We start from the raw sequence: 141,853 nt of genomic DNA on the forward strand, positions 1-141,853 counted from the left end.
AGAGGCTGTCGTGGTAGTGGGGCTCAGCCTAAGGAGGGAAAGAAAAGGCTAGGCTTGGGGCCCCGCTGCACCCCCCCCCCAGGAAGCCAGCGGAGGAATCCACAGAGAAAATTAACATCTAACTCCCTATGCTGTGCTGAGCCCTTACCGGTGACTCAGCCTCTCTGAACCCCTTGTCTGCACAAACGTGGCATTGTCCCACTGTTTATGAAATGGACACAGTGACGTGCACGGGCCTGGCGTGTGCATTGGGGCGCAGGTAACAGGTAGCTATGCAGAACACGCTGGCCACCCCTCCCCCACCAGCAGGGCCTGTTCAGTGCAGGGCAGACCTTGTCGGCCTCCGAGAGACCCCGCAGCTGGCCCTGCGTCCCCCTCTCCTGCCACATCGGCTGAGCGGCCCCAGGCAGGCCTTGCATCTACACACATTAACTGCTGGGATCAGGGAGAAATACTGGGAGGTTAATTCTTTTTAAAAAGATAAAATCTGTCTGTGTTACAGCCCCCAGCTTCCTGAAAGCTAAAAGTATTTTAATGTCATATTTCCATGCAAATTTTAGTTTAGAATTTAATACCCTTTTTAACATACATTAAATTTTTAGCATTCTTCAAGCTCTTGACTGTGTTAAGAACCTAACTGATGTGTGTTGGGGCGGAGGGTGGGAAACAGCTGGAGTAAGCTGTAAATTAAAGTTCTAGAAGCAAGGTTACCACAAACCTTCATGACCACCTCTTTTGGGGTGTTATTCTTCTGCCTGGATCCTAGCATCTGGGGAGGAGTTGGAAGACTGCAGTCCTCATGGTGACATCAACTGTGACTGGTAGCTTCCCTGGGAGTGGAGGGTCCCCACAGGAGGCCAACAACTTGGCTTTGCAGCTACACTGCAGGTCTCAGAGTTGCTGTGCCATTTGCTACACAAAGCTCTTGTCATACCTAACTGTCACCTCACCTAAGCAAGGTTCATACACGGGGGTGAGCACAAAGGAAAGGAGAGGTTTGGGGGTGCTGCCTAGAGTTGGGTCGCTGCCTTGTTCTGGGCCCAGGAGACGATAGCATAGGATTAAGGGCAAAGGCGCCATTCACTTTTATTTAAGGAGCAGAGGAGACCTTGGGCCACGGGAGCCCCAGCCGGGTCCATATTCCATGGACTCTGCAGCCTGCCTCCTGAAAGCCTTGACAGTGGCCTGGCAGGCACATCCCCTGAGGACAGGAAGCTGCTAAGTGCCCAGTCAGATCCCCGAGAGCTCCAACATCTGAACAGGCTAGGAGCAGCCCGGCCAGGCTCAAGGACCATGCCAGATCCACTACAGGGCAGAGCTGCAGAAGCCTCAGCCAGCCCCAGCCAAGGTCTTTATTATGACTTCCCCGGCTTCCAGGAGCTCCAGAGCCTAACAGACCTTGACTGTCAGCCAACCAGGACCCAGAGGTGATTGGCCCACGAGTTCTGACTCTTGGTCAGTAGTCTCCAGGAAAGGCCTTCACCAGCAAGGAGAAGATGAGGTGGGCCTCTTGACTCCTGGACTCGTAAGACCCAAGTATGGGGCCTTGCTGAGGAGAGAACTATGGCTGGGCCTGCCCTAGGTCACCATACCAGGGCCCCTGACTGAACCCGCTCTAAGGAGTGTAGGACAGGTCAGAAGTCATCAGCCCTCTCTCCTGGGCTGGAGGTCAGAATGCAGTGCCCAGGCAGGCTGCAGCGTCTTGGCTGTCAGTCATAAACTAACGCTTTATCACAAAGGCTCACCTGGCCAAGCTCTGGTTCAAGCTCTCACCAACCAAAACAAGGAAGGTTGAATATGAGACTGGGATGACCCTGCCTACCATGCATGAACTCCAGTGCCACATGGTACGCACGTCAAAGATCGGTGAGCAGAGGCCAAGGCCTTCAGGTACTACAAAAAGGGGTTCCTAGGGAGCTGGGGATTTAGCTCAGTGGTAGAACACTTGCCTAGCAAGTGCAAGGCCCTGGGTTCGGTCCCCAGCTCCGAAAAAAAGAAGAAAAAAAAGGGGGGGTTCCTTCTGTTAGCCCAAACTTGATAGCTTCTCTCCTATCTAAAGGTGGGGGTCTGTGCCCTTCCTGGGAACCCTCAGTGACAGAGGGGAGAGCCACACCAATTAGTCACCCCAGCCAGGCTCTGGCTCAGCCATAAGTCTCCCTCAGTGCCGCTGCCTGTGCCTGTGCCTCATTTGTGCCCCCATATCAGGGTGTCCTCCACAGGGGACAAGGCCACTGAATGTTCCAGGCAGTCCAGAGCCCTCCCAGGCTAGCACGAGTCCCGTGTTCATCCCAAACAGTCCCTGGTGTGAGGATGTGTAACTGTGAATGGCAGCCCTTCTAGGACAAGAGTTGGGCATTGGAGGACAGGGAGTGGCTTGGCCCCCCTGCCAGGACTGCTTCCTTTTCTACCTAAAACCAGCAGCTGGCACATAGGTGGCATGCAGTGACAAGATCTGAAGAGGAAGGAGTTTTCCCAGCAAGGGAGAGATATTTGGAAACCTGCCCGGGTTCTCACCTCAGTCAGACAACCTGGGGAAGTAGAAAAATCTTACACAGCAGCAGCAGCAGCAGCAGCCTGGGCGAGGGCAGAAGGGACAAGCATGTGCTTGTGTGCGTGTGCCTTGTGTGACTTGTATCCATGAGGGAAGGTTGGGCCACATGCGTCTGTGTAGGAACTTATGTGTGCCTGAGCTTTGTTTTTTGTTTTTGTTTTTGTTTTTGTTTGGTTTTTTTTTTTTTTTTTTTTGTTCTTTTTTTCAGAGCTGGGGACCAAACCCAGGGCCTTGCGCTTCCTAGGCAAGCGCTCTACCACTGAGCTAAATCCCCAACCCTAAACGTGTCTTTTTTTTTTTTTTCTTTTCTTTTTTTTTTTTTCTTTTTCTTTTCTTTTTTATTTATTTATTTATTTTTTTTCCGGAGCTGGGGACCGAACCCAGGGCCTTGAACTTGCTAGGCAAGCGCTCTACCACTGAGCCAAATCCCCAACCCCCCCCCCCCCCCCCCCCGTGCCTGAGCTTTGAATCAGTGTGTATGTATTTATGTGTGCCTGGGATAGGAGTTTGTGTGTGTGAGTGCATTTGTGTCTGCATCCCTACATGAACACGTGTGTTCATATATGTCTCTACAAGCATTTGTGTGTGTGTGTGTGTGTGTGTGTGTGTGTGTGTGTGTGTGTGTGTGTGTTGTAGACATTTGTTTGTCCTAAAGCCCTGGTCAGGCCAGCCAGCCAGGCACCACCTGCGCACCTGCACGGGGCCCGGGCCTTGCTGCCTGCTCTCAAAGGACATGTCCTGGTCTCTGAGCAGCGCCCCTCCCAGCCAAGCAGCTGGCCACCATCTTGGCACACATTGGCCTGTCACATCTAATTTGCGAAGTCACGTTTGCCAGGCCCACAGGAGCGTCCAGCTGGGCTCTTTAAGGTCAGGTTTTCATCTCTGGCTTTTAGGCGTGACGCAGAGTGAGCCACCACCTCTTTGGTCAGCTGACCACACTCAGCCCTCAGCCTTAGCCCTTCATAGCGATGGGGAACTTGGGGCTGGAGAATCCGTCTGTCTTCCCAGGGTACACAGGGACTGAGAGTGGACCCAGCCTGTCTGAGCTGACCCAGCCTCCCAGCACCTGTCCAGAGCCATGCAGAGTGTCTGCAAGGTGACTGTGACCCCCGAAGTCCCCAGGAGAGGTCTTGGAGCTGATGCTGGCACTGGGGTACCGAATCTGATGTGCTGTCAGGTGCCACAGGAGTCCAGCTGAGCTAGTGCGTAAGGGACAGTGACACTGTTCCTCTGAGGTGTGTGACTGTCACTTCTTTACCAATGACATCGTGGCTACCAGACCAGAGGCCTCCCAGACTCCCAAGCCCACCTCACTCCTCCATAACTCCTCTGTCTGGGAGCGCTGCCTCCCACAGGAAGTCCCCAGGGCACAGGCTGCCCCACATCTACAGCCCTGGCTGGGGTTGAGTACAGGAAGATGTCTGCCTTCCACAAGAGGTCTGTGCAATGCAAGTGGGCGGCCATTCGGGATAACTGGCTTTCCTGTGGGAGTCTCCTATGGCCTATGGGCTGGTCTGTCTGTCTCCTCCCTGAGTTCAGGGACAAGCACAGCCTTAAGGATAAATAGCATGACATTAAAGGCTCTCAGGGAGACTCTACAGCTACAGAGGTTTGCCAAACACTCTGGTGTATGTGACTGCGTCTGTTGCCTCCACCCCTTGCCAGAGCCTGCCATGAGCCATCGAGCCAGGTGCTTCAAGACAGGTGACAGAGAAACCTAATGAATGGTTGCCTAAAAGTTAAGCTCACAGCTGAGCCTGAGGTGGTTAGGCCTGCAGTACAGTGGTCATATAGCAGGTGCCAGGTATTTATAAAATCAATTACGGTTTTCTGCTGTCCCAACCTGGAGCACAAGGGACCAAAGAGGAAAGCTAGACCCAGAGCCATGGGAATAAGCCCGACCACAGCCTAGACCCATTCTCTAGTTCCAAGGGTTCTTTGTGGGGACAGGAACCTTAATACATGTCAGTCAGGGTGACAGTAACATCAGTCAGGGTGGCTTCACACCAGAGGAGCCAAGATGGCTGCCCTTCAGCTACCGTGTCAGCCCCCAAAGAGGGGGCTGGAACTGGGAGGTGAGAACCACACCCAAAAGAAAAATTAATCATTAAGTTGAACCCTGACTCCGAATGGAGTAATCCAAATCTGAGGTAAACCCCAAATCTCCGAAGAATAAGATGGAGCTTGTCCGCTGTCCCTGCACCGTGGGGATGCTAGGTAACGCTCCCCCTTTGTCTTTTTGTTTGCTCTTAGCTCAACCACCAAGAGCAGCTACAAAATCGGTTAAAGCTTCCAAAGTGTGTCTTTCTCCAGAAACGTCTTATAAGAGACAAAAGATTTACAAGATCTGAAGAGTAAAGCAGGATAATTGTTTTTGGAATGACCCCAATATTTTCACCCCGGCGACCCCGGCTGGGCATCTCGCCCCCATATTTATGATTCCTGGTCCTCTGCGTACTACTGGGCGACCTTTCTGAGCCCCCCTGAGAAGCCCCAATCCCTTATCGGGCCTGTAACTCACCCTGACGTTATCTCTCGGGAGGGTTTTATGCACTTTAATTTAACTCCCCCGTCATTATTTCCTGGACTTCAAGGTTTTCTCTTTGGAACTGCCCTTCCTGGGACAAGTATAATGTGTTTGCCATCAAACCCAATAAATATGTTTGAACGGAGATGGGAGCCGTTTGGGGAGAGGAGCTCAGCCTGGAAAGCAGGCTAGGCTCTCACCCCGATGTGCTCCAGGGTGGGCGAGCTCTTGTCCTTGGTCCTCTGTAGTGGTGGAGGTGGGGCATTCGGGGCAGGGGGAGGAGGCACCATTGAGACATGAGATACCCACATGAGCAGACCCCTTCTTTCTGCTGTTCCTTGCTGTTGTCTGCCTTGGTTTTGTGATGTGTTGGTCACTGTTGAGACACTGGAACAAGTCACTTCATAGCTCACTATCATGGAGCCCAAGCAGGCCTCGAACTCACCACCTCCTGCCCCCACTCCACGAGTACTCGATTACAGACCTGAAACAAAGCTAAGGGGGCAGGCATGCTTACCCAAGATGCACAGAGGGCACGGGTATGGCCTGGTCACACAGCACAGGGACCCAAGTCGCAGGCCAGCCTGGGCTACAGAACCAGAACTCGCTCCAGGACCTTCCATGTTTGCCTTTATGGCACACAGTAGGGTTCCAGCTGGAAGTCCAGAGGGCCAATTTGGGTTCCTCAGGAACAGCTGTGGAAGGAGAGTGGCCTGGGCCTGTGTCCCCTAATGAGCCTGTCAATCACAATGGGTACCTCCAGCAGGAGCCAAACTTTCCGCCCAGTGCCTCCCCCCAGCACTCTGGGCCTCAGTCTCCTCACCTGCAAGATACAGCAAGGAAAATGAGCTCTGGTAAATAACCAGAGGCAGGGGCTGGAGAGACGGCCAGAGACCATGAGTAGGTTTTGCTGTTGCATAGGACCTGAGTCAGTTCCCAGAAGTTCATAAATCCCTGAGAGACCTGATGCCTCTGGTCCCGATGGGCACTTGCCCATGTGCACATACCCACACATGAACATGATGCATAATTAAAGTACCAGACATACACGTATACATATACATAATTAAAAATAATTCCTTAAAAGAAATCAACCAAGATGTGGGGGCCTCCAGACATCCCTACCTCCCACGCTGTGCCCATGCTGCATGTGGTTCAGGGTAGCTGCTAGGATTAGAGATGGTAATCCTGCCCAGTCTGTGGGACCGGTCCACATGCATCATCTACTTCCCAACCCCTCAGCCCCTCCTGGGACAACCAGAGCTGTTTCCACCTCAACTCTGACCAAATGGCCCAGAGCAGCACCCCGATGATTGAGGCCTACAGTAAAAGCCAAACCGTGACAGTGCCCAGTGACAGAGTCCTGGGAGACAGAGACTTTGAGAAAGGGTACTCTGGCCTAGACAGGAAATGATGAGAGATCCCCAGAGACCAGGAGGCTTGGTACACTGCAAACCAGGCCCAGGGTGGCTTCCAGGTGCCATGGGACTGGGAATGACCCTGTGTCAAAGATCCTACTGAAGCCACTGACCCACACTGGGACCCTGAGGAGCCTCAGAGCTGGGGGTGAAGGTCTATATCTGCAGTCGGTGTGGAGGGATTCCCAGAGCAGAGGCCTGCTGACGCTGTGTGCCCTGGTGGGAATAGTTGGGGCATTAGTTCACTGCTGTGAGAAATGTCCACATGGGTCCTTTGCCCTGTTATTACAGAGAACTTTCTACCACTAGGTTCTTGAATCCTTTAAAAAGATTTTGGGCACTCTGTCCATTTCTAGGTCATGGGCTAGGGGTGTATGTGTGTGTGCGTGTGTGTCTCTGTGTGTGTGTACATGTGTGTCTCTGTGTGTGTGTGTGTGCATGTGTGTGTGTGTCTGTGTGTGTGTGTCTGTGTGTGTGTGCATGTGTGTGTGTGTGTCTGTGTGTGTGTCTGTGTGTGTGTCTGTGTGTGTGTCTGTGTGTGTGTGTGTGTGTGTGTGTGTGTGTGTGTGTGTGTGAAGGTCTGAGGTCAGCAACATTGGGTCATTTTTATTTAATCTGATTTACTTCTGACTACCACAGATCAAGTTTCCGCCCTCTTAGCACTGCCCGTGAGGACTCAATTTCAACCTGGCAGAGCTCTGAGCATACTGCCCCTGTGTTTCCCCACCAGAACCTGAGTTCCCTAATGCAGACACTGATCAGTCACATACCACACTGGACCTGGAGCAATGGCTTACTGGGACCCAGCTACTCTCTGCTCCTGACCAAAGACTCCAAGAAGCTCCACCCACATGGATCCGTGGTCTAGCATGGTCTAGCATGGTCTAACATGGTCTAGCATGGTCTAGCATGTGCAAGATCCTAGATTCTGATTTGATTCTGGGGATCAGGATGTGTCTCCTGGCCCTGGGTTCAGAACTCGGTATACATATCCCAGCTTTATCAAGGGACACCTATAATCCAGGCTTTCAGAGGTAGAGGCAGCTAACTGGCCTAGGTTGGACTATAAAAGATGATGAATCTGTTTATAAGCTCAAAGGTGTGTGTGGACAACTTATTAAAACATAATGAGGTTAGCTGACACGTGGTATGAGGGCACACGGGGACAGGAGAGACTCCAGAGCCCTCGCTGACTTCCTGCACCCAGTTCAGGACCCAGGTTTCTGCAGTCACGTGCTGCCTGAACATGAAGGGGTATTTCTGCTTCTTAGAACACCCTGTCAGTTGCCAGACAGTGATGGCGTACACCTTTGATCCCAGCACTAGGGAGGATCTCGGAGTTCAAGGCCAGCCTCGTCTTCAGAGTGAGTTCCAGGACAGCCAGGACTACACAGAGAGAAACCCTGTCTGGAAAAGAAAAAGAAAGAAGAAAAAAAGAAAAGAAAAGCTCTCAGTCAGCCTCTAATGCCTCTAAACATGCTGGATTAATTAATACCTCCTCCACCGAAAAGGGACCATGTTGGAGAAGATGGTCCAAGATCAGGGCGCGTTAATCCTGGGCATGATAAGACAAAGTGGTGGTGACCCTGACAAGAAGCCAGCCTGCCTGTCTGTCTGTCTGCCTTTCTGTCTGTCTGCCTTTCTGTCTGTCTGCCTTTCTGTCTGTCTGCCTTTCTGTCTGTCTGCCTTTCTGTCTGTCTGCCTGCCTGCCTGCCTGCCTATCTGTCTGCCTGTCTGCCTGTCTGCCTGCCTATCTGTCTGCCTGTTTGCCTGCCTGCCTGTCTGTCTGCCTGCCTATCTGTCTGTCTGCCTGCCTATCTGTCTGTCTGCCTACCTGTCTGCTTGTCTGTCTGTCTGCCTGTTTATGTCTACCTGTCTGCCTATCTGTCCGCTTGCCTGCCTGCCTGCCTGTCTGCTTGTCTATCTGCCTGTCTGTCTGCATGGTCACATCTTGCCCTCAGAGTCTGGCACAAAAAAAGACATAAAAATAACTTGTCAATCCACACATAGACGCGGAACTGAAGGCGTACATGAATGAGTACATATTGCTTCAGTCGGCGTCCCTGGATTGGGTCCCAAGAATGAAGCAAAAGCCACTATTCCTCCCCAAAGAGGCCTGGGATCTCTGATGCAGCCAGAGGTGGCCACTGCTGATCCCTTCCCCAGTACCCAGGCACTTACAATCTGCTTCTGAGGATCTGGCCATGCCCCTGCCGTAGAGCCTAGTGAGGCATTAGCCTCGGCCCTGGGAAGACTCTGAGCTTCCAGGAGAGGTCTCCAAATACAGTAAAAGATTATCACTAGATAATATGAGACTAGGGCCACTATGCCCGGTTGGATTGAAAGCCAGGGAGTCAAGTGTCCCCTCCCCCAGAGATTTATTCCCCGTGGAGTGGTGGCTTCCCAGCCGGCCCAGCTGGAAAAATTAGACCTGGTCTCTCTCCCTCCATTTGGGGGAGGGGAATCCCATTTTTATTTAATCTTCAATGAGCTGGAACAGCAAAGATGGCGTGCACGCACATTAATTCTGAAACAAATTATTAAGGCTTGATCTAGGATTCCGGGAAAACCACCCCCCCACACCCAACCCCCGTAAGCCACCTCCCCTCATTGAGACCATCCATTCCCTCTGGAAAGCCCAGCATCAGGCCAAAGCATTTCCACTGGACTGAGGTAAAGGCCTAGGCTGGATCTAGCTCAGGCTGATGCAGCCGCAAGCCTGGTGACCACTGCTGTCCTGGGCCTTGACCCCTACCAATGACCTCCATGCTCTGTTTCCCCTCTGCCGGTGCATATAGCTGCTTCTCCCCAACCTCAGCCTCCACCTGGCTTCTCAGGAACCTTGGCCTTCCCTGGACATCAAGCGCCTACCTCCCTGGGCTGGCTCAGACATGGCTGCACCTCCAGGGCCATAGGGCTTCCACCTCCCACAGACTTAGGGCAAAACCCAGAGTCCCCTGGGCTGGGGCTCTGTTCCCTTGTCCCTAGAAGGCTGCACCTGCTGGTCCCACCTTTTCTTCTATTCACCTCTCTTGGAGCTGTGGCCCCACAACCTTCCTGCCCCTTCCTTCCCCACCCTCCCACTTGAGAGTGTGAACTGACATCCCTGAGTGTGTGGGGCCTCTGCTCCCCATACGCCCAATCTTGCCATCTCTTGTCCTTGAAATCAAATAGCACACACTTAGGAGCTGTCAAGGGGGCTCAGTGGGTAAGAGCGCTTGCTGTGCAATAAAGCAGACCTGAGTTCAAATCCTCCACACCCATGTAAGAGATATGCATGGTTACACATACGTCTGTAACCTCAGAGCCGTGAGGGACAGAGACAGGAAGATCACGGGGGATCGCTGACTGCTGGTCTAACTCAGGGTTCAGTGAGAGACCCCCGTCTCAGTAAAGTGAAGAGTGGTAGAGTGGAGCAGTGATGTCCTCCTCTGACTTCCACATGCACACACATGTGCACATACACCACCTACATACAATACATGCACAACAACAGCAGCCACAATAAAAGATCCATACAGACTTAGTGTTCCGGGGCTAGCAGACAAAGCCCTGCAGGAAGAGAAGGAACAGAGTTTGCACTGCTCAGTGTGGGCTGGTGCAAACAGTGGGTGCTCAATAAAGGGGGGAGATTACTAATAAAGGAAGGGAAATGTGGGTTCCCCAACCCCTCCCATCTCTCAAACCCTCTCAAGTCTCCCAGCTTTGGGCCCAGCCAGGCTGGTGGCTAGAGTTGTTTCCAAGAAGCTTGACTTTAAAGAGAATGGAGCTAGCCTGCACGGGTCGTCGTCTTCCACCTGCCCCCAAACCTCCTAGGAATGGTCCAGTTCAGGGCTGTCAGCAACAGGACCAAAACCAGGCTCCCAGCAAATGGGAGTTCCCATTCCGCCCACTCTCTGGACAGCAAAGGCCAGTTGGAATGACCTTGGCTACAAGGACTGCCTTCCTTGCCAGTGTCCTGCCCCTCCCAGCCCAGGCCAGATCTCACCTTCCTTGGATTTACTCTTTCACTGTCACCTACAGCAGTGACCAGGTCAGCTGCAATCATGCCCATAACCCCCCATGATTGCACTTTCAGAGCCTTGGGTCAGGGCCTTGGGGCCTCCATCTTCCCCCCCATCTGGGTCAGAATTCCCAGTTGCAGATACAGCAGTCCCAGGCTGTGATGACAGCCACTCCACAGAGAGTCCAGTCCTCCCAGGACTTGGTGCCATCTGTGGGGTGGTGATGGGGTTCCTGGAGACAGATCTAAAGACTGAATGGGCCCTGAAAATGGGGAGGACCTTGAAATGTCAGCTCACACAGTCTGGCCCTTTCTAAGTACTAAGCCCAGCAATGGGTGGGGCCCCCATTGTCTCTGCCCTGAGACTCAGAGTATGTGATGTTCAGGGGCCTCCTAGAAAGTCAAGAAATTGGGGCTGGAGAGATGGCTCAGTGGTTAAGAGCACTGACTGCTCTTCCAGAGGTCCTGAGATCAATTCTCAGCAACCACATGGTGGCTCACAACCATCTGTAATGAGAGCAGAAACTCTCTTCTGAAGAAAGAAAAAGAAAAGTCAAGAAACCTGGTACAGAATCGGGTCTGTGTCCCTACCCACTCTGCCCCAGGTAGGGTCAGGGCTCCCGGGATAACCTTGCTCAACCAGCGTAGGGTAAGCAGCTGAGGAGCTGGAGTCCTGGGTGGGTTCTGAGCACGGGGTCTGGACTTAAAAGCTGCCTAGACATGGATAAGAGGGAAAGAGACTAGAGGCACAGTGGGCAAACTGGGAAAACACATGTGGGAGAGTGGTGGAGCAGAAGAAAGGAGGGGACAAGCACCTCATGGTCGCCCCGGTGGCTCCAGCTTTGGTGGCCTGAGGACCTGACATCACGAGCCTCCAGCTCCTGCAGCCCAGCCCCTGCCTGCTCGTCATCTTCCCTCAGTACCTAAGTGGGTGACACTTGAGGACTGCACCCTCTGTCTGTCTGGCTTGGCTAAATTTCCCTAGTGAGTCCCCACTTGGGGGCTCTCACTTGTCCCCTTAGCAGATGAGGTCCGTGGACTTTAGAATTGAGATAACCTCATAGGCCCTCCTGGGCTTGTGACAGTCACTTCTAAGCTCGACTCGCCCCACCCCCACCCCCCAAACACACACACACTGGTCCCAGAGTCTGGGCTCCCTAGGCCTGGAGGCTGGAATGCTACTTTGGTGCAGGTTCTGTGTCCTGAGGAAGGGATACACGGCCTTCTCCACTGTACTGCAGGGGTCAAAGGAGTGAGCCAACGAGGCAGGGCCCACGGACACATTCCTCGCGGGGACTGAGACCTTAGCCCTTACAGATGACGGCAGGGCGGGGCACAGAGGGAGGCAGTGAAGCCACCGCCTGCAGCTCGGCGCGGGAACAAAGAAAGCACGAGGCGGTAGCCCTGCGTCCCACGCACGTCCCGGGCACCCACGCTCACCCGTGCCGCGCATATGCGCCCAGGATACCGGGGCTAACCACGCGGATGGGGACCCTGACTCCGACACACCGCACCTGCGCTGGTGTGGCCCGCCTTTAACACCACGGCCCTGGAGAAGCAGCTGCGGGAACCAAAGAGGCAGCTCCAGGGTTCTCCCCTATGTCCAGTGCCCGCGTGTGGCTGACTCTGGCAGACCTGGTCGCAACCCTGGTGCCCCAAACTGACTCGAGGTGTTGGCGGACTCAGACGATAGGGATAGCCACGCGGGCGAGGAACAGCCAGGACCGAACCGCGAGGGAGGCACAACTGCAGCCCTGTGGCGCCACCTACGGCCCAGACTAACTCGCAAGCTTTCTGCCAAGCTGGCACGACTCCCCGCAAGGCTGTTTGTCTGTCTCTTCCTTCTCCAGGGATGCCCTTCAGATCACGACCTTGGGGCAAGGCCAACGCAGACAGCCCACCGGGTACTGCCTCCGCCCTCGAATCAGCTGCGGGCAAAGAGGAGAGTGCCCAAGCTGCCTTCCCCTCCACCACAAGGAGGCCCTGCTGGGGAAACGGAGGCCTAGGTGTAGGTAGGGGCAGCAGATACAACGACTGACATGTGGATTCCAGGTGCCACCACCCAGGTTCTGCCTTCCTCTATCCAAAAAAATCATATCAGGAAAAGGCACCCTTGTAGCTCCAGAAACACCAGCCCCAGGCTTCGTGTTCTCCCATTAGCCCCTGCTGCACCCAGAAGCAACATGGAGCCCAAGGGTGAACACTCTTCTTGGGTCAGGAGGCATGAGAGGGCAGAACCGGAGAGCCCTTATTTGAGCAGCACCTGAGCTGGGTCAGGGCCTCACAGTCCTCAAAGGCCATGACCCACGCTGAGCACCTGAAGGCCAGACTACACTGGGCCCTGAGGGGACCACGTGACATGACATCAGTGCACACCCCGGAAATGAGGGACAATCCCACGGTCTAGAGTCTCCAAGCCCAGAGCAGTGTCCTACACTCCAGAGTCTAGGCCCAAAAGATCCTCACCGTGGGAGATGAGCTCATGGGGTGCTGCATATGGCAAGGGGCACAGAAAGGGGCAAGCCCAGAGGTCGCTGCTAATACCTAGGTTCAACCAGGGCTTTGGGGAGTTCAGAGGAGAGACTGCCACTGAAAGGATCCTCTGGAATTCACAGATAGATGATAGCAGTAGGCTTTGAAGTTGGAAATTTGCCAGAGGGAACTTCTCACCAGAAGAGGGAGGTCAGCCAGTGTCATGTGTAACTTGAGAGTGAAGAGTGTAGACTTGAGCACTAGGCAGGCCAGGGTTCAAGTCCAGGCCCTGCTGTGTCACTCCAACAGACCTAAGCAGGTTAAATGAGGGTGACTCTGCCCCATTACCATGCTGTGGAGCCCACAGGAAACCTCCAGGGAAGACCACTCTTCAGGAAAAATGGGGGAGCAAAAGTAACATGGTGGGGTGGTCACAAGAGGTCACCCTAAACTTCACCCTGAGGACTATCGGGCGCTGCGGCAGGAACTGGACCAGCAGATGTGATCTGGGTCTCAGAGGTGCAGGGCCTGACCCTCATCCTTAAGGAAGGTTCTCCTGCTCCAAGAGGTCTCTCACTGGGGTCAAGAGACTCTGGCCAAGCTCTGCCAGGCTTATGAACCCCACCCTGGATCCGAGGCTGGACCGGGCTGAAGGGCCCTGTTTCTACACCACCTTGACATGGAACAGCCTCCACCCTTCCCCCATGCTGTGCAGTCCTCCCCACACACTGTGCAGCCCCCGCCAGAGAGAAAGGACGGTGGCACCACCGTAATTTCTATTTCCTTCGAAATAGAAGCTCCCAGATCTGCTCCCACAGAACCAATTAAAGCACCTGCCGGGACCCAGCTTTGTCAGCAAATTACTTCCAGGCTCCGTGGCTCAGGAATAAATCTCAGGCAGATGAAGGGGCTGGGATGAGGCAAGGAACTGGAGGCCCCGGAGCAGGGGGGAGGCGCAGTCTCTCTAGCCCAGACACCCCAAAAGCAGATGTCCACCCTGGGTCATTCATTCCCCCCCCACTTCTGACAGAACAATCATTCCATAGGCATGGGACGCCATGTCCAGTAGACCAGGATGAAAACGACTACCCTGGGGCATGGCCTGGTCGTCTCCATCTCCTTGTCCCAAAGGCCAGGTTCATCTGTGCCCTTGGCCTCTACTCCGCCAAGCAGTGGGGAGCAGCTGCAGCAGAGTCCGGGACAAGTCCTCTCCTGCTCTGGCCTTGGTGTTCCAATCTATGTCTCACTTCCAGCTGGGTTTGCTGTCCTTACATCAACCTCACAGGAGCTCATCATATACCCTGTGGCCTTTCTCCTGGGTTGGAGCTAAGGCCTGGAGTGGGCAGGATCTTAGCCCAGTGCAGCTCCAAAGTTCACAACAGGCAAGGGAAGGAAAGATGGGGTTGGGTGGACAGGCAATGCCTCTAACCCTAGGGGTACGGGGAATCATGGGAGCCTGGGTAAGTTCACCAGAGATCAGCTGTCCTCCCAAAGACTCTGGATCCTGGGTCATCGCTGTGGGAATTATATTCACATTTTTTTAAAAACTGAATGTGATGCTTTCTTTTTTTTTTATTTTTTTTTAGATTTATTCATTTATTATATATAAGTACACTGTAGCTGTTTTCAGATACACCAGAAGAGGGCATCAGATCTCTTTACAGATGGTTGTGAGCCACCATGTGGTTGCTGGGAATTGAACTCAGGACCTCTGGAAGAGCAGTCGGGTGCTCTTAACCACTGAGCCATCTCTCCAGCCCCGCTGTGGGAATTATAAAAATACACCTTTAGCATTCATTTGGGAGAAAATTGTTCTAACTTTAGAAAATGTGCAGTGCACAATCACAGGTAGCTGTGCGTTGCCCTCTAGGAGAGGGACTGAGCCAGAGGTGCTCCCCACCCCCAGACACTGTAGTGAGGGAACTTCCAAAAGGAAGGAGAGTTCTCCCTCAGTTTGGACCATGCCTGTCAGAGGGGTTGGTGGCATGGCGGCTACTTCATCCTGTGAGTCCTTGCCCATTGCTACGACAGGGTGCGCTGGGAGAAACTGAGGCAACCAGCGATGTGATGGAGAGACTGGATTTCTGTGCCCTGTGACAGTCATGGTCCTAATTCCTACTGGGTGGGACTGTGGTGGCTGCTTGCCTGTCCCTTGTACAGGGCTCGGGGAGGGACGGTAACACACAGAATCCCTACTATGCCACTCAGCATGAAAGGCCAAGTCCAGAGGAAGCCAGGCACCCTGTATTTGGCACCTCGGTGCCCTCAGGCCCAGTGACCATTAGCAGGGCAGTGGTGACTCACCCTCTAGTGGCCGCCCTGAGGGCATTCACTCTTAATAGGTTTCCTTTGCCTCTCCTGCTCCGTTGCCTGGGACTTTTGACTGAACCCACTCGGCTGGTGTCTCCTCCTTGACATTGTATCCCTGCCACTACTGAGCCTCAGGCTCAGAGGTTAAGTAACCTGCACAGATTCATACAGCTCTGTACCATTAGGGCAAGGTTTGAGCCTTAGTTCCTCTGGTGCCAAAATACAGCCTCGGGACAATTCCCCAAGCTATATGAGACTGTACGCTGGATATGCAAAGCAGGTTGGATGGGCAGTGAGTGGGCTCAGAGAGCAAGAAGCAGCACACCAGTCAGGAACCAAGCAGTCTGACCAAAAGACAGAGGCAGTGGAGCAAAGTGTTAACAGCGCCACCTGCAGGCAGGGAGGACTACCTCCCCTTAGGTACCTGTAAGTGAAACCGGATTCATCTCCCCAGGGATAGGGACCCTGACATCCTGCTGAGAACTCTGGCTCCCGACACACTTCCTTTGTAGCAGCTAACACTTCCAGTGCTGAGAGAGCTTTGCCCTCATTTCTTAGGCCTCTGGCAGAACCCAAGCTACAACTGTCCCATTTCATAGGAAGAAAACTGAGGCTGGTGATCAGAAGTCACATTCCCCTCCTGTCACTGAGGCAGGGGGGACATGCTCACGGCAACAGGGCTACTGGCTTTCCTTAGTTATATACTTGAAGTCAACTGCATTCTTGAAACCCAGCAGCCAATGTGGGGACCACACCTGTGATACCAGCACTAAGGAGGTAGAGGTAGGGTCAGTAGTTCAAGGTCATCCTTGTCATCATGGCAAGTTCAAGGCCTGCCTAGGTTAAGAGACTCAGAGATGGAGGTGGGGGTGGGGGCAGTTTTAAACAAAAGTTTCCCTCCAAGCAAGAAAAGCCATGGGTAAGCGATCAAGAATTGGGACCTTGAAGGAATGAAAATCTCAAAGCCCACTGCTGACACTGTGGGAGCGGGAACTAGGGATGGGGACACTCAAGTACAGGCACCACACAGCATGGAAAGAGAGGAGGGAGGGAGGGAGGGAGGGAGGGAGGGAGGGAGGGAGGGAGGGAGGGAGGGAGGGAAGGAAAGTAGGACTGGAGAGATGGCTCAGCTGTTAAGACCACTTGCTGTTCTTGCAAAGAACCTGGGTTTGGCTCTTGGGGGGCAGGGAGAAAGCGGTGGAGGAAGGAAGGAAAGAGACAGGGAGGTCTAGTGATAAAAAAAACGTAGGAGTTGGGAATTTAGCTCAGTGGTAGAGCGCTTGCCCAGCAAGTGCAAGGCCCTGGGTTCGGTCCCCAGCTCCGAAAGAAAGAAAAGAAGAAGAAAAAAAAAAGAAAAAGAAAAAAAGAAATGCACACACACTGGGAAATGGCCAGATCAAACTAGTTCACCTCACAGTTCTGAGTGGGTGGAGGGAACGCAGGGTGGCCTTTGTGTTGCCTGAGAGGTCTTAGAAGAGCAGGCAGAACAGGGTGAGACCTTAGAGCGTGTTAGCAGAAACCCATTTTCCCCTCAGGTGGGCACCCAGAAGAAGTTGGAATCTGGGAGGATCATCTAGGTGGGACCCCAAGCTGCCAGATACACCCAGTGTCAGAGCCCGCCAACCCCCAAATTCCCACCAGGTTTGTTCCCCATCTTTCCTGTCTGTCCCCTAGGGCCTCTGGGTGGCCATTTAAGGGCTCTAGACATTCAACCTCAGAGCAAGCTGGAGAGAACAGCAAGGATCTGAGGGCCTTGGTGTCACCCAGGGACCGCTCAGCTTGTGGTGCGTGCCCGTCAGGAGATGGCCCTGGTTCCTAGTCTCTCCCTTTATGCTACTGAAATGATACAGAATAAGAACTGTTGTGAGATGACAGAAGTCTACTCAAGCCAGGTTTACCATGAAAAGCAAGACTTAATAAAACTGTGGAGTGTTAAAGGAGGTCCCAGGCTGCATCCCGGGTAGGAAAAGATGCCGGTCCCTGGGTCCTCTGCACCACGTCCTCTTTCCAAGCACCTGATCAGGTGGACCTGATCAGTCCAGACCAAGGGGTGGGATCACGTCGGCGCCTGGTTCCCATGGGCGAGGTGCATAACCCAGGGATGCGGGAGCTGGACAGAACTTCAGGAAACCTGGAAAGTGTGAGGAATCTGTTAGGTTTGAGTTATAAGGAAACATTGGCTGCCTACCTGCAGCTGTCCCCCATTTTCCAGATCATTCTATGGATACAATTTTCTGTCTGGTTTTCATATGAGTCTTCTGTTTTCTCATCTCACACAAAACCAAATTTAAGTTATTCCTGTGGTGTGGTGTGGTGTGTGGTGTGTATGTGGTGTGTGGTGTGTGGTGTGTGTATGTGTGTGTGTGTGTGTGTGTGTGTGGTATGTGGTGTGTGTGTGGTATGTGTATGTGTGTGTGTATGTGTGGTATGTGGTGTGTGTGTGTGTGTGGTATGTGGTGTGTGTGTGGTGTGTGTGTGTGGTATGTGGTGTGTGTATGTGTGTGTGTGTGTGGTATGTGGTGTGTGTGTGGTGTGTGTATGTGTGTGTGTATGTGTGGTATGTGGTGTGTGTATGTGTGTGTGGTATGTGGTGTGTGTATGTGTGTGTGTATGTGTGGTATGTGGTGTGTGTATGTGTGTGTGTATGTGTGGTATGTGGTGTGTGTATGTGTGTGTGTGTATGTGTGGTATGTGGTGTGTGTATGTGTGTGTGTGGTATGTGGTGTGTGTATGTGTGTGTGTATGTGTGGTATGTGGTGTGTGTATGTGTGTGTGTATGTGTGATATGTGGTGTGTGTATGTGTGTGTGTGTGGTGTATGTGGTGTGCGGGGGTGTGGGGGGGTGTGATGTGTGTGTGTGGTGTATGTGGTGTGTGTGTGTGGTGTGTGTGTGTGTGTGGTGTGTGTGTGTGGTGTGGTGTGTGTGTGGTGTGTGTGTGTGGTGTGTGTGAGTGTGGTGTGTGGTGTGTGATGTATGTGGTGTGTGGTGTGTGGTGTGTGTGGTGTGTGTGGTGTGTGTGTGTGGTGTATGTGGTGTGTGGTGTGTGGTGTGTGTGTGGTGTGTGTGGTGTGTGTGGTGTGTGTGATGTGTGTGTGTGGTGTATGTGGTGTGTGTGTGTGTGTGTGTGTGTGTGTGTGTGTGTGTGTGACCAGAGGGCAAGGTTGTTCGGAGCACTGTCTTTTTTCTTTTTCTATTTTTTTTTTTTTTGTTCCAATTAGCTAGGCTGGTTAGTCATGGAGCTCCAATCCCCCGCTGCCACTGTGTCTCCAGGTCTGGGATTGCAGGTGTGGCTATGCCCAGCTCTCTTTGACTGGTTGATTGGCTTTGATTCTGGTTTTTTGGTTTTTGTTTTGCTTTTTAGATGTATTTATTTATTTTATGCTGTCTTCAGACACACCAGAAGAGGGCATTGGATCCCGTTGTGAGCCATCTGTGGGAACTCAACCAAGAACCTCTGGAAGAGCAGTCAACGTTCAACCGCTGAGCCATCTCTCCAGCCCCCGGTTCTGTTTTATGTATGTGTATCTGTGGGAGTCTGGTACCCTTGGAAGCCAGAAGAGGATATCAGATGCCCCCAGACTCACAGTCAGTTGTGAGCTACGTGATATGGATGCCGGGGACCAAACCCAGAAGCTCCAGAGGAGCGGCCGGTGCTTTTTTTTTTTTTTTTTTTTTTTTCTTTTTTCTTTTTTTCGGAGCTGGGGACCGAACCCAGGGCCTTGCGTTTGCTAGGCAAGCGCTCTACCACTGAGCTAACCCCGCGGCCGGTGCTTTTAACCACGGAGCCATCTCTCCACCCTCAGCACTGTTCCAAGTGCTGAACGCAGGTCCTCACACCTGCAGGGCAAGCAGTTTGCCCACTGAGCCATCTTCTCAGGCCCTGCTCTTATTTCTAACAAACCTCAGGGGCAGCAAACAGCTGTGCGGGCCGAGCTCCCTGAAGATGGTCCCATAGCTGAACGCAGCCACCTCGCCGTCTGAGACATCAATGACTGTTCTCTAGGAGAGCTTGAATGTCGGGTTTTAGGAGCAAACAGCAGGCAGGTACAGCTCAGTTTCTCTTTTTTATTTTTTTTATTTTCTTATTTTTAAATTTATTTATTTCATGTATATGAGTACACTGTCGCTGTCTTCAGGAACCAGAAGAGGGCATCAGGTCCCATTACAGATGGTTGTGAGCCACCATGTGGTTGTTGGGAATTGAACTCAGGACCTCTGGAAGAGCAGTCAGTGCTCTTAACCACTGAGCATCTCTTAGTGACAGTTCAAGGGTGTGGTCCATCAGGGTGAGGAAGGCAGGACCCACAGCACAGTCAGGAACGGAGAGTGACAACCGCATGCCACTCCTCAGCTGCTTTCTCCACTCAGTCCAGGATGCCAGCTGGAATAGGCTCCGCCCTCTGTGGGCGGGTCTTTCTACCTCAGGTAACCAAGAAACCCGCCCACAGCCATGCACTAACCGTCTCACCTCTCACCATTGCCTGACTTCAGATAGGACCAAAAGGGGACTTTATTTTGCCTTTTAATGCATGTATTTATTTCTTTTTTTTAAAGATTTATTTCTTTATATATGAGTACACTGTCGCTGTCTTCAGACACAGCAGAAGAGGGCATCAGATCTCATTACAGATGGTTGTGAGCCACCTTGTGGTTGCTGGGAATTGAACTCAGGACCTCTGGAAGAGCAGTCGGGGCTCTTAACCACTGAGCCATCTCTCCAGCCCCCATGTATTTATTTCTGATTGATTAATTATCGGATTCGTTTTTATTCCAGGCTCCAACGCGTCATACTATGAAATCACACAATGGCTGGCGGGCTTAACTAAAGGACCTAAGGCTTTTTGTCACACACATAGGAGATAAAACAGCAAGCATGGTGGACATACTTGGGACACTGAGGCAGGAGGACATGGATGGAGCCCAAGGCCAGCTCTACCATGGGCCCCAGCCCAAGCCCGGAGGTTTGTTTTTCTCCCTAACTTTTACTGTATGATTTTTCAAAAACACCCCCAAACTTGAAAGAACTGTAGTGAACTCTGCCATCCCCTCTGCTCGAGACAAGCACTGCCCACTGTGTGCAAAGCCTCCAGTCCCCAGCGCGGGAGTCAGGTGTGGTAGAATGAGCGATGGGCGGGGAGAGAGGCTCAGTGGGCAAAATGCCTGCCAGGCAAGCCCAGGGACCCCAGTTAAACAGCCAGGAGTGGCGGTGTGTCCTTACAAGCCCACCGCTGCGGAGGCAGAAATGAGTAAAGCCCCGATGCTCGATGCTCGCTGGCCCGCAAACTCTGGACCAGGGAGAGACCCTGTCTCAGAACCAAACGTGGGGCTGGAGAGCTGGTTCCGCAGTTATGAACACTCGTTTGAGGCCGGCCAGAGCTACACAGAAAAATAAAACAAAACCAACCAAACAAAAAACTCTGGTCTTCCCCGCAAAGCCATGCAGAGGACACGGTCAGAACACGGAGGGTCCAGAAAGGCTTTCAGCTGCAGCCACAGAGCAGACCCTGAAGACCCAACGGCCGAGTGCAGGGGCTGAACGTAGGCTCCTGCATCACCCAGTCCCGACTCCAGGGAGAGTACGAGTGCCAGCCACAGCCACTCAGCCATGACGTGGTAGGCAGAACCCGGCTCCTGGCTGGGGTCCCTCCTCTTACCAGGGCAAGTTGGTTTAGTTTTTTTTTTTTTTTTTTAATGTTTTCAAAACAGATTTCATGTGGTCCCAAAATGAGACCATGATTGTAAATTAAAGTGTAATTAGCCTTTCTGCTCTTATATTCATTAACTCTTCTCTGTTAATGATGCAAGGCTGGAGCAGAACCCCCGCATTATAAAACCACATCCAGGAAATAAAATAGTGATTTAGATAATAGCCACGATGTATTGCTACTTACACATAATTAAACAAATGCGCCATTTAAACTTGGAAACATGGCTGAATGTTGATTAACCTCGCCCGGCGATTCCGCTCGGCCCGGGGAAGGGGAGAAGCCTGGAGCCGAGCTGGAACAAAGTGTCTGCGCCAGCCACGTCTACTGGACTCAGGAGGATGCAGCCACGTGTGTCCTGGGGGCAGTGGCCGCAGAGAAGCCCTCGGGTCATGTGAGAAAGAGACACATTAGGTAAGCCAGACACACAAGGATAAAACTGTCACTTTTGGTCCACATGTGTGAGATTCTAGTGTGAAATTGTGGACAGGAGAAGGGTGGCCACCAGGGACTGGCAGACAAGTGACTGGGGATGAATATTTATATTTTCATTGTATACATGTGTGTATGTGTATATGCATATATGTGTATATGCATATATGTGTATATGCGTATATGTATATTATGTATGTATGTGTGTATGTATATATGTGTATATGCACATATGTGTTTATGTGTATATATGTGTGTATGTATATATGTATGTATGTATGTATGTAAGTATGTATGCATGTGTGTATGTTAGAGACTGGGTGCACACATAGCCACACCTTGTGTGGAGGTCAGAGGACAAGTAAGTCAGCTCTCTCCTTCTACCATGTGTCCCAGGGATCGAACTCAGGTCGTCAGGCTTGGTGCCAAGTACCTTCGCCCACTGAGCCATCTCAAAGGCCCCAGGACCAATATTTACTGGGGAAGGAATTTCAACTGAGGTGACAGAGACATGGTGACTGTCCTAAACACTGACAGCCCCTGAACTGTGCACTCAAAATGGTGACATTTCATACCACAGTCATTACACGATTATTTAAAACAATAAATATACTGTTGTTGGGGCTGCTGGAGAGATGGCTCAGTAGTTAAGAACATTGGCTGCTCTTCCAGAGAATGTGGGTTCAATTCTCAGCAACCTCATAGCAGCTCACAACCGTCTGTACAGTTCTAAGGAATCTAACACTCTCATCTAACTTCCACGGGCACCTGACATGTGCATGATGTGTATACACACATACTGGCAAAATACCCATGGTAAAAAAAATAAAATAAAATTCTACAACAATTAAAAAGCAATAATTGGGGGGTTGGGGATTTAGCTCAGTGGTAGAGCGCTTGCCTAGCAAGTGCAAGGCCCTGGGTTCGGTCCCCAGCTCCAAAAAAAAAAGAAAAAAAAAAGCAATAATTGGGCTGGAGAGATGGCTCGATGGTTAAGAGCACTGATGTTCTTCCAGAGGTCCTGAGTTCAAATCCCAGCCACCACATGGTGGCTCACAACCATCTGTAATGGGGTCTGATGGCTTCTTCTGGTGTGTCTGAAGAGAGCAAACAGTGTACTCACATATATGAAATAAATCTTTAAAAACATCTTTTTTAAAAAAGAAGAAGAAGCAATAATTACCATTGCTGGGATGGCAAGAGGGCTTCTCAGTAAAGGTGATTGCAGGAAAACCAGAAGATCTGAGTTTGACTCCAGGCCCCACCTGGTGGAAGGAAAGAAACAAAACCTGAAAGTTGTGCTCTGACCTCCACACAGCACAGACAAAAACACACAGACACACACACACACACACACACACACACACACACACACACACAGAGTTACCAGCCTCCAGACCAACTGCTTGATGGGTAGAAGCCAGAGGTTCACCTTCTCCCTGGGATCTGCTCCCTGGGCCCAGTCTTGGGCCTTCTGAGGCTTTATGGAAATGTATTTTATGGTTTTAAGTGTTATCATGAAAGAGGACATGTAAACGGTGATGCTCCAGGAACCTCCTCCAAAAGGAGCCCCCAGTACTTTTCTCTTTACAGTATTTATTCTAAATTTTCTTTTCTAAGGAGCATGCTGTCTCGGCTGGGTCCCCTGGAAGCAGAGGCAGATGCTGACGGAGGAGGTGGTCCCAGGAAGAGCAGCATGGTGTGGCGACCACACAGGGACGGGTGAGATAGCAGAAAGCACATGACTGGGAGACATACAGTAGGATGCAGTGACAGGAGGACCCCTGGAGCTCACCGGTCAGCCAGCTTAGAAATGGAGAGCCCCAGACGGCAGTAATAGACCCTGTCTCAAAACACCAATACGGGCCAGCAAGATGGCTCAGCGGATACTCACACTTGCAACCGAGCTTGGTGACTTGAGTTCAAACCCTGGGAACCCATATGACAGAACTAACTTGGCTGGATGGTGGAACTGGAGAGATGGGTCAGTGGTTAAGAGCCCTGGCTACTCTTGCAGAGGACCTGGGTTCAGTTCCCAGCCACCACTTGGTGGCTCACAGCCACCTGCAACTCCAGTTCCAAGAAATCAAAGGCCCTCGTCTGGCCTCTGCAGGTTCCAGGCACGCACACGGTGCACAGGTATAAATGCAGACGCTCGTACACATAGCAAAGTAAATACACATTTTTAAGAAGTGTTCTATGGCACCTGAGTGCATCAGACATCAAGGATGTGCTCTGGCCTCCCAAGTTCACATGTATGTATGTGCACATGCACCTACCACACGTGTACACGTGTACATACACACATGGCACACCCATGATTGCTGCATATTTAACCGCTCTCTAACAAACAGCTCCCAAATTAATAATCTTGAAACAAAAATTCCTTGTCGGCTGCCTTAGTTAGGGTTTTTATTGCTGTGACCGTAAAGCAAGTTGGGGAAGAAAGTGTATTGGACTTACACTTCCGTGTCATTGCTCATCATGGAAGGAAGCCAGGACAGGAACTTAAACAGGGTAGGATCCTGGAGGCAGGAGCGGATGCAGAGGCCAGGAGGGTGCTGCTTACTGGTTTGCTCACCATGGCTTACTCAGCCTGCTTTCTAATAGAACCCAGGAGCACAGTGACATCACCCACAATAGACGGGACCCTTGCTTTCAATCACTGAATAAGAAAGTGCCTTAGAGACAAATCATTTTCTCAGTCGAGGTTCCCTCCTTTCAGGTGACTCTAGTTGGCATCAAGCTGACAGAAGACTAATCGGCTCGCTGCTCTCCTGGCTTGTGTGACTGACCAATCATAGCATCTGGAGTCCAAGGTGGGAAGTCAGAGGTGGGTACTGGGCATCTAAAGACTGGCCATGCACATGTAAGCAAGCAGTTGGTGCAGACTGTCCCTTAGCCTGCACGATGCTATCAGCTGAAATCCCTATGTGTGGTAACCTGGGATCCTCAAGATTGTGGTAACCTGGGCTCCTGAGTCCCAAAGACAAGCATGGAGAGAGTCAGGGAGGGGGTGAAAAAGGGAGAAGAGACTGAGACAAAGAGCCAAGTCCCTCAGAAGTCACAGCTGTGAGGATTCACCAGGTTCGAGAGGAGAGGAAAGTCAACAGCCTGTCATGACAAGAGAATGGACAACTGGGGACAGCTGGGGACATCTGGGGACAGCTGGGGCTTGAGACTTCAGGCTGGCACACCTGTGGAGGTTACACTGCTAGTTTGGCTGAGAGCCTCACTGGGTGATCAGGCCTCCATCTTCCTGAACATTTGATCTGCAGGGCACACGGTGAGAGGAGGCCATGCTGCCAAAGAGAGCTATCTAGCACAGTGATGTCAGCTGGGATTGGGTGTCACCATGTAAGGCCAGAGGGGCCCCAGTGGTGCATTGACAGCTTCAGGTCACTGAATAGTACCCTCACCCTCATACTAGTCACATACTGGGAAGGAAGGGACGACACCCCCTGAGATGCTGGGGCCAGCCATAACTGCAGCCGTAGCACTGGGCAAAGGACAGGCAAAACATCAGCCAAGGCACAGTGAGATACACGCACACGTCTGCTGAAGAAACATCTACCTCAGCCCGGATCCCTGCCTGAATCACCTCATGGAAGAGAGCCCATGCGTGTTACTTTTGCATGGATGTGACCAAAATACCTACCTGATAGAAATTTGATGGCTGCTATGAAAATACCATGGCTAGGAAACTTAGATAAGAAAGGGTTTATTTCTGGCTTATGGTAGCAGAGAGTTGAGTCCATCATGGCCGGGCAGCAGGGCAGCAGGCTTGGTGTCAGGAACTGGAAGCTAAGAGTTCAATTCTTTTGTTTGTTTATTTGTTCTAAAACAGGGTTTCTCTATGTAGTTCTGGCTGTCCTAAACTCTCTAAGTAGGCTAGACTGGCCTCAGACTCACAGAGATCCACCTGCCTCAGCCTCCCAAGTGCTGAGATTAAAGGTGTGTGCCACCATGCCTAGCTGAGAACTGGTAGTGGCGTTGACTCTTTAAACTCTTAAAGCCTGCTTTCAGTGACATTCTTCCTGCAGCAGGGCCACCCTTTTAGAACCTCCTCAAACATCACCAACAACCAGGGACTGAATAATCAAATCTCCAACACTATGGGGGACATCTCGTTCAAGAGCCCAGGTAGTTGAGAGAAGACAAGCAGAAGCCAGGTATAAAATACAGCCTCCACCTACTTCCTTCAGTAAGTAAGAGAGGCCCTCTTCCCAAAGCTCAGAGCCTCTCGAAACAATGCCACTGGTTGGAGACCCAACATTCAACTCATTAGCTGATGGGAACACTGACTATTCAAACCATAGTGAGGAGCCCTTCACTCTCTCATCTATATGTAGGAATGTTATTGTAGAAACTAACGTCTTAAAGGATTCTTATATTTATGTTTGATTATGTGTATGTGTGTGAGAGTGAATGCCACATGCGTACAGGCATCTGAAGAGGCCGGAAGAGGATGTTGGCGTCCTTGGTGCTTAAGGAAGTCACGAGGCATCAACCTAGGTGCTGGAAAGCAAATTCAAGTCCTCTGGAAAAGGGGCAAATGCTCTTAGATGCTGAGGCTTTTTTTTTTTTCAACTACAAGGATTTTTATTTTATTATTAATGTGTGTGGTTTTTGGTTTGCTTTGTTTTGGTGTGTGTGTGTGTGTGTGTGTGTGTGTGTGTGTGTGTGTGTGTGTGTGTGTGTTTGTGTGTGTGTGTGTGTGTGTGTGTGTCCACAGAGGCATCAGATACCTGGAGTTACAAATGATTGTACCAAGCATACCATTCATCCCTGAGCCTTCTCTCTAGCCCTTTCATGACTCGCTTCTGTTATGCTTACAGGTTGGGTCTACTTGTTACCACAGTTCAACCCACTGTGATACAATGTAACGTTTTGGACTCAGCATCTGAAACCACCAAATTGCCACTTTGTAAATCTAAAATGTTTAAATGGGGCTGGCGGAGTAGTTCTGTGAGTCCTGGGGCTCTCTGTGTAAAGCCTGACAACCTGAGTTTGTCCCTGGGGCCCACAGAGCAAGAAGAGAACTGACTATTGAAAGGTGTCTCTGGGGGCTGGAGAGATGGCTCAGTGGTTAAGAGCACCAACTGTTCTTCCAAAGGTCCCAAGTTCAAATCTCAGTCACCACATGGTGGCTTACGACCATCTGTAATGGGATCTGATGCCCTTTTCTGGTGTGTCTAAAAACAGCTATAGTGTACTCATATAACTAAAATAAATAAATCTTAAAAAGGAAAGAAAGTTGTCTCTGATGTCTACATGTGCACTGTGGTGTTCATGTGCACACACGGGTAAATCAATGTTTTACATTTTTTTTTTTTGGTTCTTTTTTTCGGAGCTGGGGACCGAACCCAGGGCCTTGCGCTTCCTAGGTAAGCGCTCTACCACTGAGCTAAATCCCCAGCCCCGTGTTTTACATTTTTTAATGGTCAAACATTGATTTCAGATGACTTAATCTACACGCAGGATTCATTCCTGCCTGGACTGTGCCACTATGTGCCCAAATCTAATTTCTTTAACCAAATTTTACCATCTGCGTGGCTTCTTTGTTTGTTTGAGACAGGGTCTCACCATGTAGACCAGGCTAGACTAGACATTACAGAGCTCCACCTGCTTCTACATTTCAAGTGTGCCAGACCAAAGCTGTGTGCTACCATGGCTGGAACGCCCAGCTTTTTGTGGTTTGAAAAAAAAAAAAACCAACTAGATTTTATTTGATGTGAAAAGTGTTTTGTCCACACCTCTATATGTGCACCAAGTTCATGGGGTGTCTGCAGAGGATGGAGGAGGAGGACATCTGTAGCTCCTAGAAGTGGAATTATGAGCAGGTAACAGTCAGCACGAGGGTGCAGGGAAGCAGACCTGGGTCCTCTGGAAGAGCAGCCAGTGTCCTTAACCACTGAGTCATCTCTCCCGCTCTTGGCTGTTTTATAAGTGACACAGCAATCCACTTGGAAAATGGCAATAATTGTGTCATTCTGAGTGTGCCCCTCAGGTCCATCCCCCTGCTGGACCAAGGCTACAGGTGTGGCAGGGAGGGGGTGACGTGACCCTGAATTTTGTCCATTAAAAATTATTATTCTAGGGGTTGGGGATTTAGCTCAGTGGTAGAGCGCTTGCCTAGCAAGCGCAAGGCCCTGGGTTCAGTCCCCAGCTCCAAAAAAAAAATTATTACTATAGATGTATGGATGTCTGCCTGCATATCTGTGTGCCCATGTACAAGCCTGGTGCACAGGAAGCCAGAAGGGGGTGTTGGGCCACCCTACCCCACCCCACCCCCAAAATGGGAAGAGTGTCCCTCTGTTCTTAGTCTCCTGCCCCTCCCCCTTACGCTTTGAGACAAAGTTGGCTAGGCTGGCTGGCCAGTGAGCTCCAAGGACCCACCTGTGCCTGCTCTCCAGCCCAGGAGTCAGCATTTGGATCTGGACTTTCTGTGCATACTGGGCTCTGAGCTCAGGTCCTCATGCTTGGAGAGCAGGCAGTTTGTGAGCTGAGCCATCTCCCCAGCCTTATTCCACCATTTTTTTAACAAATATTTTATATTCTAAACTATCTTGTGAGATAATGTATTTCCCCACGTTAGAGCCAGAATAACTGTGACTAAGGAGTTGAAATGCTTGCCCAAATTCTCATCCTCAGGAAGGGCCTCAGGGACTTGGCCCAGGCACAATGGCTCCTCATGAGCACACGCCTCTCTGCCCTAGGACGGTGGGCCTTGCTTTAGGAGGTTAGCATGAGGAAATGCAGCATCTAGGCCTGGTGGGGGGCTCTCTTTCCTGTCAGGCAAAGGAGAGAAGTTGAGGGTAACCAGCCCTGAGTGGTGAGCAGGCACTGGGCAAGTGTCACCAGCTCACTGAAGGCCATCTAGAATGACGTTCCTGGCAGACTTTCTCCTCATGTCTCTACGTTCTACCTCAGGACACTGGCTTTCTTGGTCCCAGGAAAGCAGGTCAAGGTAGATGAGAATTCTCTCCTCACCAGCAGCAGCCTGTGCCTTTGACCCCTGTCTGGATGGTGTACTAGTGCCAGGACTCACCTAAATATTGCCATGTAAGCAGCCTCTGTCCTCTTGTGAATGTCACCATCCCATGTCCAGGGCTAAACGTGGTGAATAGCTTCTCAGATATATCTTCTCTGACCCCAGGGTCCTCTCAGCCTTTCTACTACTCCCGGACTGACCAGGCTCATTCTCCCATAATACTCACCAAGGGTGAGCCTCCTGAAAGAGCCTCTTCTGCAAGCGGCAGCCTAGCATGGGAACAGGGATCTTTGCCAAGACCTGCCTGTACCTCTTGATGCCCCTAGATCTTCAGTTGGACAATGGACTTGGTAAGCCACAGGGCTGGGAGACACAGGGTGGCCCACAGGGAACAATCTTCACCAGAGAAGGCCAGGATGAACTGTGAGAAACACCATGACCAAGCACAACATAGGGAGGAGAGGGTTTATTTGGCTTACGTGTTTCTGTCTTTATCAAATTCCATCGCTGAGGGAAGCCAGGACAGGACCCTAAGGCAGGAACCTGGAGGCAGGAACTGAAGCAGAGGCCACGGGGGAGTGCCACTCACCACCGCCTTGCTCTCCGGCTGGGTCTGCTGCATTTCTATTCAGCTCAGGGCGGGGCCCGGCCCATAGTGAGCTGGGCCACCCCACATCAGTCCCTGCTCAAGACAAGATCAGATAGACTAGCCTACAGGCCAATCTGATGAGAGCATTTATTTTCCTCAATTGAGATTTCCCTCTTCTTAGTTAACTCTAGCTTGTGTCCAGTTGACAGAAAATCTAACCGGCCCAGGTGCCAAAGTAAGTCACCAGGGCAGGTACTTGGGAGCCAACCTTTCACGTCATGCTGGAAGAATAGAGCTTCAGGTCTAGAGTGACTCATCCTCACAGGTGGGCACGCTGGGTGGACGCTGGAACCTCTGTGGGAGCTCGGGCAGCCAGGATGGCTCTAAGGACTTGCTGGGTACAGCTACTGGATCCCGGACCCAGAGATGGTCTCTAATGCGTGAGACTGAGAGCCTGGGGTCTCCTTGGTGTAGTGTAGGAAATATCAAAAGATTACAGGTCAGACTGAAGGGGCGTGCCCATAAATTTAGCGTCTGGAAGCTGAGGCAGGGTTCTGAGTTTCAGGGTAGTCTGGGTGCACAGCAAGACGCCATTTTAAAACAAAACCAAAGGGCTGCTGAGATGGCTCCCGTGGGTAAAGGTGCTTGCCTCCAAGCCCGATGACCTGAGTTCAATCCCTGGAACCCATGTAGAAGAAGGAGAGAACTGACTCCTGCAGGTTGCCCCCTGACCACTGCTCCACAGGCCCGCACAGAAGCAAATCAATGCTTAAAAACTAGAGTCATTTAGAGAGGTCAGAACTGGATGTAAGGCTGAGCTAACCCTTTAAAATCCACTGACCCACACCCTCGATCTCTTCTGTGTGAGGATGAGAAAGGGCAAGTGGACAGAATTAATGAACGAACCATTCGATCATGGTGACCCGAATAAGTGGGCAAGATAATAACGTCCTGATGTGTACAAACAGAAAAGCTCGAGAGAAGAAAACAGATTCCAGAACTGAAGCTGTGTCACAGGGATCCTTGCGAGCCGTACCCCAGTAGTCACGCTAAGGAGCCCACAGCCCCAGGGGCCTCCGGATGAAAGGGGCGCTGGATCCCCATGATGAAAGACACTACCATATTTATCTCAAGTCACTGTAAGAACTCTATCCCCTGCTCAAGACTACTTAGCAGCGTGATCCTGTGTTAAAAAGAGAATGTCAGCCATTTGTTTCAAGGATTATTGGATGTTGGCTCTGAGTTGAGCTAATTCTAGAAGTTTCTTGAGATACCACTGCAGTCCAGTCTGAGCAGGGACTTTTGGATGAGTTCTGCACTCTCTTCCTCATGCCCCTGACTGCCTTGATCATGCCCTGGTACTGTGGGTGGGGTAGGGGCTCTTGGAGGCCCAGAGTCTTGCGCTAAAGCTCCTTGAAAGTAGGCATGCGCAGGAACGCAGGAACGTACCTTCCCTGCACGCCTCCCTTACTGAATAGTTAGATCTGCCCTCATAAGCCCCTCCCCTTCCGCTGTATCTCTAAAGCCCAGCTTTGGGACAAATTGCTACGCTCGCCTTTCATTGAGCGCTACTTCCTTTTCCACTGTTTTATGTCTTGACTGTGCTTATTTTGACTTTGTGCTCCCTGAGATGCAAACACACGGCATTTAGTTATACAGCTGTTAAGTTGCCACACAGAGTCTCTTCTGTTCCAGTCAAAGAAAAGGCAAAGCAAGCATCCAGACTCAAGAGAAAGGACGCAGACCTATTTCCTGATGGATGAAATGTCCAGGAATGATGGCTTAGGAGGAGAGCCTCGGACCTGCGGGCTCCCTGACGCAGCCTAGGACTGTGGAAAGTTGGAAGTAATGCTGTCTTAGCTCGCTGTTGTAGTAAAACAACTGAGACTGGATACTTAATATACAAAACAGGTTCAGTCAGCTCATCGTGTTAAAGGTTCAAGAGTGTGGGGACTACGTCTGCTCTGATTCTGGCTACAGCACATCAGAGAGATGCCCTCACGGGGGTGGGGGATGGGGGTGGGGAGTGCTCATGAGAGAGACTTCATAAGGAAGTCAGACAGGCTTTCTCTTTCTATAATCCTCTTGTGGGAACCACCCAGGCTCCTGCAAGAACTACATTAATCCCTGGAGGAGGGTGGGCCAACATCTCAGATGCTGCTCCTGAACCTTACCTACTCTGCCCGTTTTTTGAGGGTCTCTTACAGGGAGTAGGGACTGCCACCAAATCCAGGGTTCCTCCAATCTCTACTTCCGCAGGAATGAGATTACAAACACACACACACACACATACACACACACACGTGTGTGTGTATGTGTGTATGTATGTATGTATGTATGTATGTATGTGTATGTGTATATGTATGTATGTATGTGTGAATGCATGTATGTATGTATATATGTATGTATGTATATATGTATGTGTGTATGTATGTGTATCTGTGAATGCATGTATGTGTGTATATATGTATGTGTGTATGTATGTGTATGTGTGAATGCATGTATGTATGTATATATGCATGTGTGTATGTATGTGTGTATGTATCTATGTATGTGTGTATGTATGTGTATGTGTGAATGCATGTATGTATGTATATATGTATGTGTGTATGTATGTGTATGTGTGAATGCATGTATGTGTGTATATATGTATGTGTGTATGTATGTGTATGTGTGAATGCATGTATGTATGTATATATGTATGTGTGTATGTATCTATGTATGTGTGTATATATGTATGTGTGTATGTATGTGTATGTGTGAATGCATGTATGTGTGTATATATGTATGTGTGTATGTATGTGTATGTGTGAATGCATGTATGTATGTATATATGTATGTGTGTATGTATCTATGTATGTATGTATCCTGTGGGTACTGAGGATCAACTGAGCCATCACCCCCAGTCTCCAGAACATTTATTTTAATATAGATTTGCTTTCCCACCCAAAATGCCTCTGGCATCCAAGTTCAAGGAGTTCATCATCTGCCATGGAGATGTGCACAGCCCTGCCCAGGCCCAGAGCAAGCATTCTGCACCAAGTTAATGTCACAGGACCTGTGGAAGCCACTTGTCCACCCAGACCCTCTAAACAGTCTGGAGCAGCAGGCTTTGCAGGCAGGTCTAACTGGCATTTAGAAGACTCAGGTATATCACTGGCCACAGAGCACAGTACCCTGCATGGCACTGTAAAGTTGCCTCACCTCAGGCTGGTTGGTGAGCCTTGAGGTTTCTTCAGGCTTGAACGACAGCTGCTGGTTCGTGCCTGGTGTCTGCAGCCGCTGAGTCATAGTTGGTGTTTGCTACAGGACTGAACTGCAGCCAAAGAATATCATGCTCACCCCCAAAGCACTATTACTGAACAGGTCCACTTCCCCATATCCTAACAGCTTTTCTCTTCTACTACCTCTGCTGGGTGGTGAGCAAAGAAGAGGGTGAACATTTAATAAAGTAGGTTGGAAAAATTTACGCCTACAACTGACATGGTGTTTTTCCAAAATACTTTCAACTGAAGTTGGTCAACTCCACCAGCACGGAGCCCACAGATGTCATGACCTCCTGGGAATTGCTGGTATCCATGGACCGTCTGAGGCAGGGACACACTGACCGGAGTGTGTCAGGTTGAATGAGATGTCCCATATTCGCAGACATTTGGCTACATGGTCTCTGGTTGGTGGCATTGTTTGGTAAGATTGGGGACGAGCCTTGCTGAAGGACGCATGTCATGGGGCGGGGGCGGGGCTTTCGGTCTGTGCGCTCTGCCTCTTGCTAGTAGCTCATGAGGTGAGCTTTCAGCTGCTGCTCCAGCTGCCCCACCCCCCACGGTGAGGAACTCAGTCTTCTGGGACCGTAAGCCCAAATAAACCCTTCCTTCCGTTGGTTGCTTTGGTGGTGGTGTTGTATCATAGCAATAGAGAAGTAACCAAGACACAGAGGTTCCTAGAAGAAAGTTTCATCTCACTCTGCCAAGCGAGGTCTCAGTACCAGCTGGGACTTCAGGGAGGAAGACGTCAGTGTAGGGGAGGAGAGGAGGACTCATTGCCAGCTGCCCCAGGAATCAGGGGAGCAGTGCTCGCTTGAAGGCTTGCTGAGTGCACCAGTCCTGCCTGGCTTCACCCTCTTGCTCGGTAAGGTCAGATGGAGACGGGAGAGGTGCTCCGTGGTTCAGAGCTCCGTCCGTTCTTCCAGAGGACTCCGGTTCAGTTTCCAGCTCCACACGGAGGCTCACGACTGTCTGACTCCAGGTCCAGGAGACCTGGCTTCTTCTGGGCTCTGAGGGTACCAGGCACTCCGTGCACTTCTGTTCACACAATGGGGATCTCAGACACCAGTCCCAGGTACCACCCCACAGCTCTGGCCTCAGCCTCCACCCTTAGGTGTCTGCTTCAGGCTGTTTAGGATGCTTGCAGGGCATGAAGGAAGTTTGAGCCCCAGCACTGCATTGGGGCATCTGCCTGCCTGTAACTCCAGCAGTCGGGATGTAGAGCAGGAAAGTCAGAAAGCACATGGGGAGTTTGAGCTAGCCTGGGCTAGAGACTCTGAGTCAAATAAGCAAGTAAATATAGTGATAGCCATCCCAAAAGACAAACAAATGATATTAATGTAAATTTATGCATACATATCTGTACATACGTTACATTTACACAAATAAGCACACAAAAAACATGCTGTGTTAGTCAAGCAAGGGAGGAGGAGTGTGGAGTGACGGTGGTAACCAAGGCAACCACAAAGCAAACCCATCTGGGTGCCAGAGCTGACCTACCCAAGCCCAAATGAAGGATGTGGTAGAAGGGTGTGCATTTCCCAACATCAGCCCTGTCCACTTCAGCGGACAGCTAGCCACCGTCCAGGCCAAGAGGAGGGCTTGTGTAGCCCTCAGCGGAGAGTTATAGACACAAGCAAGTTGAAGTCCCTGGAAAAGCCATGCAGGGTCTAATGGCTGATGGGAATTTGGAGATTGTGGAAGTCAGAATGTTGCCAATCCAGAGCTTTATCTTGGGTTGTCTTGAGAACTCCAGCCACCTTCACCCACCTCTGGGTGTGACTCACACCTGTGGCTGCCAGGAAGAATCTTTCTGGAATGTGCTAAGAGACTGCTGGCTTCAGAATACCCAAAAGCCGAGCGTACCGTGACACCTGTGACAGAGAGTTCCCTGCTCATAGGGACGCTTCCCCTTGATGTTTCTGATCAACTACCGGAAGGATGTCTAGATTTTCCTTAGGCTATTACTATAAACTATTACGTTGGAATATGACTTTGGGCTGCCTGAATCTACACTTCTGGGCCGCGGTCACTCATATTTGACTGCAGAATAAACTATCTTTTATTCCCCTGGAGAGGGAAAATCTATGTTTTTGTGTCAAGATAAGGAAATAGGGAAGACAAAAAAAAAAAAAAAAAAAAGCTAGTGTCAAGTAACATAGACTAAGACTCAGTGGTGAAGATCGCTGGCCACTGTTACAGAGGACCAGGGTTTGGTTCCCAGCAAAAAGGCAAAAGGCAGCCTCAGTCTTTCCTGGTTTCTGTGGGCACCAGGTATGGATATGATAATTATATACCCAGGCAAAGCATTCACACACATGAATTAAATAGAAAAGACTGCATCAGGTTGAGGTCATCCTGGAGTGCAGATAGCATTTGGGGTAGCCTAGGCTATAGGACGCCATATCTTAAAAACAAAGCACACAAAAAATTATAGAATAATATATTTTTTCATATTTATTTTTGAGACAGGGTTTGTCTATGTCATTCTGGCCGGCTTGGAACTCTCTATGTAGACCAGGTTGGCCTAGAATTGGTAGCGATCCACCTGGCTCTGCCCCTCGAGTGCTGGGATTAAAGGTGTGCACCACCATGCCTGGCTAGGTATGGTGGCTCATACCCATAATACTTGCACTAGGGAAGCTGAGGCAGGAGGATTGCCCTGAGTTTGAGACCAACCTGAGCTACCATAGGAAATGGGCTTGGAGGCATCATGTCCCATCCACACACAGTTAGGCCCAGGTATCAACACCGGAGAACCCTATTGGTGAACTCTGCCAGTTGTGATCATCTTTGTCCAATACTGTCTTTGTGGTGTAGTGGTATTTCTCCAGGGGAGAGGGCTGGTTTTGGTGTTTGGTTGTTGTGAGTTGTTTGTTTTGTTTGCGTCAGAGTCTCACTATGTAGCCTTAGCTGGCCTGGAGCTCACTATGTAGCCTAGGCTAGCCTCAGATTCACAGAAATCCCTCTGCCTCCCAAGTGCTGAGATCAAAGTCCTGCTTCTCCATGCCCACCAGGCCTTGTCTTGTGTTTTAAATACGTGGATATATTTTGAGAGACTTGCCCTAATGCCTGTGTGTGGCTTCGTAGGTTGACATTATCAAAGTAAGAGGAACCCAATTTGATTGGAGCTTTAGAACAAGGGGCAAACAGGGAAGGTGACCCTTATGATATGCAGGTTGGGACAGGAATGGTGCCAGCCAAGGGTCCCAGAATGACAAACAGGTCTACCAGGACCTAAGAAGAGGGAAAAATTCTGCCCAGTGTAGAGGGAAGGTGACCCCATAGGGGAAGTTGGGGAGGAAAAGTAACCTGGTTAGGGAGGTTAGGGAGGGAGGGTGACCACACTGAGGAGCTTAGGGAAGGAGGGTGACCACACTGGGGAGGTTGGGGAGGGAGGGTGACCACACTGGGGAGGTTGGGGAAGGAGCTTCATTTGCTCCTTGGCCTTCACAGCCGTGAAAGGACGTTGCTGTATGAAGTCACTCATAATTTTGGTTTGGAACCTGCACTGGTCACCTTTTACGACAGGCCCTTTGCCCAGAATGATGCCACCCAGTTCTGTGGAAGTGGGCAGCTTCTAGCCTTCCACCTGAGGTCCAGTCTTTCTCTAAGCCACAAACAGGCCTATTGTGGCAACCACCAAGTTTCTGGATGTCCTCAAGCCATTGTGGGCTTTAAAAGTTCTCTCAGGGGCTGAGAAGATGGCTCAGGGGTTAAGAGCACTGACTGCTTTTCCAGAGGACCTGAGTTCAATTCCCAGCAACCACATGGTGGCTCACAACCATCTGTAGTGGGATCTGATGCCCTCTTCTGGCCTTCAGGTATAATGCAGCAGGGCGCTCAGAAAATAAATAAATAACATAAACAAACAAAAAAATCTAAAAGTATCTTTAAAAAAATAATAAAACTAAAAGTAAAAATTCTCTCAGGTTCAAAGTAGTTGCTGTGAGCTCAAAGGCCAGAAGAGGTGTGATGAAGGCTGACCCCACCCCAGAATGTCCTGGCTACGGGTTCAAAGCTTGTGTGCCCTGAGTCTGATGGTGGTGGCACTCTTGGTCACAGGATCACTTCAGTGGAACCCCCAACAGATGGAGGAACCCCTACCTGTGTGGCGAAACATGCCTAGGGTTCAGAAATGCCCTAGTGGGAGCTGCCTTTGCACAGGGTCCCCCACCTTTGCATAGCCCCCTGTGAAAGAGGCCTTTTTTTTTTTTCTCTTTTCCCCACTCCACTCTTTGCCCTAGAGCCTCTAACTCTGTCAAACAGAAACACCAGCCTGGAAGGCAGGATGAGGCACTGCTGCTGAACTAGGAACACTCTAAAAGGGTAAGCAGTCAGAGGGCAAATCGAGCAGGAAATGACTAGGCTGGGCTCTCTTCAAGAAGGGGTCCTGTGTGCACATATCGCAGGTGCATGTGTGAGCCTGTGTCCCTGGTCTTGTTGCAAGGAAGCCGTTCCGATCTGAAAGACCCGGCTCGTGAAGTTCACTTCCGCCGGCGCCCTTCTGGGTCCAGTCACCAGTAATCACGAGAAGCCCAGTCTCTGCTCCTCCAATGGGAAGGACGTCTCCAGCCCGGCCACCAGCGGCTTGTGAACAACTTCCAGGTAGAGAGGAAGGATTAAATGGAAGAGCAATAGGAGTGAAACAATTAGAATCTCTGCCTCATTACCATGGTAATCTTATCAGCCAGATAATGAGGTATTAATGGAGACTTAATGTGCATCTCATAACAGAATCCCTTGGAGGAAACACACAGGGAAATTGCTGTAAACCCACTTAATGATGGAGAAGTCCCCAAACACCGGATTCCAAAGGATGAAAAATGCAGGCTGTAAATGAGAAAGAACCAAGGTCAATAATGCCGCGGGGACGACCCTAATGGCAGATTTGGAAATATATGTAATAAAAATTGCATGTTGCTTTTAGATCTCACCCTCTGTTGTTTTCAAATGCGCATCCCTGGTAATAAAATACGGAAGCACAGACAGAGTGATTTGTATGTTTTAGAAGCCATGGGGGGGATGGCAACATGTCTAGAAACCCATCAGAACCCCCACAGGGAGCCCTGGGAAATGGGGTGTTTTACAGAGAGGCCTTCAAGGCGGGGGAGTCCTCTGGTTGGGGGTAGGAGAGAGTGGATCCAAAGTCAAGGTCATTTGGGAGGCGCAGGGGCGGGGGAGAAGGGAGAAGGGGACCTTACTGCTCTACTTGGTGGGACCATGGCAGAAGCTCTCACTGAGGGACGCTTGCTAGGATGCAGGCTCTGTAGCAATATCCAATCAGGATGATCTGACTTGATTCCACCCTGGGAAATGGGAGCAAATAATGTCCCCAGATACCAACGGTGGTGCACACCTGTAATCCCAGCATCTGGGAGACAGAGACGGAGGAGCCGGAGTTCAAAGCTAGCCATGGCTAGGTAGCAAATTCAGGGCAAACAGGACAATGTGGTGAAGTCAAGGCCATTGTGAGCTTCAGAGGAAGACCCTTCCTTACAAAAGCAAAGAGGGAGAAAAGAAGGCCCGACTGGAACTCTCTAGTGTCTTAGCGTCAACTGAGAACTTGACACCACTTACAGTCACTTGGAAAGGGAGTCTCAATTGAAGACCTGCCAGATCAGATTGGCCTGTAGGCAGGTCAGAGGGTGATTGTCTCAATCACTAATTGACTAGAGGGGCCCAGCCCACTGTGGGTGGCACCATTCCCTGCCAGATGGTCCCAAGCTATGCAAAAAAGTTTGCTAAGCCAACAGGCAATGTTCCTCCTCCATGGTTTCTCTCTCAAGTCTCTGCTTGAGTCCCTTCCCTGGCTTCTCTCAGTAGTGACCAGGAAGCTAAAACAAACCATTTCCTACCCTGAATTAATTTGGCCAGAGTATCTTATCACAGCTACAAATTAAAATTTGAATATAGGGATATGGCTCAGTTAAGAGAGGGTCAGCCTCACATGGGCATGGAGCCCGAGTATGGTGGCACATGCCTGTAATTCCAGCACTTGGAAGGCAGAGGCAGGAAGGTCAGAAGTTCAAGGCCATCCTCCACTTTGTAACAAATTTGAGGTTAGCCTGGGCTACCTGAGACCTGTTGCGGTAAGGTAATGCTTTGATAACAACAATAATAAAGGGCTGGAGAGATGGCTCTGTGGATACAGGTGGCTTGCGGCTAAGACTGAGGGCCTAAATTCCATCTCTGGGACCTACATGGCAGAAAGGGGAGAACTGACTCCCTCAAGTTATCCTGTGACCGACACATAAGCCCCCCCACACTAATAAAGAATAAAAAAACTAACAGAAGAAAGAAGAGCCCACAGAACCCAGAAGCTGCCACCCTCAGAACCACAGAGAACAAATGTCCAGAAGCCTGCGGCCCCCTGCGGCTCCCGACCTCACCCTTCTCACATGGGTAGTGGGTTTCAGCCAGGGGTTACAGAGAAATGGAAGGGTAAGTCTGTGGTACCCATCTGTAAACCAAGCACATCCTGTCCACGGCAGAAACGCCACCCCTTTGCTTTTTTTTTTTTTTAAGATTTATTCATTTATTATATATAAGTACACTGTAGCTGTCTGCAGACACACCAGAAGAGGGCATTGGATCTCTTTACAGATGGTTGTGAGCCACCATGTGGTTGCTGGGAATTAAACTCAGGACCTCTGGAAGAGCAGTCGGGGCTCTTAACCACTGAGCCATCTCCCTTTGCTTTTTATCCGTGCGTCTCCCAGGTTCTTCCAGACATTCAGGTAAATGTCTCTTTAGGGGTTATTTTAGGAGCTGTAGGTAAGGAGACTGTCCTGGGACACCAAGAGTACAGAGGCCAACTATCCTCACTTGCCTGGGACAGGTCCTGAACAATGTCACATCTACGGAAACCCTCAACCATGGGGACAGGGCGGTTGCCTGTCAGAGAGCAGACACCTGGGCTCTCTCAGGGCGGGAAGCGTCAGCTGTACCCAGCCCTAAACAGGACCTCCACTGTGTCTGACTCGGTGCTGATCCAGGAATCAGGGAGACAGACCCTGGGACTTCGATCTCCATTCCTATGTCCCTCTATTCCATTCATAAAAGGTCAGGGGATGCCAAAGAAGATGTCACCATGCGGCAAATAGGACAGGCACAGGGCAGACCTCCTTCCCTTCGACCCCGGCACCTAATGAACCCACTTCTCAGGTGAGGACACTGGGATGCGGCCTGCTGAAAGGAGTCCCCATGTCACCAGGCTGAACCACAGAAGAAGGATGACAAGGCTCCCTTTGATGCAGGACACAACCCTTGAGGAAGGGGTTACCTGATCCTGAGAAAAGGCGGGAACAGAGCAGGCAGCCTGTGCCTTGCAGCTGCGTTCCGTTTAATCACAGACTGCAAATTGAATGAGGAGAAGAGAGTGCTGCCTCTTTGAATTTCCCCCAGGCCCTGTTTAATGAATAAATAGGCGTGATTCGCAATTAGCGTCTCCACTGTGCAAGGCTTCTAGAGCACCTGAAGCGAGTTAAGCATGCCCCCCCCCCCCCAATCTCGCAGACAGTATTAACTGGTGTGGCCGGCAGACTTCCCTTTCCTGTCTCTCAGTGCACGTGACCAGAATGATCATCTCCCCCCACCCTCCCTCTCTCTCTCTGTCCTGTCTGTTTCTCTGTGTCTCTCTCTCTGTCTCTCTCTCTGTCCTGTCTCTCTGTCTCTATCTCTCTCTGTCTGTCTCTCTGTCTCTGTTTCTCTGTCTCTCTGTGTCTCTCTTTGCATCTCTCTCTGTGTCTCTGTGTTTCTCTTTGTGTCTCTCTGTGTCTCTGTTTCTCTGTGTCTCTCTCTCTGTCTCTCTCTCTGTCCTGTCTCTCTGTCTCTGTCTCTCTGTCTCTGTCTGTCTCTCTCTCTCTGTCCTGTCTCTCTGTCTCTCTGTCTCTGTCTCTCTGTCTCTCTGTGTCTCTCTTTGCATCTCTCTCTGTGTCTCTGTGTTTCTCTTTGTGTCTCTCTGTGTCTCTGTCTCTCTGTGTCTCTCTGTCTCTCTCTCTGTCCTGTCTGTCTCTGTCTCCCTCTGTCTCTGTCTCTCTGTCTCTCTGTCTCTCTGTGTCTCTGTGTTTCTCTTTGTGCTCTGTCTCTCTGTGTCTCTGTCTCTGTCTCTCTGTGTCTCTCTCTGTCCTGTCTCTCTGTCTCTGTCTCTCTCTGTCTCTCTCTCTGTCCTGTCTCTCTGTCTCTGTGTCTCTCTGTCTCTGTCTCTCTGTCTCTCTGTGTCTCTCTTTGCATCTCTCTCTGTGTCTCTGTGTTTCTCTTTGTGTCTCTCTGTGTCTCTGTGTCTTTCTCTATTTCTCTCTGCCCCTCCCCACCCTCTGCTATGGACATATTGAAAGTGGGATTGGTGAGGGCAGAGGTTAGGAAGACACAGCGTCCTAATCAGCGTGCCTCCCTCCCAGCGTGGGATCTAGACTCTGTGAGTCCTGTTTATCTTCCCTCAACCAACACACAAAGCCATATCCCATCTCCCCCCTCATCCGCCATTAGGCCCCCACTACCGCTACTGAGGGAAGGGTGCTGGTCATTCAGGCTACTTCATTGAGGGGTCCAGGCTGGGCCAGAGGGTCTTCACCCATCTGGGCCACCGTGCCTTTGAGCAAGCTGTCATCTGTTGGCTCATTCTTGCCAAACTCGCTGGCTCCCTGAATCATTTATCCTGCAATCGAGGCTGCTGGTCTGCTGTTCCCTAGTTTCTGTGCTAACCATGTGGTAGGGCTGCGATGTCAAATCCTAATGTTTCCCTGCTCGGGCTAGTGGGAGGGACCCTGGGCACAAGTAGCTGGCTTGATGGCTGCCACATTTTCTAACGGAAAGGCATCCATTCATCCTCATCACAGAGTCAATCTGTGCAACAGCGAGAGGAGGCCCCCGCCCCGTGGGGCGCTCCACCCAGCCACCTGGAGGCTTTCTTCATCTGTCCCTCCCCTTCACAGACACATTTGTAACCCACCACCCTGCTGCTTTCCCTGAGACCTGGAAGGAAACCTCTACCCCATCCCCTCTACCCCCAAGACCTGTCAGGAATTCTAGTGCCAGCCAGCTGCAGCAAAGAGGAGGTGAAAGTCACCCGCTTGCTCCCTTTGCTGCGTCAGTGGCACCGATGCTGTACCTGGGCCAAGAGCAGGAACATGGGCTCTTTCCTTCCACAGAGACTAAAATCCAGTCTGACTTGTGGAGTCCTGCTGGATGCCAGACTGTGGCACTGGGATACTGAGAGTGTCCATCCCTGTGCCAAGGGACTCAAACAGAAGGAAATGACATCGATGAAGATCATAAGACACTGCCATTGGAACACCCCGTGACAACTTGCATTGCCTCCTCTGTGCCCTGGCTCCCATAATCTTTCACAGTCCTGTGACTGGCTTTGCAGAAGATAAACAATGTCAGATCTCTAAGAAGCTAAAAACACCGTGCCTCTGCCTCCTGAGTGCTGGGATCAAAAGCACGTGCCACCACTGGACAGCTTTTGTTAAGACTGAGTCTTACTATGTAGCCCTGGCCTAGAACGCACTATGGAGACCTAGCAGGCCTTGAACTCACAGATCCACCTGCCTCTTCCGCCAGAGTAGCAGGACTAAAAGTCATCTTTCCCCGTGCTCAGAATCTCAGGTAGTCCAGGCTAGCCAAGAACTCACTGGGTTGAATGGCCTTGAACATCCTGCTTTCACTTCCCAAATGCTGGGAGTATAGACATGTGCCACCACACTTGAACGATCTCTCTCTCTCTCTCTCTCTCTCTCTCTCTCTCTCTCTCTCTCTCTCTCATAGTCAGAGCAGGAAATGGTGATGCAAGTCTCTAATCCCAGCATTGAGCAGGAGGCAGCCTGGTCTATATATTGAGCTTCAGGACAGCCAGGGCTACACAGAGAAACCCTGTCTCAGCAGGGGTGGAGACATGGCTCAGAGGTTAAGAGCACTGACTGCTCCCCCAGAGGCCCTGAGTTCAAATCCCAGCATCCACATGGCAGCTCACAAACATCTGTAACTCCAATTCCAGGTCATCCAACACCCTCTTCCTGCCCCCAACACACACATGATGCACAAACATGCACTCATACACACATATACACGTAAATAAAAAAACCCCACAAGTGTTTTCAAGTAGTCATCAATAAAGAAATAAATTATATCCTTAATATTAGGCCATATGCAACCATTTAAAACTGAGGGTAGAGCTATAGTGGAATTATTTCATGGTGAGTATTCACTTGAGGACGCCTCTCGAACACATCCTGTTCTGGTGAGCTACAGAGCATACCCTCCATTTTCTGCAAAGTTTTGACAAGGCCCCCCTCTCATTCCCAGCCTCCGCCAGTGTGATGGTTTTAATTGTCAACTTGGCACAATGTGCAGTCACCTGGGATGATCTGGGGTTGTCTGAATCAGACTTGTGGACTTGCCTGTGGGTGTGACGGGGTGTTCCTAAGCGGGTTATTTGCTGGAAATAACCCAACTCTTTGGAAACGTAGGTGGAAACACCCAGCTGGAATGTGTGTGGCATTATTTCAAGGGCTGGGCCCTGGACAGGAGCCGAGAAAAGGAGCGTTAAGGGGCGTGGCTCGTATTCTCGTATTGATTCTCTCTGCTGTTTCAAGTTCCTGCCTGAGTCCCCTCAACAGGCGCGCGCGCGCGCACAAACACACACACACACACACACACACACACACACACACACACACACACACACACACACACGATAGACTGTATTTAACCTGGAGTTGTAAGCCACATAAAGCCTTTCCCTTTTAAGCTTTTGTGGGGGTATTTTATCACAGCAATGACAGGGAAACCAGGACCAAAGGGCTCACGGCAATGCCCTCGCTTTGGGAGGGACATGTGGGCACCACTCTTGACAGATGAAAATGGTCTCAGAGTGGGTAGTGCCACTGTGTGTGATCGGAGCCCTTGAGCAATGGACTTGACATTGACGTGGATAGCACGACAGTAGCTTTGATAAGGAGTTGTCACAGAAAAGCGTCATACGCTGGGAATGATGACCACCTTGTATGATGCGGGCGGACAAGGAGGTGTCGGCTGTATTAGCGTGTGTAACGTGGGGCGCTGCACATATTTTGGGTTCTGTCTACTGCTGTACTGGTACAGGGCTCCTTCAATGCTCTGGAAGCTGAGAGCAACTGTTCAGCCCAGACCCACAGGGTCGCCTCACAGCCAGTGTTTTGTACCCGTCCTTGGCCACAAGATGTCACCCAAGGAGCGGCAAAGCGGGGAGCCTGGGAGAAAGCTGCCAAACAGGAGGCAAGCAGGGGACAACAAGCAGATCTCGGCAGAGCCATCAGCAGATGCCACCTAACCTGACCAAGTTGGGCTACAACTGCTTTCTTCACGGGCAGATGCGTCGTTGCGCTCAACACGGCAGCGAACACGCGCGTGGGTGACACGAGGGCCCTACGGGTGCTCGGGAGGTCTCGAGTGGGCTGCACAGGACACAGAGGGTGCCGGGCACGGACGGCCTGGGTCCCACGGCTTCCCACCTGCTCATTTCCATCAGGCCCACCTGGCACGGGAGCAGAAGAAGGATCGGCCAGCGCATGCGCAACCTGCAACCCTGGAGAGTTTATGTTCAATTGCGGTTGCTGCAGACTGGTTTCCTGGGCTCTGACAAGGGATGTGGCATGTCAGTGCAAGCCCTCTGGGTTTCATTGTGTGCGTAAAGTGCCGAGATGCAAACGTACCCACAGCCCAGCTGTACACACCTGCACCCCAGCTCCAGCCCACCAGAGCCAGGAGAGGCTATGGGCATAATTGCCCCAAAAGGTGGGATCTGTGGAGCCACAGGACCACTGAGTGACAGGTCTTGCCTGAATTTGGAAAGAGAAGATAGTTTTTACTATTCACTCCCAGCAGCAAACATCTGGGGACATTTGCTTGTGACCGTGCAGGCGAGCAGGGGGAGCATCAGGTGGAAGAGGGAAAGAAGTCACCGGTCCTCCAAGGAGACAAAAGGAACTGAGAGGGCGGAGGAGCTATAGGGAAGATAGGCCTCCCTCGCAAAAGTAGACAGAACTGAGAAAAAGTTTCCCCACAGCCCCAGACTTGGCAGGCTTTTGTTTAGACTGCTTTGTGTGTCTTTGTGGCTTTGAGGTGTGCTTGGGGAGGCAAAGGAAAGGCTTCAGGAGTTCTCTCTCAGGGCCAGGGTCTCTCCCTGAATCTGGTCCCTGTTTTCTCACAGGTCTGGAAGGCAGCAGGCCCCAGGGATCTTCCCTCAGATTTAGATTCCTTAGTCCTTCATCCAGGGCTGGGAACACAGAGGTGTGCGCAAGGACACTACAACTGTTACTTTTAAGTGTTGGGACCTGAACTGATTCCACTCAGAGCTTTCCCAATAGAGCACATTCCAATCTAGGCCTGGAATCCCAGCACTCTGGAGACCGAGGCAGGAGTATCTTTGTGAGTTTGAGGCCAGCCTGGTCTACATAAAGAGTTCCAGGCCAGTCAGGGACATAGTGAAAACCCTGCTTAAGAAAAAAATCCGATTTCTGGAGCTCACTACTCCATCTCTAGGTACGACTGAAAGAGGCTTCAGATCAGGCTCTACTCCAGGAACTCGGTAGTGTGGGCAGACTTCAGCTTCAGAGGTCAGAGCAGCATGAACAGGAGCACAAGAGCTTAGCAAGAGATGAATTCTCTCAACTCTATGCCAGTCACATTTTAACTTGAACTACTGTGAAGGAAAAGTGAGCTTTCAGCCGCTTCCTTCCAAATCAGAAGCATGTCTTTCTGGGAGAGCCCCTTCCCACCAGCAAGGAGAGCCTCTAGAGGAAGTCTTCCTTGTAGCTAGGCCCGTCTCTCAACAAATTACCTCCACCAAGACTAACAGAGGTTTTTTGTCGCTGGAGCCGATGAATACCTACTATGGGCCAGGCAGGAAGTGTGCTCAGACAGTAGCCGTTCAGCTCAAGGATTGCTGGATCTTTCTAGTTCCTTCTATCACCATATAAACAAAGTTTTGTGGAGACAGTCTTGTGATATAGCCCAGGCTGGCCTCATATTTGTAATCTCCCATAGGACAGGTAGCTATAGCTGTTTCCTAAGTATAAGTCATGGAGAACATTGGTAACGTTTGAAAAGTGAAGCATTCTTTTCAGCAGTGCTTCTGAACACAGACTCTAGAAACACACAAAGTGACGCACACTGTGCCTCTTAATTGGGTTCACAGGCTGATACCACACAGAGTAATGGGACTGGAGACAGGCTCATCAGCCAGGCTTCGACTTGGTGGAGGGAAGCCAGCACAACGCTTTACAACAGGTGTGGCAGGTGTCATCTCAGCAGAAAGGAGGTCACAAGGGCCCTGCTCACATTTGACCCTCCCTCACCCAAGCTCTCTGCTGAGTTCTGCTCCCACCACGGCAGACTGTATCTTCACTTGTCTAAGAGTTCTGCCCAGGAAAAAGCTACTCCCAGTCGCCTGCTCCTGGAGCCCAACACCCAGCTTAGGAAGCTCTCAGGCACTTTTATTTTTACTGACTTGAGATGGGCTCTTACTCCACAGTCCAGGCTGACAGTCTCCGGCCCCCAGGCTCCATGGGCTAGGCTCACAGGCATGACACAGCTCTCAGGAACTTGGCATTCAGAGTTCCAACAGTCTACACCGTGAAAATGTGCTAGCTTTAAGGAAATGGTTACATACACACACAGACACACACACCAATCACAGCAGACACAGAATCAACTTGCTAGACCTCAAAGAATTGAGAAGAGAGCAGACTTCTTTTAAGGAAGCAGCCAGCAACAGAGGGAAGAGGCTATCACTGATGCCCCGCTGGCTGCTGGGACTGCTGCTCTCGTGATCTCCATCTGGCCTGTGCCTGTCTTCTCTTTTCATACCCAGTCACCAAGAGGAGGGCCATGCACACGAGGCTCCTAGTCAGCCTTTACTTACTGCAAACAACCCCACCATCAGCAGCGTGGGACGTGAGACGGCGGCTGGCTCAGCTTGCAGGACTGCAGGCTTTAGGCAGACCACAGCCCTGCTGCCGCCTGGGGTTTGGGTCTTTGCTCACTTTAAGAACACGTGTTTGTGAAATCCAGTTCCAAAAAATATGTCCAAGACATAAGAGGAAGAGGATAATCATGTATCCTACCTGCTCTGAAAGCACAAGACCCCTTCAACAGCAATCCGTCTATTCCAAAAAGCTCTGGAGGCATGTTTTTACAAATGAGCTAACAATCAATTATGGTGGCCAAGATTTTACCTAAGGTGGGGAGGGAAAACAAACAAACAAACAAACAAAAATGTTTCCTACTTTAAGCAAGTTTAGAGGCCGTAATGATGGCTCAGCAGTTAAGAGACTGGCTGTCCTTGCAAAGGGCCTGGGTTCAATCCCCAGCACCCATTATTGGTTCACAATTGTCTGTAACTCCAGTTCTAGGACCTGACACCCTCACACAAACATCAACAAGTGAGACACCAATGCACTGAGAAAATAAAATATACTTTAGAAAAAGTATATATGGAAAGATGGTCTACAACCTATTACAGACTATCTAGTTACTATCAAGTTAATATCCATGAACAGGAGATAAATATAAATGGATTTTTCTTCTCTTTAATTCTATAGAATTTTTATGAGCTGAGCCACCACCTCCCCATTTAGTATTAATTTTGTAAATTCTATGTAATTCTAGGCATCTGAACACCCCAGGTGACTTGCGCACCACAGTCAGGTCATGCAGGATAGTGGGGAACATCTGAAGTCTGAACAAATCAAGTCACTTTCAGTGGCATACGACCACTGCCAGGAAGTAGGTCCTTGCTAAACTGAGACGTCAACCCTGCAACAACTCCACCTCGGGGCTGGAGTAACAGCAGAGCAGCTCAGGGCACTGACTGCTCTTCCAGGGACCCATGCTGGAATTTAGGTGACTACATGGCAGTTTGCAGCCATGTTTCCCAGGGCCAGGCAATCTACTGCTCTCTTCTGGACTCCATGGTCACTGCAGAATCAGCTGCACAGACAGGAATATAGGCCGAAACCTATACATGTAAAATAAAATACTAAAATAAATATGGGGGAGAGGAACTGTGGCACGAATGAATCAAAGCAATGGTGGATGCTGGAGTCTGCTCCTGGGCCAGCACTGGCTTCTATCCCAGTCACAGGTCACACCTCACCACGTGCTGGGCACTGCAGCCCCACAGCTCACATAGATGGCCTTCATCCCACAGAAAAGAGCCCTGCTGCAATGTCCACATCTTCATATTTATTTCCACAGTGATAACATGGAATATATTTAGCTACCATTACAGAGAGAGAGAGAGAGAGAGAGAGAGAGAGAGAGAGAAATCTCTCATTGATTTACAAGTTAAGTCCCATAACAATGAATTAATTCCAACTATTCGAAATCTTCTGTTGACTTAACATTTATTGAATCAGCGCTGACGTAGATGTCAGACTCCCTTCTAGCTGCAGAACCGAGTCACAGTTTGGCTTGCAATGTACTAAGGAAGGGAAGTGACTTCTAACCCCAAGGCAAGGTGGACGACAGCCCATGAAGTACACAGATTTCCTGACCAACATCTGAACGGGTGTCTGTGATGCCAGTTTAGTTCTGATCTCTCCCTAACAGGCAGAAAGCACATCTCCCAGGCCTGTGCAAACCCGTCTTGGGGATGAAAGGGAAGGAGAGGGGAGCATGAGAAAGCCCAGCTTCTTTTGGCACAGTGTGGCCCAGTACTCAGAGCGGGAGCACACGGCCTCTACCCGTCTGCTCACGGCTGGCTGCCACGGGCCCCTTAGAAGATGCCTGTATTGCTGCCACAAGGGCCTCGGAAGTATGAGATTGCAGCATTTGTCAAAAAAGCTAAACAGGTTTAGGAAACATACAAGGTGAAACCATGGGCGATGGCCTATGTACAGGACTTGTGCTTGAAGCTCTGGTGTGCCTCCCTGGGCAGCCGCTCAGGCACCAACGCCCATGCCTGATTAATTACTGATGTACAGCGCAGACCAAACCACAGACACGATTTTTTTTGTTTTTTGTTTTTTTTTTCCAGAAGAGGGCAATAAAGGCACAGAAACCGCCAAAATAGATTTCCCATAGAATAGTGTGGCTGATCAAAATCGCTTAACACTAGTAAAACCTGGATCAGTAGAGCAGACGATACAAATGAGTTTTAAAAAATGACATTCACTGAATTCCTGGTCTGTGCACTCGATGTGAACCATCCTCAGAGACGGAGGACGGCTGAGGCTCGGTGAGCAGGTGTGAAGGAAGGACGCACGTGCACCCTGCCACGCACTGCTCGCCCTGGGCAATGCATGGTGGAGCCTGCCCCAGTGTGCAGGCTCAACATATACCATGGTGGCCCACACCTACATGACTTCCCCATCAAACTGCACACATGGAGAGTGATAAACTGTGTCCACACTAATAAATAGCTCTGCTTTTGCTTTTGAGCTCAGCTTAAGTTTTGTCAAGGAAGCCATGTCACAGAGGGAATGTCACGCTACTCTCAGCAGCTGCTCTTGTTTATTAGAGTCTGAAGATGTCATATCACATCAAATATAAATATATATTACATCTACATGTCCTTCTCAGCTCTTCCTTAGGAGACTGTATCTCCGAGACCCTCAGTGCAGGTGGCCTCCTGAGCGAGCACGCTCACACAGAGACTTGGAAGAGGCACACTGTTCTTTCCAGAAATGAAAGCGACGGACAGGGAACTCATGAACCGAGATCTAGATGTTCCCTAAAAGATTCTGTTGTGGTTTTTAAAAATTTAAAACACCTGAAAAACATGGTCCCTTTTGTAGTACTACTCTACGTGGGGACAGGAAATAAAATAGGCAACTCAGAAAGGCCGAGAGGAGCGAGGACCTGCTGTTAGCTTGTTAGTCTGCTAGGAAGAGCCGTGAGGAGACATCTGTACAGCCTTAGACAAAACGGTGTTCAGCTTTCAAGGAAGCTGCTACACACTCTTAGAGATCTGTTTCCTGGCTACAGTCTGCTGCCTTGGTGGGCCTGGTCTTGGTCACTTTCTGTCATCGATGGTTTTAATAAACTCCACGGCCGCAGTGAACTGCATCCACCAGTAGGACTCCTCTCCAGACAGACAGCTGGCATAGAAGCTGCTGATGTACTGCACGGTGGACAGCAGGCAGGGTGGGTTTGCCTAGACAGATGGGAAATAAGAGAGAGCCCATTACTCGGTGCTGTGCTCTGCCAGGGCCACCTTAGCGTCCGTTCTTCTGATGACCTGTCGGAGCCGCCATGCCAGGCTCTGGACAACGACCCCTAGACTGTTTCGGAATTACACACCTTCAATTCTTAGAAAGGAGCCCAGGAGTCAAATGTTTTACCTGTGTCACCCTGCTCAGGAGGCCATGCAAACCATTACACAATACTGAGAGACCCACCTTTATCAACACAAACACCAACACGGGGACAAAGTCATCTGCCCCGGGGACAGAGTCCTCATTGGCCAGACTCAGGAGGTTCATGATAGTGGAGCACATTCTCAGGATGCACTGCACTTTGTCCCGGGGCGTCTTGTAAGCACTAATAGTCCTGATTTCTGACTGTGCAGATGGCCACGGTGCCTCACGAAGATAGACCTGAGCGGGATGGCAGACAACATCACATCATGAACCCAGCAGCAGTCTCCACAGCAGCCACAGGACCCACCCCAGCAAACTGACCGGGACCACTTCCTTCCCGGCCATCTAAGATAAACCCTATCTCAAAACATAGCAGCCTAGCCATGAGGCAGAGGTGGTCTGCCACAGAGCCTGGAGCTCGCAACCTCCCTGTGAGTCCCTTACAAGGCTGGGACGAGACTTTCCAGTTAGTGGAGTTCAAAAGCACAGACAAGCGGCAGCAAGAAGGCAATGGACACACCACTACTGGTCTTTGCTGCAGTGTTTCCTCAGGAACAAAAGCCCAGGACGGTGGCGAAAGCTTGGGATCATAGCACTTGGGGATCAAGGCAGGAGGGTCAGGGGGTTAAGGCCAGCGTCGGCAACATAGCAAGATTGAGGTCAGTGAGGACAGAATCTGTCTCTACTCTTGAGGTAGAGACCCTGTGCGCGCGCTCGTGTGTGTGTGTGTGTGTGTGTGTGTGTGTGTGTGTGTGTGTGTGTGTGTGTGTGTAGGGGGAGCTGTCTCAAACAAACAAACAAACAAACAAACATCAAGCAACAAAAAACCCATACCAAAGAAAATGTAAAACCCTGCAGTGCTCAATGTTTCATCATAAGGAATTTTTAGCAAACAGAAATCTCACAGAGCTGGCACTGTGCCGAGAAAGCACCTGTCCTGAGGCCACACAGACTGAGCGTTTCTTCTGGAACAGTTCTTGTTTGCATCAGAAATGGAAGCCCAGCCTAAAGGTGTGCAGTGGCAGCACACTGCCCAGGAGGGCAGAGCTGGGGCAGAAGCTGGGTTTGGGAGCAGAGCTACTTTAAGGGGTACCCTACGACCGGCTCGCCCCACTCCTCCACCATGGTCCTCTACACAGAGGAAGTTACATCTTGGAAGTTCCCTGGGAACGCCTGGGAAAACAGTGCTTGCTTCCGTCTCGGGCCCCCGGGGCCCTGCTGAAGTGCTAACTCTCCAGGTGCACCACCACCCACCTACACGCAAGCCCACATTACCTCTGGGATCTGCAGAGCTCTGTGGTTTGCAGTCACTACTTTAGATAATCTCTGGATGTGTTCATGCAGAACCCTGAAAACCACCCAAAATTCATATGTAAACGCATATTTCTGAAAGCGTACAAATAGTCACAACTGTATTTTATCAAAACGAAACATTTTAGACTCACCTCTGGATACAGGTTACATCACAGTTACGTTGCTACTGCCTTATCACGACTCTCAGTCACGGGCACAGCTCACTAAAAAGGCCTATCCTAGCTCAGCCTGGTAATTAGAGGCTAGCCTAAACTATGTAAAAAACAAGAACAGAGGAGGCCAGGCTGAAGTCCAAGCAGGGCAGTGAAGTCTGTTCAGGGAGAGGGATGGGGATGCCAGGGCCAGCATTAGTGGACTATATAACAAGACCCCCTTAAAGATCCACTGGGGAAGGCTGCGGGCTGGGGAGGTGGCTCAGCTGTGAGTGCTGCTGAGTTCTGCTCTCAGCACACGGGTTGGGCAGCTCACATCGCCTCTAACTGGAGCTGCCTCCACACACGCATACAATTACACAGAGAGGTATGCATAAATAAAAATAAATCTTTTTAAAAAAAGAAATAAAAACTGCTGAGTGAGCCAGGAGGCTGCTGGAACGTGGAAGTCACTAGCAAGCCCAGGGGGAGGAGAGGGCCCTGAGCTTGGACACACTGTGCAGTGGGGTGAGAGAAGTGACAAGCAGGACGGTCACAGGCCAGAAAGCAAAGACCACAGCTCTCATGTGGAGTCATGTGGAGGCGAGACCACCTGACCAGTAGCACAAGGCACAACGCCTGCTTTAAAGCATTCCTTCCTGCTCTCTGATGGGCACAGCCCTAGGAGACAGCATGTGACTGGGAAACACATGATCAAGAACAGGAGGCTTATGGAAGTACTTGCAAAGTGAGGATGAAGGCCTCCGTGCATGCATGGCTATCAGTCCAGCTGCAATGGTAGAGATGTGGCTTGATGGAGCCTGCTGGACAGCCAGGTTAGCTGGATTACAGAGCCCTCGCTCCGTTCAGCAGACACCTTGTCTTAAAGACCATGTGAAGAGCCACTCAAGAAGACACGTGTTGTTGACCCATGCACACTCCCCACCCTAGAGAAGAACGCTTGCCTAACATGCACAAGACCGTAAGATCGAGCCCTCAGAGGGAGGCGAGGTGGGATGAGGGACTGCCTAGCAGTGTCTCGAGCCATTTGCCATAACTGGTTGGGCCATGAGTGCTGCTCAACACCCACCACAGCCAGAACAGGCTCTTAGATCAAAGAACTACCAGGCTCCAAATCTCAGGGCCATTGGGTTAACAAACCATGATTTGGGGTCTGGAAATGGTTGGTTTCGGGGTCACTCGTAGCTGAGTGCTGGCTACTCTTGAAGGGAACTTGGTTTGGTTCCCACCACCTACACAGCAGCTCACAACCATCTGAAACGCCAGCCCCACAGGATCTGATGGCCTCTCTGACCTCTGATGGCAGCAGACATGCACATGGTGCACATGCAGGCCAAACATTAATACATAGAGGATAAAAATAAACCTTTAAGAAAATAAGAGGTCATGACTTGAACAATGGCAAATGGCAGCCATGGAACAAGTGGGTAACCCGAGCACTGTGAGCTAAAAAGGCAATGGCTGCCTAGGAAAGACAGTTGTCAAGGACTCACCCCAGAGAAGACATCGAAGGCATGTGAGGCAGGCGCACAGCAGAGCCTTGCAGAAAGGCTGCCCACTCACACCAGCCTCTCCCACTGTGTGTACCCCTCACGGTCACCTCAGCATCCATTCTGAGGGCTTAACTCTGTGAGTGCAAACGCTAATGGGTACGTTCTCTTTGCTACTGCACCAAAGGCATCCAAGATGGCTTTGTAGTCCAGCAGACAGAAGTACTCACTGGTCACGCAGTATGTCCCCATCCTGGTTAGGGTAGAAAGCAAGCTTGAAGATCCGATTCATCACGCTCCGCTCGATGGCCAGCTGGGCATCCTGCAGCTGCTCCTCGCTGGCATTCTGCCATATGACATCCTGCGCCATCGCACCATACAGGAACTGTAGGAAATCCTCCACTTGAGCCGTCTTATCATCAGCAGCCGTAAGTTTCTGAAAGTCTCCAAGAAAAACAGTGTCCTTTAAACTAGGCCATAGCAGAAACCCTAGAAAGGAGTGACAGTAGACCCCGCGTCTCCAGCCTTGTCTTCTGTTCCCATTATTCCTATCTAAAAGTATTAAAAGGAAAAGTTCCAGAGACACACATTTGCATGTTTTATTCTTATCTCTCTTTACATTTACTTCCTTGTCAGGGGATGTGCACCTCCATGACCTGCACGTGGAGGTCAGGGGCCAATCGTATGAGTTGGTGTCCTCTAACACAGGAACCCCAGCAATCCAACCCAGGCCATCAGGCTTGGCGACTCACTGGCCAGCGCCCAGGCTGTCCCACTGTTTAGCTGGCACACTGCCTGCCTGCATGAGAAGCCTAGACCCCACTCTCCCACTGCAGAGGAGTCATTGGTCAGGACAGTCACGCTGTGCCCATGGCCTCCTCAGCTCCCCCTCACAGCTTAGTTATCCACTCAGTATGCAGGGTCAGCTCTATGGACAGTCTAAGTCTCCACTATGTAGGGTGGCCTTACAGCATGGCTCTCATGCAAAATGGGTGGGGCAGTGGGGTCTACAGAAATCATTCTAATTAACAAACGGTACTAACACCATAATCTTAAAGCCAAAATATCAAAAGCAGAGAAAATTAAGAAATATGGGAACATTTAAATATAAAATATACACAGTTTTAAAAAATATGTGAGTATAACTTAGTCATGGTAAAAATGTCTATATTGTCATTGGGAAGGCTGGGATAGGAGGGTCACAGCTGGAGGCCAGCCTGGAATACATTGAAACTCTGTCTCAAAAAACCCACAAAAAACAATCCCAGCACACACTTTAAGCCGACATTTGGGAGGAAGATCCATCCACATAGGTCATGGCCAGCCACAACTACAGAGTGAGTTTGGAGCTAGTCTGGCCTATATGAGACTTTGAATTAAAAATAATAAAAAATAAAAATAAAAAAGATCAAAAATTTTAACATCTCCAATTTTCTTTTAAATGTGTATGGGAATTTTGCCTGTGTATGTGTGCCTGATGCCTGCAGAGGCCAGAATTGATTCGATTCCCTGGAACTGGAGTTCCGGATGGATGTCAGTGCCATATGGGTCCCGTGAGCTGATTTCAAGTCCTCTGGAAGAACAGCGCATGTTCTTAACCTCTGAGCCATCTCTACAGCTCCTGTTCCACTTTTAATATATAGATACTCAATCTCAGACGAAAATAATGCAATTTAGACATATGATATCAATCCTGAATACTTTTAATTTTTCTTTCTAAAGCACTGGGGATTGAATCTAGGGCTTCACAGACCAGAATACAGCCACCATTGAGCTTATGCCTCAGTCTGCCTTTGACCCCCCCAACCCCTGTCAGGTATAGCTCTGGCTGCTCTGGAACTCCCACTGTAGCCCAGGCTGACCTCAAACCACAGGAATTGCCTGCTTCTGTCTCCCAAGTGCTGGGACTAAAGATGCCACTATCGACTGACTTGCTTTTGCTTTTAATCTTGAGATAGGAGGTCTCACTAAATTGTGCTAGGTAACCTTGAATTCCTAATCCTCCCTGGTCTCAAAATCAGTCAGCAGCTCAGGAAAGCCTCCAACTTGTTATCTTCCTGCCTCAGCCCCCTGAGCAGCTTGGATTACAGAATTATACCACTGTGTTTATGTTTGTGATTTTTCCTTTGAGACATAGAGTCTTCTCTGTAGCCAAGGCTGACTTAAATTTACAGTTCCCCTCCCTCAGCCTCCCAACTGCAACATTATAGGTATGGGACTTTCAGTGTTCAGGAGGCAAAGGCAGGAGAATCTGTGATTTCAAGGCCAGCCAGGGATAGATACATAGTGAGATCTTGTCCTCCCCACCGTAAAATAATTCCAAAAACTGTAACAGTGAAGCTGCTGTTGGATCTCCATTTCTCCAGTTTCCAGCTGTGTGAGTAGCCTGCACGCTCAGCATCTGGCTATCCTGAGTCAGCTCTCGGTGTGGTGCACTCTATGTATCTAGGCAGGAAGCAGAGCCTGAAGGCAGAGTTGCCAAGCTCTGTCGACACACTCCCGTTCTCAGCACCAGGTTGGCCAGGACATGGAGGCCACCTTCTGAGTCTTCACTTTCAGGAGCAGAGGAACAGACCAAGGGGTGGCTTTCCCTACCCACCCCGAGCTGGTCCACAGAAGACCACTGTGGAGCAGACCAGTGAAAGCTGACATCCACAGAGGTTAATCATCTGGTCTGCCCTCCGGAGGGTGCTGGAGCCACAGCAGCCCACCACTTTAAAGTCTGTGAGTTCTTGATGAGGGTCCTTCAAGTGGCAGGGCTCAAACTGCACACTGACCCATCTGGAGTAGGCTGATGCAGATGGCTGTTTCAGACAGCTCACCTGTGGGTAGAGTTCCTTCATCATAGCTTGGGGAACCATTTGGGTTTCTGTTTTTTTTTTTGTTTTTGTTTTTGTTTTTGTTTTTTTTTTTTTTTGATAAAGCCTTTTAAAAGATTTATTTTTCCCTATGTATTTATGAGTTTCCCCTATGTATGCATACATACACGTATGTATGTATGCATGTATGTCTGTGCACCACATGCATAGATGGTCCTCTGAGGGCAAAAGAGGGTGTTGGATCCCATGAATCTAGACACCTGTGAGCTGCCACATGGGTACTGAAAATAAAACCCCAGTCCTATTTAGCTCAGTGGTAGAGCGCTTACCTAGGAAGCGCAAGGCCCTGGGTTCGGTCCCCAGCTCCGGAAAAAAAAAAAAACAAAAAAAAACAAAAACCCAGTCCTTTGCAAGAACATCAGGTATTCTTGCAAAATGCTAAGCCATCTTCCAGCCCATTTAGGGTTTCAGTCAAGTTCTCCCTGTGTTTTCAGAGAACCAGTGCTAAAGTCATTCCAAGAGCACAAAAACTTAGGCCTGGGAGATGATGGCTCAGTGGGTGAGGATGGCTGCTGGTAAATCCAAAGACCCAAGTCAGATCCTCTGTTGGTGATTCCTGGCTGTCAGTTTGACCACAAATTACCTAAACCCAAGTGACTGGGCACACCTGCGAGGACTTTTTTAATTAATTAAAGCATTTGAAGTGGAAAGACCCATTTTAATCTAGATCTTTTGAGGTGAGAATATACAACTTTAATATAGGCCCCATCTTCTGCTGCCAGCCATACAAGACTTAGAAGAAGCAAATTTCCATTACTTGCCTGCTTGCCCTGGTCTTACTGCTAAGCCCATTCCTTCCCTAGCATTAGAACCTACTTCTTCAGGATTCTGGAGTCTTCTGAAGACTGTCTGAGATGCCTAGCACTATGGATGGCAGTCATTGTTGGACTACCTGAACCACAAGCCTGTAAGCCACTCCAATAAGTCTACATACATATTTTATCAGTTATGTTTCTCTCACAGATTTGACAGGCCCTAACCCCACAAAACTAAAGAAAAGTAATAAAAACTATTTTTATTTATTTTTTTTTTTGGTTCTTTTTTTCGGAGCTGGGGACCGAACCCAGGGCCTTGCGCTTCCTAGGTAAGCGCTCTACCACTGAGCTAAATCCCCAGCCCCAAAAACTATTTTTAAAAGAAGGTAGAAAGATGGCTTTGCGGTGAAAAGCAGCTTGCTACTCTTCCAAAGGATGGAAGTTTGGTTCCCAGCACCCATGTTGGGAGGCTTACAATGGCTTGTAACTTGAGTACTAGGAGATATGATCCCTCTTCTGGCTTATACCCCCCACCCCATACATACACATAAATATAGTAAAAGTCTTCTATTTTATTATTGTGGTTGTGATTATTTTTACTGTGCATGGGTGTTTTGCCTGTTTCTGTCCATGGCTGGTGCCTGCACAGGCTAGAAGAGAGTAAATCCCCTAGAGTTGTTGCTATAGGGACTGGGACTTGAACCCTGGTCCTCAGGAAGAGAAGCCAGTAGTCATAACTGCTAAACCATCTATCTCACCAGGCCCAAAATCTTAAGGAAGGAAGGGAAGGAGGGAGGGAGGGAGGCTGGTGGGCAGGAAGCAGGTAATTTAAGGAACTGCTGTAAGGCATGCTAGCACGTCCACAGATGAGCGACAACTCTCCCCATGCCAATGGCTAAGGAGATGTCTGTCTGCATGCATTTAGTTACCTTGAATGAACTCCCTGATCTTCTTTTCTTTGCTCTCAAGCAGTAACCGCACACAGACGGTGGTAAAATACCGATTGGCCACCTCTTTGTCCCGCAAAACTCTTTGCAAGAGTCTTTCGAGGTGAGCCTGTGTGGTCTGCAGTCCTTGCCGACAGCGGGTGAGATACGCAATATACGGAGCTCTTTTTCTGAAAGAGGAGAAACGAGTGCACTGAAATCAGATGGAGAGCAGCGCGGACTTTCTTGAGCAACTAAGGGTAATTTTTTCCAACAATTACTTCACAGGCTTTGGTTTTTACAAGTTGGCACGAGCCAACTTAGTTAGTTAGACAAGCATCTTGGGAACTATCCACGCTGCCAGCTCAAGAGAGAAGGCCTTATGCACGTCTGTGACCCATTCTCATCAGCTCCTAACTTACTACGTGTCTCCAAGGCCCTCTGCAGCTCATTTCCTTCATGCAGAAGCAGGGCCTCTATGCTTGTAGGACCCACACTTCACAGAAAATTGGCTGCTGCAACAAAATTAAAACTCTAGACATTAGATCATGAAGTAACTACACCACATACTCACTTACAGTGTTAGCATGACAAGATCCCTTAAGGCTGGGAGCCTGCACTCTGCCTGAGAACAACACTCAGACTTCCTCCATACTGGCAAGGGCTTGGTGGAGCAACTCCTAGGATCACCTCCGCTTTTCTGGCCTTCTACAGTCTTTCTCAACACACGCAAAAGCAAAAAAAGGAAAACCCCAAAAGACAAAAAACAAGTCATAACCTAGATATCCTGGCCTCACAGTGAGAGGAAACCTATTTATCTGCCTTTAAGACATTACTTATTCCTAGGTGCTAGTGACCACCTTTAATCCCGGTAGTTGGGAGGCAAACTCTCTCTGAGTTTGAGGCCAGACTGTTCTACAGAGAGTTCAAGGCCAGCCAGGGCTCTCTTACCTAAAGAAACCCTATTTTGAAAAACAAACAAACAAAAAAGTATTATTATTGTCTATGTGTGATTGTGGGTGTAGTTGTACCACAACATGCAGAACGCAGAGATCACAGGACAGTTTTTGTAAACGTAGTTCTCCCCTTTTGTGAGTTCTAGGGCTCTATCTTAGGCTGTCAGGCTTCCAAGACCTGTGCCTTACCCCATGACATCCTGTAGCCACAGCTCCCTATTTCTTTTGAGACAGGATCTCTCCCTGAACTTGGAACCTGAAGTTCTGGGTAGTCAGCGAGCCCTCAGGACCCACATGTACCTGCTTCTCCCCGATGGTTACAGATACGTACCACCATGCCCACGTACCACCATGCCCACTGGAGAACCAAACTTGGGTCCTCATGTTTGTGGTTTATGAATTCAGCCATCTCCCAGCCTCTTCTTTACCTCCTTTTATGAAAAGTTGAATTACACTTCTTTATTAGCAAGAACTGCCGGTTAACATTTCTAAACTGTGCTGTGTAAAATCTCTATCCAAGTAAACACAGCCCTGTACTTTATAACACTAGATTCATTGCTTCAGTAAAGACCAACCAAAACAAACTAACAAAACATAGTTGTTCTACAGTGAGCTCATAAATCAGTCAGGTTGGGAACAGTACCTGTAGTCTTCAGCAATGGATGCCAGCAACTTCCTACAAGTCCTATTGTCAAAGCGGCAGACACAGCGCATTGTTTCTTGAAGCTGAGCCATTAAGCTCTTATCTTGTAAGTTAATTGCTTCAGCTATTTGAACTTTTAAGAAGCACACAATTTCATTATCTAAAAACAGACAGAAAGCAAGGACTCTGTTAGGATGCTCGACCTCTCAGGGCTGAAGCCAATTCTTCAGTACCACAGACCATTAGAGCCAAGAAGTCACTCTAGCTTAAATAAACAATCAGAAATCCAAGTACCAGGACTGGGGAGGGGCTCAGGATTTAAGAGTATGTGCTGCTTTTCCAGAGGACTCGAGCTCATACGAGCACCCATTCCAGGCTGCTCACAATGTCTGAATTCCAGCTCTAGGGGCTCCGTCACCCCTTTCTGGCCTCTGTGGGCACCCAAACACAAATGGCAGACACACAAATACATACGCAGATGTTTTAAAAAGAGATCAAAGTACCCTTAAATGACTTAGAAAGATCATATTAAACTGCACCCCGGGGGTTTCTGAGCACCGGACAGGTGGGGGTGGCAGCCTCTGTTGTTCGAGCTGTGCCCCCGGGAGAGTAAGGATGACTTGCCTTCCGGGTCTGTGTGCTCTGGCAGTCCGTTCCTTGTTGAATGAGTCAGCATGGGGAAGGCCACAGAGTCTGCAGAGCAAAGTGCGAGCCTCAGCTTCTTTTTCACATCTCTGAAGAGTAAGCACAGGGCACATTAACTTACTTAAGCAGAAGTGACCGTGGCCTTCTGTGGTGGCTGGGTGGGACCTGGGACAGCCAGCTAAGCACACTGTCAGCCAGATATGGTCACACTATACAAATATATGCATGTAAGTTAACATGTTAACTCTGAACTCAAATGTTTCAGATGATTTTTTAAGAAAAAATCAGTTTCAAGACTGGCATTTCAAGGAAAAGCATAGCCTGCAGATAGTGGCTGAGAGGGTTGGAAGGCTCTGGGCCACCATGATCAGACACAACAGCCTTCTGACTTCCTAGAGCACCCTGACATGCTGAGAGTACTTAGTGGGGATGTCACAACACAGATGCTGACCAAAGCTGGAAGCTCCCTACCAGTCTCTCTCCAAATGTTGGTCCTGCTTCAGACAAGCCTATCCCTTGACTAAACCAAACCAAACCAAACAACAAAAAACAAACAAACAAACAAACCAAACAAACTGCTTGCTCTGTTCTACTGCTTGGAAGTTTTGTGCTGAGATTAGGTTCTATGACTTTCAACTGGTGACCTGGCTGCCTTTGGTGGTAGAGCCCTTCCCCAGCTTCAGTACAATAAAAAGTTAAAAATGGAGAAATGGGGCTGAAGAGATGGTTCAGCCTGGCTGCTCTTCCAGGGGACCCAGGTTCAGTTCTCAGCACCCACGTGGCAGCTCACAACTGTCTGGAACTCCAGTTCCTTCACAGAAACACGTGCAGCAAAAAAAAAAATCAATGCCCATAAAGTAAAAACAAATATATATTGAAAACAGTTTTAAAGATTGGCTGTGAATCTCAGTCACTTTCTCAAGCCCTGCTAGGAAGAGGCTGTGGAAAGAGGATGCCGAGGCTGAGCTGCAGTGTCTGGTGGGCTGAGGTAGACCTTTCCCAACTCCCTGGGCGACTGCTGTGCAGTATACGGCTGTGATTCTGCACAGACAGTGGCATTGTGTCTGGTTCAAGCTACTTGTGTGCTTCTGGAGACACAGGAGTATTTTTTTTTTAAATTCCTGAATTCATGTTTTTGATAGCTGTTTCCATAATTGGAGTCTTTTTTTTTTTTTTTTTGAGAGAGAGAGAGAGAGAGAGAGAGAGAGAGAGAGAGAGAGAGAGAGAGACAATTTCACTGTCTAGTCCTAGCTGGTCTGACACTCACTTCGTAGACCAGGCTGCCCTCAAATTCAGAGACTCGCCAGACTCTGCCTCCTGACTGCCAGAACTCACAGTGTGTGCCACCTGGCCTGGCCCAAAGTGAGTAAAGTTTCCTAGTAAAAAGTATCTCTTTTCTCTTGAGAGAGAGAGAGAGAGAAAGAGAGAGAGAGAGTGAGTGAGTGTGTGTACACATGTACGAGCACGTATATTCCAGGTGTGCGTTGTGTGTAGAGACCATAGGACAACCTCAATGACACTCCTGAGGAGGTGCCGTCTGTCAACCCTGTTTTTGTGAGACAGGGTCTCTCACTGGCTTAGAGCTAGTCTAAGGGAGGGATCCACTGCCTCCTCAGGTTGGGATTACAAGTGCACACCATGGGGCTGGGGATTTAGCTCAGTGGTAGAGCGCTTACCTAGGAAGCGCAAGGCCCTGGGTTCGGTCCCCAGCTCCGTAAAAAAAGAACCAAAAAAAAAAAAAAAAAAAACAAACAAGTGCACACCATCACGCTTGACTTTTCCAGGCAGGCACTGAGTGTCTCTGCCCAGCCCTTCTTTATATTTGACCATCAGCTGACGTCAAACAATGGCAACGGTGATAAGAACATTCAAAGCCAAATGTGAAAGGGTGAAAGGAAGAAAGGGAATGAAAAAACAATGCAACTGTATCTTTCTTTTTTTTTTTTTCTTTTTTTTTTTTTTTGGAGCTGGGGACCGAACCCAGGGCCTTGTGCTTGCTAGGCAAGTGCTCTACCACTGAGCTAAATCCCCAACCCCGCAACTGTATCTTAATGAAGGAAAAATATTTAAAAACAAGAGCCAGGAGATGGTGGCACAATCTTTTAATCACAGCACTTGGGAGGCAGAGGCAGGTGGATCTCTGAGTTCGAGGCCAGACTGGTGTACAGAGGGAGTTCCAGGACAGCCAGGGCTACAGAGAGAAACCTTGTCTCAAAAACAAACCAAACCAAAAACAAAACAAAACCAAACAGTGCAGCTGACACAGTCCAGTCCTAAGAGGATTACCTGTAAGAGAGGGCAGAGTCCTGAGGGTGAGCTGCTTGGCTCGCAGAGTCTGGGAGGTCGTCAGCTGACATGTTCTGCAGCTCCTCACGAGGAGAATCGTGAGCACTTTCACCATCACCCATGACCTCTAAACAAAACCAGCCCCCAAGAAAAGGATAGCCCAGTTAATATGGAAATGTCAGGTACTAGCAGGTATTCAGAGAAATTTAATCAAAAGTCAGTTTATCTTGTGATAAGAGTTCTTGGGAAAAGAAAACGAATATCAGACATAGAATGAGGTGATCAACAGCCAAGGCAAGACGGCAGACATTAGAGCAGAGAGTAGCTGTACTTCTTGCCACAGTGTCCGACTTGTAAGAATCCAATTGTATAACTTAATAAAGTCCAGAATCCCTGAACCACACAAGTAAGAGCCTCAAAAGGCCATTTCTCTTTAGACATGGACTCCTCCAAATGCTGGAACAGACACTCACTCACGTCTCCTGATTCTCCTCAACAAAGCCCTCTCACACCTAAGACTTAGCCAGGGACCAGCTCACAAACACACCGAGGCCAGAACCAAGATTCCCACACTGGTCATGCTTTTAGTCAGTCAATCCGAGACAATATACACACATATAGTCAGGGGCATGGGGCTCCGCAAGAGAGGGCTCGCTTGGCGTGTGAGAGTCCTCGGGTCCCATCCTGAGCACCAAGTAAGATAGGGGTGGAGATGCACCCCTAACAGCTGAAGTGGAGACAGGAAGTCAAGAAGTCAAGGGCTAGAGACCTAGACAAGGGTTTCTCTTTCAGAGGACCCAGGATTGGTTCACAGTGCCCATACTATGCCCAGCAACTGTGTGTAACTACAGTTCCAGAGATCTAACCCCGTTTTCTAGCCTCTATGGTTACCACACACATGTACTGCACTTATCACAGGCAAAAAGACACACACACAAAATGCAATTCATCTTTAAAAACATCAAGAAGTAAGTGTTACTGTGAGTTTGATACAAGCCTGGGCTACATGAGACTCTGTCTCAAAAAAAAAGAAAAACAACAAACAAATAAACAAAAACAGTTTTAAGTCAAAAGGAATAAAATGTTCTTAAATACTGTCTAGGAAATTATGACAAAATGCTGGTAACTGTCAAATTTAATAACCTTTGCTGCGCTGAAATTTGGCCCTTGGGAGGCAGGCAGGAGGATTCTGAGTTTGGGGACAGCCTGCCCTTGAGAGTGAGAGTCTGTCTTACCACCCTAACCCTGAGAAAGAAAACAGAGAGGTAGAACCCCCCTGCCCTCCTTGGAACAGCTCGTAGTCCTGCTCTGTGGGCAGGGCGTGGGGCAGGTTTAGCAAGCTGCTGCTCATGCTCTACGTGCGTTTGCTTTCCCTTCATGTGTCTTGAGGACTCCATATTTTTATGATAGGTAGTTAGTATTCCGAGGGGGGGAGCCTTGTAGAAAAGAAGTACCAAGCAACAAGGGTACCTTAGCCTGAGTTGGCCACCACAGCTCTGCTAAAAGTCCACAACTACATCAAATCTCACTTCTCCAAACAGTAAAAAGAAAAAGGGGGGGGGGGATTCCCTTCTCACTAAAACACGCACCAAGGTCCTCTGGACTGTCACCCCAGCCTCATTAGATGACCCTAAACCATCTGAACATCTAGGGTGCCCAGGTTTACTGAGAAGCTGCAGAGAGGGATATACTGAGCTAACATGCTTACAAAAGCTATGACGTCCTCCGGACGCCCCGCTCTACAGGCTGCGTCAGTCTGCCTTAGCTCATCTCTAAGGTGGCTGTCACTGCCCAAACCTATGGTGATTTTCACCTGTACTCTCATCATTTGCCAGTGCTCCTTCACTGGGGCTGGTCCGTTTAATGGCATTTCGGTATTTGTCCAGAATGTCTTCCGCAACCTGAGCTTGTGCACTGAGCCTAGGGCTGGGCTCGTCTGCAGGGGAAAAGAGAGAGAGAATTAGTTCCCTGGGTTTATCCCACTCTGCTGTTAGCATAACACCAGCAGCAGCATCCCAAAGGCAGGTTAGGAGGTCACACTAAAGAAGGGCGTACATCTCAGTGTTATAAGGCACCATGCAGCTGCCTACTCAACCCCATTGCTAGGTCTACGCTTCCCAAAGCAGGAAACCAAGAAGAGTCACTCCACCTCAGACTATTGGAATTCTCCATGACTGTGCCAAAGTTCAGTGCAGAAAGAATTCGAAAGTACTTGCTCAAGTCACAGTGACTATCAATTCATGTTAACACAACTTCTATCATGGTTTCTTTTTGTAGGAGTGGGGGGACAAATAGAGGAGTCTTGCTATATAACCTAGGCTGACCTTTAATGCATTAAGTAGCCCAAGGCCTAGCTTTGAGTTTGTTGGTCTCCCATCTAAGCCTGCTGATATTTTTTTAATACGCACAACTTAATCAGACACCTCCATGCCCAAGGATAAAAATAATTATTCAAATTAGACCAAAATCCTGTTTTAGTTTTGATAAATGGTTTTCTCCACTCTTTCTTTGAGACTCTCTCTTTACATCGAATCTGAAAGCTACAGAGCATCCTCTTCTATCACACCACCTCTCTCCATGACGGGGCAGCTAGCTGCCAGGACTGCATTTTTACTCATACAATGGCCCCTGGCATTCTAGGGGTCTAGGACGGTCGGTCCGTGGGCCCCACAGTGAGCAGACGGTTTCACTGATGGGTCAGTTATCAATACTGCTGAGCCAGCTGGCTACTGTGGCACATGTTGTAATCCCAGCACCTGGGAAGTGGAAGTAAGAGAATTCAAGGCCATCCTGAGCAGTATCGAGACTCGATCTCAAACATCAAGCTAGGGATACAGTCAGTGGTGAAGACTTGCTTAGCACTCACAGATGCCGAGTCTGAGCCCAGCACCACACACACGTTAGCCTATAGTCTCAACAGCAGCCATGGACTGCTATGATCTTCAACACAAAATAAAGTTCCAGAGTGAAACTCAAACTCTAGAGACTGAGCTAGGCCAACAGGCAACCCAGCTGTCTACATTCTGGTAGAATTCCATTTGTAAATGTTTCTAAAACAGCATCCAAACCTGTATGTGTGCATGCTGGGATGCAGGACGACCGCAGCTAATAGCTATTGCGTTTGTACCACATGCCAGGGAACTTGCTGTGAACGTCTGCTGTGGACAATTACTCCTCAGACAACTGCGCACAGAAGCCAGCATCAGTGCCACAGCAGAGTTAGCGTGGGCGTGGAGACTGAGCAGCTCACGGCCTTTCCTCCCCAAAACAGTGTCTGCTGCCCATGTCTCTATAGACTATCTCAAGTTATATAGATGACTCACAAAGTTGTGCTCTGCATATTTCCTGCAGGGGACAGGTCTCTTTAGCCTACACTGGTCTTGAACTTACAGCAAACCTCCTGCCTCAGACTTGTGAGTTTGGGGATTATAGATGTGAGCACATTTGACTTCCAAATACATTTAAATGTCTGCTCTAACAGTATAGTCATGACAAGAGATTCATTATCAGTGGTGGACTTCTTCAAAATACAAATGCAACCACTGCAGAATCCCTTTAAGGAGTAATATTTTTGGTTATAGCTCTTAAAAATACTTTATTTATTTGTTTATTTAGTATTTTTTGAGTGTCTCATGAACGCAAATGTACCACATGTGTTCCTGGTACCTGAGGAGGCCAGAAGAGCCTTTGGACCTGAAGCTACAGGTAGCTGTGAACCAACATGTTGTCGGTCCTGAGAACTGATCCCAGGTTCCCTGTAAGGGCAACAAGTTCTCCAAGCTCCAGCCCCACTGGTTACCTTTGAGAGCTCACAAGGACAGCGAGAAGGGACTGAGCTACAATACTGCTTACTACCCTGGACTCTAGAGCACACTTCTCAAAGCTGTCATCCTAGGGCAATGACAGTAAAGCTGCGGTGCAGACATGGGGTTACAGTCAGTGAGAGCCTGACTGCCTTATGTGAGCCTGGGCTCAATCCCCACACTGTGACTACAACAAAAAAACATGGGCAGAAAGGTATTTTTGGAGAAAAACGGCAGGAAATGATGTAAATATTTCAATAGGAAAGGAAGAGCTATGCTGCAGTATAGGAGAACCAAGTTACTTTACAGCCAGTAAAAATTATTCAAAAGCCAGCTGTCCCAGGAGAAACTGGGAGTATGGTAAAGGTAAATACAGAATTTACATGTTTGATTCAGTGACAGAAAAGCCACCATATACAAACCCTGAGAAAGATTAGGAGAGATCGTAAAAAACCAGTTGTTCGAGTGGCAAGACTGTGGCCAGGCTAATAAGGAATATACGTAATAACGTGTCAAACTGACTCCGTGGTAACTTCCGAGTGAGCATTAGTTAGGACGGGGTAGAATTTCTCTAGTAAGAAAGCTGAGCTTCTTCAATCAGACCCAAAGAGAATTAACTGTTTTATGGGAGCAGGGGTTGGGAAGGTGGGGAAACGGATGAACAGGGACTTAATTTAGCTTCCAATCTCAGCATCAAAAAAGAAAGAAAGTAAGAAAAAATCATTACCCCAAACCCCTAAGTACTTACAATTTCCTCACAGCGGTTAAACCATTTGCATACAAAGCTACTCCCCCAGTGTAATTCAGCTCATGAAGACTGCAACACTCTCCTCTGTCCTTTTTTAAGACGGGGTCTCACCAAGGCTGGCCTGGAACTCACTATGTAGACCAAGCTGGCCTCCAACTCCTGCCTCTGCCTCCTGAGTGCTGGGATTAAAAGACTGTGGCAGCATCCACAGTGACATGTGCATACTTCTAACAGCAGGAATGAAGAACACGGGAAAATACACAAAGACATTGCCCAAAAGACAGTATCTTTTCAACTCTTCCCCAAAACACTGGAAGGTCCCAACAGACATAGGTCATATGTAATCTGATTTAATATCTACTATGGTGTCTGGCATGAGTCAGATGGGAACAGATATTTGCTAACTGAGTAGGACAGGCTGGGCTGCTCTCAGCAGGGAGCCATGGCCTGTTCAGCCTGTCTCCTTTTGTTCATCCCTTTATTCTGAGAGAGCTGCTGTGTCTAGTAAAGAAGAGCTACATAAGCTGAAACATGGAGGGACACTAACATGCACATCGACACTAGAACATGCATCAGAAAGGGATGCTGCACGTACGTGCTCGTCACTTTTGAGACCACGTCCTAAAGACTTTGTGACTTAGTAGGATGGGAAGAAAACAGACCTTAAAACTAAGTTAAGGAAAAAAGAACTGAGAGCGAACTCCCCTCTAGATGGACTACAGCATCTAAGAATCAAAGCATAGCTATCAGTCTCAAATATGGTCATTCACGCTAGCTCTCGCAGATGCTTTTAAGGTACCAAAGAAGCAGCAGAAATGCAGGTGTCGAATAAGAAAGATCCCTAAAGCTCTGACATGGGTCAGAGAGCAGTTATAATGTTCAAGCTGTCAAACAATTAGTGAAGTCTTTAACTTCTACTACAATGGTTGGCATTTGTAACACTATTTGAACAAATACTTTAATCATTAAAAAATGAAATGATTAGATAAAATAGTATTTCATCGTGACCCTGAATAAGCTAGAGCAAAATACAGATGAGAGTAAATTCAGTGTCCTACAGTCAGTGTTGGAGAAAACTGTCTGACCAGTGACCCAGAGACAGGGCATGCAGAGCACTGGAGGGCACACTCCAGCAGCACAAAAAACTGTCCCACCAGTGACCCAGAGACAGGGCATGCAGAGCACTGGAGGGCACACTCCAGCAGTCGTGTAGCACGGTCCCTGGTGCTGAGCTCTCAGGCAGGCTTTTTCAGAAACAGGTTATGGTAATGAGGATGGTGATGGTGGTGGTCTGTAGGAAGAGCACACCGAGACCCACTGTGGCCTCTAGGGGGAAACCACAGAGCCATGAAGAACATACTCCCGACCATACACACACAAACACACTCTTCTAAAAAGGCAACGCTTATGTCACCCAAGAAAAAGTGTTATGAAATATGTGCTCTGGGAATGAAGGAGCCAGGAAGCCCATGGGTCTACAAACCTGTGAGTGTTGAGAATCTGTCAGGCCCCAGATCATCTTTGTCTTTTTCTTGTTTTTCTTTCTTTCTAAATGGTATAGGAGCTGGAAATTAAATAAAGTCAGTACTGTGACATATAACATACTACACTCCTCGGAAGTTAGCTGGTGTGCCAACATTTCTAAGTGCAAGGAGGCTGAAACTTTAAAAGAAATCCCAAGCGTCAACTGATATTCTTAAAATAGCATCAAAGGGTCTTAAGAAGCTTTCAGAATCTGCTGTGGAGTCATTTGCCATAGAAAGAATGATTTAATGAGGATCCACTTAGAGTAAGTCAAAACCCATGCCTCTTAGCTTTGCCAAAAGAAGAGTTCCTGCCTCGCGCACTCCTCTCCATTAATTAAGTGGGCCAGAGCACGGGGAGATGCAGGTCTCCTCAGCTCCTAGGCGCCTCAGCCAGGAACTATGGAAGAGGACCCCAACTTTTGAGCAGTATCTTTTTCCAGGAAGAGAAATTTTGCCAGCTCAGAGGATGTCAGGCTCTTCAAGCAAAACAAATGCACGTAACTCCCTTCCACAGTAGACACCAGCCCCATCTGTAGGGCTCACGCTCTCATTGCAGAGACCTGAGAAGCCTAGATTTGCTCCAGGAATGTCAGAATGGCACTTCAACATTAAGTTAACAGCAGCATGCCGAGAGTCCTCCATGTGTAATGACAGTGACTGGTATGATCTCCATCTAGGACACCACAGCCACTTCCCACAAAGAGCAGGGCCTTTTAAAGCTCTGTCAGAGCATTCATCTCATCGACAGCAGTTCTACACTTCCACAGCTAGAAACTGCCCCACAGCGTCACAGAGGCGTGGCCGCATTGCTCTCCAAAGAAGCTTGAGGCTTTCTTCTTACAGACAGCACTCTAAAGTGAAATTACCTTTAGGCATAGCTGATACAAAACGCTTTCTCCACCAAGGCCTGCTCCTGTCTGACCTCTCATCGTCACTGTCCTTGCGCTCCTCAGTCTGTAGAGAGAGTTGAATGTGTTATTTGGAGTTGACTGCAGGATAAATTGCTATAAAAAGGATGTCAGTAAGTCTGTCAGTCAGTCAGTCCTATCTGTCATAGAACATCACTGTTCTTTTGGGAGCTAGAAGGGATAAAAGATAGTGCAGGGGATGGAACCCAGGCACCCTGCCACTGAGCACACATCACTGCCATTGCCTCCCAGGCACCCTCTTATCAGAGCCTCCTGGGTCCCCTGCAGTGTCTCACCACCTTGTCAGAGCCTCCTGGGTCCCTTGCAGGGTTTGACCCCTGCTGAGCCCTGCTGATGCATGTGGAAGCCTTTTGTTCCTAACAAAGGAGGAGCCTGGCCCGGTAATGACACACATGGGCAATGGGCAATTCGGTCCTGCTTTTTGTCTTCCCAGTCTTTTATTTTTGGGATTTAAGCGGGTCTTCCTGGATTTCTCCCCAGTAAATTTGGGGCACTTATTCGGTCTTCTGTTACTGAAGCCTTAAGCTGGGGTTTCTCACGGTGCTTCCCAGATTTTTCCACCTGGTCAACTTGGAGTATATATTCAGTAAATAAAGCTACAGAACAGGCATTCCTTCTTAACACAAATAACCCCCGTCGTGTGTGTGTGTGTGTGTGTGTGTGTGTGTGTGTGTGTGTGTGTGTGTGTGTGTGTGTGTGTGTGTGTTTTAATCCCGCAGGCTTACACCTGGTTCTCGATGCCGTGTCGGTGTGGGCATCGACACCCTCTGGATTAGAGACACGTGTCCCTAGGACAGCCTGAGGCGTGTGAGGGTAGGTACTATTGCTGTACTGCTAGCACAGAATGAGTTATGGTGGCTACCGACAAAACACCTATGAAGGAAGGGGCGGGAGTAAAACTCATTGGGAGAGCCAAGTGCTTATCAGATACAAGCTCTGTGTTCAATCCTCAGCACAGAAACAAAAGAAAACGAAATAGGAAACCATAAGTAAATGCAGAGCAGTGAATTTTAATAGGGCTGAAGACATTGTGGTACAGCTGCCATTAAGGGTTGTTAGTTTTTGTTTTGAGACAGGGTCTCAATCTGCAGCCCAGGCTGGCCTCAAATGTACTATTTAGACCAGGCTAACCTCTTTCTCATCAACTATTTCAGCCTCCTAACTACTGGAATTATAGATTCGAGCTACCATGCTCAGATCATAAGTCTTTTTTTTTTTTTTAATGAAAGCAGGATTTCTGTGTAGCCCTGGCTCTGTAGACCAGGATAGCCTCAAACTCAGAAAAATCTACCTGCTTCTGCCTCCCAAGTGCTGGGATTAAAGGCATGCACCACCATGCCTGGTCATAAGTCCTTTTCATAAATGAAGAACATGAAGCTAAATGAGGTGACCTCCCCCAAGGTACATGGCTTACATGTGACACAGCTGACCATCAAACCCAGACCTGCCTACCCTCTCTGCTCACCAATCATACAGTCACCATTAACTGTTCATATGAAGGGCAGCCTGACCATCATTTCTAGCCTATAATGTGACTTCAGAAAAGCTCAGAATTTCCTTTTTTTTTTTTTTTTTTCATTTATAAAATTAGGTCTACACATTCTTGGCTGTTGGAGCAGGAGCCCCTTCTCTCTGGCCACCAATCCACTCTTATTCTCAGAGTGCTTTCTTCTTTGTAATTAATATATCTATTTCTACTTAGAAGGAAATATTTCTTTAAAAGACTTCATGTGGGGGGCTGAAAAGATAGCTCAGTGGTTAAGAGCACTGACTGCTCTTTCAGAGGTCATGAGTTCAATTCCCAGCAACCACATGGTGGCTCACAACCATCTGTTACTCTAGTCCCAGGAGACCCAGTGTCCTTTTCTGGCTTCTGCAGGTGCTATTTGTACATGGTACACAGACATACATTGGGCAAATGTTTAAGTACATTATACAAAGAAAATAAAAATAATCTCAGAGGAGGAGGAATGGGAAACTATACTCAGAATGTAATATATGAGAGAAGAATACAAGATAAATAAAAAATAGTGGTGGTGCATGCCTTTAATCCCACACTCGGGAGGCAGAGACAGACAGATCTCTGAGTTCAAGGCCAGCCTGGTCTACAGAGTGACAGCCAGGGCTACACAGAGAAACCTTGCCTCAAAAAAACAAAACAAAAATAAATAATCTCAAGAAAATTGGCAAGGCAAAACTGAACGAGCAGTAGAGCGATGGAGTAAAAGGCCGACTGACCGCCAGGCAGCACATGGACTGGGCACAGCGGCTTTCCAGTGCAAACTCAGCACTTAGCAGCAAGATTATCACACCTTCAACACTAGCCTCATCTATATGAGCTTCCGGTCAGCTTAGGCTACATAATGAGATCCTGTCTTTAAAACCAAGGACAACAACAAAAACTAAATGAAAAGAACATAATGCTGGCAACCGGGGAGACATGATAGAGTGAGCATTTCAGAGTGTGAGGAGTGGAATTGCATGCAGAATAATGACATCTGTAGGAAAACGTACTAACTCATCAAAAAGGGAGAGAAGAACTGGGTTGGAAACTTACTTTTAAATGAGGAAGAAATGTTTGTCTTCCCAACTTTATGACTTCCAAATCACAAGGGATACACTTCATTTAACCACCTCAAAAGCATCTAAGTGATTAGACACAGAACTGCGTGGAGAAAAGATCTAAATGCTGTAAAAGGCAAAGATTCTTACAAAACCAAGTTCTGACAGCATGATGGACTACTAGACAGATTTCTGTTTTGTCTTTTCTTTTTCTGGAACATGGTTTCTCTGTGTAGCCCTGACTGTTCTAGAACTTGCTCTGTAGACAATGCTAGTCTCGAACTCACAGATAACATCTGTCTCTGCCTCCCGAGTGCTGGGATAAAAGGTTTGCAGCATCACACCTCCTGGCACGACAGATCATCATTAATCACAACCACGGTAACCCTTAATCTTGAGTTCAGAGTCCATATTCATTTCCGACATCACAGGAACCCATCAGTTGGAATGCTAACCTAACCATAGCATGCGAGTTCTACGCGGCTGGGTACCATACCTCTCCTCTTGAAGAGTCCTTACTCGGGGACGAAGATGACGAGTGAGGTGCAGCCACCAAAGAAGTAGCACCAGTGGCTGCAGCTGGTGGAAGTTCTTCATTCCCTGGACGTCGGTTCCAGCTGGGGTCACTCATGGGCCGCCGCACACAAGACACTATATCAGAGCTTCTGCTGCGCACTAGTCTCTCAGGGTAAGAGTGCCTCTGCCTGAACGCCTCCATTTCAGCTGCAGTTAAAACGTGAGAACCGAAGTTGGGCAGCCTGGCTTCATTTCCTCCCACTGCACCTTCCAGGATTGGAGGATCTGGAGGTGGATGCGAGGGCCGGGCATAGTGAACCTTCGGCCTTACCACAGCAGAGGCCCCTGTAACACAGAAAAGACAGAACTAATCAACAGAGGTCTACATCTCTTGCTTCTGTTTATGACAGAGTCCAAAAGTTCACAAGCTTACCTTCATGTGAAGACAGTGGGTCAAACATGGCAAGCAGAGACTCTGACTGAGAGGGAGGAGAGGTCAGCTGGTGGGCGCCTACAACAACAAGGCACACCATGAGATCAAGCCACGTGCAGACAGCAGTCCAGATACTCAGGAAGGCTCTAAGACTCTTCCACAGTTTTCCTCTCTTAATTAGAACTTGAGAAGCATACCAGCAATAAATGACACCAATAAGAATCAATTCTGATTACCCCGCATTTAATCTGAATGTGGGGATTTTCACCCCGTTTAGAGGGAACAGCATCCACATGCTTATTACTAATGGACAACACTATTATGGTTAGTGTGAAGAAGGCCACCATGAGGCTCACCTGTGTTTTAAGTAATGGCCAGCCTCTCTAAGACTCACTTCTCCCACCATAAAAACAAGCAATACTGTTTAAAGAAGAGGCAGAGAACTGTGGAGTTTGAAAGGCTAATATTGCTTTCAGCAAATGTCCTAATTTTAAAACGAATTCATGAATGAAATGAATATATAATGCCACGAATTAACTCTAATTTCTAAATCTTAGACTACAGAACCCCCACTCCCAAAAAGATACCCCTAAGCACGTCTTAACACAATTAGAAATATTAAAATAGGTAAGTATAAAGATACCAAAACTTTGGGGTTGGGGATTTAGCTCAGTGGGAGAGCACTTGCCTAGCAAGCGCAAGGCCCTGGGTTCGGTCCCCAGCTCCGAAAAAAAAAAGAGACCAAAACTTTCTCCATTCATGGATTTCATTATGACAGATTTCTAGAAGTAGTTCTAACTGAACCAAATTTAGAATATGAACATTTAAGTCCCCACGTACACACTGACAAGTTATGCCTGAAGAGTTATACTAATGAATCAAATCCCAGCAGTATATGATCTGTTATTCTTGCTTTGTGAATTTTTTATATTACTTACTTTTATGTTGTGTGTATGAGTGTTTTGCCTGCATGCGTATCTGTATACCATATGCATGCAGTGCCAACGGAGGCCAGAGGAGGCCCCTGGGTGCTCTTGGAACTGAAGATGGAGACAGTTGTGAGCTGCAGGTGGGTGTGGGGGATCTAACCTAGGTCCTCTGGAAGAGCAGACGGAGCCGTTTCCCAAGCCTGCTTTGTTTTGTAGGATTTTGCTTTTGGGTTTTTTCTTCTCTTTTTTCTTTCTTTTTTGTTTTTTTTTTTTTTTTTTGGATAAAGGCTCACTCTACAGACTTGGCTGACTTGGAACTCACTATGTAAGCCAGGCAAATCTTAAACTCACAGATAATCCCCTGCCTCCACCTCCTGAGTGCTGATACAATATGATTACCTTAAAAGGTCATTCTCACCCCCACAACTTACCATGGGCTATGTCATCCACATCTGGACTAGTTACAGAATCTTTACCCCCAAAATCAGAGCTGCACTCAGATCGCAGGTCTTCGATCTTATTGGGAATATCCTCCGATGTAGCGCTTATGCCTTTGAAAATACAGCAAAATACAGAAGTAAATAAACAGCAAGAAGAACAAAGCAGTTACACAAAATTCTACTAAGTTTTGGATAAATCCCTCCTCGAGCTGTCCACACGTGAGCTGCCGAGTGCTGCCACCTCACCACTGCTGTCCAAGTACACTTATCTTGCTATACAGCAGCATCAAAAGTTCATGCTGTACCTAATATTGTAGCAGAAGCTACCAAAAGTATCGAAAGCTGAAGAAGAACAGTTCGTCAGTTATCAATAGGCTGTGAAAGCTACACATTAGGTTCTCAAAGATTATGAAAGCGTAAAATTGATTTTGTTCCCTGGAGACTACTGAGCTCTTAAATAACACATCTCTTGGGGACAAAGCTACAGCTCAGTGACAGAGCACATGACTAACATGTCCCGAGTTCTGAGTTCAACAGCCAGCACCAGCAGCAACAAAACCCAGTATCTCTTTGGTAACACTTTATAAACAGAAAGAAGGGGATGCCTTCAAATTCCTAGTCCTTAAAACAAGACAGACATACCGGACACAACACTGAGGCCTGGTGTGCTGGGGCGGGAACTGACCTCCCTGACATCCGTATCATCAGATGTACTGCCCAGTCCAGAACAGCTCTCCAGCTCTTGGAGGCGCTCTTCCTGCTTTAAGTCTGGAGCCTCTGCACAGAGAACAAGAAGGGTCACCTAGTAATTCTGCGAGCATGCACAACTTCAGCTTTTGTGACTTAGAGAAGCCACTGGGGAATACCTAGCTTTATAAGTCTAAGTTACTCACCAAAACTTGTTAGATCATAGATTAAGAAGGCAAGGTTATAATTTCCCCCTGATATACACACTAATTTGCTATGCACAGACGACAACTGTTTCTAGACTACTCTTTAAAAAACGGCACATTCGGACTGGAGAGATGGCTCAGTGGTTAAGAGCACCCGACTGCTCTTCCAGAGGTCCTGAGCTCAATTCCCAGCAACCACATGGTGGCTCCCAACCATCTGTAATGGGATCCGATGCCCTCTTCTGGTGCGTCTGAAGACAGCAACAGTGTACTTATATATAATAAATAAATAAATCTTTAAAAAACAAAACAAAACAAAACTGTACATTCTTGGTTAACACATAAACTGAACAGGAGCACAGAATAGTGTAACACTGTATCCACTCTCTCTAAAGTTCAATGTTTTCAAAAGCACTTACAATGGGCATGATATTGCAGGGCACTCTCAGCACTCAAGAGGCAGAGGCAGGTGGATCTGTAAGTCTGAGGCCAGCCTGAGGTTCACTGGCAGTTCCAGCATAGCCTGAGCTACATGATGAGACCCTGGCTCAAACCAAAAGAAAGAAAGAAAGGAAAAATGATTTCTTTATCTAATATTTTATCTACTAGCTTTTCGCATGGGGATCTCATATAGTGCAAGCTAATATTACATGTATATGCCATCAAATTAATAATCTTTTAAGAGACTGGAAAGATGGCTCAGTGGTTAAGAGTATTTGGTGCTCTTACAGAAGACCTGGGTTCAGTTCAAAGTACCCACATGGCAGCTTACAAATGATTGGAACCCCACTTGCAGGGGATCTGATGTTCTCTTCTGGTCTTTGCAGGCACTGTACACATGCTATGCACATACATGCGCACAACCTCAAAACATAAAATAAAAATAATAAATTAGTGTGGGAGAGATACTTCAGCAGAGTGTTCAGAGTGTTGGCTGGTCCTCAGAGGATGGGGTTCAATTCCCAGCACCCACATCGGTGGCTCACAATTGCCTTTAACTCCAGACTCCAGCCTCATGAGACTCAAGAACCTCTTCTGGAGTCCATGGCACCTGCATTTACAGGTGTATACCCATATGAACATACAATTTTAAAAAACTGTTTTTATCTCAAAAAGATTATTATAATTATAATCAAACTAACTTTCAAGGAAAAGTTATTCCTAAGGAAAAACTTACATTTACTGCACATGTGCGTGTTTCTCTATTCTCAAGACTGAACTCAGGCCCCGAAGTTTGGCTGTAAGCACCTTTATTCACTAAGCGCTCTCACTGGCCTGGGAGAAATGTAAGTGTGTTGACTAGGAACTCAAATGTGTGTCTGAGCTGGCCTGCCATTCTCATTCTGGGATGACTGGTGAAAGGTACTGAACACAGCACACACAGAACTCTGTTTCAAACAACTACCTCAAATATAATTTAACACAGACTCAGTAACATTTGCTATGCTGTTGTTGTTAGCATTATTTTCTTCCTTCTTCCCTCCCTCCCTCTCCCTCCCCCCTCCCTCCCTCCTTAACCCTCTCTCTTTCTTTTGATACAGGGTTCCTGGCTGTCCAGGAACTCCATAATCAGACTGGCCTCGAACTCAGAGATCCCCCTATCTTTTCCTCCAGAGTGCTGGGTTAAGGCCTGCACCACATCGCCCAACAGCACTTGCTATGTTAACCAATGCTGACCAACAAAACATTTTTCCTTCATAGACAGAAAGTGTTCTATTTTCTACTTGAAATTGTTAACAGAATGATTGCCTGATATTTATCATATCTATACTGAGTCATCTGGTGCTGTGGTAGATGTCTAAGAGTCTAGTACTTAGAGACTGAGGCGGGAGGATTTTAAATTCAAAGTCAGTCAGTCAGTCAAAGACCCTGTCTCAAAAAGCAAAACCGGAAAACATAAATGTATATCCCTAGTATAAAAATTAAGAAACCCTCCATGTTCAAGTTCTAACACGAAGGACAGAGCCAGCAATGAGAGTGCACTAACCTGAGTCACTGGGCAACACCTCTACACTCCAAGCTTCACTTGTGGTCTCTGATATGGTCGAGCCAGTGCAAGGGTCAAGGAGAACTGAGCCGGAACCTGGAAGGCACAGCAAGCTGCCCAGCACATTCTCTGCTGCTGCACCTGTACAATCGTGAGCACCAAGTGTTAGAAAGAAAGCTGAGGGCAACTGCTTGATACTTAGAAAGGGGCTGAGGTAGGAATCATTTCATTTAAGCATGAAACTAAAACCACAAGTTTCCAGTTGGGGACACTGGCCCAGCCTCTTTTTCCTTTGTTTTGTTTTGTTTTAAAAATTCAGTTTCTATGTGTATGTGTGCCTGGGGTATGTGCACCATGTACATGTAGAACCTGGAGCAGATCAGAAGAGGCATCAGGTCCCTGGAACTAGAGTTACAGACAGCTGTGAGTCACCATGTAGGTCCTAGGAAGTGGACTTGGATCCTCTCCTCTGCAAGAGCGGGAAGTGCAGTGCTCATATCTGTTAAGCCGTCGCTGCCATCCCACACCCTCCTTCTCAGTAAGCACCTCCTGCTCAACCCCCTCTCTCCACAGGGAAAACACATCCTTAGGTTGATATCAATTGGATTCCTTTACGTACAAGTACTTTATCTGCATGTGCATCTGCACACCAGCAGAGGGCATCAGATCACATTATGAGTGGTCTGCAGGCCACATGTGGTGCTGGGAATGGAACTCAGGACCTCTGGAAGAGCAGTGTTCTTAACCACTGAGCCAGCTCTCCAGCCCTCACCAAGGTTTCTCAGCAAATCTTAACTATGTCTTTGCTGTCTTTTTTTAACCTTTACAAAATTTACAGTCCTAAAGGAACTATAAACCCAGAGAATGTAACCACAGAAAGTTACAGCAGCCCGACATGTTTTCTTCTGACATAAATCACAAACTCAAAGCATTAAGTTCATTTGCAAGAGACTACATGGCTCCTCCATAGCACTCAGCCGACTGCAAATGCTGCCTGTGGCCAAGAACAATACTGCATGTGGGGAAAAAATTATGCAAAATGAACTCTGTACACTACTAAACACAAGTGAAAGGAGTGAGACATGACTATATGTCTGTGTTTAACAGAGTCAAGAGGAAAAGAGACAGCTCAGCAGTTTAAAACTGGCTCCCTCTCCAGAGGACCGGGTTTAACTCCCAGCAAGTACATAGCAGCTCACAAGTAGCTCAATCCAGTGCCAGACCCAATGTTCTCTTCTGGCCTCTGCAGCTACCACATACAAGTGGTGCACAGATTATATATGCTGGCAAACATGCATACACATAAAAAATAAAAAGGAAAAGAAAATACTCCAGATGGGAATTCTATACTAAATTTGATTCAAGCTAGTAAAAGAATAACTATTTCAAGTCATGAAAAAGTTTTGAGAACAGTTATAAGTAAAAACTACCTTTTGTGGATATAATATTAAACAGAGGCAAACCATTAAGAGCACTTATTGCACTTGCAGAGGACCCAGGTTCAGTGACAGCACTCACACAGAGACTCAGGAACGTCTGTAATGCTAATTTCAGGGGATCCGATGCCCTCTTCTGACTTCTGCAGGCACCAGGTGCACATGTTCATGCAAACACACATACAATGAGATACAAATAAAACTCTAAAAGAAAAAGAGTGTCTGGAACTTGTCTAAGCATGAAGGGGACAGCGGAAGAATGGGGAAATGAAACTGGCAATGTGTGTCCAGCTGTTGAAGCTTAGGGCCAGGTACAGTGAGTTCCTACTATTTTCTGTTGTCTTTGGTTGATATTTTCCATAAAAAGAAAATGAAGATGGTAATTATATGGCTGTATGAAATATTTCAGAACTCACAAAATGGTATTCAAAAAGGGTGGATTTAGAATGCCATAGCACAATAAACTTACATTTACAAAAAGGAAAACCTGGTTATCCTTTGTGGTTATTCTAGGATCCTGAGTTAATGCTTGCACTGATGAATTCATTCCATTGTTTTCTATGGTTCTGTGGTGCTTGAGGAGGATTCTTAGAGCACTGCACATGCACAGCTAGTACTCTACCAACAGCTACACCTTACACCTCTAGCTCTCGGTTTATTAGTCCAGGTTTTATGGCTACAATCTGTAAAAAATTTCATTTTGAGGTATGATTTTTAGCCTCAAGAAGATAATAAGCTCACGACAAACTGAGAACATATACTATGCTCCAAAGAAAAGACTTGACAGGAAACTAACTCAAAAGACTCATCTGTCTTTTCTTCCTTTTTGTTTGTTTTGTTTTGTTTTATTGAGACAGGGTTTTTTGTGCAGCCCTGGCTGTCCCGAAACTTACTGTAGATCAGGCTGGCCCTAAACTCACAGAGCCCCTGTCCTTCGCCCAAGTGCTTAGACTAATCCGGCCTTCATTTACTTGGCTGTTTGGCTTTTGTCTTCATCTTTGGTTTCAGCAGTGTGTGCATGTGCACACCATGGCACAGAGGACAACTTAGGGAGGACGGTTCTCTCTCTCCCTACACAGATCCTAGCTATCAAAGTTAGGCCATGAGACTTAGCAGGTAATGGCTGTGCAAGCTCAGCCATCTGACCATAAGCCTTAGGTTTCTCCTTCTTAAAGGTGGACAGTGGAGGAGATTAATAGTCAAATGTCCTGCTCCATATGGATACCAGCTCCCCAGGCCAGCGCCATCCCTCCCATGAAGAACAAGCAGACGTTAACAACCAAACAGCTATCCATTCCGACAGGCCTTTAACACCAGTTACCTGCAATCTCCTGCAAACGGTCTTCATCAACGTTTGGGTCGAAGTCACTTCCTAGGACATCGGTGCTCCAGGTCTCACTCACTGTCTCGGATATGTCCCTGTCATCTGTTAGTCCCATCATATCCCGAATCTCAAACTTCCTCAGTTTATCATCAAGATTATCTTGTGTTGTAGCTATCAGAAACAAACAGGGGCACAGCTACAACTTCTTGATCAACCTGACAAAATTCTGTCTTTAAACTTCAGGTCATTTAATCACTAATGAGCACATAGTTCCAGTCTGCTCCCCACTGATTAATAAACCCCAGTTAAGATTGGTAGAGACCTCCCCCCACCTCCACCTAGCCACTGCTGAGGAGACAGAGGTGCCCAATCTAAATGAGAAAAACTAACCAAAGCAGGAAGGTAAAAATAAATGTTTGGGGTAGCTTACTAGATCCCATCGCTGTGTTAATAATTAGGTGGTAAACCTATATGTAAGCTATTTTACTTGGCAATAGCTCAAGTGTGCATTCTAGAGTTTCCCTTCCTTCCTAGACCAACTTTCTACGGTTTGCTTTGTGTGTATGATGCATATATGGGTAGAGAAGCCAGGAGTACCCCTACTATTGCCTTCTGCCTTCCACTGAACTGAAAGCTTCACAAGACTGTCCTGTCTCTGTGGCTCAATGCTGAGGTTACAGGTACACAGAGCTAGGCCTGGCTTTTACATGATGCTAAAAATTCAATCTAAAGTATTCATACTTGCATAGCAAGCACTCTTATTCACTGAGTCATCTACCCAGCCCCATAATTTAGTCTTGCCAATTTCCTTTCTGTAAAATTTTGATTTGTTTTTGGTGTTGGTGCTTTTGTTTATAAGGCCTCAAAAAGTATAAATTTATGACCCCCACTTTATCTTTGTAGGGATAGGCTTACAGGCATAAGTCACCACATCTAGCTCTCAATCCCCTTGTTGGCTTGTTTGCTCGCTTTCGAAGATAGGGTCTCTATATGTAGACCAAGCTAGCTTGCTTCCTTCCTGAGTACTAGGATTAAAGGTATGCACCACCATGCCAAGGCTTCAATTCACCTCCTTTTCAGATTTATTTACCTTATTATTTCATCTATATGAATGCCTTGCCTGCATGTACTTGTGTATACCACATGCATGCCTGGTGTTTAGAGAGTCCATATAAGCTGTCATGAGGGGGCTAGGATTGAATCAGGGTATTGTACAAGAGCAGTAAGTCCTCTTGATAATGTTATTTAACCATTTTCTGTGAGATTGAAACATTCTATCCTGCAGGAAATCTCTTTAAGCAGGAGGTAGCTCAAAATGGCTTCAGGAAGTTCCTGAGACTGATCAGATTCACTAAGCCCCTCCCTCCATGCTAGAGTAAATAGTAAAAGTGCAATTCCCTTTAGATGAATGGAGCCAAGAAAGCCAAGCTGCAAAGAAGAATATGAGACCAAACCAACCTCCTGGAAGCTGTACAAACAAACAAGCTGTGCTACCTGGGAGAGTTTTATACCAAATCACTTGGAAAGGACATGCTTCAACCTATTGAGCATCCCACAGGTTGTGCAGTCTGTTCAGGCTCCCAGCTTTGTGAATTGTCAACCATGCTAGAGTAGGCTTTATGTAGCTGTCTTTGAGTCATTTCTGCTCCTGTAAGTAACCCCAGTAAAAGTCATGGTTCATGATGGACTCTAGTCTGTCGTGGGCTCCCTGTGTGGCATGAATAGACGAGTGTAGTGTCTCTGCAGGAAAAGTTTTGTCACAACAAATGACTGAGCCAACTTCCAGCCTGTGAGTCACTCTTTAACTTAGCATTTCACAGGTAAAGTCTGTCAACTCCTACACTGGAATCACCCAGAATGCCTGTCAAAGATGTGATTTTCACTCAACCTTGGCTGTATGCTAATTTCAGGTTTCTCTGTTATGTGCAATAAATTTAGCATTAATTGATAAGTTGAAAAATGGAGCCAATATGGCAATAGTTCTATGCAAACTATACATTCCAGTGGCAACACTCTTTTCCTTTTCAATAATACATTTCTAGGATGGCTTGGAAAATAGTTTTTTTTTTTTTAAAACCCCCTAGGTAATTTTCATATACACTGAAGTCTAAGAATCAAACTGAGGGGTTGGGGATTTAGCTCAGTGGTAGAGCACTTGCCTAGGAAGCGCAAGGCCCTGGGTTCGGTCCCCAGCTCCGAAAAAAAGAACCAAAAAAAAAAAAAAAAAAAAAAAAAAATCAAACTGAGCTGTGGATGTGTGCCCTAACTACAAGTTTGTTTGTTAGGGTTTATGTCCAGTGCTCATGTGTGTGTAAACAGAGGTCAGAGAGCTCCAGGGATACACCTGTCTTTGCCTCTTCATCTCTCCATGTTTTCATTCCTCTCACCCTATCACCCATCAGTCAGCTAAGTTTAAAGCTGTGCACATGCCCAGCTTCTAAGGTAATCATTGGGGATTAACTTGGGCATATAGTGGTGCCATGGTGCATGGTGCATGTGCATGTATAAGAGCTCAGAGGACAGCATATAGGAGTTGGCTCTCTTCTTCCACTAGGTGAGTTTCAAGGATCAAACTCGTATCATCAGATTTGGGGGCTTTTAACCATTTGCACAGTGTTCTTTCCCTAAACTAAGTTCTTGAGCCCTCAGCAGTTGACACTGTGCCCCATAAATAAATATTACAGCATTTTAAGTAACTCATACTGCTGTGTAATTTAAACTCAAATAATACACTTACCAACTAAACACCTTTAAAAACTGAAGTAGCTATGAATAAATGCAATTTTAATGGTCATTAATCAACTTACTTTCCCAGATACAGCCCACTTACAAGCGAAGACTACTTTTCCTGAAATAACGCCCACTCTATGCTACCTGTATAGCTGTGTTCACCACCACTTTACCTTGCTCGTGTTCTAACAGTTGCAGTGCTTCAACTCCATTACTCCCAGAAGGTCCTGCCCCAAGTTCAGATACAGACTCTCCTTCCAGGTCGAGAGAAGACACTGAATTAGAGCGATTGGAAGGACCTAGAAAAATGTTTATCCTGTCAGCAATCTTCTTTAAAAATTCATAAGTCAACATAAAATATTTCATGCCATGAAAATAGTGTTTATTTCTGTTCTGGTTTTGTTCTGTTCTGATTTGAAAAAAGGTCTCACTATATCACCCAGACTAATCTTACACTCTCAAGTTCTCTACCTCAGCATTCTGAACCCCGCAATTACAGATATATGTCATCATGCCAGATTTAAGATGTTTTTAATAGTGTATTTATTTCCTTAAAAATATAGATGCCTTTGAGCCAATAGCTCTATCTCTAAAAATTTATCTTTAAAAAATTATAGGAAAAATAACCTAAAGTTGCTTGTTGAAGAACTATTATAATACGTAAAAGTCAGAAGTGCTTTCTGTGTGTGCGTGCAGCAGGAGTGACCAGGCAGTGCCTAGACACGCAGAACGCCAGCAGGTTCATGGACCTGCACACCCCTTGGAAATGTTCTGCAAATGACCCAATCATTATTGCCAAGGGCCGTATGTCCATCCAGATGAACACAGCCAAGGTTGACAAGGTTTAATGGCCAGTTTAAAACCATCTATGAGCCAATGACAGGGCAAGCAAATCAGACAATTCCTTTGTTTGTCTTGGTTTTTTTTTTTTTTTTTTGAGACATGGTTTCTTCTCTGTGTAACCTTGACTGTCCTGGAACTCAGTCTATAGACAAGCTGTCCTCCAACTCAGAGATTCACCTGCCTCTGTCACTCAGATGATGAAATTGCCAGGCATGGTGGCCACACCTTTAATCCTAGCGCTTGGGAAACAGAGGTAGGAAGATCTCTTGCTGAGTACAAGTCAGGTCTGATCTGCATAGCTAATTCTGGCTCAGTCAGGGCTGCACAGTAACACCTTGTCTCAAAATAAGGAAAGAAAAAAACATAAAAATAAAAGTTTGTCATTTTAAAATGCAAAATACAAAGGGAATGTTAATGACACATGACATAAAAAGGTTATAAAACACCATAAACTTGATTTTGCTATAAATAATCTTTTCTACATTTTCTAGATTAAACATATATTACTCATTGATTTTTCTGAAAGGTTAAAGAGAATATTTATGTCTTCTTTTAAATGTTAGTAAACTTGAACTTTTTCATAAAACAAACTATCCTAATACATGGAATGACAAACTCTTAACTTCACAATCTGGTTTAAGAGTTTCCATTTCCTTTTTTCCCCACCTACAGAAGATTAGGTCTAGGGATGCCAGGCAAACATTCTACCAACTGCATCCCACCCTTGCCTGCCTTTTTTATTCCACAGTGTCCTGATTCATAGAGACATGTGTGGGTGTGTGGATAAAGAACACAGAACAGTGAAAACGTATACACAACATCCTGAAATACCAGCAAGTCCATTCTCCCCATTAGACATGCACTACAGCCTTCTAAAGGAGCGCTATAAGCTTGTGCAGGCATTAAGACTGAGAAACACAGCCTGCTGTTATTAACAGAGTGAAGACATGTCTTGTCATTTTATGGCCAACAGCCTCTTGCAATCTTAATTTTACTTAGGAAACAATCTCACAGCCACGTTAAAGTTCATTAGAGGAAATGTCACTATCCTCCTTAGTGAGGGGCACAGGTAGCTTAACTATAATTTATAAGGCTCCTTTAAAGAACACAGAACAATTCAATCACACACTCCCTGAATGAAGTAACCCTTCACCTTCAGATATGCCTTCCAGATTATCACTGCACAGGGAAAAGCGCAAGGTTTTATCAGGTTTACCGTGGAGTTTGTTTTCATCAACAGGGACATCTCCTTGTCCTCCGTCCGAAAGCTGCATGTTTAGAACCTGAAAAAGAAAATAAAAATCTGGTCTATTCCAAATGAAAGACTACTGAGAATAAAATAAACTACAAAAGTGCTAATTTAAATTCTTCTAACTAAAATCCATTTGCAAGGTCTATCAAGCTTTTAAATAGACTCAGAACAAAGTCTATGTCTTTGCATTCTCCTCCCAGGGTCAGCAGCAGCTGGCGTCATGCAGCGGGCAGGGGGCAGGGGGCAGGGGGCAGGGGGCAGGGGGCAGGGGGCAGGGGGCAGGGGGCAGGGGGCAGGGGGCAGGGGGCAGGGGGCAGGGGGCAGGGGGCAGGGGGCAGGGGGCAGGGGGCAGGGGGCAGGGGGCAGGGGGCAGGGGGCAGGGGGTAGGGGGCAGGGGGCAGCCATCAGAAGACTGTTGTTTCTGTTAAATCAGTACAGCCGCCCCAGTGTTACAGAACAGCTTGAGTTACAGTGTTCAGCAAAGAATCTGACAGATCTCTTTTGTTTGTTCAGCCCAGGCTAGCCCTGCCTCCATCTCCTGAGTGCTAGGGTTACAGGTGTAAGCCACCACATACAACATCTAGATTAAGAAACTGCGACTTCTTTTCAAGCTAGCAATGAACATTCTTAAAAAATAACCCATCAGGTTGGGGATTTAGCTCATGTAGCTTGCCTAGCAAGTGCAAGGCCCTGGGTTCGGTCCTCAGCTCCGAAAAAAAGAAAAGAAAAGAAAAACAAAACAAAAAAAACCCCATCAGTCATTGAATGTAAGTTGTTGTTTCTAAGCCAGCAAGGTAGTTCAACAGATAAGAAAGACACTTGCTACTAAGCTAAATGACCTGAGATTAATATCCAATTCCCAAAGTGTGTGGGGCATGTACACACACACACACACACACACACACACACACACACACACACACACACACAGTCTGCAAATCATTCTTTACAATCAAAGAGTCAAGATTTCTTCTCATGATAACTCTAACCTTATACTCTTAACAAATTCTTAAAACTGATTTTGCCTCCAGCTCTCACCCTCCATGAACTCCTCTCCCTCCCCCCCTCCCCCCCCCTCTCTTACTTTATTTATTCCATTTTATTTTTGAGGCACGGTCTCACTGCCCAGGATGCCTTAGAGACCTAAGCAGATCAGGTTGGCCCTGAGCATGCACTCCCCCTCCCAAGTAGTAGGGTTGCAGGGATGTACCACTATGCCAAGTCTGATAGTCCCGATTCTTTTTCCTCTTGAAGTTTAATAAAAAATTATATTAGGTGCATATGGTGGTGGCAGGGTAGACAGGTGTGAGTGTAGGTGCCAAGAAAGTCCAGGAGAGGGCGTTAGATCCCCTGGAGCTACAGGCAGATGAGCCACCTGATGTGGGTGATCAGAATAGTCCTCTATAAAAACAGTATGTGTACCCTCCTCCCAAGACAGGTTTTCTTTCTGCAGCTCTGGCTGTCCTAGAACTTGATCTATAGACCAAGCTGTTCTTGAAATAACAAAATGTAGCTGACTCTGCCTCCCGAGTGCTGGGATTAAAGGCATATGCCACTACCACCTGCGGTGGGGAGTATGTGCTCTTAGCTTAACCACTATGCCATCATGGTCCTTACCTCATTCTTTAAAAGAAAACTGGGCTAGAGAAAGCTCAGTAGTTAAATGCACTTGCTGCTCTTCCAGAGGACCTGAGTTTGACTCCTAGCGCCCACATGGTGGTTTACAACTATTTGTAATCCCAGGTTCAGGGGATCCAATGGTCCCCCAGTCACCAGGCAATCATGTGGCACACATAGAAATACAGGCAAGATACTCGTGCACATGAAATAATCTTTTACAACATGTTAGGGCCCGGAAATGGGTTAGTGGTTAAAAGCACTAATTCCTCTTCCAGAGGACCAAGGTTCAATTCCAAGAACCCACACAGCAGCTTACAACTGTTTGTAACTCCAGGTCCAGGGGATCCAACACCCTCATACAGACATAATTGCAGACAAAACACCAATGCACATATAATTAATTCAAGTTTGTTTTCCTAATTTTTCATTTATCTCTTCCATTTTCCCCTAACCAATACAATAGAAAGTACACACTAGGAAACTTAGATTCTAAGCAGGAATACTACTACTCTACCAGCAGATGAAAACAAACGAAACATCCCTACAGTCCATAGACAAGTCTCACGAGCTTCTATGCCACAATGCTGATACCTATCTTCTATTGCCACTACAACAATTCCTTTTGTAGTGGGCATGCTCATCAACTTCAGTGGAACGTTAAGTATTAAAGTAAAGGCCCGCTTCCATAACTGTTCACAGGAACTCACAGGGGCTTAGCATTTGATAGCTTATCGAACAGACTTATGGGAAACAATGCATTGTGGGACTGGGAACAACTCAGTGGTAGTGTTTGCTAAGCATGTAAAAACCTTGGTTTAATCAACAGCACCAATGTATCTTAGCACTCAGGTGGACTCAGGAGGAGCAAAAGCTCATGGTCATATATATTGGAGAGATATCCAATTTCAGACCAACTTTGGATACCTAAGAGCCTATTAGAGAGGAAGGAAAGGGAAGGAGTGGGCGAAGAAAAACAAATTGGTATAACCTGAGTGTGTGAGCTCTACAAAGGTACATGTGGTCAAATGCTAACCCACGAAGTGATAGCATAGGTGGGATCAGTGCCCTCACATCAGCCCATGCGCCTTACCACAAGAGCGCTGTAGGAATGCCTCTATGAACCAGGAATCAGACCCTAATGAGACACCAAACATGCCTCCATCCTGGACTTCTCAGGTCCCAGAACAATCAGACATAAATTTCTATTACTTATAAACCACTAGCCTTTTTTCTTTCTTTCTTTCTTTCTTTCTTTCTTTCTTTCTTTCTTTCTTTCTTTCTTTCTTTCTTTTTCCTTCTTTCCTTCTTTCCTTCTTTCTTTCTTTCTTTCTTTCTTTCTTTCTTTCTTTCTTTCTTTCTTCTTTCTTTCTTTCAGAGCTGGGGACCGAACCCAGGGCCTTGCAAGCTAGCAAGCGCTCTACCACTGAGCTAAATCCCCAACCCCACCACTAGCCTTTTTTATGTTATTATAAATCTCTGGTTAGGTGCAGTGGCATATAACTACAACCCCAGCACTTGGGAGTTAGAGGCAAGAGACTCTGTATCAAGATATAAAATAAAACAAAGCAACATGATTAAGCAAACAAACAAGACTCCTCTGAAATAAAAAGTACAACCTTTGCTATATCATCCTTACCAGACTGAGCTACAAATACTGATGAGAAGCAAGTGGTTCCTAGCTAGGTAGTTAGCCAGTATCTCTATTCTTATCTTTTCCCCGAAGTAGGGTAATACCACGTAGCTCATCCTGGCCTAGAAGCAGCTGTGTAGCCACACTCTTCTTACCTCAGCCTCCCTCTCATGCCCAGCTTACAGGTATGAACTATCATGCTGCACTTAAATGTCTTCACGATGACAGGTACAGGTTAAATGCAGCAATATAAGTCAGATGTGGCAGTGCATGCCTTTACTCTCAACTTTCAATTCTCGGGAGACAGAGGGAGGGGATCTCTGTGAGTTCAAGGCTAGTCTGTTCTATATAGTAAGTTCCAGGACAGCCAAGGCTATGTAGAGAGACCTTGTCTCAAAATAAAACACTAAGAATTAAAAAGCTGTACTACTAGACACATACCTCATTTTCTGACATCATCCCTGGAGTGAGCTGAGGACCTGTCCCTAAGGAAATGACCAGCACCTCTTCTGGCTGCACCTCCTGGATGGTTTCTTGAGATGACCCTTCATGATCCATATGTAGGTCCATTAGCATATTACTTCGGCTTCGGCTCCGAGTTGCTAACAAATAAAATAAGAGAAAAAGTCACAATGAAGAAAACAGAACACTGAATACAAAACTGTGCTTTCTCTTAATGTTGAACATTTGTGCATGCGTAAAAGATGACGGTGAAAACACAGCGAAAGAATCCAGACAAAACAAACACTAGGTCTCCCTAGTCACTCTCCTTCAAAACTGACCATTGGAAGGCTGCTGAGTGGGCTCGGGGTTAAGACCTGAGTTCAATTCTCGACAAGCACACACTAGCGTGTAGCTGTATTTAACTCCAGTCCCAGGGAGTCTGACACTCTCTTCTGCTCGCCCTCCACAGGCACCAGAAATACATGCACATACATGCAGGCAAAGCGCTCACAAACATAGTGCTCTACCTCCACTAGCAAGGAAGGATCACCTGATCACAGCCATGAGGCAGGAAACACACTCTAGCCAATCAGGACTTCAGGGACAACAAAAGCACTACCTCGTTTCTCAAGGTTTCAATAAGACATGAAAGCTTTAACTGCCAGCAGTCTCCCGTTCTAATAAATAAACAAGTGTAAAACATGTCATGTGGAAAGCTGGTAAACAATGACGAAACGCGCTTGCCTCGCTTTTGTAAGACAGGGTTGTACTATGTAGCACAGAGAAGCCTGGATCCCACTCTCCTGCTTCCCTCTTCTGGACACTGAGATGACAGGCTTCCTCCATCACACCCAGCAAGTAATTACAGAATTACTGGCAAAACCAGGGACAGTTTCTAAAAGCATATTTCTTCCTTCTGAATATTATCAACCTTTTTCAGAGATACAGGAAACAAAGCTTTATGGTTTTTTTTTTTAAATTTAGAGCAAAGCTTTATGTTAAAGTGAGAGCCTTTCTGCTTTATTGAAACACTCTATATGAGTCACACTGAGAAGATGTCTCAGCAGTAAAGGCACTTGCTGCCACGCCTGGTGACCCAAGTTCATTTCCAGAACCCACTTGGTAGAAAAAGAAAACTGACCAAAAAGTTGTCCTCTGACTTCTACCTGTGCAACCAACCAACCAACCATACACACACAGACACACACACACACAGACAGACACATACACACACACACACACACACACACACACACACACACACACGTTTTTTAAAAACTCACCTATCTTTTATTCTTCCATTAATACATATTTTTTCTTTTTTTTTCTTTTTCTTTTTTTTCCTTTTTCTATTTCTTTAGCACGTGGGGTACACCACAGCACTCCTGTACACACAGAGCACAGCTTGTGGGAGTCAGCCCTCTCTTCTATCATGTGAACCCCAGGGATCAAACTCAAGCAGGCAGGTTTGGCATCAAGTTCTTTACCCTCTGAGCCATCTTTCCAGCCTTACAATATTTATTTTTAATGAATTTATTATATGCATTTAAAATTATTTCTATGTATCTAACATCTGTCCTTCTGCCCGTCCATCCATCCATCCATCCATCCATCCATCCATCCATCCATCCATCTCTCTCCCTCTGTGCTGGGAACTGCCCCAGGGCCTGCTCACACTACATCTCTACCACTGAGTTATCCCAGGCTGCATCCTATATACTGTCATTTAAGAAATTTTGAATGGGGGCTGGAGAGATGGCTCAGCGGTTAAGAGCACCCAACTGCTCTTCCAGAGGTCATGAGTTCAATTCCCAGCAACCACATGGTGGCTCACAACCATCTGTAAAGAGATCTGATGCCCTCTTCTGGTGTATCTGAAGACAGCTACAGTGTACTTATATATAATAAATAAAATAAATCTTTAAAAAAAAAAAAAAAAAAAAAGAACTCTTCCTCTTAAAAAAAAAAAAAAAAAAGTGGGGGGAGGGCGGCAATGGTGGGAGGGTTGGGAGGGGAACACCCATAAGGAAGGGGAGGGGGGAGGGGGATGTTTGCCCGGAAACCGGGAAAGGGAATAACACTCGAAATGTATATAAGAAATACTCAAGTTAATAAAAAATAAAAAAATAAAAAAAAAAAGAAATTTTGAATGATGAAATTTACAATATTTTGGAGACAAAGAGTTTCAGTGTTCTGTGAGAAGCCTCCCCTTTCTCTTACAAGCAATCAAATTCAGTACAACTGTATAGTAAGTAGAAATTCTGATGGTACAATACAGTCAAAAGTGAAGACATAAAATAAAACATTCAGCAGTAACAGAAGCGAGCTGCGTGCTGAGACAAGCTGACCTCCGTGAAGACAAACACAGAGATAGAAACATCTTCATTTACAAAGCTGCAGATCTGTTCATCATCACTTTTAGAGTCAAGTCACATCACAGGGTTCCCAAAGCCTGGGACAGGCCCAGTACATCTTTACGCTTCCCTTCCCACCTTCTATCAACCTCATAAGCAGCTCTGTGAACTTAGCACACTGGAAGCTGTAATTTACAAAAATGCAAGTGATCAAATTTCATGGAGCAACTTAGAGAAAGCGGAAGGAAGCAGCATGCACAGGGAGCACACCTGTGAATATGTCTAGTGCACAATATGGAAGGAAGGAGAAAGGCCTACTACCCACCAAACGGGGTTACTAGAGGAATGTGAGCGGTAAGATTGGTGGCTGAAGAATCCCAGGCAGTGATGGCTGCTAACTGTTGTCCTGGGTTACAAAAATATTAAATAGAAAGAAAATCAACCCTCTGAACATTGGAAACATTGTTTAAATCATGAAATTAAATGCAATCACAAGGTTACATGACCATACAAAACACTGGGCAGACATTTAAAATTTTCTCCCCATTACACCCATCTCTAATATATTCAAGTGACAGGAAAAAAAGAAAAAAAAGAAAAAAAAAACTAATGTACAACAGTGAAGGGAGGTGATCTCTATCAAAAATAGTGGGTCTTCATGTTAACAATATGATATGTCTACAATATTAAAAACCACTAAGCATAAAACATCATTTCTTAATCAAAAGAAATTTGGTCTTTTGTTTTGTTTGGTCTGGTTTTTTGTTTTTGAGATAGGGTCTCACAATGGACCTCTGCCTACCTCTGCCTCCTGAGTGCTGGGATTAAAAGCATGCATCACCATGCCTAGTTAAAAAATGTATTGTTGGGGCTGGGGATTTAGCTCAGTGGTAGAGCGCTTACCTAGGAAGCGCAAGGCCCTGGGTTCGGTCCCCAGCTCCGAAAAAAAGAACCAAAAAAAAAAGTATTGTTTTATTTTATTTTATTTATTTGCTTGTTGGTTGGTTGGTTTTCGAGTCAAGGTCTCCCTGTGTGGCCCTGGCTGTCCTGGAACTCGTCTGTAGACCAGGCTGGCCTTCAACTCAGAGGTCTGTCTCTCCCCTCCATCTCCCATCCCCCTGCCCCCTGCCCCCGATGCCTCTGCCTCTGTAGAATGCTGGGATCTACCACCAGCCCCATTTTGAATTATATATCTGACATTTTGGGACAGTGAAGAAAGCTAAAGACTTGATGATACCATGTTAAATGGAAAACATATTGATTTCAAGAAACCATGTTTAAAAATGAAATCCCCTTCTTTAAAACGTGTAAAACTGAGCAGAGGTGTGGCTCAGTGGCCGAGGAGTAACTAATCTGAGAACATCAGGGCTTATGGTAATGTTCTTTGTACACCAGCATCTCATAGGAGTACAAAACAGTGATCATTCCGTGGTGGATGTTTATATGGATTAAATGAAACATTCTAAAAAGGTTTAATTAGTGCCTGCTCAATCTTCAAATGCAGGTAGATAGTTACAGATATTTCATGAATAAAGTCTAATTAAATATAACTACTTCTTTTAAAAAGCAGGGTCTAATATTACCCAAGCTGGTATTATGGTCCTGGGACATCACACTCTGTCTCTGCAGTCTGTGGGAGCTAAGCCTAGGGCTTCATACATACTAGGCAAATACTCTACCTACGGGCTGCACCCCACCTTTGAAGAAATGGTATTTTAAAAGCTCTAGAAGGAAGGGTTCTCGTCACCTATAGGTAGCCGATTCTTTTTATTGGCTGGAGTGGTTGCTGGAGACATCTGAGGAGTGCTGTAGGGAGTCATGTCTAGACTGCTGCTCTTCCCGGGCTTAGCCTGGGGCAAGTTTGCCAACAAATTGTCAAGAGCCATTCTATCTTCTTTCAGTTGATCTCCAGACATCACACTCTTCATAAAATTTACCTGGTAAAAGTAAAAGACATTATCTAGTAAAATCAATTTTTCAAAAAAAGTATACTTCTTATAGGATGTGTTCATCTGTGACCTGCCAACACATGGCTAAAAAAATGACATCCAAAACCTTCAGTTGAAGAATGATGCCCTTACCAGAGTAATAAGCTGACTGTAGCTTATATACACCACAGTTCTGCTCAAGCCTTCCAGAAGATTAACAGAGGACATTGGTGGAGTCTCTACTGCACGGCCTCCGATTACGACATCAAGGAAAGCAGCGACACAGCCCTGTTGAAACAGGAAGAGATCACAGTGAAATTCTCCCCTCAAAAGACTGTAAATTTTCTGACCAAGGTGGACAGGCATAAAAAAGATTAACTTCATGAAAACTATTTTAAATTTTACACGTTAAAACCTGCAATTCTTTATGCCTCAATGCAGAGTAAGCTCAAGGACAACCAAGTATACGTATGTATTCTACAACCTAGAGTACTGAAAGGCAGGGAGAGTGTGCAGTGGGAGACCTACTGGGAGTGTGTGATACATGCAGATCTCGAGAAAAGACCGACGGCATCATCCAGAGCTTTCTGGAGAGGAATCAAGGGGACGGTGAGAAGCACAGGGGGATGGATGGCACATGACACACATTTTTATTTATTTTTTTGATTTTTCCTTTCAAATTTTTGTTTCTCTTTTCTTCTTTTTTTTTTAAGATTTATTTACTTTATATATGTGAGTACACCGTCATTGTCTGCAGACACCAGAAGAGGGCATCAGATCCCATTACAGATAGTCGTGAGCCACCATGTGGTTGCTGAGAATTGAACTCAGGACCTCTGGAAGTGCAGTCAGTGCTCTTAACTGCTGAGCCATCTCTCCAGCCCCTCAATGCGTCCCTGTATTTCTCTGTGTCCAGGGTGGGCGGGATGAGTGAGTGTTCGTAAGAATGCACACACGGAGATGAGAAGACAGAGTGAGTCTGCTCTTCTCCACTATGCAGGCTCTGAGGACCAAACGCAGGTCCGCAGGTTTATGTCACAAGCACCTTTACCCACTAGGTCATTGCTAGTCCTGTTTTGTGTCTTGGGGGTCTTGTTGTTCTTGTTGCTTTTTTCCTTTTTTAAACAAAGTCCTACTCTCTAGCTTTGGCTGGCCTAATACCCATGGTGTCCAAGTGGGCATCAAACCAGAGTGCTTTTCCGGCATCTCCTCCTCAGGTACTGGGGTTACAGTATGTACGCTAAGCTCCGAACAGCCTTTGAGGGTTCTATATTTTTTATTCATTTGCTTTTAAGATTTATTTTAATTCTTACTGTGTACATAAATGTTTATACATCCCAAGGGCTGAAATTTCAGGTGGTTGTAAGCCACACAAAGAGGGTGCTAACTAAGAACAGCTCCTGCCCTCTGAAAGAACAGCAAGCATTCGTCCCTTCTGAGCAGTCTCGCCAGTCTGACATTTGAGTTGTCAGTCAAGTTGCATTAATAGCCTACTCAAAACCTAATGAAATACTTATGTTACTCGACTAACTGGAAAACACCTAAACATTTAAAGTTATTTAATTACTGCTGATTGCTATATTAATAACAAGTTAAAAACATACTTTTTAAAAATAATCTAATAGGTCTTGATTCTCATTACAATAGACCTTTAATACTTACAAGACAGTTTAATAATAATCATTAGAGAAATCTTCCTAAATTTAACTGTTGCTGATATAATATTAACTAATTTAAAAACAAATTAATGACTGAATTATTTAACTTTCATGTCACCCAAAGACAAGATTTGGTAAAAAGAATATTTAAGTTCACCAATATTTTGCCTGAATTTCATATTTTGTATTATTTTACTTCATGCTGTTTGTTCTTGACATGGGATTTTTCTAAATAGACCTGGATGGCCTGGAATCTCTGTGTGGACCAGGCTGGGCCTGGGAATCACAGTATTAAAACTGAGTACCAAGTAAGTGTATTTTGTTTGTAATGAGGACTCACTGTTATCTTAGCTAACCTTGGACTCAAGGCAATCCTCCCACCTCAACTGAGATCACGGTGTGGGCTAGCACTCCCAGACATCTTACAGTCTACCAACTGTATTTCACATGACACAACATTCATTCCTACTTTGTCAAATTTCCCAAGGCTATTTTTGGTCCGGGGATCTCCTTCCTCAGTGCCAGTCATTGCTAACTGCTGCAAAAGGCGGCCAACCTGCAAACGAAAGCAGAGATAAGCAGATGAAGGCTGCACACACCAGCACTGGTCCATGAAAGCACTTCCATTCCAGCGGAAGAATCTGGTTTCACAATAATTTTCACATCCATCTGATCAGGAAAACAAAGTAAAATGCCCAATAAAATGTGTGTCTTGTCTATGTCAGCTTTTGCTATTTTCAGATTACGAGTTAGAGGAAGTAAAAAACTTTGCTGTAATTTCTTGTTAACATATGACAGCGACATTAGGAAACTGAAAGTACAATGTATTTATTTCTGGTGCTGCACTTACTGCGTGCTTAACACTATTTAACACTTTATCTATGTGTGTGCATAATCAGGGAGGTGCATGCATGTCACAGTGCACATGTGCAGATCAGAGGACAATGTTTAGGAGCTGGTTCTCTCCTTTTATCATAGGTTCTGGATATGAAATTCAAACTGTCAAGTTTACATATAGCATTTTTACCTCCAAACTACCTTTGGCCCAAGAAAAATTTTAAATTATCTGCAAAGGCTAACTCACATGGTCAATGGTTTCAAGTATAACATAAAGTCCAGGGTAAAGCATTCTCTTTATAGTTTTCAGTTGCTTTTTAAGACAGGATCTGTGTGGCCCTGGCTGCCCTGGAACTTGCTCTGTAAACCAGGCTGGCCTCAAACTCACAGAGATCCACCTGCCTCTGCCTCCCAAGTGCTGGGATTACAGGTGTGCACCACTACTGCTCGGCTGATGACTTTGGCTATCAATATTTTAAAAAATTATAAGACGGTCTATTTTAAATTAACCCAATCTTCTCTTTATGGTACCTTAGGAGAATAAGATATGATTAAAAGGCTTGAGGATTGTATGGACTTGGGCGATGATTCTGTGGGTAAGAGCACATGACATGCAAGCATGAGGACCGAAGTTCAAATCCTCAGCACCTACATAAAAGTTAGGCATAACCATGTGGTAATTAGATACTATGAGCTCAATAGCCGGGCAGCCTAGCCAAAATGGTGAGTTTTCTGTTCAGTGAGAAACCCTACTTCAGAAGAATGAAGAATAACACAAAAGTGGAAGAAACTCCACATGGCACATGAACCTACACATACATGTGCACACAGCACACTCACACACAAGCCTCTAATTTAAATAAGCCAAGCAGTGGTGGTGTATGCCTTTAATCTCAGCATTTGGGAGGCAGAGGCAGAGGCAGACAATTTTCTGTAGATTTGAGGCCAGCCTGGTCTACAAAGTGAGTACCACAACTATACAGAGAAACCATGTCTCAACACCCCCCACACCCCAAAAAGAAAATGTTGACTTTTTAAGGTTTGTCTAATTTTATGCATATAATGGTTTGCCCGCAGATATGTGTATGTCCCACCTACATGCCTGGAGCCCATGGAGGTCAGAAGGTATCAGATCCCTGGAACTGGTGCTAGGGATGGTTGCGATCCACCATGTGGGTGCTGAGAACTGAACCCAGATCCTCAGGAAGAGCAAAATGTACTCTTAACCACTGAACCATCTCACCAGCCAGGAAAAAGGATTGTTTTTTTTTTTTAATTTTAAAAAAGACTAGGCAAGGAGGCCAGTGAGACTGCTCTGAAGTTACGGCCACTAGTCACTCCTCCAGCCCCTGCTTGGCAGACTAACAGCTGCCTCTAGTTCCAGTTCCAGGGGACCCAGTGCTGTCTTCTGCAGACACTGTACAAATACACATACAGGCAAAACACCCCCACATAAAATAAATTATATAAATAATTAGTTGAAATAAATAATAAGACTTTGGGTAAAACATCCACACACATAAAATAAATAAGATTGTGAGTGTGACTTAAAGGTAGAGCATGTGCTTAGCACATGTGAGGCTCTGGGCTCCCCTATGACATACATGTCTCCACATGTATGAGGACAACTTTGAGTTGTTACTTGTTAGTCTTCTACCAACATGGGTCCCAGGGAATGAACTCAAGTTATCAAATTCCTCAAGGAAGGACTTTAACCCAATGAGCCAACTCCTTTGCCCAGAACTCCAAATTTTTAAGAGGATAACCGTGTGTGTGTGTGTATGTATGTGTGTGTATGTGTGTGTATATGTGTGTGAATGTGTGTATATGTGTGTTTGAGTGTGTGAGTGTGTATATGTGTTTGAGTGTGTGAATGTGTATATGTGTGTGTGAGTGTGAGTGTGTATATGTGTGTGAGTGTGTGTGTGTGACTGTGTGTGTATATGTGTGTGAGTGTGTGTGTGAGTATGTGTATATATGTGTGTGTATGTGTGTGAGAGTGTATGTGAGTGTATGTGAGTGTGTGTGTGTATATGTATGTTTGTGTGAGTGTGTGTGTATATGGGTGTGTATGTGTGTGAGTGTGTGTGTGTATATGTGTGTATGTTTGTGTGAGTGTGTGTGTGACTGTGTGTGTTTATGTATGTGTGTGTGAGTGTGTGTGTATGTGTGTGTATATGTGTGTGAGTGTGTGTATGTGTGTGTTTGTGTGTGAGTGTTTATATGTGTGTGTGTGAGTGTATGTGAGTGTGAGAGTGTGTGTGTATGTGTGTGAGAGTGTGTGTGTGTGTGTGTGTGTGTGTGTGTATGTGTGTACAATCTTCACAGGTTGGTGTCTACTTTCAAAAACATGAACATTTCTGCAAGAAAACCTAAGCGCTCCAAGGAGTACTAACTGTAAGTGGCTTCCTATTCGGTTTCAGGGATTTGGGGGTCTTGTTTTTATATGCATGAGTGTTCAGGCTGCATGTATGTCCTTGTGAAGGTGTTGGGTCCCCTGGAACTAGAGTTACAGTTGTGAGCCACCATGTGGTTGCTGGGATTTGAAGCCTGTCCTCTGGAAGAGCAGTTAGTACTCTAAACCGCTGAGTCATTTCTCCAGCCCCCTTTAATGCTGATTGTTTTGTTTTGTTTTTTTCCAAACAGTGTTTCTCTGTGTAGCCCTGGCTGTCTTGGGACTTGCTCTGTAGACCAGGCTGGTCTTACACAGATGCCTCTGCCTCTACCTCCGCCTCTGCCTCTGTCTGGATTAAAGGCAAGCACCACTGCCTAGCTTCAATTTCAGTTTTGAAGTACAAAGGACACTCTCAATTTCCAATCAGTCTGAACTCTGAAATTATAGAATAGGGATGATGAGCTTGTTCTAGAAAACCTAGACAACTCTATGTCCAAGAGTTCAAGGATTTCATTTGAAAAACAATGCAAAAACATTTATGATTATAATATCTCAAAATCCTAATGTAATTGCTTCTGTTTCATGAGGAGCATTTCTTTTCAGAAAAGAAATGGTAAGAACATATGAACGTCATTATTTCCATTACCACTCCACTACATAAAGATCAGCTGGTCTTAAACTAAATGCTACATTAACAATAGCTAAAGCAGGCTGGAGAGACAGCTTAGCGGTTAAATGCACTGGCTGTTCCTCCAGAGGACCTGTGTTTGATTCCCAGAAACCACATTTTGGCTAACAACCATCTGTAATGGGATCTAATATCCTCTTCTGTCATGCAGGAACACATGTAAATTCAGCACTCATAAATAATAATAATAATAATAATAATAATAATAATAATAGCAAAATCATACCTGCATCAGGTTAAATCTTGCCACCTCATTAATAGGAGCATCAGATATTATTCCATACTGTTCTGGATTGACAACTGCGGGACAAATGAAGCAAGCCAACAGAAGATCCGTACACATTGCTCTGACCTCCCCAACCTCCAATCTGTCTACACAAGAAAGAGTTTTGTACATCTGTGATACAATCCACCTCAAACTATGTGGAAAGCAGTACGTATTTTGCTTAAGGTAACCAATAAATTTGTTCACCAAAGCCACTAGTTTAGCCTCATTGGAATCTACCATTTCTTGAACCTTTTGCCTAAATCTATCTGAGCCTTTCTCTCCAAAGAGTTTTTCCTGCTGGGCTGGAGAGAACCTCTCGATTAGCTTGTTTGGATCTGTCTCCAGGTGGTCCTCATCTTCTACAAGGAGCTGCATGATTGGCTCATGTAAAGTAGCCGTAAGGAAAAGTTTGGCAGAAAACAGTCCTTCAGAAAAAAGTTTAAATAAGATGCTGAAGGCACAGGTTCCTCTCCTCAAAAGGCGCCTGGGGTTGTCACTTTCTTTAAGTTCGAATTCAATCAAGTATCGTAAAACCTGAAGGAGGTAGCTTTCATCTTCTTGCATAATACAGTTGCCATACAAGGAGGTAAAAACAGTGTAGATAACACTTTGTGTGTTCTCCTGATTGAGTTTTTCTCCAGCAACCAAAGAGGAGGCAATAAGACGCGGATTCTCTCTTAACCGACTCAGGAATTCTCCATAGGCTGTTTCCTGAAATCCCAGTTGCTTATATCCATCAACAAACTGTGTGTCTTCCAAAATCTTAGCATGCTGGCAACACTCAGCAGGGGAAGCTTCAGCGCTGGAAAATGTTAGCACATAGGCAAAACAGTATTAATAACAATTATACAACACTATATTGAAATGAATAAATCTGAGTTCATTACTGTGTCAATAATGAGATCTCCTGAATTGCTAAACTCTGAGAACATGGGAATGAGTAAAGACAGCAGCCATACCTGAAAGTAAAGAGGAAGCCAACTTTTCATATTCAATGTCCAAAGCTATGAATTAAATTTAAAAATTTGCTACAGTGCAAAAACTGCTTATTTACTGACACAAGGACATTCACCAATATCCAAGCACTAAAATAATCAAAACAGGAGCTGGGGAGGCAGCTCAGCTGGAAGGACGCTTGCTGGCAGCACAAACCCTGGGCTTGATTTACAACATGGAATGTTCTTGTGCATAGGCCTTTCAGTCAATACCTTCCTGGCAAACACAACTAAGAGTTGTGATCTGGATGACATCATCAAAGGTCGGTCCTGCCCTTCTGATTTTTATAAATACAGTCATACGGTTTATATTCTGCTTCATCTGACTACTTAACAACATTATACTAATACTGTTACAGTTAAAAACTGCTTCTTGGAACAATGGGACGAACACCAGGCACACAAGGGCACATAGATCTACAGGTGGGCAAAACACCCATATGCATAAAATAAAAATTTTAACTCTAAAAAAGCCTTTTTCTTTAAAAAGATACACAAATTCACTGGGCAGTGGTGGCACATGCCTTTAGCCCAAAGCTTGGGAGGCTGAGGCAGTCGGATCTTTATGAGTTGGAGGCCAACCTGGTCTACAGAGTGAGTTCCAGGGCAAGCAAGGCTACACAGAGAAACCTTGTCTTGAAAAACAATCAATAAGATCAAAATATGGAAATGATTGTAAGTAGCACAAAATTTAGTCTCTATAATAATGTTATACATGCAAAGACATAAAAATTAATCATTAAGTTATCACTCTTTAAGCTAATTAATGAACAAGTGAGCTCCATAAATTCTATCAGCAGACTCACCTAATAGTGATTCCTTTGGTTAGTGAGTAGTACAGAATTAAATGCTCACATAATGCGTGACCTGAAAATGTCTCTTTACCTGGTTATAATGAGACGATCCAAATTAATCCTCTGCTGCTTTGCAATCCACGCTGTCCGATACAGCTTCTCGGCTGTCTTCAGCACATCTGCATTTAGCCTCTGAATGAGCTGTTTCTCAGAGCTCACATATAAGCGCTCCTGCTTGAGGTGGTGGGCCAATGTGTGAATATCTAGCTTCACCATCTTTGAATTCGGAAAAGGTACAAAGGTTGATCACTAAAAATAAAAAAAGGCAAAATTCAAGTTTATGTCACATCATTTTTTTCTAAAATCAAAAGGAATAAAATTACTTTTTGTTGTTGTTGTTGTTTTGAGACAGGGTTTCTCTGTGTGTAGCCCTGGCTGTCCTGGAACTCACTCTGTAGACCAGGCTGGCCCAGAACTCAGAGATCCACCTGCCTCTGACTCCTGAGTGCTGGGATTAAAGGTATGCATCACCACTGCTCAGTAAGAAACACAAATTTTTAAAATATTTTATTTTACTTTTGCATTTATATATGGGGGGGTATGTCATAGCATATGTATGGAAGTCAGGGGACAAATTGTGGGAGGCTGGTTCTCTCCTTTTAGCATGCGGGTCTCAAGAACTAAACAGGTCCTCAGACTTGGTATCAGGTGCATTTACTACATGGGCCATCTCACTGGACCATGATTTTTTTTTTAAAGTATGCATGTTTGCCCATGTGTGTGAGCCTCTATGAATATATACACATAAGCCACACAAGGCATTGGATGTGCTTTATCACTCTCTATTTCTTCAAGGCGGGGTCTCTCCCAGAACCAGGTCATGTTTTGTCTAGGCTGAAAGCCAGTAAGCTCCAGCGAGCCTCCTGTCTTTGTCCCACCTAGAGCTGGGGTTACAGGCTTGCACAGATCCCTGGCTTGTTAAATGAATGTAGGGATTTGAATTCCTGTTCTCATGTTTACTGAAGAAGCATTCTAACCACTCAGTCATCTATCCAGATCTTACGTATATTATTTTTTGGAAATACAGTTTCACATAGCACAGATTAGCTTTGAATCCTTTATGTACCTAAGGATGATCCTGAACTCCTGTTCATCCTGCTTCTACCTCCCAAGTGCTACAATTACAGGAATGGGCTATCCTGCCCAATTATGTAGTGCTGTGGATTGAACCCACGATTTGTGCAGGCAAGCACTCTACCATCTGAGCTGCATCCTCAGTCCTCTTGCTGGTTTTCTGAGACAGTCTCATACAGTCCAGGCTTGCCTCAAATTTACCACATAGCTGAGAATGACCTGGACTCCTGATCCTCCTACCTTTAGTCTCCCAAGACCTGAAATTATAGGCACACACACACACTCAGCAGACTGTTTCTAAATTAGAGTTAACAGCAACAAATAAATCTAAATCTATTTAGGGAGGTGCCTCTGCTTATTAGCCATGAAGTCATCCTTGACTGCTTTCATATTGCAATCAATACACCCTGTTGATTCTATCTGTGAAATAGTCTAAGTGGTTGGTGAGGAGGCACACCTTTAATCCCAGCACTGGGGAGGCAGAGACAGATTAGTCTCTGAGTTCGAAGAGTTCTAGGATAGCCAGGGCTACATAAGAGAAATCCAGTCTCAAAAAGCAAATCAATCAATCAATCAATCAATCAAACAAACAAACAACAAAAAGAAAGAAAGAGAAAAGAGAAGAGAAAAGAAAAGAAATCTATGTGGTTACTGTTTTCACTGGGAGTCCACCCCACCTCCCTGGAAAGCCTATGAACTAGTTGATTTCCTTCCTCCCTATTTTGAATTCCCAAAGTGTGCTCTCCCCATAGAGTGTATCTGATAGTCACACCATTTTATTCCTTGACTAGAAACCATCTCAAGACCTTACCTTATACGCAGAATGAAATCCAAAAGCTGACGTGGTCTTCCCTAGCTAAATCTTTGCCCCTCCAGGATCTACCTAGCATTTACTACAGACAGCTAACTTGCTTGCTAACCGTCCTTACTGGGAGGCTTCTACATCTAACAGTGAGCCACCATGGCCAGGATCTGTCTGTTTGTTTCACTGCCCTGCTCTCAGGCTTAGGTGATGGCCTAGTTCACAGTAACTGGACAAATATGTGCCAAAGGTATAGATAAAAATCAAACAACTCTCTTTTATTTTTTGGTTTTGTTTTTTGTTTTTGCTGTTGTTTTTAGATTTTATTTATTTCATGTATGTGAGTACACTGTCGCTGGCCTCACACACACCAGAAGAGGGCATCAGATCCCATTACAGATGGCTGTGAGCCACCATGTGGTTGCTGGGAATTGAACTCAGGAACGAAGGAAGAGCAGTCAGTGCTCTTAACCCCTGAGCCATCTCTCCAGCCCATCAAACAACTCTTATTTTTCTAATAACTAAACAAACAAATACAAACTGTACACAAACTTTAAAGCATTACTATCTAAGCCAGACCCTTGAACTGCCAGACCACAAATGTCTTGCATTAACAACAGGAATACCAATACTTAAGATAACAAAATTGTATGAGCAGAGAGTAACTACTAACTCAAAAAAAAGTCTCAAAGAAAAAAATTGTCTTTGGGGGAAAAAAAAGTCTGGCTGAGAACTAAGCGTGGGGGCTGGAGAACAGCTCATTATGTAAGAGCGTCTGCTACTCCTGCAGAGAGCCTATCGAGGTCTCCAGGGCCTACACAACCTCCTGTACCCCTAGCTCCAGGGGATCTGATATCCTCTTCTCACCTCTGTAGGCACCTGCGCTCACATGAACACACTCACACACAAAATACACAATTAAAAATACTGCTAGGTGTGGTGACACACCTATAACCCCAGCACTCAGGAGGCAGATGCAGGTAGATCTCTCTGATTTTGAGGCCAGCCTGGTCTACATAGTGAGATCCAGATCAGTCAAGAATATACAGTAAAGACTCTCAAATAATAAAAAAAATAGGGATAGGGTGGTCACATCAAAATCCAGTCCTTAAAAAAATAATAAAATATACACACATATACATAATCCCCAAATTTTTAAATTGAGTACTATGAGGCTGGGGTACAGCTCAGTGGTCAAGCCTAGCATGCATGAGGCTCTGGGCTCATAAACGAAACACAGACAATTAATATTATGAGAGTTGCAATAACAAATATGTTCTTGAGTTTTGCTGGAACTCAGCCCGATTCCCCTAATCTCAAAGAGCCCATAATCTCATAACCAAAATACTGTTCAAGCTACTGAGTAAGCATGTCTTCAATGACACAGCAAAATAAAAACGTATTTATGCAATTCAGAAGTTAAAATCTTCAAATATAACTTCAAAATTAAAATTTAGGACTAGGCATGGTGGTCCACACCTTTAATCTCAGCAATTATAAACAGTTTACACAGCAAGTTCAGGACAGCCAGAACTATAGAGAGACCCTCTCAAAAAACAAAACAGTAACAACAAACCCTTAAAACTTAGAGCTTAATGGAGCTGAAGAGAAACTCAACAGTTAGGAGTGTCTGCTGCTTTTCTAGAGTGTTCAGATTTGGTTCCCAGAACCCATATGGTGGTTTGTCTGATCATTACACTAGTTCTAGGGGATCTGGTGCCCTCTCCTGACCTCCAAGGGCACTAGGCACACATGTGGTATACATATATACATGCAAGTAAAACACTGACACACATAAACTAAGTAACATATAATAATAATAATAATAATAATAATAATAATAATAATAATAATAATAATAATAATAATAATAAATTTAAGCAAAATTAAAATAAAAAGATTAACACTTAAAATAAATGTTTCGTTCCATCCAATCTAAGAACTGACCTCCATCTGACCTCCATTATCCTCGATCCCTATGAATGACCCTTCCCACCCCACAGATTCATGACTTATGATTTTATGACCCATTTAATTTAACTTAACAAGACTTTAAAATTCATTTATGCTGGGCAGGAAAGATGGCTCAGCTGTTAAGAGTACTGACCGCTCTTCCAAAGGTCCTGAGTTCAAATCCCAGCAACCGCATGGTGGCTCACAACCATCTGTAATAAAATCTGATGCCCTCTTCTGGTGTGTCTGAAGGCAGCTACAGTGTATTTATATAGAATAAATAAATAAATCTTTTTAAAATATTCATTTATGCCTAGCATGGTGGCACATACCTTTGATCCCAGCACTCAGGAGACAGAGGCAAGCAAGTGCAAGGCCAGCTTGGTCTGCATAGAGCATTCCAGGTCTGCTAATTAGAGCACTATCTCAAAAAGAAATGTAGTATTACAGTGTATTGGAGGAGCACATGCCACAGTGTCCACATGTGTCAGAGGACACATCTGTAGCCAGTTCTTTCATCTTTCATCAAACTCAGATTTCCAGATTTGCAAGGCCAGCACCTCTACCTGCTGAGCCATTTCCCCAGCCCCAGACTCTAAAACTTTTAAAGATTTATTTTTAACTTTCTGTGTATGTGCATGGGTGCAGTGCCCACAGAGACCAGAATAGGACAGTGGATCCTGTGCAGCTAGAGTCACAGCTTAGTCACCCAATGGGTGCTAGGAATCAAACGCATATCTTCTACAAGAGCAGCACATGCTCTTACCCACAGAGCCACCTCTCCATCCCCTTAAGATTTTATGGAACATGGCTATACCTTCTAGTCATGTTGTCTATAACCGTTTTCACGTTAAGATGGTGGGGGGATAATAACCAGTCTTCTACAGTCCATTTGGCCCCTACGGAAAGTTTGCCAACTTCTAATAAGTAAGTTTATCTCCTCTATGGAAGAGCATAGAGAAGAAGCACGAATCTGATAAGGTATTTCTGAGCTACACTAGAAAACTACACTAGAAGTTCTAAGGAAAGTACATCTAGTACAAATGTCAACAGTTAACAGGACAGAGTGACACACAACTATAATGTCAACACTGGGGAAGGCAGGAAGATCAAAAGTTCAAGGTCAAATACAATGCAAATTTGAGAACAGTGTGGGCTATAGGACTCTCAAAAATATTTATTCCAAATATTACTCCACAATAACATTTCAGAATAGAGCATCATCTCACATTTTATGAGTCTCTAATTAAAAGCATCCCAATTTATAATGGTGTATTGACTAATTTTCAACTTTAAGGCAGCATTTAGAGTTCAAGTAAACAACCTACTATCTAGCTTATCTTAGGTTCTCTCTTTCTGTGTCTCCCTCCCATGCTCTCTTCTTCTCTCCTTCTCTCTGAGGAACAGAGGACTGAATGCAATCCTATTGTTGACATCTACAATACAGGATACTCCTTACAACTTTAATGTACTAGCGTTCACAAATTATATTTGTATTTGACAGGCATTCTACCATCAAACTACATCCTTGGCCCAAATAGTAAGTATCCTTTTATTAGCATTAAGAGAGTGAACATGAAACCAAATCCAATGTATTCACTTCTATAGAGGACACTTTAGTAGTCAATAAAGTGGAAAGGAAACTAAAACTGGAGTAAGTCTGATGAATTTAAGACTGACCACTTACCATCATGGTGGTGCACACCTTTAAGCCCTGCACTCAGGAGGCAGAGGCAGGCCAACTTCTATGAGTTCGATACAGGCCTAGTCTACAAAGCAAGTCCAAGGCCAGCCAGGACTCTGTCTCAAAAACAAACAAACCAAAACCATGATGGCCTCTGATATGTGATCTGTGACCTCTGACATCTATTGTCACATAACCTGAGGCCAAAATGATGTCTTCATCTGAACCACACAGAAAAGCCTCCATCTCCACAACATGGCAGAGTTGATGGAAACTAAACCTTTAGCCAGGTGTGCTGGCACACATCTTTTTTTTTTTTTTTTTTTTTTTTTTTTGGTTCTTTTTTTCGGAGCTGGGGACCGAACCCAGGGCCTTGTGCTTCCTAGGTAAGCACTCTACCACTGAGCTAAATCCCCAGCCCCGCTGGCACACATCTTTATCCCTGTATTTAGGAGGCAGAGGCATGCAGATCTCTGGATTGAAGGCCAGCCTGGTCTGGAGGAGGGTGGGGAGGGGGAGGCGGTAATTAAACCTTTTGAGAAAGTGGGAAGCATCAAGGTTACGCACATGTTTTGCTTGTTTTTCTGTTGAGGTGGTTTACTAGATAGCTATGTAGACCAGGCTGACCTTGTTCTACCACTTTTGAGTGCTGGGATTAAAGTGCCACTGCGCCTGACTAAAATCAAGGTTATTATTAAAGAGATGTGACAGACTACTAGCTAACACGGGACACCTACACCTATTTTGTTTTTGTTTGTGAGTTTTTTATTTTGTTTTTTGAAGGCAGTATCTTACCAAGAATAGGTTGGCCTCAAACTCCCTGAAAAACTGAAGATGGCTTTGGATGAAGATGGTGGATGGCTTCCTGCATCCACCTCCCTGGTGCTAAGACACAGGCCGCCATGTGCTGGGAGTCTTGTGCAGGCTAGGAAGCACTCTGTCAGCTGAGCCATCTCTAGCCCCAGAGACTCAAACTTGCAAAGCATTAAAAGTGAGATCAAGAGACAGCTAAGAGCATTACTAGTAATTAGTACACCTTACAGATGAAAGACCTTTGAAATTTGAGAATAAAGAATTTCTTCCAAATAAGGTGTTGAATTAAAAATGTTTCAATTAGGAGGCTGGAGAGATGGCTCAAAGGTTAAGAGGACTATTTGCTCTTCCAGAGGTCCTGAGTTCAAATCCCAGCAACCACATGGTGGCTCACAACCATCTGTAATGGGATCTGATTCCCTCTTCTGCTATGCAGACATACATGCAAATAAAGCACTCATACACATAAATAAGTAAACCTTTTAAAAAATGTTTCAGGGCTGGGGATTTAGCTCAGTGGTAGAGCACTTACCTAGGAAGCGCAAGGCCCTGGGTTCGGTCCCCGGCTCCGAAAAAAAGAACCAAAAAAAAAAAAAAAAAAAAAAAGTTTCAACTAAAACTCATACAGTGATAACAATGCAATGGAGTATACTAGAAGAGAAGTTGAAAAGTGAGGAAACCTGAGTAAGCCGTGAGCTTTGGTTAGTGTCAGCCTACAGTAGTGTTCACTGTACTCGGCACAGCAGACAAGTGTAACAGGGTAGGAGGTAGGTCTGTGGGACTCTACAGGCACAGCAGACAAGTGTAACAGGGTAGGAGGTAGGTCTGTGGGACTCTACAGCTATTCCAAAAGACAAAGGGAGGAGCTTGCTTGGGTTTTGCCCATCTTTATTGTTGTCTATTTAAGAGTTCTCTTGTTTCTGTGAAAGTTTTGTTATATATTCCAGGCTGACTTTGAATTTTACTATTTAGTCCAGGCTGACCTCCAACTTATTGCAGTCCTCCTGCCTCAGCTTCCTGAAAGCTAGGATACAGGTGTAAACCTAGCAAAACTGTGGTTTGTTTGTTTTGTTTTGTTTTTCTCTCTGTAGTCCTGGCTATCCTGGAACTCACTCTGTAGACCAGGCTGGCCTCAGACTCAGAGATCTGCCTCCCCAAGGTCTGGTATTAACACCACCACTACCTGGCAAGGCTTTTTAATTATGTAAGTAATATGCTTTTAAATGCAACCATCAGTTGAGTAAATTCAAATAATCTTGAGAAAAGTATTAATGCTGTAGTGTATTCAACTACTACCTAGAAAAGGCACCAGCTAGTTTATGGTGTTTAGAACAGACCAGCATTCTGTGACATACAGTATTATATACATATTTTTTTTCTTTTAGTTTGCTGAGATCAGAAAAGCAAAATACAAATCTGCACTGGTTTCACATGCAGCAAGGTAAATACATTCCCTAAGCAGAACTGTTGTAAGGAAAGTGTTTTGTGGTTGGTTGACTTTGTTGTTGCAGGCCTTACAGAGCAGGGGACTGAATCCATGTCCCTCCCACATGACAGACAAGCACCACACCTAAGCAATGCATTCAGCCAGCTTTGATGGTAACTCTCACCACAGCGAATCTTATCTTAAGCTAGCAGAAGTTATGGCTGAGCCAAAACATGGTGGTTCAAACCAGCAATTCCAGTACTCAGGGGACTGAAGCAGATGAATCCTGAGTTTGAAACCCTTTTTGAAATAACCAGGACCCTGGCTAGGGATGCATCTTAGAAGCAGAATGATTGTCTGGGGTTAGTCCCCAGCAATGAACATATTGCCAGGTCTGTGGAGGTAACACAGCAGTTAAGAACACTAGTTACTCTTGCAAGGTGACCCTGGTTCAAGTCCTAGCCATCACAAGGTGGCACACAACCATGTAACTCCAGTTCCAGGGGATCTAACTCCCTTTTCTGACCTTCACAGGCACCGGACATGTGGGGGTACTCATACATACATGCAGCAAAATATTTACACATATAAAGTAAGAAAAAACAGGTGGTAGCCAGTGGCTTATACATGTAACACCAGCACTTGGGGGGCTGATATAAAAGAGTTGCTGCAAGTTAAGGCCAGCCTAAGCTACACAGTAGGCTAGACCAAACTGGGCCACAGTGATAATTTGTCTACCTGGAGAGTGACAGAGACAGAGACAATGTAGAATGGTTGTAGTTGAACAGTTTCATGTGACGAGAGGTAGTAAGTGCATAGGTGTTAGGAAACAGTAGTAACTACTACATTTCAAGCCTGCCGCCTGCACCACCAGCCTGCCTAAACACTCCAGTTTCATGCGTGGAATACATGACTGTTTCTTTTGCTTTTGTTTGACACTGGAAGCTGAACCCATATGCATAGGCGTGCTAAGCACGTGCTGCACCAACACTCCCAGCCCTGCCGGTGAGAACCCCTCCTTAATTTGTTATTCACTCACTCACGTGGGTTGAGGGGTGTCACAGAGCATGTGCAAGTCAGAAATCTGAGACTAGCTTGTGGAGTCAGTTCTCACCCTCTACCGTGTGGGCCCAAGGATGGGACTCAGGCTCTCAGCATTGGCAGCAAACCCCTTTACCCACAGAGCCACCTAAAGTCTTTTGGGATTTTGTTTGTTTTGCTTTTGTGGGGTGTTGTTGTTGTTGTTTTGAGACAGATCTTGAAACTCACTGGGGTGGCAGAAGCAGAGGCAGGTGGATCTCTGTGAGTTCAAGGCCAGCCTGGTCTACAAGTAAGTTCCAGGATACCCAGAGCTTCACAGAGAAACCCTGTCTCAAAAAACAAGATGGCAGAGTTCACAGTCTTCTGCCTCCCAAGTGCTAGAATCAAAGGTGTATACACTACACCTGATGATATATAAGTAGTTTTGATTACAACATAGAGCTACACAGCTGAGGAAAGTAAAAACGATTTCATTTCCCAAGGTTGAACTAGTAACATGTGTGTGTCCGTCTGTCTGTCCATCTGTCTGTAAGCCACTCATGTGTCTCCCAGCTATGAAACGAATAACCTTATTTGGTCACGGTTACTGTTAACAGTTGCCCACGCAGTAGAACTAGCACTGGACTTGTTGGGAAAGGAGGAGGACGGAAGAAGCTGAGACGGTGAGGATAAGCATGACCATAATGTAAAAGTGTATGAAACTGGATGGATTAATTAGACGTAAGCAATAACTGAACTGCCTCACTCTTAGGACAAGCCCTCATATGTTTAAGTCAGAGTGCAGACAATGCCCAGCTTTCTTGAGAAGCTCCAACTGCCAGACAACGTAAGTTTTAGTTGGACTTCAGAACTAAATAATCTCAACTCCCTCAAAGTCTAGGAAGGAAGTGATATATATATATATATATATTTAGGGGAAAAACTGCTAGGAATTAACCCGGAATGTTACCCAGCATGCTTGCTGTGCTTGTTGCTCTCTTGGAAGAACGTAAGATGGCTTACAGATGCCTGTTAACTCCAACCCCAGGAGGCTCTGATGCCCTCTGCCAGCCTCTTCATGCACGCATACACATGCATACGCACACGTATGTGCACACACAAACTTGTAAAAGTGAATAAGGAGCTGGAGAGATGGCTCAGTGACTAAGACCAATGGCTGCTCGTCCAGAGGACCAAAGTTCAGTTCTTTGCGCCCACATGGAAACTGACTATAACTCCAGTCCCAGGGAGTCTGGCACCTTCTTCTGGCCTCCTCAGACACAGCAAACACATGTCGTACAGACGTACCTGCACACAAAACACACATACACGTAAAATACGAATAAATAAATCTTTTTTAAAAAGAAAAGCAGGGGTTGGGGATTTAGCTCAGAGGTAGAGCACTTGTCTAGTGAGCGCAAGGCCCTGGGTTCGGTCCCCAGCTCCAAAAAAAAAAAGAAAGAAAAGAAAAGCAGTGCCTACATGGCAAAATTTATCAAATTTACCAAACACGTTCTGTATTTCTTTGTTGTTACTGTTTTTAAGGCAATCTCAAGCAGCCCAGATGGGCTGTGTAGTCAAGGATGACCTTGAGTTTCTTTCTGTCTGCACCTCCTGAGCACTGAGATTACAAGGGTGCACTATAGTGCCTGGACAGCTTATATAGTGTTGGGAGTTAAAGCCAGAACTTCATAGACATTACACAAGCTCTTAACAGTTGAGTTACAGCTCCAAACTGGGATGTTGTTGTTACAATAATCATAACTCATTAAACCTTAATCAGCGTTACTATCATCGACTGTGTTTCTACCCAAAAGAACACTCGTGGCCTAAAACACCAGTTATTATGGTGTGTGGGGCACGGGTAACAGAGCATGCTCAGCACAGAAGGAACATGGAGGTCAGAGGGCAACTTTCTCTAGTCAGTTCTTTCTTTCCACTTTCACACCAGTTCTAGGACTTGAACTCAGGTCAACAGACTTTTATAGCAAATACTTTTTCCTACTGAGTCATCTCCTTGGCCCAAAAATAGCTGTTCAATATAATCCAACCATTAAAATGCCCTCATTAAAAACAAACAAACAAACAAACAAACAAAAACAAAAAAACGCCTCCTCATTGCTCATCGGATGCAGAGAGCTGGCTCAGGAGGTAGGAGTACTCACGGCTCCTGCAGTTCTCAGTTCCCCCACAGTGGCTCAAACTGCCTGTAACCCCAGTTCCAAGGCATCAGATGCCCTCCTCTGATCTTCAAGAGCACTTGGTACTCATTTGGTGCACAGATGTACACACAGACAAAAGACTCATAAAATAAAATAAAAAAGAATCTCTAAAAACAAATTAAAATGTCCTTATAGAATAGAATTCATAATTTCCACTACTTTATATAGTACCAAAAAAAAAAAAAAAACAAAAAACAAAAACAAAAAACTAAAAACCAACCGCCATAATTGTTAGCTCTTGGACTGGAGAGATGGCTCAGTGGTTAAGAACACTGACTGCTCTTCCAGAGGTCCTGAGTTCAATTCCCAGCAACCATACGGTGGCTCACAACCATCTGTAATGGGATCTGATGTGTCTGAAGACAGCTACAGTGTACTCATATACATAAAATAAGTATTTTTTAAAAGTGTTACCTCTTACTGTCACTGCTAATTTTTTTTTTTTCTGGTTCTTTTTTTTCGGAGCTGGGGACTGAACCCAGGGCCTTGCACTTCCTAGGCAAGCGCTCTACCACTGAGCTAAATCCCCAACCCCTTCTAATTATTATATGTTTTTAAATGATGGAACAAAAGCTCAGGGCTAGAGAGATGGCTCGGCACCAACTGTAACTCAGTTCTAGAAACTCTGATGCCTCTTCTGGGATCTAAGAAATCCACACGAGAGATGAGCACCCCTTACAAAACAATCTAATAAATACCACACTTAACTGTAGTCAGTACCCACATCTTTTTTCCCTCACAAGACTAGTTCTGGCTTAGCAGTTAAGAACCCTTGCTGCTCATCTACAGGGCCCATATTTGCCTATAATTCCAAATCCAGGGGATCCAATACACTTTTTCTGGCTCCCACAGGCTCCTGTACACATATGGTGCACACACATAGGTTCAAGACACACACACACACATAAAACAAAATCAACTTTAAAAAAAAAATGAGCTAGAGAGATGTCTCAGTTAAAAGAGCACTTGTTGGCATCAGATCCCATTACAGATGGTTGTGAGCCACCATGTGGCTGCTGGGAATTGAACAAGGACCTTTAGAAGAGCAGCCAGTGCTCTTAACCTCTGAGCCATCTCTCCAGTCCCACAGTGAGACCTCATATTATAAAAAGTTAGCTTCTTTGGGTTTCAAAGAAGGAAGGAAAGATAGACTAATTTATTTTCTCTTCCTTCCTTTTCTTTCTTCCTTCTTTCTGCTCTTCTGACAGGGTCTTCCTAAGAGGGCCTCAAACCTTTATGAGACTCCTGCCTCACCTTCCTAAACATTGGGATCATAAGTATGCAATATCACTCCTCTGAGATGAAATACTTTCTGGCAGGGGAAAAAGCCATAAAACTGTTTCTTAAGCGTCTCTGGTACAGGAAGCTCTCAGGCAGGTGTGAATAGCTCGTGCCTATAATTCCAGCAAAGACTGAGACAGAAGGAACTAGAAGTTCAAGGTGAGCCTGGGCTTCACAGTGATACCCTATCTCCAGAAAAAAAAAGAAAAAAAAAAAAAAAAAGAGAAAAAAAAGCAATATTTTTATTTGTAAGCATCCCAAAATCTGTCTGAGGCACTACACCCTTTACACATAATATATATTCAGAGTGGGTTAAAAATAGATCAGTTTAGTCTAAGATTGAAAGTTTTAAAAATTTATTTGGTTATGAGTTCCTTGCCTGGATATTATTATGTGTACCTGGTGCCCACGGAGGTCAAAAGAGGCCATCAGACCCCCTGGAACCGAACTACAGACAGCTATAAGCTGCCTCATGGGCACCAGGATCTGAATCCAGGATCCCTGCAAGAGCAGTGTCCCTAACCGCTGAGCTAGTCCACAAACTTCTAAAATTTTCAAACCATAAGCATTCATATGGGAATGTTCGTCAATGGTAGAATGCTTGCCTAACATGTCCAGGGCCTGGGTTTGAGCTAAAGTACCACAAAGGTTTGGTTTTTAAAGTATTTAATCCAAATAATTGCTTGGGAGGGTACTACTGGCTCGGATCATGAAGTAAAGGAAAAGAGTTACCAGCCTTTGGCCCTTTTTTAATATTCTTACTTTTCCAATTGAAAGCCACTACTCGATCATTCAAGAATCATAGAAAATAATTAATACAATATGCATGTAAGCAACATAAGAACAGGAAGAACTGAACATGTTTGACCACATGCTTTCTTCTAGTCTCCCTGTGGGTGTGTCTGAATTACACAGAAGCAAGACCAAGCAGGCACCGTTCTGGACAGACAGCTTAGATAATGAGCAGGCATCCTGCCGGCTTTATAGTTACAAGAGTGCACACAGCTCTGCCTTAAGAAAATCACTCACTAAGAAGGGTATGAACACATTCCCAGGCCTAAGCGAAACCGTGGCCTAGACATCTCTTGCATACATGAGGTCCTGGGTTTGTACCACAGCACACATGCACACACGAAACAAGACAACACGGTGCTTTGTTGTTGCTGTTTTGGGTTGGGATTTCCGTTTCTGTTTTTTTGAGACAGGGTCTTAAATAGCTCTAAAACTCGATCAATAGTCAAGGCTAGCCTTGAACTCTTATTCTTCTTGCCTCCAGAACTGAATGGCCAGATTCCAAGTACATATTCCACATGCCAGACATGGTTGTGCACACCTCTGATCCAGCGCTTGGGAAGCAGAGGCAGGCTGATCACTGTGAATTTGAGACCAGCATGGTCTACAGAGTGAGTTCTAGGAAAGCTAAGGCTACACAGAGAATCTGTCTCGAAAAAATAACCAAGAAAAAAAGCACAAGTGTACAGCACCACACTTGGCTGTAAATTACATAATTGATATAAATTATGTTAGTATTTCTTTCAGGTAGAAATACTTAATAGATATCAGATTCATCTTCATACTCAAAGAGACAGCTCAGCAGTTAAGAGCACTGACTTCTCTCCCAGAGAAACCAGGTTCAATCCATACCACACACATGACTGTAATTCCAATTCCAGGAGACCTGACATCCTCTTCCGGTATCCACAGGCAATGTATGCATGTGTTACACAGACACACATGCAGGCAAAATACCCATACACATAAATCCCAAAACAATTATTACTACCTATTATCATTATTTATTATATTATAATATTCCTAAAGTCTGTTTCTAGATTTTACTTTTTCATTACTATTACATGTGCATGTGTGTGATGTGTGTAGTGGTGTGCATAATGGAAGTTAGAGCACAACCATGTGCAGTTGATTCTCTCTGACCTTTACATGTCCCTGGGATAGAACTGAAGCTGTCACACTTACATGACAAGCAACCACTGTGCCATCTTGCTATCCCTGTTAATATGTTTTCTAAATAACCCTTTTCCAATTCATTCATTTACATGAGAAATTGAGGTATCAACTGATATTGAACACTTGCTCTGGGCGCTACACTGAAGAGTTCAGAACTGAGTCTCACCCTAGGAACAAAACAAAACTGGACTTTTGGAAATGTTTTTATAAAATCATAATATAAGGATGGTGGCACTCACCTTTAATCCTAAATCCTAGCACTCAGGAGGCAGAGGTGGGAGGATCTCTTCTAAATTCAAGGCCAGCCTAGGCTACAGAGCAAGCTCCTGAGCAGCCAATGAGACATAGTCTCAAATAATAATAACAATAATAAAATAATAATTATCATTTAATAATAGTAATAAGTACTACTACTATTATTTTTAATTATTATTATCTAAGCAATTTCCAAAGTGTATATTTTATAAAGAAATTACTAGTTCCAATTCTTTTACAATTGAAAACAATTCTTAAGAAGTTAAGAATCATAGAAATTCTGTACAAACACTAGTTTGTGTAGTTTATTCGCCACAAATACTTAACTAAAAGCTTTTCCAGCTGAATAGTAGTGGTGCAAGCCTTTAATCCCAGCATTCAGGAAGCTGAGGCAGGCAGATCTCTGAGTTTGAGGCAGCCTGATCTACAGAGTCCAGGATGGTCACAGCTACACAAAGAAACCCTGTCTCAAAAAAACAAAACAAAAACAAAAGTTTTCCAGCCTAAGGGAAACACTATTCTTCCAGAGGGATTCTATTTGCACAAGCTTAAAAAAGAAAAAAATTATAATTTGCCCTTGAGATTCCTAGAACATGCAAACAATTCTCCCCAATATAACCTCCTTTAAAAAATAGTTCTGAAAAGAAATGGAAACCACGGCACCTCCTGTAATCCCAACACCAAGGCAAGATCTCAAGTTTGAGGCCAGCTTGGACTACATTATGAGACTGTGTCTCAAAGAAAGAAAAATAGAAAAGATCAAAGAGTAAAGTAAATGCCTTAGTACTACTTCCCTCTTAAACTTTTCTGCAAACAGGAAGGGTAGTTTTTAAAATATTTATTTAGTATTTTATGCAGTTTATTTAACTGCAGTTCATTACACTTAAAAAGTAACAAATTTCAGGGCTGGAGAGATGGCTCAGTGGTTAAGAGCACCGGACTGCTCTTCCAGGGGTCCTGAATTCAATTCCCAGCAACCACATGGTGGCTCACAACCATCTGTAAAGAGATCTGATGCCCTCTCCTGGTGTATCTGAAGACAACTACAGTGTACTTATATATAATAAATAAAATAAATCTTTAAAAAAAAAGTAACAAATTTCAGTTAGCTATACCAACAAAAAGACTATATCTGTAGCCTCCAAAATCCTATTGTCAGACCAGAAGTAGTTCCTTGTACAGCTGTAGGTGCTGTGTGCACCACAGGAGAGTAGCGCAGCATGCTCAGTGGAGCCAACTAGTGGACAAAGAAACAGCAGCACTGGAAAGGTAACCAAGAAGGCACCGAGAGGAGTGCTCACTCATTACATCTAGAATCTAGGCTAGGCATGGTGACACCAGAATTTGAGATGTATGGACAAGAGGACCAAGAGTTCAAAGTTACACATGCAATCCTTTTCAAACAAACAGAGGACACACAAACGCAATCCCAGTACCCTCTAAAAGTACACATACAGAGAAAACATAAACCAGAGATGTCGGCTCCTGCTCATAAGCCCATTATCTAAGAAGAGAAGGCCTCTCAAACTGCCACTGCAAGTCTGAGGCCCATTTGGGCTACAAAGTGAGATTCTGCCTCAAAAAAGAGGGGGCGGGGCCAAGGAGGACAGAAAGCCTAGGAACATGTCTCAGTATTCACTTAATGCTTGTCATGCAAGCATGAGCTCCTAAATTTCATCCCATTCCCTACATAAAAAAGTCTGCTGTCATGACACATGCTTGCAATCCCAGAAGTGGGGAAGCAGAGACAGGAGCATCCCAGGGGCTTGTTGCCAGCCAGTCCAGCTAGTCGGTGAGTCCAGGTTAAATGAGCAAACGTATCTTAAGCATAAAATGGAAGCTGGATGATGGTACACATCTTTAATCCCAAGGGAAGCAGAGGCCAGTGAGTGGATCTTGGAATTTGAAGCCAGCCTGGTCTACAGAGAGTTCCAAAACAGCAAGAAGTACACAAAGAAACCCCTGGAAAAAATAAAGAAGGTGGAAAGCAATGAAGAAGAGCCCTTCATCAGTTTCTGGCTTATACATGTGTGGATGACTGTGAGAAAGCAAAAAAGAGTATTAGTCCACAGATTATTTAAAAGGGGGAAAGAATGTCTTTACAAAAAAGTCTTGTGAAACTCCTTAATCAAAAATATGTCATTAATGAAACTGGTATCAGAGGATGTGTCTTATGGCGCACAATGAGAGTCTTAAAATCAGTTTAACATGCCAGCTAAAAATGTTTAGTCTGAATCTGACTAAAAGAACTCTGGGACAAATCCAACCAGAGCAGCATTCTGAGAGGGCACTCAGTGGGAGAAAGCTTAGGGTTCAACTCTTAGCACCTTGGAGAAAATCATAAGGAAAATAAAAAGGCCAGAAAATGGCATTTGACAACCAAATGATGCATTTGTCATTATGCTGTAAATGTGACTGACTGCTGGGGTCCAGCTCCAAATAAAGCAAGTGCCCCACATGCTATGGCTCGAGACTGATCCCTAACACTGCAAAATAAACAAGTAAATAAAAACATAACAAGGGGTTGGGGATTTAGCTCAGTGGTAGAGCGCTTGCCTAGGAAGCGCAAGGCCCTGGGTTCGATCCCCAGCTCTGAAAAAAAAAAAAAGAACCAAAAAAAAAAAAAACCAAGAATACGTCGAAAAAAAAAAAAAAACATAACAAAACAAAGAAATATAAGATCTCACTTTACAGTTCTGGCTAGGCTAGACCTCATCACGAAGATCAGACTGGCCTTGAACCCAAAAAGATTCACCAGTCTCTGCCTAAGTGCTAGAACCACATCTCCTGCCAGGGGGTCGGGCGTGGGGATTTGGGGGAAGGGTTAAGTTACAGATTTTAGGGATCGGGCATGGGGGGAGGATGATTTAAGTTACAGATCTTAAAAGTCTGGTCTAGCAGCAGACAATGGGGAAGGGGAAAAGATGTAGAACTACATACCACTTGTACTCAGCTCTCAGAACTATTAACACGTGTGCAATTCTTCCTCACACACGTGTGTCTGCACATCAGAATTAAAATGCAAGCGTCACACATGTTGAGCAGCTGATGTACCGTCACGCTGCAGCATCAGTTCTGCTTTTGTCTTCAGGGAAGGGGAAAAACGCTGGGCAGTGGTGCTCCATGTCTGCTCCCAGTGCTCAGGGGGCAGAGGCAGGAATGAGCTCCAGGACAGCCAGGGCTACACAAAGAAACCCTGTCTCAAAAAACAACAACAAACAAACTCAAGGAGGGGAAAGGAGGGGAAATGACACACACCATCACTGTTGTCACCACCTCCTATCTTTATTCCCTTACAAATTCTTCAGTAAGAATTACAATATTAAGAACTACAAACATGAGATGGCTCAGTGGTTCAGAGCACTGACTACTCTTCCAGAGGTCCTGAGTTCAATTCCTAGAAGCCACATGGTGGCTCACAACCATCTGTAATGAGATCTGATGCCCTCTTCTGGTGTGTCTGCAGAGAGTGACAGTGTACTCATATAAATAAAATAAATTAAAAAAAAAACAAAACCAACTATCATCTATATACTGTCTAGAACTACTTTTTCTCCTTTTTTTTGACAAAAACAAATTTATATTCCTCAGCACAGAAGGTAAGAGAGTAATTAAGAAAAAACAGTAGGGTTGGTGAGACCGAGACAAGTTCCAGAAAAGCCTGGATCACATAGCAAGACCCTGCCTTCAAAACAAGCAAAAGAAACCTCAGCAGAACAAAAAGAACTTGGCCTACAGACCTCTTTACCTTCCACTTCATGATGGTGGGAAGGTGAGTGCAGCGAAATCCTACTGGCATCATGCGCTAGCTATAGCTAATGGAATGCCCACGTGAAAACCAATGCCCACAGAAGTGCTGCAGTGTTTGTGAAATAGTGTCCTAGATGAACCAGGCATGGCGGCACATGTCCCTAATCCCCACTCAGAAGGCTGAGGAGGCACGGGAAGGTCAAGGTCAGTCTGGTCTGCATGGTGAGTTCCAGCCAGGGCTACAGAGTGAGACCCTGTCTTCAAAACACCATCCTCTGCTACATATCCAGTTGGAAGCCAGGAGCTAAAGAGAGGAAGAGGAAGAGGAAGAAAGGCAGGCTTCTTTATCCACAGACCATTTACTGAGCATCCACTATGCAGTAGCCCTTGTTCTAGCACAGCAATGAAGACAGAGTCTCTGCTCTCCTGAAGATGGCAAGTAAGGAAGAAAAATTAAAACATTCTATAATAACGACAGCAGTTGGAGGCATGGCATAAAAAAAGAAAAAGAGCAGGAAGCAAAGAGTTGACACTCTGAGGGTGGTCTGGGTTACACAGGGAGTTCCAGACTACCCTGAGCAATTGTGTGAGATCCTGCCTCAAAATGAAACACTCTACAGAGCTGTGTGTAAAGGCAGCTCAGCAATTAGAGCACCTGTCCAGAACGCCTGTGGCCCTCGGCAGTACCACCTGGAGAGTGCCAGAAGCCGAAGAACTTGAAAGAAACTTTTAAGAAAACAATGTACCAGCTTCCTGACTCTGTCTAATCTGTATGAAAAAATAACAACTAAAGACATACTTCAGTTGAGCCTGCTACTTTTCACTTAGAAAAAAACATGAGGCTCTCCTTCTATTTAAAACCTCCATCACTTTTATGATGTTAAGGAATCCACAAATGGGGACTGGCTGCACAGCTCGTAGCGTGCTTGCCTACTATTTCATGGCATGTGCATAGCCCGAGGTTCCATCCACAGCAATGCAGAAACAATAAGTAAGTCCATTTATTTTAAGAGAAGGAGGAGGGCTGGGAAAAGGACTCAGTTGGTGGAGTGCTTCCCACACAAGTGTGAGGGCTTGAGTTCAGATTCCCAGCTCCTATGGAAAAAGCCACTAGAGTAGCCAGTGCCTATAATTCCTGAACAGAAGGGACATCGGGGCTTGATGGCAAGCCAGTAGGCGATCTTGTCTCAAAAACTAAGGTGGAGAGACAGGAAGGCATTCAACATGAAACTCTGACTTCCGAAAACATATGCACACAAACGTAAGCACATGAACATTTACATACCCATACAACACACAAACACAAAAAGGTAAGAGAAGAAGAAAATCAGCAAATACTAAAATTTCTTTTCACAAGCTTCAGGGACTTAAAAGTAAGGGATGCCTCAGCACAAAAATGAAAAGGCCAAGATACTCAGTTCCTCTTCTTCCGCACCAGTATTTTGCTGATTCCTATACACGAGATGAAATAGCTACCGTCTGGTCTTTCCAAACTACACTGGTATCATCCATATGCTTTGTTTTTTAATTTTTTTAAGGGCAGGAGTCGTGGCTTACACCTATATACCCAGCACTGGGAAGACAGAGGCAGAACGACCACACAGCTAGTTTGAAGCCAGCCTGGTGCCAGTTTTAGTCGAACAGGGCTATTCAGTCCTTGATTATAAAATTCTTTTGAGATGTATATAGTCTCATTGTGTCTGCTTTTCTTTTTCTTTTTCTTTTTCTTTTATTTTTATTTTTCTCCTCTCTTCTTTCTTACTGAATGACAAAATCTGGGGACTGTTAAGTCTCCTCTAAAGCTTATCTTTATTTCAGGAATTCTTAATCATTTTGTGCACAGTCTGGGGAAGTTTAAGGTCCCCTTCTCAAATTGTTTTTAAAAAAGAAACCTATTATACTGACATATTATGAAATGCAAAACTGACATATATAGCTGTATCTTACTTATTACATAAGATATAACAGAAACTCACTAACTCAAAGAAATCCATCTATAAACAGATGATACTTTAAGAAGGCTCCAACTGTAAACATGACACAAAATATCTGTAATTTCTATTGGTGGCAAACTCACAGGGATTGCTAATACTACTGTGGTTTGTTGCCTGTTTTCATAACTAAAAGCAACAGTCAGCTTCAATTACTGGTTTGTAAATAAAGGTGTAATTTTACCCTCATTCTCGCTAAAGGATCAGATACATTCTATCTACATTCAATCCACGGAGGAACCCCGGGTTGGGAACTCTAGTTCCAAGCCCTCACCCTTTTTGCCCAAACTCAAAATTTTCATTTTATTAAGCGTAATTTAATTGAATTTAAACGTTAAAAAAAAAAAAGAGTCCTCGTTCCTACCGCTCATCTGACACCTCGCCTTAATCTCACTTTATTTAGAATTAAGCATTGAATTCCGTTCGTTTCTGAGGTCTTCCCAGCCAGCACCCGTGACAATTCTGTCCGTCAATAAAAGGCGTCATTGAAAGAAGAGAGATGGAAAAAACGGACACTTCCAGACCACCACCAGCAAGTGCACAGACCCCCCAGCCCGGCGCGCCTTTGCGGGTGCACGACGTCGCCAGCCCGGAGCGTCCGGCACGTCCCTGGCGACGCTCCCAAGCCATTCCGTCCGCTCCGGGCCTCCGGGACTCGGTTGCCCACCTGTCCCGGACGCCCACAGAGGCGACCCGCGCCACTGCGCCCCTTCCCGCCGCGTCGCGCTCCCGCCCCATCCCCCATGTTCCCTAGGTCCCCGTCGCCTAGGGCCGGCCGCCGGGGCCCGCGCGCCGCCACCTCGGACTCGCGGGGCCCGGCCGCGCCGCTTCCCACCCGAGCGTCGCCCGGCGCCGGGCAGGCCCGGGGCCCGGGGATCGGGGCGGGGCGGCCGTCAGGCGCGGGCTGAGGTGGTAGGCCAGACGGCGGGGCACGCGGCGCCGGCCGGCCGGGGACGCGCACTCACCGGTGAGGTCATGCGGAGGACGGCGCCCTGGTCCTCGCCGGACGGCCACTCAGCCTCGGAGCCGTCGCCCTCGCTGCGAACTGCCACCGCCGCCCAGCCGCCGCCACAGATCGCCAGTCGGTTTCTCTGCCTCCTGCGGCGGCGCTGCCCCCTCACCAGTGCGCGTGCGCGTCGCCGCGGGGGCCCCTGGGATCGGTGGTCCGGACTGCGGCCGCCCTTCCGCTCCCGGTCGCGAACCGCCTTGCTGGGACCTGTCCGCCGATCCCCCGCCCTCACGTTTCCATGTACCTGGTGCTGGAGAAGACGTGTGGGGAAAAAAAAAATGACACTCCTCACTTGCTCGGAACATCATCCAATGATCTCTCTTCCCCCTCCCTTTCACTTAAAAGCTATACCAATTGGACCGTATCTTCAGATAATAAATATAATTCCCCACTTCTCGTTTTGTCAATTTTCATTGTAAGCCATACAGTTACATTAAATGTATTTAGGTCGGTTTTGTTTTGTTTTAAACAAAAATGACATATGACGCATCAAGTTAACAGAAGTGAACAGTCAGAGAAACCTTAGTTAGAACATACCTTAAAGGTCATCCGTGCAGCTCCCAGTCAGGCAGGAATATCCTCCTGCAGGTTGAGCCAGACCGCCTCCCGTCTCACTTCTGTTTTGGATGTTCCTGTATCAGTCAGCTCACTACCCCTAAGAAGTGCAGCCTGCTCCTCTCTGTTGGACAGCTCTAAATGTTAGAAAGTTCGCCTCCTGCAGAGCTGAAATGCTTCCCTTGTCTTTCCTGCCCTTGCTAGTAGTCATGCTGCCTGAAAGCGAGGAGAATTGGTTCCCACTTGACAGCCCTTTAAAACATTGAAGACAATAAATACATCCTCCAACACCAGGAATCTCCTGCCCCACCCCCAATGGGGGAGGAGGGACTGAAACTCATCTTCTCAACTATTTCAAACATAAATCAGATCCCAGACAGCTTTCCACCCCTCTTCCATGCACCTCTTTTAAAAATTATCAGAATTTAACTGGCACGGTAGTTCTCACCTGTAATCTAAACCTTTGGGAGGTTGAGGCAAAAGTCTCAGAATTAGACAAAAGTTTAAACCAGTCTGAGCTGTCTAGACCAAGGTGTCTAGACCAGCTGGAGCTATCCTTTAAGACCCTGCCTTAAAAAGGAAAAAAATTTTTATCAGGATTTGCTTCCTATTTGCTACTTTGTTACAATAGCATTGTGAATAAATGTCTAGTAAAATGTCTTTGGTACCATGTTGCCATTCAATAGAGTCTAGAAGTGAGTTCAATTAAAGATTATCAGTCCTGTCTGTTACATTGTACAAAGCACCAAGGATGAAAAAGCAAGTGGATACAATTTACAATCTAAAGTGGAGAGTAACTCCCATAGATTGAGGATTGTAACAGTAAACTAAATTACAAAGTACTGTGAAGAATTACAAAGTGCTATGAGATTCCAGAGAAAAAGACCATATTGAATTAAGAAATCAAGACCTAGGCTGAGAGTTTTGTGGCCCATGACTTTAATCCTGGCAGGTGGGAGGCAGAATCAGACCAATCTCTGAGTTCCAGGATAACCAGGGTTATAAAGAGAGACCCTGTCTCAAAAGGAAGAGGAGGAGGAGGAGGAGGAGGAGGAGGAGGAGGAGGAGGAGGAGGAGGAGGAGGAGGAGGAGGAGGGGAGGGGGGGAGGAGGAGGAGGAGGAGGAGGAGGAAAGAAAGAAAAGAAAAGGAGACTTGGCTGTGACTGGATTTCAAGGTAGGAGATGAGTCAAGATCCTAGCACTCAAGAGGCAGAGGCAGGTGGATCTCTGGGTTCAAGGCTAACCCAGTCTACAGAGCCAGTTTGAGGACAGTGACACACAGTGAAACCTTGTCTGAAAAAAACCAAAAAGAAAAGAATCCAGACGGGTGGGGGAGTGGAGAGAGAGAGAGAGAGAGAGAGAGAGAGAGAGAGAGAGAGAATAAAACTTGTAGATTGCATAAGGGAAACCCCAGCTTGTACAGAAGATTGTGTTTAAAGGCTCCGGAGCACAGAAGTAGAAGTTAGAAAAACAGCTCTCAAAGACACAAAAGGAACCTTCAGGTAAAGGCATTTGCCACCAAACCAAACCACAAGAGTTTGACCCCAAACACCTCCACATATAGTGGAGGAAGGAGAAATGACTCCTGCAATGTCTTCTGACCACCACTGTGGCAAAAATTTGCCCCCCCCACAAATAACAAACAAACAAATAAATTATGGAAATGTATAAATACATAAATGAATATACATAAAGAAAACAAAAGGTTCTAAAGGATCTAAGTGTTCTAAAGGAAGTAAATTGTGCATTGTAAGTACAAAGAGAACAGGAATGTTGAGTTCACTGGCCTGAGCCCTGTTCTGTCACCTACAAATGGAGTGCCTGAGCTAGACAGACAGCTTTTAATCTTCCCATTCAGCATTCCCAAAGAATGTAACATTTTTACCAGAATACTGGATCACTACTACAAAGATTCTTGTTATAGTAGACTGTGGGGTAGCTATTACACTTAACACACTTTACATATGGGAAAACAAAATACGGCCAAAATTAATAAATTTGGAAAAATGACCAGAACGTAGTAAATAGCTCTGTGGGGAGAGCAACTGTGCTCTTTCTAGAATTTGTCATAGTGATACTTTTTTCCTTACTATTGTTTAGGTGTGGTGGTTTACACCTATAATGGCAGCATTTGGAACATGGAAACAGGAAAGTGGAGAGTTTGAAGCCAGCCTGGACTATCTGAGACTCTTTTTCAAGAATAAATAAATAAAAACAATGAATTCTATCCAAAGACATTTTCTTCTGATACACAACTCAGTCAACCATGATATTCAGACATATACAACTAGTTGTGCACAGTCAGAAGTTCTCACTGAATTGTGCTAGGCATGGCGGTACATACAGGTAATGTCAGTGCTTAAGAGGCTGTGACAGGAGAATCACAATTTGGCACCAGCATAGCCTGGAGAGCAAGACCTTATCTCAACTGACCACGGCAGTGCCAATTCATACTGGATCTTCATGAAAGTTCAGCTGTTCTAACTCCCAATTCTGTGCTGCCCATGAAAGTTCTCGGCCTCAAAAGCACACAGCAGACTTGTCAGCAAACACCTTGACCTTCTAAGTCCTCTCTCTCTCTCTCTCTCTCTCTCTCTCTCTCTCTCTCTGACACCACCACCACCACATGCCCTTTTTATTGTTGATTTATTTACAGTACTGGGGATTGCGCCCAAGGAACCAACTAGGAGCCGCATACATGCTATGCACGTGCTCTATCTACTGCTAAAAGTCACACACCCAGCCTGACTTGTTAAAAATCATTAATTTGTCCCTGAAGTCAGAGTACCCCATACCATTAACCCTTGTTTACCTAGAGCCTGATTGGAGATCTAGAAATAAATAAGGGTTTAGCTTTTTGTTTTGTTTTAGGATTTGGATTGTTTGTTTGTTTGTTTGTTTGTTTTGCTTTTAGAAACAGGGTTTCTCTGTGTATAGTCCTGGCTGTCCTAGAATTCATGTGTAGACCAGGATGGCCTCAAACTAAGAGATTCCCTGCCTCTTTGCCTCCTGAGTGCTGGGATTAAAGGCACGCACCACCACCGCTGCCACCACCCAACTGTGTTTGGCTTTTGAAAGATTTATTTTTATTACTTTGAATTGTGTGTGTTCATGAGTGCAGGTGATCCAGGAAGCCAGAGATATTGATAGGATCCCCTAGAACTGAAGTAATGGGCAGTCAGAAGCCACCCAACTGGATGTTAGAAGCCAGAATTGGGTTCTGTGGAAAAGCAAGATTCTCTTGAGCCATCTCTCCAGCCCTGTGTTGGCTTTTTGTTTTCTTTTTTACATTTATATTTGGTGTATAAGTGGGAAGGAATGAATATGTGTGTATCTGTGTGTGAGTGTGACTGTGTGTGAGTGTGTGTGCAGGTCAGGGGACAACTAGTATAAGTCAGCTCTGTCCTTCCACCATATGGGTTTTGGGGATCAAACTCAGGTCAACGAACACAAAGAGATAGATGGCAGGATAGCTTAATAGGTGCTGCCAAACCTAACAACTGGATTTGATCCCTGGAATTCATGCGGAAGGCAAGAACTCTATAGTATGTGTGTGCTCACATACATGCAACCTCTTACCACCCCACTGGTCATGCTTCAAATAAATATAATTTAAAAAGTGGATTATATATATATAATATTTTTAATATTTCTAAATATATAAAAATATATATGAAATTGTACACACACACACACACACACACACACACACACACACATATATATATTGTTTTGTTTTGAGACAGTATCTCACTGTGGAGCCTTGCTGGCTCACTATAGAAACCAGGCTGGCCTCAAACTCACAGAGATTCACCTGCTTCAGCCTCCCCACACCTGGCTCTCGATAGATAAATAAATAAATACATGATCTCATTAGGGATGAAGAAAACCATAAGAAGATGCCAGTACACATGCCCCAAATTATGGAAGGAAAACATTTGCATCAAGAATGTTTGATAGTGGGGCTGGGGATTTAGCTCAGTGGTGGAGCGCTTACCTAGGAAGCGCAAGGCCCTGGGTTCGGTTCCCAGCTCCGAAAAAAAAGAAGCAAAAAAAAAAAAAAAGAATGTTTGATAGCCCAGCACTGGTGGCACATGCCTTTGATCCCAGCAGGCTGAGGCAGGCAGATCTCTTGAGTTGGAGGCTAGCCTGGTCTACAGAGCAAATTCCAGGACAACCAGAGCTACCCAGAGAAACCCTGTCTTGAAAAACAAAATAAAACAAAACAAAAACAACAACAACAACAACAAAAAACAAAGGAAAAAATACCATCAACAGCAAAAGAATCTACAGTAATGGGGCTGGCTAGGTAGCATCCCAAAGCACTGGTCACACAAGCTTTACTCAGACTTTGATCCATAAACCCATGTAAAATTAGCTGCAACGCCTTGCACCTATAATCCTAGTAGTCCTCCAGGGAAGGATGTGTTGGAGACAGGAGCATCACTTGAAAACTTGTAAGCCAGCTACCCTTGAGTGTGCAGATACAGAAACCGGAGAGATCCTATCTTAAGGTTCAAGGAGGGGCTGGAGAGATGGCTCAGTGGTTAAGAACACCCGACTGTTCTTCCAGAGGTCATGAGTTCAATTCCCAGCAACCGCATGGTGGCTCACAACCATCTGTGAAGAGATCCGATGCCCTCTTCTGGTGTATCTGAAGACAGCTACAGTGTACTTATATATAATAAATAAAATAAATTAAAAAAAAAAAAAAAAAAAAAGGTTCAAGGAGGGAATCAACTCTCTTGCCTCAACATGCATACCATTCTACAACTCTTTGTGAGAACACAGAGAAACCCAGGTGACCAGAGTTGGTGGCAGGGGCTTTCGTGCTGAAAAACCACAAAACCATTTGTTCCTTCCAGATGAGCTCAGGGCTGCCCTATGTCACTATGTAGCCCACACTGACCTGACCTTGTGGTGATTCTTCTGCTTTAAGCTCCTGTGATTGCAGCAATGGCTCCCATGCCTGGCTTTTATTTCTCACTTTTCTGTGGGGTCGAGGCTGGCCCTGACCTCAATATTTGTGGTGGTTTAAATACGCTTGGCCTAGGGAGTGGCACCATTTGGAGGTGTGGCCTTGTTGGAAGAAGTGTGCCACTGTGGGTGTAGGCTTTAAGACACCTGCTTTAAGGAAGCCAGTCTTCTCCTGTTTGCTTTCTGGACAAAATGTTGAATTCTCAACTCCTACAGCATGCTTGCCTGGATGCTGCCATGATGATAATGGACTTGACCTCTGAACCTGTAAGCCAGCCTTATGTTGTCCTTATGAGTTGCCTTGGTCATGGTGCCTGTTCACAGCAGTAAAACCCTAAGACATTATCCTCCTGCCTCAACCTCCTGAGTGTTGGGGTTACAAGCTCTCTCTCTCTCTCTCTCTCTCTCTCTCTCTCTCTCTCTCTCTCTCTCTCTCTAAATTAAAAGAATTGAGATCATCAGGGCAGGGAGGGAAAGGGAAAGCCTTGCCTAGTTAAGACGTTGAGTGTTTATACCCAGACTGAGGCTTGCTCCTACGAGTCCTTGGAGAGAGTATCAGGTGAAAAGATAAGGTAGGTAACTTTGGAAAGAAAAGGAGGCTTAGTCTGTTTAGTGCTGGGGTTTCTGCTTCCCTGTGATGCTAGGATGAAGTGGGTTAATGTGTGTGGAAGTATTGTGAGAGGTGGTGTGTAGTGTTAATGTTCCCCACATGGACAGACTCTGAGGAGACATTTTAAAATACATAAAGATTTATTTCTAGATGTCATGAGTATTTTGCTTGTATGAATGTATACATATATGTGTATATATGTATATATATATTTGTACTTATGTATGTATGCGTAACATGTGTGACTGATTCCCACAGTGCCATTGGATCTCCTGGAACAGGAGTTAGTATGACTAGCAGCCACCATTTGGGTACTAGGATCTGAACCTTGGTCCTCTGCAAGAGCAGTGAGTGATCTTAACCACTGAGCCTTTGTTCCAGTCCTAAGAAGACATATTTCTTCAAGTTTTTAAAAAAGATTTATTTTATGTATGTGAGCACATTCTCGCTGTCTTCAGACACACCAGAAGAGGGCACCGGATCCCATTACAGATGGTTGTGAGCCACCATGTGGTTGCTGGAATTGAACTCAGGACCTCTGGAAGAGCAGTCGGTGCTCTTAACTGCTGAGCCATCTCTCCAGTTCTGAGAAGACAAATTTATTAATCGAACCCTTCCATCAATGCACCGTGGGAAACTCAGTTTTATTTAGTGTGTTTGTGTTTGTGTGTGTATGTGTTGGTTGTTTGTATATATGTATTTGTGTGTGTGTGTGTGTGTGTGTGTGTGTGTGTGTGTGCAGTCAGTGCTCTTAACCGCTGAGCCATCTCTCCAGCCCCTCAAACATAATTTTTAGTTTCGTCTTTTTCATTTTTTTGTTGCTGTTTTTCTGTTTTTTGCAATAGGACTCTCCATGTAGTTCAAGCTGGCCTTGAACTCATTATCTTCCTGCCTTGGCCTCTCAGGTGCTAAGTGGGATTGCAAGAATGTACCACTAAGTCCAGTTTGGGTTTTTTTGTTTGTTTTTTGTTTTTTTTCAATATAGTTTTTTGTTTTGTTTTGTTTTGTTTTTATAACAAGCCCTGGCTGTCCTGGACTTTGTATACAAGGCTGGCCTCAAACTCACAGAGATCCACCTACCTCTGCCTCCCAAGTGCTGGGATTAAAGGCTACACAAACGCCATAAAGCACACTTAGGGCCTGGTGCATGAGACAAGTAGTCTACCACAGCCCCATCCTCGCCTGTTTTTAATTCTTAAAATTCTTTACTTAGACTTTATTTTCTGTATATGGTGTTTTGCCAGCATGTGTGTTTGTGCACTGGCTATGTGCCTAGTGTCTTCAGAGGCCAGAGAGGTTGTTGGAGCTCCTGAAGATGGAATTATGGGTAGTAGTGAGACATTATATGGAAGCTGGAAATTAAACTCGGTTCTTCTGCAAGAGCAGTGAGTGCTGTGGACTACCGAGCCATCTCTCCAGCCCCATCTTGCCTGACACCTAGTGTGAGGCACATATGCATTATATATTTCTTATCCTTAGTTGTGTGTGGCTCTAATCCACTTTCATTTCTGTCCAGTGTTTGAGTAGGCAAGCCAGGCATGGAAGTTCTTACTGCAGTCCCTGGAGTCGAAGTCAGAAGGACTGCCATAGATTTAGGCCAGTGTGGGTTATACAGTGAGTCCACAGCAGCCTGAACTGAAACCTCGTCTTAACATGAAGAAAGAAAGACAGGAACAGGAAAGAAGGAAGAGCAAGCAGGTAGCTAGTGGGATGGCTCAGTGTGTAAAGGAGCCTATCTCAAGGCCCGACCACCTGGCTTTTATCCTTAAAACACACGTGGTGGAAGGAGAGAACTGACTCCCCCAAATCGTCCTCTTCCTGTCACAGGTAAGAAAAAAAAACTGGGCTGGGGAGATCGCTCAGTGCATAAAAGCACATGCTGTGCAAGTATGGGGACTAGAGTTTGGGTCTCCAAAACAAGCATCAAATGCAAGACAGTAGCATGCTTCTATAATTCCAGCTTTCCAGCCACAAGATGGACGGCAGAACAGAGAATCCCCAAAAGTTCAGAGGACAGCTAGACTGGTGAACCCATCGGCAAACAGTCCCTCGAACCACAAATCCATAGATTAAACTAGGACCTAAACAATATCGAAGCCTAGTGAGTCCTACCCTGGCTTAGCTTTATCGATTGAAATGTCTTTTCTTCCTCATAGGAGCACAGTTGAAATGAGCTGCTTTCAATCACTGGATAAAAGCTTCTTCATCAAAGTATTCATAAAACATGTAGCTGTTTTCTGTTCTCTGAGCCTGAAGTTTAAGATAACCTACACTGTCCAGATTAAATATCAAACTTTCCAGGGCTACAGAGATGGCTCATTGGTTAGGGGCATGTGCTCCTCTGGAAGAAGGTCCCATTTTAAGCATCCACATGGCAGCTGACAATGATCTGATGCTCTCTTCTGGCTGCCAAGGGTACATGTGGTGCACAAGTATATACACAGGCGAAACACCCTACACATAAGACAATGAACCTTGGCACTGGAGGGATGGCTCAGCGGTGAAGAGCACTGACTGCTCTTTCAGAGGTCCTGAGTTCAATTCCCAGCAACCACATGGTGGCTCACAACCATCTGTAATGGGATCTGATGCCCTCTTCTGGTGTGTCTGAAGACAGCGACAGTGTACTCACATACATAAAATAAATAAATCTTTAGATAAAAATCAAACTTTTCCCACCCCCTAAGCAGTAATGGAGGACGTGCATGCAGGAAGATCAGTGGTGTAAGGTCATCCTGGGTCAGCCAGACCACAGAGCCTGCCTCGAAAAGTAAATGGGCCGGAAAGATGGCTCAGTAGCTATGATTACACACTGTTCCTCTAGAGATCCTGAGTTCTACTCTTACGCTAGGTGGTCCACAACTGCCTGTAACCCAGGTCCAGGGGATCTAACACCCTCTTCTGGCCTCCAAGGGTACTCGTACTCGTGTGTACACACAGACACAGACACACAATTGACGGTTAATAAAACTAAAGCAAAAAATGACAACAGAATCAGAGTTCTATGGCTGAAACCCTGAGTTCACCACTTCTCAGGTGTGATCCCTTGGGCAAACTTCAGTATCTCCTGGGCCTTAGACTCATATCCATCTCTCCCTATCTCTTTCTCTATCTCTTTCTCCTTTTCTTTTCTTTTTTTTTTTTTTTCCGGAGCTGGGGACCGAACCCAGGGCCTTGTGCTTGCTAGGCAAGCGCTCTACCACTGAGCTAAATCCCCAACCCCTCTATCTCTTTCTCTATCTCTCTGTCTCTATCTCTCTTTCTCGATAGAGATAAGTATATTCTGCCTGTATGTCTGTCTGTGTAAGGACATTGAATCCCCCTGGAACTAGAATTACAGTTGTTAACTGCCATGTGAGTCCTGGGAATTGAATCAGGGTCCTTTGGTTAAGAACAGCTAGTGCTCTTAACCACTGAGTCATTTAAACACGGTGGGAAAATGGTTCCATGTGAAAAGAAAGCTGAGCATGGTGACACACACCTTCAATCCCAGCACTTAGGATGGAGGCAGAGGAGGGGGATTCTGTGGGTTTGAGGCCAGCTTGGTCTACATAGGGAGTTCCAGAACAGCTAGGGCTACATAGAGAGATCCTTTCTCAAAAAACAGCAGCTGGATAGTGGTGGCAACCCCTTCAGTTTCAGCACTCAGGAGGCAGAGGCAGAGGTGGAGACAGATGGATCTCTGAGTTTGAGGCTAGCCTGGTCTACAGAATAAGTTCCAGGATAGCTAGAGCTACACAGAGAAACCCTGTCTGAAAAAACAAAACAAAACAAAACAAAACAAAAGCCAAGCATGGTGGTGCAGAACTATAATCTGAGTACTCAGGAAGCAGAGGTAGGCCAGTTTTTATCAGTTAGAGGCCAGCTTGGTCTACAAAGAGAATTCCAGGACAGCCAGTGCTACAGAGAAATCTGTTTTGAAACACAAAACAGTAGAGAGAGAGAGTGTACACTGACCCTAGCTTTTATAACTCCTTTAACATTCAGCAAATAACTTCCACCTGTATACTTATCTATTTAATGCCACAATGATTGTGCCTTACAATGTGCCATAAAATATACTACAGAACATAGAAAATACTTGAATTTTATCTTTATTTTGAAATTGGATCTCACTCTGATGTGTAAGCCAATCTAAAAGGACCAAGATAGCCTTGTACTCACAGTAATCTACCTTACTTGCCTCTGTCTCCTGAATCCTGGGTAGGGTTAACCTGTGCCACCACATCTGGCTTTAATACATACATACATGCATACATACATATATGTACATATATACGCAGAGAGAATTATATATTCAATATTAAATTGTATATAGCCTTTTTAAAAATAATTCTTAAAAACTTATTATATATAGATAGATACACTCACTGTAGCTGTCTTCAGACACACCAGAAGAGGGCATCAGATCTCATTAAAGATGGTTGTGAGCCACCATGTGGTTGCTGGGATTTGAACTCAGGACCTCTGGAAGAGAGTCAGTGTTCTTAACCACTGAGCCATCTCTCCAGCCCTAAAGATACTTTTTTATGTATGGGTATTTTGCTTGCATGTACATTTGTGCATCACATCTATGCCTGCAGAATCCAGAAGAAGGTACTGGATCCCCTGGAACTGGAGTTACAGATGGTTCTGAGCCACAATGTGGGTCCTTGGAATCAAATCTGGGTCGTCTGAAAGAACAGTCAGTGCTCTTAACCACTGAGCATCTTTCTAGTTCAATCTAACTTGAATTTTAAAGGAGATAGATATGGTGGCTCATGACTTTAATTACAGTAACTGCAAAGATAGAAGCAGGACAATCTTTGTGAGTTCAAAGCCAGCTATGTCTATACAGACAGTTTCAGGCCAGCCATGGATATGTAGTATATATAGCTAGCAATATCCAATCTCAAAAAAAGAAAAGGACACTATAGCCACTAAGACACTTAACTCTCTAGAAGTTGATCAGATAGCCTAACTTGGTGACATACCTCCAATCCCAGCATTTTGGAGGTGGGGCTGGAGGATAAAAAAATTCAAGGCTAGCCTTAACTACATAGAGTACTAGAGGTGAGCCTGACCTACAAGAGCCCATCTGAACCTAACCCAAAATTAAGTTAGTAAGATACTTGTGTGTGTGCGTGTGTGTGTGTGTGTGTGTGTGTGTGTGTGTGTGTGTGTGTAGAGAGAGAGAGAGAGAGAGAGAGAGAGAGAGAGAGAGAGAAATCAGACAGATAGAGACTGGGGATTGAGAATAGAACTTCAAGTACGCTAGGCAAGTGCTTTAACAAAGAGCTGTATTTCCAGCTTTCTTTACTTTTTGAGCAGGGTTTTCACTACGTTTCCCAGGCTGACCTTGAATTCACTCTGTAGTCCAGGCACACATTGAATCTGTCATGCTCTTGCCTCAGCCTCCTGAGAAGCTGGGGTTACAGACCTGTGACACTAGGTCTTGCTCAGGTATCACAGTTCTAAACATTAGAAATATTGGTTGCAAGCACTTCCTCCTTTAATCAAGAGAGAGGATGAAACTGAGTTTTGATTTTAGCGGAAACAGACTGTGATATATACAACATGAAGCTGTAATGTGGCCAAATAGTGATTTTCATCTTTTTTTTCTTCTTTTAGATAGGCTTTCAATATACTGCCTTGGCCGGTCTTGAACTACGTTGACTAGGCTGGCTGCCAACTCAGAGAGATCCCTTGCCTCTGCCTCCTGAGTGCTGGGACTAAAGGTGTGCACCAGTAAATTGGGCTGAGTCTTCTATCTTGATACTAGTGTGATGCAACCCAAAGGAAGATCAGTGTTATGACAGTATTACAAGCCTTGCTGAAAGAGCCATATGATGCAACTTCTAGAGCAAGGATGGAGTTGACTGAGTCACTAGCGTAACCTTTGAGGAATGAGAAAGGAAAAAGATTCCTGGACACTGACTCATAGGCTCAACATAGTAGTGAACTGTGTGTGATGTTTCAGTAGTATTTGCACACAGTACTGAGGAAGCTCAGAATACTGGAGTAATTTCCTGCCTGTAATAAATGGCCCAAGGGTCCACCGTAAGCATGCGTTGTATATAATAAGCACTTGGGAGGCAGAGATGGTGAGAGTTCAAGGTCAGCCTGGTGTACACGTTGAGTTCCTGACCAGAGGACAGACATCAGTTGTCTAGCATGCACAGAGCACTGGGTTCAAGTCCCATGGCAGTGCATGCCCATGCCTGATGTTGTCAGCACTCAGGAGGTATAGACAGAAGAAAGAAAAGTCAACGTCATTTGCTAAACAGTGTTTGAGGACAGCTAGGGCTGCATGAGTCCCTGTCTTTAAGCTATGGAGTAAAATCAACCGGGTTATTAATTCTACCCTCAGCACTCATCAATTGATCATTCTAGCCATTTAATCACTTTTGGTCTCAATGGTCTCTTCTGAAAAATGGAAAAGACCTACCAAGAATTGCCTATGACTAAATGACACCGGGAAAACACATAGGAAGAGCAGTAGTTTTAGGCCAGCTTGGGTCGTGTACAGTGCTTCTCAAAATAAATAAGATGAACAATGAAGTACACAGTAAGGTTAAGAAGGAACTTCTGTTTTGTTTGTTTGTCCCCCAACATACTATTATTATACAACAGTAAAACATCAGCAAGACTTTGTCTGCTAAATGTCTTTAGCATTACCAGACCTATTTCAAGAGTCGAGTAGGCCGGTGTCAGGAAGGAAGAAGGAATAAGGAAGGACTTGTAAATGATAACCCGAGTCCTAAATGGAAACGCTAGACCAGACTAGGGGAAGTTAAGGGGCTACAAGCTAGAATGAGAGTGAAAAGATTCTGATCATAGAACAGAATATCCTCAACGGAGAAGGGCTCCGGACTAGGTTACAATTGGCCAGGCCAATCCTGGGACTTATCCCCGGGAAAGGGAAAATCAGAAAGGCCCAGAAACATACATACAACTAGACTTGGGGTGAACGAGGAGCATGATTAGCTGAGAAGAGCCAGGATTCTCAGCGAGGCAGAACCCATACCAGGCCCCAGCCCGGGACATGCAGGCCCGTTGAGTAACAGGGCCTGGACGCTGGAACACCCGAGAAAAGTGCCGAGGCTGGGAAGGGTGATCACAGCATCACAGCTGAGGCCGGGCAGCTGAAGACATGAGTGAATCTAGGAGAAGAAAGGCAGCGTACTTCTTCCGAGTGAGAGACAGAAAGAGAGGACCCGAGTCTCACAGCCCTGAGGGAACTGACACGCAGACCCCACTCCAGTCCCCGGGGGCCCAACGTGAGGGGAGGACCTGGACGGTTACCGGCGGAAACGGTTTCCAGGTGAGAGGTCACCCGAGGGACAGGCAGCTGCTCAACCAATAGGACCAGCTCTCAGGGCGGATGCTGCCTCTCATTGGCGGCCGTTAAGAATGACCAGTAGCCAATGAGTCGGCCTGGGGGGCGTACCAGTGACGTGAGTTGCGGAGGAGGCCGCTTCGAATCGGCAGCGGCCAGCTTGGTGGCATGAACCAACCAGCGGCCTCCAACGAGTAGCGAGTTCACCAATCGGAGGCCTCCACGACGGGGCTGCGGGGAGGATATATAAGCCGAGTCGGCGACCGGCGCGCTCGATACTGGCTGTGACTACACTGACTTGGACACTTGGCCTTTTGCGGGTTTGAGAGGTAAGCGTCGCGGCCTGCTTCCAGGCCTACCCTGATTTTGGTTCGTGGCTCCTCCTGACCCTGAGACCTCTGTCGCCCTCAGATCAGAACCGTCGTCGCGTTTCGGGGCTACAGCCTGTTGCTGGACTCTGTGAGACACCTGACCGACCGCTGAGCGACTGACTGGTCCACAGCGCCGGCAAGATGAAGTTCACTGTGGTGGCGGCGGCGCTGCTGCTGCTGTGTGCGGTGCGGGCGGAGGAGGAGGACAAGAAGGAGGATGTAGGCACGGTGGTTGGCATCGACTTGGGGACCACCTATTCCTGGTAAGTGGCAATCGTCGGAGGAGGTTGGGGGGGGGGAGTGGGGCGTGGCCTCCGGGGCTACCGTGAGAAAGTGCGGTGCTGATTCCTTTTCTGTGGGGTTTTCCCATCAGCGTCGGTGTATTCAAGAACGGCCGCGTGGAGATCATAGCCAACGATCAGGGCAACCGCATCACACCGTCGTATGTGGCCTTCACTCCTGAAGGGGAGCGTCTGATTGGCGATGCGGCCAAGAACCAACTCACGTCCAACCCGGAGAACACCGTCTTCGACGCCAAGCGCCTCATCGGACGCACTTGGAATGACCCTTCCGTGCAGCAGGACATCAAGTTCTTGCCATTCAAGGTCGGACCCGGTTTTTTTTTTCCTCATGCTGATGGGGCGGGGGCAACGCGAGTATTTAGGGGTTGAGACTTGGCAGAAAAGAAAAACACTGTTCAAAGGACTTAAAAGGATGTGGTCGGAATTTATGTAACGGTTTTTTGGTGTAGTCGTTTTTAGTGTGCAAGACACACTGTTACAATGTCTAGAAGTTGGAACAGACTAAAACTGTGGGTCCATCTTAAATACAGCTGTGCTCACTTTTAGTTGAGATTCCCCCTAAGGGACCTAGATGAATCAAGCTATGGGAGAGGAAATTGAATTTTTTTTTTAATCCTTTGTGGTGTCATTGTTTCCGATTCGGAAAAATTACCCTTAAATTACTTTATGCCATAGGTGGTTGAAAAGAAAACTAAACCATATATTCAAGTTGATATCGGAGGTGGGCAAACCAAGACATTTGCCCCAGAAGAAATTTCTGCTATGGTTCTCACTAAAATGAAGGAAACTGCCGAGGCGTATTTGGGAAAGAAGGTAAATAATGTGGGGCCAGTGATCTGTGTTTGATTGCAGTCGCTTCCCTAGCATGACTTGTGTAGGCAAGCCATGGTTTGAAGTCTTTTAATTTCAACTGCTAGGCTCTTTTTTTTTTTTTTTTTTTTTTTTTTTTTTGTGCTTTGTGGGAGGTCAAGGTAAATGCTAGTTAGTCTTCATGAGTTACTCTTAATTCTAATGACAAGTCGATGATTTAGCAGTAAGCTGGCTTAGAAACTGTTGTGGTGTGACTAGTTGATAAGTGTAACAGAAGTAACAACACAGTACACTTCAATCATCTTCGTTGTCCTCCTAGGTCACCCATGCAGTTGTGACTGTACCAGCTTACTTCAATGATGCACAGCGGCAAGCAACCAAGGATGCTGGCACTATTGCTGGACTGAATGTCATGAGGATCATCAATGAGCCGTAAGTATGGAGCTCAGGCCTAGTGTATTTGCCGAGTAGGGGGAGTGTGAGCCTGACCAAGCTTTCTCCTCCTCTTCATGCTCACAGAACAGCAGCTGCTATTGCATATGGCCTGGATAAGAGAGAGGGAGAGAAGAACATCCTCGTGTTTGACCTGGGTGGTGGAACCTTCGATGTGTCTCTTCTCACCATTGACAATGGTGTCTTTGAAGTGGTGGCCACTAATGGAGACACTCATCTGGGTGGGGAAGACTTTGATCAGCGGGTCATGGAGCACTTCATCAAGCTGTACAAAAAGAAGACTGGGAAAGATGTCAGAAAGGACAACAGAGCTGTGCAGAAACTCCGGCGTGAGGTAGAAAAGGCCAAGAGAGCCCTGTCTTCTCAGCATCAAGCGAGGATTGAAATTGAGTCCTTCTTCGAAGGAGAAGACTTCTCAGAGACCCTTACTCGGGCCAAATTTGAAGAGCTGAACATGGTATGCTCCTGGAATTCCGGATACCTGAATGCAGGATAATTAAACAGTGTCTGGGTACGGTCAGCACAGTAACCATGCCTCTCTTTTCTCTTTTGCTAGGACCTGTTCCGCTCTACCATGAAACCTGTCCAGAAAGTGTTGGAAGACTCTGATCTGAAGAAATCTGATATTGATGAGATTGTTCTGGTTGGCGGATCTACTCGAATTCCAAAGATTCAGCAGTTGGTGAAAGAGTTCTTCAATGGCAAGGAGCCGTCCCGTGGCATCAACCCAGATGAGGCTGTAGCATATGGTGCCGCTGTCCAGGCTGGTGTCCTCTCTGGTGATCAAGATACAGGTAGGTGGTTGTCACTGCATCTTTTCATGTCTGAGTGGCTTGATGGGAAGACTGTGGCTTTAGGAAGCTGAAGGGTAAGGAGTAACAGGGAAGGAAGGACAGTGATGACAAGAGTCGGCTTTAAGTGTTTATGCTTAGAGCCTAGGCAAATGACAGTGGGGAAGATGGCAGAGTTCATTGGGAGATTGCTTGGTAGTACTCTTAGGACTCTAATTAAAACCAAACCTGATTCATTCTCCTTTGCAGGTGACCTGGTTCTGCTTGATGTGTGTCCTCTTACACTTGGTATTGAAACTGTGGGAGGTGTCATGACAAAACTGATTCCGAGGAACACTGTGGTGCCCACCAAGAAGTCTCAGATCTTCTCCACAGCTTCTGATAATCAGCCCACCGTAACAATCAAGGTCTACGAAGGTAATTACTTTCCTTCACGGATAGTGTACGTTTGGAAAGAATGTGACTTTGGGTTTAACAGTATTATTAAACTGCCCAGGGAAAGAAGGATCTTTTGTAATTCAGATGAAGAGGTGCTTAGTTGGACCAGTGTTGAATTTTAGGTTCAGTACTTGGCATTCATATCCATAGCTTTTGGAATACAAAGACAAGAAGGGCTTACAATGTTTTTTTGTTTTTTTTTTAAGATTTATTTATTTTATTTGAGTACACTGTATCTGTCTTCAGACACACCAGAAGAGGGCATCAAATCCCATTACAGATGGTTCTGAGCCACCACATGGTTGTTGGGAATTGAATTCAGGACCTTTGGAAGAGCAGTCAGTGCTTTTAACTACTGAGCCATCTCTCCAGCCCACAATGCTTTTAAGAGCTGAAATACAGTTAAGAGCTGCAGCACCCAGTGAGTTGCTGCTCTTGGTCCAATACTGAGTTACTTTTACCTCAATAAAGGGTTCTTGCTCCAAATTCTAGTAAGTTGAAATGTAAGGATCCTGGTGCACTGAGACTTGTCAATAAAAAGTTTTTCCTGTGTTCTTACTCAAGGTGAACGACCCCTGACAAAAGACAATCACCTTCTGGGTACATTTGATCTGACTGGAATCCCTCCTGCTCCCCGTGGGGTACCCCAGATTGAAGTCACCTTTGAGATAGATGTGAATGGTATTCTTCGAGTGACAGCTGAAGACAAAGGGACAGGAAACAAAAACAAAATCACCATCACCAATGACCAAAACCGCCTGACCCCTGAAGAAATTGAAAGGATGGTCAATGACGCCGAGAAGTTTGCTGAGGAAGACAAAAAGCTCAAAGAGCGCATTGACACGAGGAATGAATTGGAAAGCTATGCTTACTCTCTTAAGAACCAGATCGGAGATAAAGAGAAGCTGGGAGGTAAGCTGTCTCCTGAAGATAAAGAGACCATGGAGAAAGCTGTAGAGGAAAAGATCGAATGGCTGGAAAGCCACCAGGATGCAGACATTGAAGACTTTAAAGCTAAAAAGAAGGAACTAGAAGAAATTGTTCAGCCAATTATCAGCAAACTCTATGGAAGTGGAGGCCCTCCCCCAACTGGTGAAGAGGATACATCAGAAAAAGATGAGTTGTAGGTGCACTGATCTGCTAGAGCTGTAATATTGTAAATACTGGACTCAGGAACTTTCGTTGGGAGAAAATTGAGAGAACTTAAGTCTCGAATGTAATTGGAATCTTCACCTCAGAGTGGAGTTGAAAATGCTATAGCCCAAGTGGCTGTTTACTGCTTTTCATTAGCAGTTGCTCACGTGTCTTGGGGTCAGGGAGAGGAGGAATTGGCTATTTTAAAATTGGGGAAAAGCTGGGTCAGGGTGTGTGTTCACCTTGGATATGTTCTATTTAACGGTTGGGTCATGCACATCTGGTGTAGGAACTTTTTTCTACCATAAGTGACACCAATAAATGTTTGTTATTTACACTGGTCTAGTTTTTGTGAAAAGCTTGTAATTATATCCATCTTTTATTTTAGATAACTAAAATTTAAGACTGGATTCTCAGGTGTGTCTGTCTTATGTGGGCAGGGAAGGGGGCGGGGCTGTGATGCTGCGGGTGATACAACTTCCTGAGCATTTGTCTAGCTTTATAGCAAGGTAGACATGTTTGCTGCTTACTCCCCGGGCAAGGGTTATTTCACAGTGCCCAAGTCCAGTTCTCTTGAACATGGTTGAAATCATACTTCCCCTTTGTAAAATTGCTGTCTGTGCTTTTAATTTTTCAAGATAAGGTCTTTGTGTGGTTCTGGCTGTCCTCAAACTCAACACTGTAGACCTGGCTGGCCTTGAGCTCAGATCCATCTGTCTTCTTCCCAGGTGCTGGGATTAAAGTGTGCACCACCGTTTCCCTTTCCGACTTCTGTTACAAGTAGTGCTGTGGGCTGCCTGGAATCTCTTAATGAATTGATCAGGCTGTGGCAGGAGTGTGACAAGTCCCAGCCTAGTCCAGGGAACTGAGGCTGATGTACTCAGTGGTGGGCATTATCTCACACTAGTGTCAAGCCCCAGTGTTAATCCTCTGGACTTGGAAAAAAAGTTGATATACACTTGTATTTTATATTTTGTGGTGTATCCACAGGCCCTTGATACACTAAGCACTTAGTATCATTGGCTGGTATTCAGTTTGTAATTTATATTTGAAGGTGTATGGTTGAAAGTGAATGGTGGCACATACCTTCAATCCCAGCGGAAGCAGAGGCAGGAGGATCTCTTAGGGCCAGACTGGTTTGTAGAGTGAGTTCCAGGCAAGCTAGGGCCTTGTAGAGAAAAAAAATGCATATTTAATAGCTTGAGGATTTAACACAATTGGTAGAGCACTTATCCAGCATGCATGAAGCCCTTGATTTATTTGATAATCAGCACTACATACTGGGTGTTATGGCTCAGGCTGGAGGCATACAAGATTCATTTTGTAGTTCATGAGAACACAAACATGCTCTCAAGCCTAATTTGGTTAGAATTCCTTTTTCTAAAATGTCTTAGTGGTATTATGGTAGGGTATATACGGTAACCCTGAAGTTAGCATTTTCCCAAGACCAAGAAGCCAGCCTGGTGGTTTTAAGATCTGAGCCCTGTCCTCCTCAGCTGTAGGCACAATCCCTGGGTTTATTGTGATCTTGCAGACTGGACATTCGGCTAGTCAGTCAGTAGAATGCTCTCGCTACTTACTGCTTGTGAGACTTAAGCGTATGAGGCCAAACATGGTCACCGACTTGCTGTTCATTTAATGAACAAAATGATTTGCTGTTCATTTAATGAACAGAATGATTTGCTGTTCATTAAAGGTATATAAAAACCATCTTCTGTTAGAACCAAATGACAGGAGCATACTTTTTAATTGACTTGTTTATTTTTTGAGACCGAGTCTTGATCAATGACGATTTTTTTCTAGTGCTAATGTGAAATTCAGTACTGCCAAAGAGGGGTGTTTTCTAACTGGGCAACCAGCTGTCAGATTCATTTACTAAGAATGGTAGATGTGGGAACCTGTTTCACTCTTGAGCTTCCTTTTTGTGCACTATGATAGATGCTAGTAATTCCTACACTTAGGAGGCTGGCTAAGGCAGGAGGATTATAACAAGTTCAAGGCTACACTGAGATCTTTTTTTTTAGATTTATTTATTTTATTTATATGAGTACACTGTAGCTGTTTTCAGACATACCAGAAGAGGGCATCAGATCTCATTACAGATGGTTGTGAGCCACCATGTGGATGCTGGGATTTGAACTCAGGACCTCAGGAAGAGCAGTCGGTGCTCTTAACCATTGAGCCATCTTTCTAGCCCCTACATTGAGATCTTACATCATCTTTTTTACTCTCATCCACCCTTCCTAAAAGAGGGGAGAGGCACGATAGCATATGTCTATAATCCTAACATACTCTGGGACACTGAGGCAGGATGGTGACAAGCTTGAGGCCAGCTTAGGCTGTCAGATTTTCATCTCAAAGACAAATATTTGGGGCCAAGTCAAACGTTAAAGTTGATTTGTACAGCTTCACGCTGGGTCAAGGGATGGTTAAGAATAACAAAAGTCCGTCTTCATCCTTTGACCTCCCCCCTTGCCAGCACTTCTTTAAAAAAAAAAACAACAGGGTCCTACTATGTAGACATGCACTACCACACCCAGCTTTTCCCTTTAAGATGGGTCCTATGCCCGTGTCTGAACAAGGTTTAGGGGAGGTACATATTCTGTGTCGAGCACCTGGATCCCCTGGACTGGAATTACAGGGAGTCGGCAGTTATGTGGGTTCTAGGAACTGAACCTGGGTTTCCTGTAAGAACAAGACCTCTTTACTGCTGGGCTACCTCTCCGGCCCCTTGCCTGCACTTCTTTCTAGTCATTAGCTAATGCATATTAAAGAGATTCCAACTTACGTCTACTCCAAACATAGCTTGGATATCTACAGATTTTAATGCTGGTAAAAATGTACACTGGAACTGTTTACACTGGGCTATCCAGTTACCAGAGTTGATTAAGTGTAAGACATGTATTTTATTTTTGGCAGTCCTGGAACTCATTATGAAGACCAGGCTGGCCTCAAACTCAGAGATCCACCTGCCTCTGCCTCAATGCTAGGATTAAAGGAGTGTGCTACTATCCCTGGTGTGCCCTACTATCCCTGGTGTGCCCTACTATTCCTGGTGTGCCCCACTACTCTGGGTTAAGAGGATATATTGTACAAAAAGTATTTGGCAGTGTAAAGGTTTTTCACTTTTGTAAAGTAATGAGTGATAAAAATGTGGGTTTTATTAGT

At 46.1% G+C, this 141,853-nt stretch overlaps 3 protein-coding genes across 34 annotated transcripts in view; 1 reads left to right on the forward strand and 2 right to left on the reverse strand.

The window, feature by feature from the left end:
- Positions 1-47,473: 47,473 nt before the first annotated feature.
- Gapvd1 (GTPase activating protein and VPS9 domains 1) lies at positions 47,474-121,023 on the reverse strand. 9 transcript variants are annotated; one of them, XM_008761792.4, is made up of 27 exons: positions 120,883-121,023; positions 99,710-99,927; positions 97,788-98,631; positions 94,111-94,197; positions 92,137-92,271; positions 91,803-91,992; positions 90,381-90,461; positions 87,699-87,859; positions 83,972-84,038; positions 82,086-82,211; positions 79,180-79,353; positions 76,423-76,563; positions 74,185-74,319; positions 73,534-73,653; positions 72,174-72,251; positions 71,721-72,085; positions 68,600-68,687; positions 67,691-67,771; positions 63,470-63,592; positions 61,657-61,783; positions 59,350-59,459; positions 58,726-58,885; positions 57,130-57,317; positions 52,797-53,010; positions 50,886-50,958; positions 49,650-49,847; positions 47,479-49,405 (listed from the first exon to the last, which is right to left on the reverse strand). In XM_008761792.4, the coding sequence occupies exons 2-27, from the start codon at positions 99,892-99,894 to the stop codon at positions 49,265-49,267; spliced, it is 4,392 nt and encodes a 1,463-aa protein (XP_008760014.1). In that variant the 5' UTR covers positions 99,895-99,927; positions 120,883-121,023; the 3' UTR covers positions 47,479-49,264. The 9 variants fall into 9 exon arrangements, 8 of the variants coding, with proteins under 8 accessions (NP_001414612.1, XP_008760014.1, XP_006234089.1 ...); XM_006234027.5 differs by having other exon boundaries at positions 83,909-84,038; NM_001427683.1 differs by lacking the exon at positions 90,381-90,461 and having other exon boundaries at positions 47,474-49,405; positions 83,909-84,038; positions 120,883-121,010.
- A 13,612-nt stretch (positions 121,024-134,635) lies between these two features.
- Positions 134,636-139,095, forward strand: Hspa5 (heat shock protein family A (Hsp70) member 5). Its single transcript, NM_013083.2, has 9 exons — positions 134,636-134,715; positions 134,798-135,020; positions 135,131-135,362; positions 135,735-135,872; positions 136,189-136,301; positions 136,389-136,779; positions 136,879-137,116; positions 137,363-137,530; positions 138,116-139,095. Exons 2-9 carry the CDS (start codon positions 134,899-134,901, stop codon positions 138,676-138,678), a joined length of 1,965 nt encoding a protein of 654 aa, NP_037215.1. The 5' UTR covers positions 134,636-134,715; positions 134,798-134,898; the 3' UTR covers positions 138,679-139,095.
- Positions 139,096-141,824: 2,729 nt separating this feature from the next.
- The window catches only part of Rabepk (Rab9 effector protein with kelch motifs), a 20,873-nt gene continuing 20,844 nt past the window's right edge, over positions 141,825-141,853 (reverse strand). For all 24 annotated transcript variants that reach the window (XM_063283513.1, XM_039104773.2, XM_039104770.2 and 21 more), the window contains one exon: positions 141,825-141,853. This exon is cut by the window's right edge and continues 288 nt beyond it. In XM_063283513.1, the coding sequence (XP_063139583.1) occupies positions 141,849-141,853 (5 nt within the window). In that variant the 3' untranslated portion in view covers positions 141,825-141,848.

Source organism: Rattus norvegicus, chromosome 3, assembly GCF_036323735.1.
Source record: "Rattus norvegicus strain BN/NHsdMcwi chromosome 3, GRCr8, whole genome shotgun sequence".
Lineage (NCBI taxonomy): Eukaryota > Metazoa > Chordata > Mammalia > Rodentia > Muridae > Rattus > Rattus norvegicus.

What these genes read in the sequence shown, in the direction of transcription:
- Gapvd1 (XM_006234027.5), bottom strand. Translation starts at nt 99,894, where the DNA reads ATGGTGAAGCTAGATATTCACACATTGGCCCACCACCTCAAGCAGGAG. An exon ending in TCTGGAAGGCATATCTGAAG is followed by an intron (nt 82,212 to 83,908) that starts GTGAAGGGTTAC and finishes ACATTTTTCTAG; the next exon opens with GTCCTTCCAATCGCTCTAAT. An exon ending in AGAGCACACAGACCCGGAAG is followed by an intron (nt 58,886 to 59,349) that starts GCAAGTCATCCT and finishes GTCTGTTTTTAG; the next exon opens with ATAATGAAATTGTGTGCTTC.
- Hspa5 (NM_013083.2), top strand. Translation starts at nt 134,899, where the DNA reads ATGAAGTTCACTGTGGTGGCGGCGGCGCTGCTGCTGCTGTGTGCGGTG. An exon ending in AGGCGTATTTGGGAAAGAAG is followed by an intron (nt 135,873 to 136,188) that starts GTAAATAATGTG and finishes TTGTCCTCCTAG; the next exon opens with GTCACCCATGCAGTTGTGAC. An exon ending in AATTTGAAGAGCTGAACATG is followed by an intron (nt 136,780 to 136,878) that starts GTATGCTCCTGG and finishes CTCTTTTGCTAG; the next exon opens with GACCTGTTCCGCTCTACCAT.